The sequence below is a fragment of the Apteryx mantelli genome, chromosome 2 (assembly GCF_036417845.1).
Source record: "Apteryx mantelli isolate bAptMan1 chromosome 2, bAptMan1.hap1, whole genome shotgun sequence".
Classification (NCBI taxonomy): domain Eukaryota; kingdom Metazoa; phylum Chordata; class Aves; order Apterygiformes; family Apterygidae; genus Apteryx; species Apteryx mantelli.
In genome coordinates, this window is record NC_089979.1 from 126,852,198 (window position 1) to 126,996,376 (window position 144,179).

The 144,179-nt window shown below is 42.4% G+C and overlaps 4 protein-coding genes across 11 annotated transcripts; 1 reads left to right on the forward strand and 3 right to left on the reverse strand.

Moving 5' to 3' along the window:
• Positions 1-713: 713 nt before the first annotated feature.
• Positions 714-23,805, reverse strand: NR1D2 (nuclear receptor subfamily 1 group D member 2). 2 transcript variants are annotated; one of them, XM_067291502.1, is made up of 8 exons: positions 23,756-23,805; positions 19,704-19,964; positions 17,516-17,604; positions 16,443-16,587; positions 14,210-14,823; positions 10,602-10,787; positions 6,483-6,693; positions 714-2,851 (listed from the first exon to the last, which is right to left on the reverse strand). In XM_067291502.1, exons 1-8 carry the CDS (start codon positions 23,769-23,771, stop codon positions 2,655-2,657), a joined length of 1,719 nt encoding a protein of 572 aa, XP_067147603.1. In that variant the 5' UTR covers positions 23,772-23,805; the 3' UTR covers positions 714-2,654. The 2 variants fall into 2 exon arrangements, 1 of the variants encoding a protein (XP_067147603.1); XR_010883475.1 differs by having other exon boundaries at positions 2,784-2,851; positions 5,124-6,693.
• Positions 23,806-38,944: 15,139 nt separating this feature from the next.
• On the reverse strand, positions 38,945-44,191 carry RPL15 (ribosomal protein L15). Of its 2 annotated transcripts, none has more exons than XM_067291507.1 (4): positions 44,112-44,191; positions 42,954-43,138; positions 41,761-41,897; positions 38,945-39,305 (listed from the first exon to the last, which is right to left on the reverse strand). In XM_067291507.1, exons 2-4 carry the CDS (start codon positions 43,123-43,125, stop codon positions 39,000-39,002), a joined length of 615 nt encoding a protein of 204 aa, XP_067147608.1. In that variant the 5' UTR covers positions 43,126-43,138; positions 44,112-44,191; the 3' UTR covers positions 38,945-38,999. The 2 variants fall into 2 exon arrangements, with proteins under 2 accessions (XP_067147608.1, XP_067147609.1); XM_067291508.1 differs by having other exon boundaries at positions 42,954-43,135; positions 44,112-44,177.
• A 142-nt stretch (positions 44,192-44,333) lies between these two features.
• Positions 44,334-56,862, forward strand: NKIRAS1 (NFKB inhibitor interacting Ras like 1). Of its 2 annotated transcripts, none has more exons than XM_067291509.1 (4): positions 44,334-44,374; positions 45,895-46,021; positions 53,255-53,496; positions 56,314-56,861. In XM_067291509.1, exons 2-4 carry the CDS (start codon positions 45,928-45,930, stop codon positions 56,551-56,553), a joined length of 576 nt encoding a protein of 191 aa, XP_067147610.1. In that variant the 5' UTR covers positions 44,334-44,374; positions 45,895-45,927; the 3' UTR covers positions 56,554-56,861. The 2 variants fall into 2 exon arrangements, with proteins under 2 accessions (XP_067147610.1, XP_013796997.1); XM_013941543.2 differs by lacking the exon at positions 44,334-44,374 and adding an exon at positions 44,531-45,293 and having other exon boundaries at positions 56,314-56,862.
• A 3,720-nt stretch (positions 56,863-60,582) lies between these two features.
• UBE2E1 (ubiquitin conjugating enzyme E2 E1) lies at positions 60,583-111,402 on the reverse strand. 5 transcript variants are annotated; one of them, XM_067291504.1, is made up of 7 exons: positions 111,242-111,402; positions 110,511-110,595; positions 109,031-109,209; positions 106,832-106,882; positions 73,753-73,885; positions 62,498-62,645; positions 60,583-61,463 (listed from the first exon to the last, which is right to left on the reverse strand). In XM_067291504.1, the coding sequence occupies exons 3-7, from the start codon at positions 109,180-109,182 to the stop codon at positions 61,366-61,368; spliced, it is 582 nt and encodes a 193-aa protein (XP_067147605.1). In that variant the 5' UTR covers positions 109,183-109,209; positions 110,511-110,595; positions 111,242-111,402; the 3' UTR covers positions 60,583-61,365. The 5 variants fall into 5 exon arrangements, with proteins under 5 accessions (XP_067147605.1, XP_067147606.1, XP_013796892.1 ...); XM_067291505.1 differs by having other exon boundaries at positions 110,511-110,607; XM_013941438.2 differs by lacking the exon at positions 110,511-110,595.
• Positions 111,403-144,179: the final 32,777 nt, after the last annotated feature.

Below are 144,179 nucleotides of genomic sequence, written 5' to 3' on the forward strand. Positions count from 1 at the left end.
ATACAATGAGTTTAGATTTTAAGAGTCCAGCTAGGGTTTGTAGCATATGGGTCACTTTTAAATCAACCTTTTGTGTTCAGTCAATCTGTTCGGGGCTTTTTTTTGTCTGTTATATATGAGTTTTTCCATTATGTACAGGAAGATTTATTTCAAATGAAATTGCACAAGTTAGAATATCTCTCTATAGGCATACATAGTCAATCTAACTAAAAATTTAATAAGCGGTAATTACTCAGTCCTGGTTATACATTCCTAAAGGCTTAATAATACAGTTTTAAAAGAAAAAAAAAGAAAAGAAAAACATGGTTGTAGGGTGGCAACCTCTGCAAGAAGCCTCCTCCCCTCCCCAAATAACCAAGGGTTAGTTTTACTTTCCACATTTGAAATGGGGTCTACAAAGAAGACATCTCAGCTCCTAGGTAATACAAAACATGTGACTGTGCCCCTTCTGAAGTCTGAATGGTTCAATGCAAAATTCACTGAAGCTCTCATACAAATAATACTGGTAGAATACAGATCATTAACATAAGTTAGGACAATATGCCCTGATAACATATTTGAATAGCAAAATCGTATGTTTTAGGGGGCCATTATCCACTGGTTAAAGTAGCTTGTAAGAGGACAACGCTCCCTGCAGCAGCTGAGGAAGAGGGGCAGGGGTGCACTCTTCTGTTTCTTAGCCAAAGCTAAAGCTGGATTTTCCCCAGCTCCCTTTTACTCAAGTACCTGCCACCTCCTGCTCTCACCCCTTTGGGCAGAGCTCCTTACCACCTTCTGGGACAAAATCTCCCAGCCTGAAGATGACCCGAGGTGCTGCGGGGAGCTTGGGGGTGCAAGCATCCCCTCCCCAGCCCTGGGGCAGGCCTTCTCCAGACGCTTGCAGGCAGGCAGCTGCCTACAGCTACCCAACTTCTACCACAGACACTGGGACTCCCACTGACGTGCTGCTGCTCGAGATTTATTCCTACAAGGCGAGCAGTTCTGCAGTCAGGTGGCTTTCTGGCTTGTGGCCTTAACTACTGCAAAAATTTATAAGCAGTAACAAATGGAGATGTTTCTCCATAGAGTAGTTAGTGTTACCAAATGCTCAAGAGCTAGAGGGCTACCTCTAAGGTAAAGCTAGCTAAACACAAGGGTAATGGAACATTTTCTTCCCACATTAGCAAAACAAACAACTAGCACAACTGCTTTGGCTCTTTCAATCTCTCTTTTCTGATGCCAGGTCCTGCTACAAATGGAAAAAAAAAAAACACAGAGAATCATTTTCCTAGATGAAAAAGCAGCAGAATCTTAGAACTTGAGGATCTGCTTTGGCTACTGGCATAAACAAAACAAAAAAGTCCCATTTGTTTGTGTGTGTTTTTTTTTTTTTTTTTTTAAGAAAAAATCCAGACCATCCAGTGCACCTTCTCTGCACATACACACACACCCCCACACCCACCAGTGGAGAGCTCCAGAAGAAGAGGCATAGGAACCACAAAGCCCGAATTGTAGAGAGACATAGGGAGTCTCACATTTCCGTATTTTTCATTTAGCAATGAGGCAGCAAAGTGATGTATTGTAAGAAATAAATGGTCACATCACACACATACACCCAAATGCAACCATAGATACATTTTTCCCATATTTTTATGATAGATGCTGTTATTCATCTAGTAGTTTCTTCTTGGCTGTGCTGAAGTTTTTGAAGAGCATCTGGTGCTTCTTTAACCATTATCAGGACATAAGAACCTCAGTGGCAATGAACAATCAATTTAATTAGTACCACAAACAATCTCCACTTAAGGTTCTCTATGTTATGAAAGTTGAATCCAACTCTGCTCCTTTGGTGCCACTCTATTTTTTAAATTAACAAACACAGCATATTAATGCAAATTTGATGTTTTCTAAAAATTAGAAATGGTCAGATAATTAGTTCAGCAATACACAAAGTGCATCTATTTGGTTCTTTCCGTAGATCACCTTCTTTTGTAAGTTTGAATTCCTTCACAGTTTAAAATATTGTGAAGAAATTATATGTATACTTTATGTATAGAACTATTTATATACATACACATATATACACACAACTCTGTACTTTATATAGTCATAAACACCCATTACATAACTATTTATATTATATACACATGGCATGAATACACTCAGTGAAGAGTTGGTGTAGGCTGAAATCATTCCATCAGGTTTAATGGAATAACCATGAGTGAGTTAAGAGACACAGACACACATATATTAGATAAGGGAAAGACCAATTAAATCAGCTTTTCCATTTTCCTATTAACACAGTATTGTTCCCACCCAATTCCATGTTCCAGATGCACATACACTGCTATTCTGCACTCAGTTTACTTCAGAGGGCAGTGGTGGTTCTTTTTTCCAAGTGAAAAAACAGTCAACGTTTACTCAGGCTCCTTGTAACCTCTTCTGCAGAAGTGCAGCGCAGCTGGGTTTAGACATCTTGAAGGATGCCGAAAGCTGCGCTGTTGTTAGCTGAAAGCACCTGCTGAAGCATTATTGCATGGTTATGGAACAGCTATCAGTTGTTCACAGCCTGTGAACTCTTTCTCTCCAAGAAGGGGTACAATTGTATAAATACATATTTTAGCACAAAACAGTTTAACATGAGGCAAGTCCAGGTACAAGTGAGACCTAAAGGCCTATGGGTGAACTTTAAAGGCCAGGAGTTCTTCAGAGTGCATGTTGTTTAAGGAACGCAAGTCAGGTAATTTCAAAAGAAGTTTTGTGAAAATAGAGGCTTCATTTGGGTGGTTTTTCATGATTAAGGTCCTTAATGCACGGATTAGTGTTTCCTGAAGTGCCTCCACAGAATTGACATTTTCTATTCCAGATCGATCTAAGGAGAGAAGAATGAGGGGAAGAGGGTGGGGAAAAAGGACTAAACAGAGGTAGTTTTCAACATAAAGCCACTGCAAGAATCACTTACTTAAAAAAAAACAAAACCAAAAACCCAAAACTATCAGAATAAAAAATTAAAATACTTATGTCAGAAGTTTCAAAACCATACACCTGAAGTCTGTTAAACATTATTTAGTGTCAACTTTGCATAGTATGAAGCTCTTGCTGAACTGGCAGCACCCAATCACCCTTTCTGCAACCACCCATGTTTCCAGAAAAGGCCAGATTGAAGCATGCACTTAAATGTTTGGCTGAATCACAACTTTCAATACAAGGAGAGAGCCTGGGCACTTTGAAGCGAGTATTTCAAATATTTTTCACGGCTGGATGTAGAACGCTAAGTCTGAGCTTCACATTTGGAGGAGGCGTGAGGAATTCCCATTCAAAGGAAATCACACTATAACCCGCATTACAGGACCCCTGGGGGCAAAGGGAGCACAAGCCTTGACAGGACTGGGCCCTATCTTTAAGTGTTTAGCAAGCATTGACAAAATGAAACTTCAGAGGAAAACAATGCACCCAAAAATTCCCAACTGAAGAAGAAGAATTTCAATATCAAGAAAAATATTACTTTCACACACTGCAATTACCCCATGTCTGAACATCTCTATTAAGAAAGCTGTATTAAGCATATAGCTGTTTTCCTTAGGTGGAGCCTAAGTAAGTAGCTTAAAAGGATGAATCTTTAAGCAAAATATCTCACCCAATGATCATGTGCAGTAGCTTTCTTTTTTTAAGCTGCAGTCTCCCTTTTTAAACTCTATGCAAATTCAGCAGGGCATGTACATACACAAGTGACTGATGCGAAAAGCAATGTGCTTTGGTGTGTACATGTACTTAAGCACTTTGCAGAACTGGGACACACAATGACAACAGCTCTCTGGAGCAGCACTGAGTCAGTTCCTACAGGCAGGCTGGGAATCCCTTCCTTTTGCTGTCAGTGTCAGTCTAATCGGACTACTCAGGTGAACAGCATCTAGAAAGTCCTCCTGGACCATTCAGTGCAATTCCCTACCCTTATGGGAAAAGATATTTTACACTTCACTTAAATATCTGTCCTAAAGCAGCTGGGGTTTTTTTGTTCCTGCAGAAAGATTGTTCCAGAATGTTTCTGCCCTAACCATTAGGAACTTTGGTTAATGTCAATCTGTATTTATTAACACACATTTCACATGTATTTATTCTTCTGTGAAAATTGTCCACTAGGTCTGATAGCTACTCTCCTTCTCTGGCTGTTCAGACTCAATCCATCTATGTATCAAGACAGAGAGAATGTAAGAATGAGACAGAGAGAAGAGACAGAACAAGAGAACAAGGCGCTCAGCCTTTACTTGGCTAAGCTAACTATCCCACTTGCCATCCTCTAAAAATCTTTCAGTTTTATTCCATCCTAAACAGGGCTGACCAGATTTGCATGCAGTATGTGAGATGATGTCTCTCAAGAACTGTATAGTGACAATAGTACTTCCCTGTCTCTTTTGGAAGAAAAATGCAATCCTAAAAATCTCTTCTGACTGCCTCAGGTGAATTGTTGTGGCCTCCTCTGTTCAGTAAATTCAAATCTTTCTTCTCCCTCTCACGCTACCTCTGGTTCTCCCAGTACCCAGCTGAAATCTTTATTACCATCCAAATAAGGGAGAATAATATATGGTGTATTTTTTTTATCCTGCAATCACACAGCATCACCCTCAGCTTGGTAAGAGAACATCTTGTGTCTCTAGGCCTGCATGAACTGCATTCTTTTGGCTTTGTTTCCACCTTGCTTCCTCTTTCTTCACACCCCAGTGTCCATGATCCATCTTGCCCTTTCCTCTTCACATTCAACACATTCAGGTAATTGAAACCAGAGGCAAAGTGTTCATTTAGTTTTGGAATGACACCAAGGTAATTCCACAACACCACCAGAAACACCACTACATACTCACTATATGGCCCTGCTTCTTTCCTTGCCGTATGACACAGGAAAAAAAAAGGGTGTGTAGAGACTATACACATTCTTCACTGCTACCATGCTCTTTTTGTCCTGCTCCATGGCCCTGACACTGTGTGTTGTACATGCCTAGAACTGTCCACACTACGTACTATCTCAAAGATAAGCCCTATTGGGATCCAGCAACAACATGGAACAGAACTTAAAGGCTCTGGGGGGCTCAACACACTCTCTGGGCTAAGAGCACGCTTAACACAACAGAGCAGATACAGCCACTTACATTCAAAACAGGTGGTGCCGAGGTTGTGATATTCTTGGGCCCAGCAGCTGAACAAACAAGCAAGTGTGGCTGTAGCCTAGTTATGACATTGCACAAGGAGTGAAGACACTTGGTGGTTCTCAAGTCCTTATTTTGAAGGTCCTCTGGTTCTTGTCAACTTTTTTTTCCTTGCCAATTTTATTTTTTAGAATATGTAAAGCAGAGTCTGGAAGAAAGACTAAAACCCCAGGTTCCTCTCTGCTACCGGAACATTTTCACTAACAGACAACAGTGCTGTGCTGTCTTCATGCTGCCATTCCTTCTGGCTTTTGAGTCTTGCCAGCTATGTACCACCCTTCTCATTACTACTGCTTACAGATTTAAAAGGCTTCAGCTGCTCCACCCTGTACTATCAAATTTCAGGAAGGCCCTGCACATGGTTGCTGGACTGAGTTGTACTACCTTGTTTACAGAGGCTTCAAGTGCCTACAGCCTCATGCTTGGGGTACTCCTCCCTACGGAGGCAGACATGAGTCTAAACCACTCATGCTGAAAAAGAATACTGAGGCGAGTGGTCCCAAACACTGGCTTATTGCCTGAGGAATGGGCACCACCAGCGTTCCTGCTTGCTACATTTAGAGAGCTCCATATCCAGCAAGCAGGGATTTTACATTTTGTATTCCAGGCATTATATGCAGAGCTAACATTCCTAATTTGGGCTTTAGATAATACTACAGAAGTAGATGCTTAATCCTTCTTTGAATCTGGGCCAGGGTGTTCTGTATTACCAGGGACTGAAACAAGATACGAGACTGATGAAGATGTTAATGGATTGGCAGACATTTAACAGTAAGAAGTTACGATGCCCATGAAGAGGTCTCTCTAGCTGACATAGAGAGAGATCAAACTGCTGGATTTAAACCTAAATAAGATATGCAGTAGACTTCAGTGATGATACTTGGAAGTAAAAATACCACCTTATCCCGAGACTTAGGCTGTGCAAGTCAAGTAATGTCATTGACACTGTCCTGTGAAACTTTTATGAGTCAGGGAAGAGTCAGACAAATGGCTTCTAAACAGCTATGGGGCAGTAAGCTCCATCCTTCCTCACTTTCCTCCCAATCCCTCAAAGGGGAAAAAAACAGATTTTTCTACTATTAAATGTATTTTTTAATTCCACAAAGTTTTAGGAAAATCCCTTTACCATGTTTTTGCTGAAGACAGTATTAGATAGAGCAGATGTAAAAAATAAATTATAGGCTGCTAGTAGCTTGAAACCTACTAAACTGGACTTAGTCTTGAAACACCAAAATATAATTTTACAGAAATCTTTTGATATAGAGAGACATATTCAAATTTGGCATAGCTTTCTCTCCTTACCAGCAGATACCAGGACAACTGCTGTAAACAAACTCATTTCCTCATCACTAAGTTGCAGGGCATTTAGTTTCTCACTAAATTCAAACATTGAGTTGAGCAGATCACCAGCTCCCATTGAATGCAAGTCATCCACGCTGTACTTCTTTCCACTGAGGAAGGTGACAGTACGTTCCTTTGCATCAAACAAAGATGCAAATCGTACCATTAAAACCTGGTGAAAGGAAAAAAAAAGAATGTAATATAGGTGGATGTCTAGAAAATCAAAGAGAAGAGAAACCAATTTAACATCATTCAAACTGACTTATTACCCGCTGTACAAGCATTTTGTATAGAAATGCCAGCATGCTATTGAGCTGTAAAAAACAATGCAAGCTCTGCCCCAGTAGTCTGTGTGAAACAAACAAACAAACTAGGGAATGGATGCAGGGAAGGGGCTTTAGCACATGAAAGGGAGGAAAATGAAAATATAAGCCTCAGACAGCCTGAGCCATGAAGACAATGTCATTCATAAATATGCCAGTAGGACAACTTGCTTAAGCAACTGGACAGCCAAAGGCATACAGAGCATTAGAAGAAATGTTTTCTTGGCCATGAGCAGCAAAATAAAGGTACTGAACCAGATTCTTGCTTGGTGTAAACTGGAGTAGTTCCATTGAAACAATGCTGATTTACACCATCTAATGATCTGGCCCAGTAAGCATTCTTTGGAAAAGTACCATGCCACATCACTGTTCCACAGGTATGTTAATGCGCTCTGGTAGAAAGGAGCCACATGTACGGCCTTCAAAAGGCTAGGGCAGCAGGGCTTTAAACAGCACCTGGTCTGTAGCTGCAGCTGGGAATACCCCTTTGGTATAAGCACCTGGGCTGGAGTAGTTGGGATGTGCTGAACTTACCCCTCTAGGCTGAAATTTCTCTTGTGGTTTCTCAGCTGTATTGTGAAATGTTTCCCTGTGGAATGGCTTGTAAAGTTTCATTTGCTCATGTTCAACAACCTTATTTACATTTTTCCAGGTCTAAGTTGCACAACAGCCTTCTTATTTGGAGAAAATGAACCAACTGGTATTGGCTAAAACATCAGACTTGCTGTACCCTCTTGGTGTGACAGTCTTCTCTTCTCACTTACCCTACATAACTACATTAATTTAAATGGCATTTACTACAGATGAGAGGAGAAACAGGTTTTCAGTAAAGACTAGTGCCTTTGACAAGCTTAAGGAAGGAGGGTTCAAAAAAAAAAAAAAAAGAAATGTTTGAGAATTCAAATACCATTCATGCACATTACATGACCTGCTGCTAAATTTAAACAGCCAAATGACATGCAGCAATCTTGATGAACACATGAGCACTATATATTATTCACTTTTGTTACCTAAGCTATATGTCCTTGATGACACTTACTACTGCGTGCAGAAAACTAGGCACTAGGGAAGTCCTCAGAATACAACCATATGAGACTGAAAGGACAGGCAGAGCTGAAGCTGACCTTGTGCATTAGCAGGGACCCACCAGGTACTCCACAACTTTCCAGTTCAAAATGCTAATTCCTTTATAGAACTGGGCTTTAGAAACAAGCAATCGCTAACTTGAAATAATGAGCAGTGTCTTTTGGGCAACCCAATATTAATGCTGGTCTTCAAAACTGAAACTTGTGAAGCTGCATTGATTTATACTAGGGCAGGAACCCAGCCTATAGATTTTAATGTTAAAATCTGGATCCAAGAAAGAGTAGTTAAGGTGATGGTTACAGCACATAATTTTTCCTGTTTCACTTCAAGTCAGACTCCTATTTGTGCATGCTGAGGATGGGCCTGATCAATCCTATCATTCGACCACAGCAACACAAGCGCATAAAAATTCCACACAGGCAAGTGCTCACTCACTTCCCCACTACCTGCAGCCAAATTATCGAGTTTGTGAGTCTGTGGATAAATTGATTCACTAGCCCAGTGGATTCAATGGGCTTTTTAGCTCTACCACTACATTTTGAGGGGGGGAAATCAGCTCAAGTCCAGTTGGGTCCCTTAGTTCGGGCTCAGTGCTGCTTCTGTGCTGACCCCATATAAAGCCACACAAGTGCTACCACAGTATACTGAGCTTCCCAGTACTCCCAGGTCTGAGAGGACTTTTCAGCTTGCATATGTGTGAAAAAATATATATTTTTTTTTATATATATATATGTATGTATGTATACGTATATGTACATAGCTATGCTGCTTTGGAAGCCATATTGTGTCCACACATCTGCCCAGGACTGCTCACCCCCAAACAAGCCCACCATGCATGTGAGCTGCTGGGAAGTACAGTGCCAGGACAGCCACACACTGGGGCCTGAAAGAGCCAACTCAGGCTCAGAGGCAGTAGTTTTACTCAGGCTTTTCTAATAACATACAGATGTTTGGGTACCCTAGTTTAGTTACCCAGAAGACAGAAATGACCTTGTATACACGAGGCTTTGAAGATATTTTTGCCTCTATTGAAATGGTTTCATAAATCCTGTTTTTTTTGTTTTTTATTGCTTTGCAGTATCTCTTTTAATTTTTTCTGTTGCTAAGATGCCACACAGGTCTTTAACTACAGGTACCAGCTCACTAACATAAATTATTATTGTTTCGCATAAATAAGGGAGTAGGAATAAGCATATGGCCAGACATTATTATTAATTCCCCTGGATATGGAAACCTTTCAGTCAGTGGTGCTTGTGACCAGCAAAAAGGCATATGAATGAGGTTTAAGATTCAGGTAAAGAAATGACAAGACAAAACATTTTACTTGCAAACATGAAGGTTTGGCTTTAAGTTATGTGAATGGTTCAAGCATGGTTTTGAACCCTCCTCTGAGCACACTGGACACAGTGTGCCCCTTGGCAGGGGACAGAACCAACGTTTTTGTATAATGCAAACAGCAGCTTAAGAGGCTGAGGCTGAAGACCTAAGAATACAGCCCTTAGCTACAGAACAGTTTTACACAAATATTAAAACGTCAAGAATGAGTAGAACAGTAAAAAAATACATAACAGCAAAATGGAAGGAAGAATGGTAAAAAACAGAAACTGACACATTCAAGGCACCAGATTTAAGTCTTATGGTGTAACTTGCACCTTCCAACCCAACAATTATCCACTTTAGAACTAGGCTTTATAAATGCAGATAAGAGACCCAACACATTATAAGAGAAATGTCTTCAGTTCAGGTAAATACAAAATCTAGCATTCTTACTAAAAAGCATCATCAACCCTGCCTTCCCCCCTGCCAAAAAAGCACAGTAACTTGAGTTCTTGAGACTTCATCTCCTCTGGCCCTCTAAGCTTAAATTTCACATTTGGACACTTATAAAATGCACACGGTCTCTAACAGATGAGAACAGGCCTTTAAGTAAAGGTCAGCTGGCGAAGGTCACTAATTATAAAACAGCACGGAGCACTCTGGCAGCATTTCCAATTTAACATCACTAGTTCACATATATGTCATGACTGCAAGTGGGTGAAAATAATCATGAGGCCCTGGTGGGATTAAAGCCTACAGTAACTGCCTGACTACTGGGTTGCAGATGGTACGCAGTATCTACAGAGCTGCAGCAGGACAGTTAGTTATCAGCATTACTGCCCTGGAGATGGTGGAGGCTTCACTGATCCCCAGTTGCCACCAGAGGCACCACTGGTCAGGACGGGTGCTCTGGCTTTGGCAAGGAGCACAGCCACAGAAGGTAGGACATACAGAGCAATAAAACACATTTCTCTAAAAAACTGGTTAGTAGACAGCTTTCTGAAGCTATCCACCCTTCCAAATGTGATCCGCTTCTCTCTAGGCTAAGCAAAAGTAGCTATCAATAGAACAACTGAGATACAAAACAAGAAATTCCTCATTAGTCATTTAATACTACCCAGGGAACGGGGAAGTGTAAAGGGCAATAAGGCTTGTGAGCTAGCCAGGAGAAGGGCAGCTCACCAAAATCTGACCAAAAGCACTGGCCACTGCCAGCTAAAGGAAAGCTCAGAGCTGGCATCCATGAATAAGCTGGTGTGGCCTGACATAACCTACTTCCATTTATTTCTGTTCGTAACAGGGTTGGGATGATGCACAGTTCGCAGAGTCTGCAATATACATGCAGTGGTCTCACCTCAAAGGTTCCAGCCTTCAGAAGGTTAACCTGGTCATGTTGGGAGAGGTCTCGGAAACCTGGGATGCGCTTGGCAAACTCCACCACTTCCTTCACTGCAGGGGTAAAACTCAGGGAAAACTCTTCCCAGACTTCATGACCAGATTTGTTTGGGTCCACATAGGGAGTCTTACTCATTGGACAGACCTAATGTTTTCAAAACACAGACAAAATATAACTCTTAAAAATATCATTCCAAGTACTGACAAATATTTCAAAGAAAAAGGTTTATTCTTGAAGAAAACTTTGCAAGAATGACATACAAAGATAATCAGTATTCCTCAGTCAATCCCCAAATCAACTGGATTCTTTTTTTGCTGTTGCTGGGTGTTTTTGGGTTTGTTTGTTTGTTTTTGTTTTTAAAAAGAGGTCCATTACCAGCCTGTTGAAACAGCTGACTTTGGAAACTCCAGCATTGTTTGTAAAAAAAAAAATACTTGAGAGAATCCAAGTAATGTGATTCTTCCCTGATCCCACTCATGCTTGATGTCTGGATTTCTCTTACCTGTATTATCCCTGTAATCTCACAATTAATTGTGATTTCACAATCAATTGACTGTAATCTCACAATCTCTACCATGTTTATTCTCGTAGATCCTTCTTGTTTTGCAGGCATGTCAAGTGTTTCAGTCAAGGTGACAGACGTCAGTACCAAAGCAATAAACTGAGCCTAGGTTTCCTGAGTCACAGGTTTACGCCCTCATTACCAGACCAATCTTCCTTTCCTATGTATTTGCCTTTTTTGTATCACAGAAGAAAGACTAAAGATCTGATATTTCAGTTTTGCTCACAAACAGTCAGAAGGTGATAAAAATGCTCTGTCCTTCATACAAACATAAACTGTCTTTTTGTAGGAAAAGCCTGAATCCATTACAATGGAATCTTGATCGCAGGAAAAATCAGACACATCAGTAAAGGCTATCAGTAAACTCACACTATAAAACCCAGTCAGTCACTCAGATACTTTCAGTTCCGCTTTCTAAAACTTACATCTTTTAATGAAGTTTAAACCTTTTAATATTCATTTCACCCATTGTCAACAAGGACAAGAATTCCTGTAAACATTCCTCTGAAGTACCAGATGGTATATGTAACTCTACATAATGCCAGCAGAGCAAACAGAAAATAGTAAGATAGATTGCTAATTCCTCAGAGCTACACTCCTTTTGCTGGGCATCTTGGATTGCAGAACTGTCTTGCAATTTGTTGCATGGGAAGTCAGCCAGGGAAAACAAAGTATCTATGTATTTCTGTACCTTTCCCCCCCCCACACACACATAACAGTTACTGACTGGGCAGTCAATATGTAGAAATCCCTCGCCTTTCTCTCTCCCCAAAAGGGGAAAGAATGGAATTGCAGACTTCCTGGTTCAGTTACAAACCAGGACATCACTTGTGTGTCTGAGGACAACCTCCAAATTCAAATTATTACTTTGCTGAGGGGAGGAGGACCTTTTTCATAAACTGAAAATCATTCTGAGTCAAACCAAACCATTTCTCATTTGGGAATATTTCTGACAAAAGGAAAGGTCTAGGCACATAATGAAAAGCGAGGCACACACTAATCACTGCTCTATATTGCAAAGGTTCATGCAAACACCATCAAATATACAGAACTCACCAAAAATAAGGAAACCTGTTCTGAATAGCACCCTGTTCTGAATCAGACAGCAAGAACCACCTCCGTTTCCCATGCTACACCTAATTATCCTAACCCCTGCCCTATCTGTCCTGTGGGGGAAGACAGTTTTCTCACCTATTTGTAGTATTTCTAAGGTCTCTTGAGACATCTCTACACTCAAGACTAATTCCTACGCAAGAAATTTTCAACTTGTTCAGTCACCAGCTCTTTTTAGAAACACCTTTTCAGGAGTAACTTGTAAGCAGTGCTTTTTCAGGCACAGGGATAACTAGCAAAAAAAACTCCAAACAGCTCCTGAACATCTGTCTCTGTAATGGATCAGAGCCTAATTAAATTTTCTTACTGCTACTGACTCATTTTACCCAAATCCTGCTCTCATTGAATTCTCTGGCAGGGACGCAGCAGCAGCCTGCAATGCTCCATTTGATTCGGTTTTGTTTCCTCATTGCAGGCTATGTTAAACCTCCCTGCAGCTGCTAGACACAGGTCAAACTGACTGGTTGGGCCTCTGCAGGCACAGCCACTCCCTGCCCGCCCATACTGACAGGTTTAACCTCTGCTTCTCAGGAGCGCCAAGAATGCCATTGTAATGACTCCGTATACTTTCCCTGCAAGGAAGAAAGGTTGAGGACGATTATTATTTGTAATGTTGCGGTGTCCAGAGTCTGCAATTAGAGGTCAGAGCCTGCTAGGGACGGCATGGTCCACATACGCAATAGTCAGAAAAACAAAACAAGCCAGCGTCAAAACAAACAAGCAAACCACCCTCAAAACGCAGAGATTTTTCTGAAGCCTATGAGAACTGTGAAGAATCCTTACAAACCAAGAAGAAGAAACAAACTCTCAGCCCAAGTACTTCAAAAAGGTCAGGGGCTTGCACTTCTAGAGAGTAGCGCAGGATGAGAACAAGGATGTTATGTTCTCTCATCCCAGGCAGTTACAGTGATAAAGAGAAGGACAATCTATTTTAAGGGGCTTACAGAACCAGTTGCCTGAATAACAGAGAAGCAGCAGGTGCAAGGCAGAAGGGAGGGAACTGTTAAGGGGGGGGGGGGGAAATATGCAAGAAAATAGAAAGTATCTTTGTTAAGAATTCAGTGAGAAACTGCTCTAGTGAAGTCTTCTAGGATACACAAGTCCTCAACACTTCTAGGTAAGTACTACAGAAAAGACCCTGAACTTTTCCCAAATGATTTTAGCAGCATATCTCACTCATGCCTCTGTTCAGATATGAAGATGTTCTAAGGGAGAAGGATGCTTACCATATGGGTCCCATTGAGCCCCTATTTTATGTGGCCTGTAAGAAAATAAGCTTGCCCTCATTTGAAGGAAAAAAATATCTATCTATCTATCTCCCACCCAGCAAGAGAGATTTTAGAAGACACTAGTAAGGCACAGAAATAGACTGACTTAAAATCCTAGCCCTGAGGTCTCACTCCAGAAGTTCTGAATATTCTTTCAAGGAAAACATAGCACATCTGCCTGTGAGGATTATTTTAAAGTGAATCTGTCAAGGGGATTCAGTGAAGAAGGGAATCTATGAACTCCTAACACCATTTTTGTTTAAAATCAATTCAGTTAAAAAAAAAAGTTTTCTTCAACCAACACCCTTTGATGTCTATTAGTCTATTCTCAGTTAGCTAATACCTGAGCAAAAAAATGCTTACGATTTCAAATCCTACACACAACTCAAGCTGTTATTCTCCTTCATCACAATCTGTGCTATCAAACTGTCCTACTATTTTGAGTTTTAGCAGCTGTGCCAGTTAATTGTATGCAGCTTCACTAACTAAAGGGGCACAGCTGGACCCATTCTTATCATATATACACACACACATACCTACCCACACATTTTTAAACATGAAATATTAAAAGAGCATCACTAAGCCTTTCACCAAGTCAAATCAAACAATTGACATCAATATACCAGATGCAATCTTCCTCCAGTACTGCAAGAGTAACTGGTATTCTTGTTTGAAGAAAAGACACCTTCTGGGATCCTATCACACATCCGCTGAGTATAACTACTGGTGAAGTTCATACAGTGGCCATTTGTGAAACTCACGGTGTGCCCACTTGGATAATGCATTGTATTTCTCCCTTTGTACTGTCCGCCAAGGTGCTGCTCACTTTCAGGGTACTGAGGGCCACTGAGCCCGCTAGGACAGTGCTCGCTACTCAAAATATATTGTTCAGTGTTCTTTGAAACTCTCTCCCCACTCTGGGACTGCATCGTCTCCACTGGGTTTTGAGATTGCTCTTGGTTGTACATGAAAGTGTCTTTGTGGGCCCTAGTGACCATACCAATCACTTCTTCCTTAGCAATGTCAGAATTAGGAGGGGGAGGGCTTTTGATGGTTTCTCGCTCTTGCTTGGGCTTGGAGGAAAGGTCTTCTTGAGGTGCCCGATCTTGATGTTCGGTCAATGTTTCATTGGGCAAGTGGCTGCTGAACTGACTGTTCATCATGGTTTTCATGGCACTCTGCATTTCGATCAGCATCCTTTGTTTTTCACGTTTAGGAATACGGCCAAATCTAACAGCTACCAAAGTGGAGAAAGAAAAAGAAAAAAAGGAAGTCAGTCCTGAAAGTGTTAGCAGTAGACATAGGCACCAAATCAAAATGCAAAAAGCAGCACCAAAAAAAGAAAAGAAAAAGAAAACTACACACAACAGTAATCTTGCCTTCTAAGAGAAGGCATTAACACTGCTGTCATCAATACTACTAGCAGAGGTATTATCACCAAAGTCAAGGACCTTCATGGGCATAGGATAGGGATGAAATGCTGTTTACGTATGAAGAGAGGTAGCTCTAAAGCACAGACAAGCTCTAAAGCCTTTTTTCCTTTTTTGCTCCAAACTTGGCTATGGATTATATACACAGTTGTGTTAGTTTAAGTGGCAGGATTTAAGACTGGTTCAATTAAATTGGTACAACTTTATGTGTTAACAATTAGCCAAATTTAAACACAGTTCATATCATATTTGAATGCAAGTCCTACAAGACAATTCCTCCTGGGTCAATTATATAACTCTCCAAAACAACAAAGAGAATCGATACTGAATGAGACTTACCTTGTCAAGGCAAAGTTATCAGAAAAATTTGCCAAGGACATTTTCTGCTGGCAAGGGGAGGGGCATCATGTGGCTGCAGCACTTTTAACCCTGACCTGGGGAATCTACGACTACTTTTACCATCCTGTCCAACCACAGCCTTGCAGGGGCTTATAACCAGTTTCGACTGATGTAATTATGTTCATGCACTAGTCCATCATTAACGTAACTAAATCTCCTTCATTAAAGCAGGTGCAACCTTACGCGCAAACAAGCGCCTAGGGGATGAAATAACTCATATGCATGACAAGAACCCAGAATAATTATTTAAAGTAAGTTTTAACACTCCACCGACTAAATAACTAACAGCCAAGATTCCTAGTTCTTATGAAGTAAAAACCCAAAGAAAATTAAAAAGTGAAACACAAGAAAGAACTGTTTGTGACAGTAAGTTTTAGCAGACTAACAAAGTATGCTTTCAGCATTCCAATAAAAAAAGTCACAAGAAGTGGATTGCCAGAAAGGTGGCTAGAGACTCAGCTGAGCCTTTCCCCCCGCCTCCACCAAAAGCAAATTAAAAAAAAAAAAAAGTTACAGTTGTATCCTTGCTCCTTGCAACAAAAAATTCCTTATACACTATAAAGGTTACTCTAAGGCTGTTACAATTGCACGAACTCCAGCTGGCCTCATACAACTCCAAAAAGCTGTTCCATTTAGTTAGTCCACTTAGCCTGGACAGAATTCTCTTTTATTGAAGAAAGAGAGAGAGATGGGGGTGGTGAAAACAATCTTGTCCCAGGCAGAATACAGCTTAAAATATTAATTCAGTAAAACAAGATTAAGTCTCTTGTTACATCTGTCCCCCTAACATACCACTGCAATGCACCCACTGCAGTAATCTGTGAGGACAGACCTTTGGCAAGTATTATGCTACCAGTTCAGGACAGTCAGAGGGCAAGAAGACAAACTCATCTAAACATACTCTGACAGGGAATCTGTCTCCAATAATAGGGTCAACTGCCTTGTCTGTTGTTAAGACCCCTCACAATCTGTTTTGAGGTGAGTAACATTCACTCTCGGATGATCTTTGCTCAGCACAGGAACGTACCATCTCTTGACATTCCAACAGACAGACATTTTTTGAAACGGCACTGCTGGCATCTGTTCCTATTCATTCTCATTATAGAGCAGTTGTTATTCTTCAAACACTTCTTATATTGGATATTTTGCTGAATGCTTCTTCTGAAAAAACCCTGTAAACAAAAAACCCACATCTATTACAGTGCATGTCAAATCCTTATGTCAACATTCACCTCTCCGCAAGTATAAAGAATTTCAGTGTCTTTTAGACTGCTTCAGAGGCATCAGCCCTCAGTGACTGTAAGAACATGCAACTCCTCATGACTTACAACCCCTCAGAGCATCATCCATCTGTGTATAAAGCAAACTGGTTATGATTTCTAACTATAAAAGATTTTAAGTTGTTGCCTGCATAATCAGCACTTACAAGCAAAATATCTGTCAATATACAAGATTTGCCTTCAATCTCCTTTGGCATCCATAGCAAAGTTAAAAGCCTAAATCAGATCCTTTAATCTTGATACTTTGGCAACAAAACCACCCTCTTGCACCATCTGCCTTTCAAATGTGTCTCTTTCACATAACCCTTAAGCTGATAAACGCCTTCACAGATTACAATATTTGCAGTGTTATAAAATCAGAAAATACAGATCTTCTATCATTAATACATGAACATGCAAGCATCCAGTTTAGTTCTTCCCCAAGGCAAAGAATGATGGCGTTGCTTTTCCAAAGCTATTTTGTTCTGTGTCCCATCCCAGGTGACCACTCACACCCACTACCTCCTAATTCATTAACATTCACATGTCTTGCATGATATGGTCCTTATCACTTCTCCAGTTCTTGTTCTTTCCCATGCTCTCCAGATCAGGCAGGGAGGGAGAAAGGGCAAGAACAGAAGGTACTGCAGAGTTTTGAAAATACCGTTGCATTGCCAAGTGGCTTGTCTTTTACATACAAGTTGTATATTGTTCAAAATGTCTTGAATTTAAGTTTAACAGAAAAGCATACCGATGTTTTTTCAGCAGTATCACCCCTTTTCCCTTACTGAGAGAACTAGAGCATTCAACGAGCAGGAAGGTGAGCAAAAATATGGCTCACCTTACAGCCCTCACAAGCATGAACACCGTAATGAAATCCTGAAGCGACATCTCCACAGACTTTGCACAGAAGAACCATGCCATTAAATTCTAGAATCAGAATAGAAAAGAATATAGAAAACCAATGACAGCTGCAGGAACATGCTTCCAGCTTTTCCATATTACTAAAAGCAAAATACATCAGTTCAACATACCAAAAAAAAAAAAAAAAAAAACCAGCAAGGGAACAGCAAACAAGAACACACAAAAACCCTGAACAGTTCAGAAGGTACCAGTTTAAGGCAAGGGGGAAAAAAAAAAAAAAAGAACACTCAGCAGAATAGGGAGAGAGCATGTATTCACTGGGCTTTCAATTACAGTAGCACTGTGCTCAATAGTAGAAAAAGGAAGTCTGCTTACATTTACATATTTTTAAAAGGATCATTTAGGTAACTAGGTCAAAGTTTGGGCCAATCTTTCTTTCCATCAGGAAAAGGAAGCCCACATAAAGATTGTGGTTTTCCTAGCAGAGAACAAACATCTTTTCTTAAAAAAACAGAAATATTAAAGGACACTCAACTTTATCATGTATTGCAAGCAAGTCATACACCTCACTTATTTACTAACAATTTAGGACTGCTAACTGGGTCACATTTACATATATAAAGTCTACTCATTTGAGTGTGTTTCCAGAATGACAGCTGTTCACACTTAAACTTGAAAATACTTTCACAGTCCAGTAAATAAGCTTATGGTTTGAGTTTTTGAAAGGTTACCCCTCATTTCAGCTTGTCAATAAAGAATTCTTGCAAATTCTTAGTGCTGGCCTAACACAGGTCCCGCTGATGCTGATGGAAATTTTACCAGTGACTTTAGTGGCCCCAAAGTTAGCTCAAGGCTGAGCAACAGCAACAACTAGAAGTACTCCAGCAGAACCATACTCTTTAAAAAAAAAAAAAAAAAAAAGCAATTTCTTTGAGATTTGGGGTTCATTTGTAAGAGGAACTAAAACTTCTTAAAAATTTTTCAAAACCTAAAAAAAAAAAAAAAGCCAGAGAGAACTGAGACACAAAATTTACAGAGGTAGTATTGAGCTTAACAAAAAAACAAAAACAAAAAAAAACAAAAAAACAAAAACAACCCACCCCACAATCTATTTTGTTTACAACTGACTTTATTTTCGGGAACTTTTGCCTTGATAACAAAAACACATATGCTAACATGCTAACAAATTTAAGAGGAGATAAAGGGTCTTACTGAGAACTTAGGCTAGGAACACAAAAACATTCATTTGACAGATTTCTAAGGTAGAATGCTGAGATACTAATTCTAACTTTTTAACAATTCAAAATGATAAAACAGTTCTGCTAATAAAAGAATTTAGCCTTCAAAAGAAAAGACTAACCTAAATTCTAACCGAATGTTTGTTAAAATACTCAAGCCATATTCAATATGATGCCTGCCCCTCCAAAACTGTTCAAAAGTATGTATTTACTGTTGATCTTTTGTGATTACCAAAAAAAAAAAAAGTATAAAGCAGACATGAACCCTCCCTCCCCCCCCCCAAAAAAAAACAAAAGAACTGGAGCTAGATCCTTAAATGCATTTTAAAAGGCTATACTATCATTCCAGCTTACAGTTACTTCATTTTTACATCTACAAATTAAGACTTAAAATCAAAAAGATAAAGGTCCCAGCTACAGCAATGCAACCATAATATAAAGTTTTGGAAATTCAATTATTTTATTCATGTGCGTGTGCATGTACATGTGTGCACACAGGCATGCATATTAAAAACAGAAGTTAGATTTTTGAGACCCATCCATGAATACTCCTGAGGGCAATCACTGACCACCACTATTTTTACTTGATGGCATCTTAAAAATCTAGCTCTTTTAACAGAGGGCTTGATACTTTTTTTTTTCAAATCAGTTTTCACTAGTGAAAATCCGAAGTAAATTAGGACGGTATTTATGGACTGTTTGAAGCTAGCAACAATGGGACCTCCATCTATTAGCATCAGTATGGTAGTACCGTACCATACAATATGTATGGTAATATGTATAATGCATAAAAAATAAAAAATGAGGCTTGGCTATGCGCCCAGAAAGAAAGCTACACGTAAGACCTGGTTGTAACATATGTACAGTTCCAAGCTGTAGGAATGGAAGGGGGAAGACAGTGGTTTGAGGAACTGGCACCAAACGTACTTGTGACTCCATTATGGCCCTTTGTCAAACCAGTAACACTTGACTGATTTGTTTTAATAGTCTCCTCCAGCCGATCATTCTTTGATGCACCATCAGAACCCTCGCTGCCCCGACTGTTGCAGCTGCTTTCAGAAGAGGAGCTGTTTGGAGAAGACGGTACAGGCGAAGAGGATGACTGGAAACCACTGTCTGAGCTCTCGCTGTGACATGAGGCTGGGCTAGATGCCGAGCTTGACGAGCTGATGTAAGCTATCACACCCCCTAAGGCAAGAAAAAAAGGCAGCACGTAGTGACATAACAAGCAGACATACACCACTGCCACGTGAGCCACGCCATGACCCAGCACCACCAGACCCTGCTACCATGTGTTCTTGGATGCACTCCTTTCCATTCCCCCCTCAAGCTCGTTTCTCTCCATGAGTTTTCAAAGAATGACCCCATCTGCCCCATCCACTTCTGCCATCTTATCAGGCTTATCAGTTGCGAATGAGATTAAATAAGAGGACAGACTCAAAAGACAGAACAACAAACTATGGTGCTGACAGGACGGGGCAGCAGGGATGGTGCAAGGCAGGAATGGGCTCTGCGTGGCCCGGAGATGGTCTCAGCAGCAGTGCTCTGAACGGCCCTTGGCTGGGGTGCATAGGAAAGGCAGAGAAAAGACAGGATCTTAAAGCGCTGTGAAGTCAGACTGTAGATAACCTAGGTCAGGGACAGAGCAACGGCAGAGCGAAAGACTCCATGCAGACTATGAGCTGGAGGGACAGAAAGGTTGGGTTAGGAAGTGCTCAGAATGATGCAGAAGGGGAACAGGAAAGGGAAAGAAGTAGCATCACAGCTTGATTAGCCTATTAAATGCCATTTGTCCTACTGCAAGTCTCTGTAGCATTTTTAACAGCAGTTAAACTCTGACTGCCAGGGCTGCTATTTGCAAGACACTGCAGAACAGAGACTGTTCACAATCTGACACACTTGAGAATCTTTCAGATGAAGCAGCTTTTTGTCCTCCGGCAGCCATAGAAGCAGTTCTGGTTTTTCACAGGCTCCTTTTTCTAGCTTATATGCATGAGAAATTATTTTCACTTCACTTGGGTTTCAAAGACTTAATATTTCAAAAGCTGCTACAAAAGTGTTTGATATTTCACACAAAAAATACGTAACACAAGAAGAGTTAACCAGCAAAGGCCACGCAACTATTTAAAATAGGCTATACCATGTATCTTCTCTGTTTTACACACATATCACTCTGGAAAATCTCTTCCCAGATGACTCATTATTTTGGAGCAAGGAATTCGACACATCAGAAAGACTTAAAAATGGCAACACATTGGCTTCCTTTGGAGGTAAAAAGCATTGGTGTTAGAATACTTAACCAACTGATTAAGTTGGTATGGCAGGTCTGGGGCCATAGCCCCTTACATTAATTATAGCTTCCTCACAGATAAAGGCTGTTATCCTGATCTAATAGACAGTGGTGTTATATAACTCCTAGAACAACACTGAAATATCAGTGCCTGCAAGCAGAAAATAAGAGAGGGGGGGAAAAAATACCCACTTTTAATTTTTCTTCCTTTTATCAGCCATGATGATCCTCTTAGCACTTCCGCAGGAGCTTTACTGGGCTAATTTTGCCCTTTAACATTTCATTCTTTTTCTGCCAAAGAAACCCTCACTGACACTCTAAAAGCGAACACTGGGTGAGTGCTTTGGTGAAGCCTCTCTGAAGCAGAAGTCAGACCAAGTGATCATTCAATGGACTACTTTTCACATTCCTGAACACCAGTGGCTATATGCCTCATTACAATAGGTATTCCTGTACAGATTTTTAAGAAAATCTCCATATAACAAAACATCCATCCAGGATCAGGTTTTTAGTACTGCACGGGTGGAAGAAAGAAGAGCTGCAATGGACACACAGGTCATGGTAATGGTCTGAGAAAAAGACACTGTCAAAATCCAGTGCCAGATTAAGCAGCAGGTGTCAAATGTCACCTATTTTCAAGATCCAAATACTCCCTGGTTTTATATGCCTCCGTCAGGTATCAGATCAAAGCTCATAGTTCGCCTGGACCCAGGAAGGAACCGAATTTCCCAGCCAGCACCCTCCTTATCTGTAACAGGTAGAGAACACCACACAAACATATCCCACGAGGCTTACAGGAAAGTCCACGTTTCTCCACGTTGGCACCTCACCCCAGTATCTTTAAACCCTGTGTGATAAAAGGAGGTGTCCTTTTCCCTTAATGGGAACGCTAATGTCATAGGAGAGAAGGGAAAAAGTGTGCTTTATATATAGGGTTTTTTCTTCTCTTTTGAAAACCTTAACAGCCACCAGATAGCCGAGCTGTTCCTACACCCCAGAGATCATTAGTCTTGTCTGTGCCACGTTAAATAATTTTGTTATTTGTAGGAATTATATCAACAGTTCCCCATGAATCCTTTTTTGATTAAAGGTTGAAACTTGCATTCCAGAAAATTTCTCCTAAGTAGCACAGATCAACAACCATATACAGCAAATTGCAGACACACAACAATCTCCCCCCTCCCATACAACTTTCCTGAAGAAAAAGACCCTGATACTATACGGGTAAATCAACCCTGGATCTACCAACTTATCAAAATTTGCATAGTGAGTCTAGTGAAATGTGCTAAAACAAGTGATTTTATGTTATGATTAAAATGTGTTTGCACAGTTTAACCAGATTTATAAGGAATTCTGGTTCTTAAAAATTCTATGTACTTGCAGACTCTGTGACACAGGGGGCCATTACAGAAAGTACTATAACATACAGCTATTTAATTTCAAGAGAGATTAAAAATTTTAACAATGCAGAGACTCTATAAAAAGGGATTAATCAATTATTTTTTCCATTTTGCTCCGAATCTGACCATGATGTTGCAATACTGTTTCCCCCTGTAATCTCATTTACTACCCTCACTGAGGGGAGAAAATAAAAACAAAAATAAAATGAACCCCCCCCCAAGATTATCTAACCTTTTCTATTTTCTGCGACTAAATACCAGGCCAGAATTAGGCGCCACCAAAAGAAGGCATTACCGCAGCGCAAAGGAAACACCCTGCATAAAGCACATTTATTCCAGGACGAAGGCGGGGAGGAGGGGAAAGGGGGGGGGGGTGCCGGACGCGTAGCCAAAAACCAGGAGGAAGTGGCTGCCTACCCGCTCGGCTTTCTCTCAAATTACATTTCATTCGGTTAAAAAAAAATCCTGCCCTTCGCCGCCCGGGGCAGCGGGCACCTCCGGCCCCGTTACACAACGCGGCGGAGCCGCTCCGAGAGCGACCGGCCGCGGGAGCGGAGGCTCCGCGGGGGGAAGGGAGCCCCGCCTCCCGCCCCCACGCACCGGGCCGGTCCACGTGAGGGGCCGCCCGCGCGGCCCCGCCGCCCGCACACGGGCGCACCCGTGCGGACCCCGCGCCGCCGCCGCAGCAGCGCCCCCTCCCCCCCGCGCCGACGGCCGCCGCCCCTCCGCCAACGGCCGCCGCGCGCCGGGGGCGGGGCGGGGGCGCCGGCCCCGCCGGGGGGCGGGGCAGAGACGCCGCAAGGCCGGGCGCAGCGGGGGGGCGTGGCCAGCGGCGCCGCAGCGGCGCGGCCCCACGTGTCCCCGGCGCGCCCCTCCGCCGCCACCCCGAATGTAGGTCACCAAAACAGCGGCCTCCCGCCGGCCTCACGTGTCCGCGCCGCCAGCCGCCCCGCGCGGCCGCCCCGGCTCGATTATGCAATGCGCGCGTCACCGCTCCGCGCGGCCAATGAGCGCGCACGCAGCGCGGAACGTAAACACAGGGCGCACATGGCTCGGCGAGCGAGTCCATGTGAGGCCGGGCGCGCACACGCCGCAGGACCCGCGCCGGGCGAGGGGGCGCCGCGGGGGCGCGCGCCGCGGGCCGCCGCCGCGCAGCCCCCGCGCGGGGCTGCGGAGGGGGGCGGGGGGGGGGGACAGCGGCGGCGCCCCCCGCGCCTCTCACAGCGCGCCGCGCCCGCGGGGACCCCAGGCCCCGTCCCGCCGCGCTCCCGCGGGCGCCCCCCGCTTACCCGCGCTGACTTCCATGGCGGCGGCGGCGGCGTCCCCCGCGGAGGCTCCACCGGGCGCGGCTCGGCTGCCGGCGCGCTCGCTGCGGCCCCGCCGCAGCCCTACATGTGCTGCGCGGCGGCGCGGTGCGGTGCGGGCTCGGCGGGGCAGGAGGCGGCTGCGCTGGCGGCGCGGAGAGCCGCGGCTGCCGTCCCCGCCGCGGCGCCCTCCCTTTACAACAAAAGCGATCCGGGGCCGCGCAGAGTGCGGCACCGCCGAGCGAGCGAGCGACCGCCCCCTGCCCGCCCCGCCCCGCCCCGCCCGCTCACCCAGTGACACACTTTCCCGCCGCCCGCGCCGCCTCACGTGCCCCGCGCGCGTGCCGCCCCCGCGTCACGCGTGGGCGCCGCTGGGGGGCGTCGGGAGGGGGGGGACCCACCGCGGGAGAAAGCGCCCTTCCGCGCGGGCGGGCAGCCCGGGGGGAGCCCGAGCCTCCTCGGCCCCCGGCGGCCGGGGTGTCACCGAAATCGGGAGGAAAAACTCCTTAGCGTCGCTTCACGGTGCGTTTTGAGCCGCCGCCTGAGCGGGCGCCGAGGTTAAAGGAGAGTAACAAGCGGAGGTTAAACATAGCAGGGTGAGGTTTGCCAGCTCCCGATTTAGGCGGGTTTCCTCTCTTCTGGAATAAAGTAAACAGGTCAGCCCGGGCGAGTTTCGTCACTTCTCAAGTAGGGTAAACAGGTGAGTTTTCCCACTTTAGTCGTCTGTCGCGGAGCAGCCAGGAGCTGACGGGGTATCCGTTCGGCTGCTTTCCTGCCCACCTGCACGCCGCGTCCACCTGCTGCATGTGACATCCACCACCGTCTCCCGGCCCTCACTAAACCAGGTCCTTCCCGCTCCCCCTAAGCTCCTGCAGAAGCTTGCTTTCCTCCTCACATTCCCAGGTCTCCTCCTCACGCCAGCTCCGGACTTCTACATTCCCTCATGGATGCCGCTGGTTTGGTGGGCCGAGAGGCACTGACGCGCCCTACTCACGGCCCACCCTCACAGTAAAGAAGTTTTTCCTCATGTTCAGATGGAACTGTCTGTGTTTCAGTTTGTGCCTGTTGCCTTGCGTCCTGTCGCTGGGCACCACTGAAAAGAGTCTGGCCCCATCCTCTTGACACCCTCCCTTCAGATACTTGTACACGTTGATAAGATCTCCTCTCAGCCTTCTCTTCTCCAGGCTAAACAGGCCCAGCTCTCTCAGTCTTTCCTCATGAGAGAGATGCTCCAGTCCCCTAATCATCTTTGTAGCCCTTCGCTGGACTTGCTCCAGTAGTGCCACATCCCTCTTGTACTGGGGAGCCCAGAACTGGACACAGTACTCCAGATGTGGCCTCACCAGGGCTGAGTAGAGGGGGAGAATCACCTCCCTCGACCTGCTGGCAACACTCTTCCTGATGCAGGAACCCAGGATACCATTGGCCTTCTTGGCCACAAGGGCACATTGCTGCCTCATACTTAACTTGGTGTCCACCAGCACTCCCAGGTCCTTCTCAGCAGAGCTGCTTTCCAGCAGGTCAACCCCCAACCTGTACTGGTGCAGGGGGTTATTCCTCCCCAGGTGCAGGACCCTGCACTTGCCTTTGTTGAACTTCATGAGGTTCCTCTCTGCCCACCTCTCCAGCCTGTCAAGGCTGACCTGCGTGGGGAAACTAATGGATTTAGCTCTATTTCGCTGCTCTCGCATACCTCAGAGCAACACCTTCCTTCATGCCCTCAGTCTGCTCCCATTGCTCCTGTACCACCTCCCTGCCAGCCAGCTCCCCACACACTGTGACCCCCTGAGCCCAGCACTTCTCTTAGGGACAGTCTGGCAAAAGCAAATAATGGGCCCACCCTGCCCAGAGCATCAGAGGAAGCCAAAGGGTGTGTTTCCTGAGGAGGCCCAGCAGGTCCAGCTGGCTATGGGTAGCCACAGGATGATGCAATTGATATAACTCCCATCCTGGTATCTCTGATGAAGATCTTCAAAATGGCCCTGTCCACTGCCACACTACAGGTCTGCTGGCCAGCATGAACATATGGACTGCCCCAGTAGCCCCTGTGAGCCCCTGCTGTGCTTGGAGGGGAAAACTGCCTTTGAGGACATCAAGATTTTTATTCTACCCTGTAACCTGGGGGAAGACAATGCTCTGCCAGTGGGTTGCAGTACGGGAGCCAAATTTTTCTTAGAGCCCCTTTCCGCCTTCCTTTTCAAAACCCCACACAAGCAAATGTCGGGCATGGTAACCCATGGCCATGGGTGCTGACCAAGCTGTGGTGCCTGGGCTTCTCCTCAAGGGGCTTCTCTTTCACCCTAACGCCAGCCTTGGCCCCTACAGCTCTACCATGACTCTCAGAGCTGTCATGTCCCTGCTTTGAGAAGGGGTTCTCGGTGGGTATCGCCTGATCCCCAAAAGGAGACATGATTCCCTCTGTGTTGTTGGCCCCTCCACAAAAAACAAGACAAGCCCGGGCATTACAGAGAGACAATGCAGTGCTGGTATTCCTGGGAGTGGGGGCATCTCTCCAACCCAAAGCGGGGGGGACCAGATGAAGGGCGATGGGGAGTCCCTGGGTTTGCTCAGCTCTCTGAACCCTTCAGCCTTCATTTGCTGAGGGAGAGACCATGCTGCTCTCTGGAGAAAACGTGTGGTTTGGGGAAGAGACTGAACTGAGGCATTGACACATGCAGGGGCAAAAGAGAGGAAAAAGCACAGAAAGTGAGACAGAAAGCTTCCATCTGTAGCTTCAACAACTCCCTTCTTGCCCCTGGGAAAGCATACAAGCTTTTCCCTGTCTCTCCTCCCTGCCACACGTGGAACAGCTAAAATTGCATGTTTAAATTCCAGAGATGGCAGGGTGAATCCCCACCTGTGCTAAATACTCCCCTGCCTCTGGGAGGGTGGGAGACTGCACAAGAGTGTTGCAGCAACTAATGCTGACTTAACTGTTAACTGCAGTTGATAGCTGGATGGTGGGACAGGATGCACTTTAGCCACCTCACCAGAGGTATGTGGAGGCTGATGACTCTTTTTTTCCCTCAGGCCTGAAATGCTGGTGGTTGCTCAGGTCACACCAGGATGCCTGCACCTTTGCGTCCACGTGGAGAGGCCACCCTAAACCTCTGATAAACATCTATCAGGTTTCCACGCACCAGCCAGGAATGTATTAGTTCTTATCAGCAGGCATTTGCCTGCTTTTAATGAGCTGGACTTCTTAAATGCCTAGCACATTTATAGCAATATTAATTTGGTCTTCAAACATATTCCTTGCAAAGAGAGAGAAAACATTTACATAAGGTATGCCAAGAAGCAGCAACTTTTCCAGCCTCTGCATTTCATGATGTTTTCTGTTTCTTTGTTCCTTTTTACCTTAGGAAAAAACTCCTGTCTTATTTGTCTTTTTGACTGACGCTCCGGACTAAGCTGACATTTTCACAGATCTACAATGACTCCAAGTTCTCTTTCCTGGTAACGTTTTTACTATAGCACTTATGCTGGCTTACATATAATGAAAGTTATTTTCCCCCATACAAAATACTTTGTCACTGTGTTACTGTTTGGTCGGTCCGTTTCACAAGATCCTTCTGAAATTCTCAGTAATCTAACTTTTCTGAATAATTTGTGCCCCACAATTGCAGTTTGAACTAGTTCATACAAATACACTTCTCCTGAGTAAGACAACTGATAAGAAAACCTATCCTTGTATCTCCCGCTTCTCTAAAGCAAATATTTACTTGATATCCTCAGTTACTAGCTTAAATATTACCTTCTAAAAGTCATTATAATGATAGCTATAACCTATAACTTCTTTCCTACATTAATGATGCAAAGAGCAATAACTCACCTAACAAATCTCAGCCTATTGAAGTCAATAGAAACATTTCTATTGATTACAGTAGGCTTGTGTCAAGCCCTACAGAGTGTTTCTGACCCCTTGCTCCACTCCTTCACAATTTATATTTTACGTATGCATCTAACTGTACAATCATTGCCCTTTTTCTTTTTCCTTATTGAAGTGAAATCCAGGTGAGGAAGTCTCATTTTTTTGGCTTGTCATCACATCCTGTCCTACACTGAAAGCGTGCAGAACGCTTCAGGAAGAAGCAAAAGCTAAATATAGAGCGATCTAAAGCCTACCCAGTAAGAGCATGTTTCCACGACACAAACACTGCTAGCGCAGGGACTGGGAGCACTGCAGTCAGGGAGTGAAGCATAATCGAAACAGAGGAACTGGCTCACAGATTCTTCACTCCATCTCACATCCTGTCTCTTGGTGCCAAGTATCAGAGGCTTGGAGGAAGGTATAAAAGCCCATAATAGACACTTATATACCAACTTACCCATAAGGGAACTCTCCTCCTGATTCAGCTGTTGAGCAGTAGGTTTATGGCCTGAAGGACATAACACTTACACGTTTCTATGTTACCTAATGTTTTTACAGGTATACTTCTTATTCACATAAATTGATAGTGCAAGTGGCCTTTGAGGCTGGTCAAAATGAAGGGAAATAATCTTTCTGTCTTGTACTAGTGGCCCCCATCATACTATATCCACACTGGAAGGCTCTTGTAATGTCATCAAGTTCCTGCACATTACAGCTAGCCTCAGCTGCCCTTGCAGACTTTAATGGAAGATGAAGGCTTGGACCTGTATTCCAGAAGGACAAAACATTAATTTTACATTAATTAAGGCTATGTTATATGGCAGTAATATCATTGCCCACCTTTTTCTTTTCCCACTATAAGAAGTTGCTTGATCATCTACTTATCCAGAAATGAAATTACCATCTAATGAAACAAAGGTGAGAATATTTATTGCTTGATTAGACTGATCATGATTTACGGGGGAGAAGCAGCAGACTGGATTGTGCAAAGCTGCCCTTAACTTTCACTAAAACCCTGAGACTTATGTGACTTACAACAGCTGATTCTAATGACACATTTTACTGCCTCTGAGAAAAAATCAACAGAGTTTTATTGAAGGCACACGGACAGGATACAACTGCCACCTCTCCCACAGCAGAGCTCCAACAGCTGCTAGTTTCTTCTCCCCCACCGCTGAATCTTCTCTGGGGTAAACTTATTTCTCCCTCTTGTTTCTTCTGTAACAAACATTCTTCTAAAGCTAGATTTTCTTCTGACTTTTTCAAACTCTCTTATGTCACCGTGTCCTGGAGAGCACCTTCTATCACAGCACAGATGCTTACCAGGAAGCTCTCAAAGCCGCGGGCTGTCCGCAATCACACTTGCACGGTGTGACAGTGGTGCAGCGCCCGCTGGCTCTCTGCACCCGCATGGAAACCGGAGGGGATCACCCAGGGCCCTGCTGTGCCATCGGCCGTGCGGAGAGGAAATCCCCAGTGTTGTAACACTGCTGTCACCGGACCAAAATCATTGCTTCAGCATTTGTGTAGTGCAGCTCCACCTTCTTTTGGTATTTCCCTTCTAAACCCTTCTGGCCATCAAAATACAAATCCAGTTTGCTTTTTCTCTTTGTAAACTGTGTTAATCCTTGAATGGATGGGAAGTAACACAAATATAAATCTGAGTCCTAGGCAGAACACAGATGCAAATAATGACTTTCCCTTCTTTTGGAGAAACTCTGCAGATTTTATGGAGGACACAGCTCAGAAATCTTACCCAAAGTTCCTGTAAGCTCTTGCTCTTTCTCATGTCACCCTTGCTCCTCTCCTCAGGAGCAGCACAATCTTATGATGATTGCTGGCATATTTTACAAGGGAAATTCTAGACAAAACTTAGCTCAGTCATGAACAGAGGCAAATGCCCCAAATAGCCCAACACTGTAGAAAATAGGCAGCCTTTAATTACAAGTACCATTCGTCCTGGAGCATTGGCCCAGAGAGAGATGACCGCCCTTTTACAGCCAGACAGAACAAAGACAGCTATATTTAAATCAGTGAAATTTCTCTGGAGAATGAACCAATAAAACAAGACATATTTTGGCCCAGAGAGCTATTATATATAACTACCCAAAGGATAGCTGACAATTTAAAGGCCACAATAGCTTCAGATTTTTAGCAACTCTATACAATGCAGTGTTTTTTCCTGGTCATTGTCTCAGCCTGGCTAACTTGGAGGTCAAAAGATGATTTAAGGCCTGATGCTTCAAGGTGCTGAGTTCTATCAGGAGATGAAATATGAAACACCTTATCAGACCTTGTATCTTGCCGGATTAGGCCCAACTGGGTAATTCCTAGTTCTGAAATGCCATGTTCTCTATTCTGCTAAGAGCCTGAAGAGTTAAAGTTATTAACTGCCTTCAGAAAAAAATGCATTAGAAATAAATATGCTTTAGGATAAACCTATTAAATGGATAAAAATGCCATTACCAGTGGTGAAATATGATTGCATGACCTTTTAAATAAATACGCCTGCTATGCACCAAATTATGTCAGATAATAAGCTTTATACATGATAAAGTCATGCAGTAGGTCTCAGTCTTCAGGCATTCAATGAAATATCGCTAGCCATAAAGGGCTTCTGAAATGTTACACTAAAGAAAATTGCTTCCAGCTATAAAAACTTAACCATTAAAACAAACGTAGTTTCTCTGATAAAATTCTATGCAAGATGTTGGTAGTAAGAGTCAAAACTTGTCAGAAACAAACCATAGGTATTCAAACTATTTTGCAAATACACAGCCCCATCTTAAAATAACTTGGATTCCAGATAAAACTGGAATAACTCCATGGAAAGCAGTGGGGTTATAATCATGTAAGGCCAGTGTAAGATCAAAATTATGTTCATAGAGTCTTAGAATTATTTTTGTGGGATATCTCTGGTATTTGATTTCCCAAACATTGCTGTGGGTCCAAACTAATCTACACTTTCAATTTTGTCACTTGTACAAATAGTGGAAATGCTAACATCTCTGGCTACTCTTTCTGTCCTGAATCTCAGGCCTGTCTGTATTATGCCTCAATGACCTGGCCCAGATTATTCTTGACACAACAATATGCCTATTAAGGGACCAGCCATATTTGATGTGCTGGAAACATAGAGCTGGATATTTTCAGCCTAGTGAATAAAGTATGACATGCATTTCCTCAGATTCATCTACCAGCTTCACATACAGCAAAACTGGCTTCCTACAGTAAGCCAGAGAAGACCTTTCTGGTCTAAACTATTCTCTGATGCACTATGAATAAGGATGAATGAAGCAAATTCTCTCATTCGTTCAAGGGATCATGGGTGTCCCAACAAAACCTCCTGGTGAGACACTTAGAGTTTTAATAAAATTATCACAGTCACTTAATCTATCATTACATGAACACTGGCAAATGCATAAAATTCCCAGCTAGGGTCTAAAACATAACTCCAGGGATTCAAAATACTCTTGGAGTTCACTGCCACAATCAATTATCTTCTCCAAAAGGGAATATCAAATAACACATTGGATGTTAGCAAAGAGCACTCCTGTTTCTTCTGTTTCTCCTGATCTGGGACAAGGCACAGGCTTTTCTGAGGATAGAAAGGATCTCGTTAACCTCCGATTAAAACATTGACAATTTTCACCAATGCTCCAGTACAAACATTTTCAGGAGGGGCATTGAAAAAGACTTGGCAAAATTCAAGCATACAGAAGAAGCCAGCTATGCTCAGGCTCCAAGAAAACAAAAACTTCACTGTCTGAACCTTAGCCACTTTATGTGCAAAGAAACAGGTACATTCTGCACAAGCAATGTTGGTGCTTTCACCAAAGAGTGAGAGATACACCATTTTAAAAGCAATTTAAACAGGACCACCACAAAGGAATACGTGGGCACCATGAGGCCAGCAATGAAAGTTCATTTTCTCTTCCTGACCAACTGTAGCACAATGTCCAGAAACAAGTAATAGGTCTGTGCTTGACAGGAGCTCAGCTACATCCTGAAATGCCTCCAGACACTTGCCATTTTGTTTTATTGCAGTTCCTCAAAAATGGTCAATTGTAAGCATAAATCTTGTAGAGAGGCCCAGAGTGGCTGGTTTTATCAGTGGCAAAGGACAACGGCTCGTTATATAATCCTGCCAAATCATTGATACAGCAGTCCTGAGTGCGCAACAGCCTTGCTCTGAGTCATCTGCAAAGCGTCCGGCTCAGTGAGCTTCCAGGAGCAGACCATCAAAACAGGTTATATTTCCACTTCCAATTTCAAATTACAGGAGGCACCTGTGAGTCAGGGGATTTATTTTCCTCTCAACTGCCTTCGCACTCCACCCTGCACCCGGGCCCGGCGTGTGCTTGTACTGAGCCAGAAACTCCGTGGGAGTTCCCAGCGGCTGTGGCTGCTGCGGCTTCCCGCTGGCTGGGCGGATATTTGTGTGCAGGTCCACGTGCAGTCACTGAACGTGACAGCCCAAACGCCTGCCGCAGCATGAGGAAATCCTTACGCTGCTGTTTAGGGACTCTAAACTGGGAGCTGGAATTACTCTGTAGTCACCAGGCTTCTTCTCCAAATATCCATTATTGGCCACTGTCAAAAAGGGATACTGTGTTGGTTAGAGCTCCGGACTGACCCAGCACCGACCCAGCCCTTGTGGCGACCCACTACGGTCATCAGAGTGGAGGCCTTCAGCAGCTCACACTTTTGTTTCTTTCAAGGCAATGCTGAATCTATTGTGGTCCAGGGTCGTAGATCTCAGAGGGACACACTACACTAGGTCTATCTACCTTTGAATTAGGAAATCTCCTGCCTTAAAGCTGGCCAGCTTAGACCTCCTGCTCCCTATCTCTTCTCCTTCCCTCGATGCCTGGTGTGCAGTTCCACTGTGCCAACAACCGTGTAGGCACAAAGTTGAGAAGCTCATATTTTACAAAACTGAACGATTACAACTTTGACAATCTCACTCATATTGGGGGGGGGGGGGAAGAGAACTGAGTCAGCAGCAACCACTGCCCTGTTGCTCAGGGCTGTAATGAAACCAGCAGAAACAAGATTAGGCAATTCAGGTTGGCTGACACGTGCTGAAAGAGAGCTAACACCGAGTCACATCAGGCCAGGCTCCCCAACCACTGCAGGGACGAAAGGGCGGAAAGATGGAAGGCAATCGCTTCTCTGAGTCTCCTTCACTCTGTCTTGCTCCTCTGCATACAGTGGGATTACTTCAGCCTTTCCTCTTATTACAAGGTTGCTATGAAAGGACCACACAATTCAATACTCAAACTGCAATGCAATTAATATGATTTTAGGACAATTAAAGGAGTCTGCAAAAACATCCAGTTTCAGCATTCATTATAATCTGGACAAAATCCCAGTTCTGCAGTTCATTTCTGCACAGTCATAATGTGGCTAAAATAATTATTCAGACTCAAAAAAATCTATTTCCTTATTTTTAAATTATCTTTCTTAAAATAAGTCAAAATTTATGAGTGTTGCCAGAATGGCACATACTAGAAGGCAAGATTGTTTATTAGATTTTAAAGTTTTCAGCCCTGACCAGAAGGGACCATTGCTGGAGAAAACAGATCTTCTGTATTCAATAGTTTTATGATTTTTGCATTTTTATTTAACCAGCCAATGAACATAATAGCTATAGCAGGGTTTTTCATTTAGCTGCAGGACTCAAAACAGTGTTTCAGTTGTTCACAGTAGGTTGTTTTCTTTTCTCTTTTTTCCTTCTCAACAATATAAACCATAAATCTAAGAATTACCAGTGTAACACTTCACAGTAATTAATTCATTTTTTGTTTCCCACAGCCAGACTGTAACTGTTGCTTTAAATCTGCTGTTTGGGTGAAACAGGGCTCTAAACCCAAGCAGCAAGTGTAATCTAAAATTTTTTATCATTCATAAAGAGCAGCTATCAGCTTTCCCATACAAATCATGGACCTGAACATGAAAAACTGGGTATCTCACTATCAATTCACTTGGGCTTTTAGTCTGTTTCTACTAAGAATGGACAACTCAGCACTGCCCAGAAATAAAATTACCTACATTAAGATTGGAAACTAGATTCTGCAAAATCAATAGGATCAATTGAATTATGTATTTTACTCCTGTAAATAATCAATCAAGAAAGTTCCTTCTATTTCCATTTTTCTTCCTAAATTTAGAAGTATTACCTACTTTATCTGTCCTTGATTTTTACTGAGTATAGCTGAATCCTATTTTGTGTCATTTTCTATCAAAAAGATTATAACAGAAGTTCTCCATCAACAACTGCAGCAATTGTAAACAAAGCAAAAATAATATGGATTTTTCTATTTTACTTAAAAGCTTTACTGTGACTTTGTTTTTTTCTGTGCATTGATAGAACTGTTTGTAGCTACAAACAACACAGCAACTCGTAAGACATCATCTATACAGTGGATTTATATAGGTTATGCAACTCTCTACCTAAATTCATCTGGCTAGTAATGAAACCTGTGAGAAAGGCAGGTGGATCCTAACAGGGGATGAGTTGAATAACTGTGATTCCCATACAAGGAAAGGGTGCAAATAATTGCTTGTTAGTCACAGAAAAACAATGCTGGGAGAAAAAATGTGTGTATGAATAAATGAATGAGTGAACACCACACTAATAAGCTACTTCCTATACTTAACATATGAGCTCTTTGAGGATGGGGACTCATTTTCATTTTGTGAATGAACACAATGCAGAGAGTAATAGGGTCTTAATTTCTGTCTGCTGTCTTGGCTATTGACATACAGCCTCTTAACACAGCCTAGAAATGGGAAGACTTGAGCAAACACAGCATTCGAAGTAGCGCATTACACAGCATGCTGTTTTCAGGGCCACTACTGAAATACTTCTGCTTCATGTTATATGAAGTGCAGACTCCCTCTAGGTTTATCTGGGCTACAGATTAATGCCACCACAGATGCAGACACACTGAGCTAATTCAATGCTGAGACAGTTTCAGTCTGGCCAGGTTTATAATCCAGGGACAGCACTGTACTAACTGGACTATGCAGCACCACAAGTCCTTTTTTTTTTCTTTTTGTTTTTCTCCTCAGTGTACCTCTCGTTTCTTCTGTTTCCAAGGGAACTTCTCAACTTGAATATGAACAGTCCGCTTGGGTCTGGAGTCATGCCTCTACAGCCTTTTCAGAGCCATGCACAGGCTGCATAACCCTTGAGGAGCCAGCTAGGAGCCAGCATATTAACCAGTAAGCATTTTTCTGATCATTAGTACCAGGAAGGCAATGTGGGAAGACCTGACCAGGCTCTGAAGGGGCCTAGCTTTGACATGAAAGAGAACTCCAAGGCAGCATTGATCTTACCACAGCCAGGCTTAATTTAATCACTCATTTGCTCACACGTGAGCCACCTGTTCTCCAGGGTACCCCAATTCTCCATTTCCTTGAATGGTGGAGAGTTTACAGTATTTAGTGGGAATAAACATCATCTTTATTACATAAAAGCCTTTAATTATATGACTAAATATCATTTGATAATGAGAAAAAGAATGCGCTCTCAAATTTTTGGCAGTGACAAGGGGCCCAGAAGAACTGGGTTCCAAACCTGGCTTTCCAGAGGCCTCTTCAGGCATGTTAGGTAGGAGCACAACAGCCACAAAATTAAATGTTGCATAAGAAACGTAGCTCAGTCACTTCCTAACTTTAGAGAGCTAGACTTTGCAACCTAAACACCCCGCGTGTAATTATTAAATTAAGGCTGATTCAGAACCTTGACATATGAAAATACAAACAACACAGAGACTCTCCATCCTTTTACAGGGCTATAGACTTCAAGCAATTACTTGAAAAGGATTGGCTCCAAAAGCTGGTGCTTATTTAAAAAAAAAAAAAGCACATGAAAAGATCGATCAATTCATACCCAAATTGCTTTGTTTGGGCTGCAGTTGTATTTGCAACGATTTAGGTATTTCAGCTTAATACTCTCAGAACTATGCCTATTTGTGCTGCAAAAGAAAAGAGCTGTGCAAGGACAGAAAGATGGTGTTTTACCCATTTTGGAGGATAAGCAGATAAAAGACTAGGCTATCAGACTATTTTTAGAGTCTAGCTTTTTGATTCATTAGCTAGATAGACAGGACTGTTTACATGTAATCGCTTTTCTTAGGCTATTGAACAACTGCTGCATTATAAGGACAAAGATAAGGGCAAATCTAGATATTACTCTCTTCCATTGCTAACTGCTTCACTTTAAGACCCACAGAAAATCATGAATGACATTCTGTGACCTACTGCAAGCAGCCAGCTGCCCCCTTCATCAGCACCTGCGCCTAACGCAAGCACAATGCCAGCATCCCTCGCAGCAGCCAGGTCCTCACACCATACCACTGCCAGTCAGGAGGTCTCTCCCACCCAGCTGTATTACAGAAAGACTCCCAATGCTTAGGAGACAACAGAAGAAAATAATTACACTCACTGTTGATTAGTATGGCCTGAACTTTTCAACTTACTCAGTGTTGCCAAGTAATGAGCACATCTATTAGCATCATGGAAGGGAGCTTACTACTTGCTTATTCAAGGAACATTTGCTAATTTACACAATCTGTTTTTACACATCCTACCCTTTGGGAGGACAGAATTAGTTTTGAACAGTGACTGAATTACTTGTCAGGCCCTCATCTTCTACTGAATGCTAAGTGATTAGTTAATCTAGGTAATTTACACACACATATATGTAAATCCATAATGTAATAAAAGCTTACAGTCAACTCTTTTTGACAGCAGCTGACAGCCTGAAATAAGCTGTTACCATACAGCCATGTTTCTCTGGAGTTTAAATGGGGTGGTCATTTTGTCCATCCTAGAAAGGACCAGACAGCTTCTTTTAATGATTTTTAAAACATGTCTGTTCAGGCTGAGAAATAAGTAGTCTTGAGAGCAGACAAAGTAAATGCCTTGGAAACTGAATATTGGATTCCTTGGTCTCTAATAAATTTCACAAGTGGAATTGCTGTTGCCTCCTCTTCCCTTCCCCGTAAGCTAGAGTTTAACATCTGTGTCTCAGGGAGATCCTTGGTGTATGAACTCAAATCATGGCCTCTCTTACTAGGACTACTAATAGGTCTCAGATGACTGATTTTCAACAAAATTCATAGAACACAAACAGATTTGTTATCTCTGTTGAACTTGCCCTACAGGTTGAAAAATCAAGTAGGAAGGACAGAGATCACAAAACCTCTCTCTAAACCTGGCATCCCAAGCACACAACTCCAAACAAAAGTTTTTCCTCAAAGTTTTTCCCTTTTTTAAATACAGGCTTTAATAAAAAGGGGAGGAAGGGGAAAATCTGCCTTTCCTCTTCACACAAATATCTACTGCAATTCCCCCTTTCAACCCCAAAACACAAAATTTAACAGAGCATAAGACACTTCCCATGTGAGAAGATGCTGCTTTTAAGGCAATCCAATTTCCTGGAGACTTGAGATGAGCCATATCTAGAGCTCCCATTGGAGATAAAACCATCTGTTTCAAATTATTTAACTAGTCTGATAAATACCTTGCTGTCTTATATTTTCATCAATAGAAACTTCAAAGAATTCTTTGAAGGGGATTTTCACCCTTATTTTAAAGCTAGAAAAGCTACAGGAACATGATGGGAAATCTCCAGCAAGTTTCACTGAAGACAACCTGCTCTCTGCCCTCCCCAAGGAGTTTTGAACTCTGGCAACTGATACAGCCTCAGTGTTGACAGTCCAGTCACCTGGTACCATCTTTTCCTCATCACTAGCAAGCACCCTAAATGGCTTAATAAGCGCTAGTACAGCACAAGTTACTTACCAGCAGCCTCCAAGTTGTTATCTTAAGAAACGGACATGTCTATACACCACTTAAGCCCTTAAAACCACAAAAGGGAAGCAGCAGCTCCCTCTCTGCCATATCTCCCTCCATGCTTAAAGGAAATCTTGTTCACTGAATCTGCACCTAGGAACTTCCATTTCCTGTCCTACATTATAGCATGGGCTGCTTTTAAGAGTCCTCTTCTTCCTAATACCAGCTCCTCTCCCTCATGGAAAAGGTTAAAAAAAAAAAAGTTAAAAAAAACCCTTCCTTATTCAAAGCAGCGGATAGCACTTCTTAACAGAGCTACAAAAGAATCTTTTTTTTCTCCTGACCCAAACAAAATACGGCATGGAAGGACTGCTTACAAGAGCCTTCTTGATATGTTCTTCCTGGCTTGAAGAACATGCTGCCAAAAAGCCCTCCTATAAGAACTTCAATCAAACAGTAAAATAAGTTCTTCTAATTTTTCACTGGAATGGCAAATCTTGGATATTTCAATCCCAGCACCTTTTCCTTTTCCTATATCCCCAGTTGAAGCCCTGGGAAAACACAGCTACTTTTTAGGCCTTCTGTTCATACTTTTCCTATATTTACATGGTATTATAAAACCCAAGGAGCATAGGAGAGCTGTGCAGCTTCCTTCACCAGAAACTGCAGTTATTCTACTCTCAGCATTTTGTTCAAGTTAACTCTGTGGTGAAAAGTCACAGGGTATTTTACAAAATGCAGCCTAAAATACTTTAATCTATAACTGTCAGTCATCCAAATGTGATTATTTCCACCATCTAACCATGCAGCATAAAGCAGAATGTGGCTCAAGTGCCTGTAACACTAGAGAAAAGTTCTCTGGTCCCCCAGGCACAGCTAAGATACTCTGTTACCACTATAAAGCGAACAGCCTGAAATCCTACCTAAATGAAATACTTACTCTATGGTAAATATCTCATTATACAACCTAAAACATTGTATGGTTTTTGTTAAGAGTCCCTATTTAAAATACTATGTGCTTCAATGAACATGAACTATGAACTTTAATGAATGCTCTTAGTTGATTTAGCCTGCATTTGCAGATACACAGGCTCAAGAACATACAAAAAACCATAACTTGAAAATAAAATTGTCATTAGCATTTAATCAGCTATAAAAATAAACTAGCACTTTCAATTTACATCTCATTGCACAAGATCAAAGCTGGCCTTCACTGTAAGCACAGGACAGAGAGACGCCTACGTGTGGAAAGTGAAGAAGTATCCTCTTACCAAGAGAAAAAGAATAAGGAATAGCCATTGAAAATTCAATTCACACTGCACAAATACCTTTTCAGCCTTAGCAAGAGTGAAAATCATCACAGACCTCTGTGCTCCAGGTCTACAGTCTTCACAAACTATCAAATTACATCTTTAACAACCTTTCAAAATATGGACACAACTGAACTCCTAGAGAATTGTATGCTTCTCCAAGTAAACAAAGAAGCAGCAGAAGCATTTGTTAAATTCAACAACCCGCATAAGCTTTATTAGATCATTAGATTTACAAGAATTAACGGTAACGGTGCAGCTGCAGGGTATTGCGTCTTCTCCAGGCAGCACGACGTGAGCCACCAATGGTATGATGGAATTTGTGGCCCTTGCCAAGACCACGACTCTTCCGCCCGGCTGATGTCAGCCCACGCATCTCTCTGTGTTTGTGAACTGGCTTGGTGATCCATTGGGTATCAGGGTTGCGCCTGATGGCCTTGTGGAAGGGATCAATCAGGATCACTTCGAAAAACTTGTAAGTGGAGTCTTCACCCACCCAATAGGAGTTCAAGACTCTCAGAGCCCCACAGTGACGGCCAGCACGTTCCTATGAAAAAATAAAAGCAAACACCTATAAAATCATGGAAGTAGGGGCAATCTCCATGCAGAAAGATATGAATAACTCAAGCCTAAGATCTAGTTGGCACTAGATTAAATTTGCCCTGAGAGAACATCTTTCCAAAAGAAAAAAAAAAAAGTGCATCTCTTCCAGTTGCAAAAATACAAAAAAAAAAAAAAAGAATAGCTAAGAGGAAAGCTGTATTCAAAAAAAGGTAAAAGGCTGCCAGCATTCCTAAGTGAAATGGATTTTTAAAGAATGTAAGGAGGAAAGTGTTTGGTAAACAAAAGAAAGACCTATTTCATAGACAGAAGCACCCAGTAAGTAAATACACAGAGTTAAGAACTTCAAGGTGAAGATGTGGCTAAAGAGCACAAGCTGCACTGAGGCCATAAAACAATCTTTTGTGGGAAGTTATGAAATACTAATAATCAATCTGAACATCCAAAGCTAGAGGGAAGAAAAACATTTCTGTAGAGAATAAGCCAGCTTTGATAGGAGAAAAGGAACAGCTGATGTAACAGGTTCCACTGTTTGTTCCACTGCTATTAGTGCTTGCTATTCCTATCCTCAGTTGGGGCTGGAAAGAAGTGGGATTGGTTTAGGAAACAAAAATAAAAGTAGAAAGTATTGATTATGTAACGCAGTTTGCCTTTCCTATCAAAAATACTCTTTATTTTACTTTTAGAGTTAGATACTGCAAGCGTGTCCAACTCTAGGGACTTTATCATCATAGGAAGGTATGAACCAACAGATCCTACCCGTATTCTATCCCTCTGCGACCTAACATATTACTACAGTCACTAAACAAAGACTATTTCCTGCATATGTAATAAATTTTAGTTCAAGTCCTTCTATTACTCTAGCATGTGGGAGCAACACATGTATTAAGCATCAGGATACCAACTGCCTTCAACCAGCTTTCGTGTGGGGATGACAGCTACTATCAAAGTTTTGTATTTCTATAATATTTTTTATCTGAAAAATAGAAATTTTCCAGTAAAGGGCAACTCCGAGATTCAGAAAATTTCAGACCAAAACTGAGGGCCAATAACCTCCTCCACAGGCAGAGCTATGGCCACAAGTGACTGTGTACTGGCCACCAGTTATCTGGGAATACCATATATTAAGAGCCTGTCATGAGCACTGAAAACACAGAATCACATTTTTAACTTTAAAAGAAACGTGGGTGATTATTTTAATTAACATGTCCCATTTACTTTTTTTTAAATAAGCACCACATTCAACTTGCTGAGGCTCTATGCCATAACAGGTGCCAACAAAGACATCATTGGCATGCAGGAGCAAAGTCTGAAACTTACTTAGAAAAGGAGAAATTTTCAAAGTTTTAGGAACAGAAAAACCTTCTATTTAAAGGTGTAAGGGTAATGAGCAGTCTCCATCATTTCACAATGTCTCTTTTTTGAGTCTGCAGACCAGTACAATATTAACCTAACCCATGGGAAGGAATTAAATTTTTTTCCACAGGTAAGAACTACATCTCCTCAACCCGACTACTACTGTGACATTATGAAATTTAACTAAGGTCTCATCTAATGAAAGTTTTCATTTTCAGTATTTTAGCAGATAAAAAACATCATACATAACCAATCTTTGTGCTCCTGAGATACCACAACTTTTATAACATGCTAGGGATCTTCTGGTACTGGCCTTTATTTTCAGAGCCTACAAACCAGCTAAGTATGTTGTACTACTACTATAAAAAACAGGTGCTACAGGATTTAGGGCAGCAACTCATCTGAACTCTGTGAAGGGACCATTACCTAAAGCTGGTAATACAAACAATGGGGTAAGAAACCCCGTTTGTTTATTATTAAGGATCTTGCAGTCTGTTAATTTCTTTTTTCTATGCTGTATCAATCTTCTGTATTCTGGGATTCACACCTCACTATATGTCCTATGCTGAGTTCATTTCATATGCATGACCTTACTTCTTGGAGCAGTGCTACAAGTTTCCAGAAAACTAAGACTAAAAACATGTTACTACATATACATTAAAACACCCATGTTACTAAGAAAATTCAACACCACGAATGATTAGTTTGAACAACAGAAAGAAGTCAGACACCTTAACATATCTGAATTTTGACTTCTCGTGCCCAACCCCTTCTTTTGCAGAGTTTTATACTAATTATGTATCTATTTTTCATTACAACTATTGTGCCATACTTTAGATAAATATACACTAGAAACTTCAGTAAGTCATGTAAGAAATACTTTTATTCCCCTCGTCTGTAAAAGCAGAGTAGTTTTTTCACTGGTCTTAGCACAGCTTTTTAAGACATTCTGGTGCTTTCCTGCTATCATTATTCAAGATCTTTTACACAGCACATTAACTGGTGACTTTTTGTCCAAGTGTCTTCCACTTTTATAAGAAAGACCTTCCCTCCCCCAAGTTTCTGAACAATAACAAAATAGTCACCTCTGCTACAGACTGAAGACTCCGGGCAAACTTCAGCTGGTTAACACCATGATGCACAGGTTTACCATAGGTTGCACCTTTTGGGACTGGGCGTTTACGACCACCACGGCGAACACGGACGCGGTAGATAACGTAACCTAGAAGACAGAGTAAGCAGCAAGTGCCAATTACAGTAAAGGCCATTTTGATGTCCATATTGCACTTCCCAGCTCAAAAGCTTTACACCAAATGTTGCAAAAAGTAGATCATTGTATCAGTCTTCACCAAAATCTATAATTGGAGGTGCCTGGCACAAGATGTTTTTGTTCTTTCCAACATAATGGAATAAAAGAAGTGATATATTATACTGTCATGACTACTTTTCATTTCCAAAACAGATTATATGGCACCTTTACACTAGGCAGTTCCAAATATACTAGTGACAAGTATGTTGTAACACATACAAAAAAGAAAGCAACAACAACAAAATCCATCTAAACCAAATCTAAAATCCCATATTCTGATAGTTATATTGATAAAGCATTGAAGCACTAGCCATCCATAAACCCTGCTAAAATCTGAACCGACTGCTGGAAAATGAGGAAACCAAGCAAACTTCACAAATAGGAACAGAAGCTTAGAGCCTTAGTTTTGTATTTTCATGGTAGACAAACATACTGTTTCAAAGATTTGCTCAAGTTACAGAGGTAAGTCCACTTTCCCTCAGTCTGTTTCACTGACCAGGAACTGTACTCTAATGACAATCCAAACTAAATCATCTTGCTTATTTGAGCACATACAGCTTTAATAACTCACGATAAAGCTTGGCCCGAGGAAGAACCCCCTGTCCCCTCCCTCAAATCTAGTACATCCGTTACACTGCATACTAAAAGCAGTGGTCAACTTTGCAGTAATAAACAGCACAAGAAGAACTAAATCCAAAACCCCTTTGAATTCACACTGTCTAGCCATTTTGGCAGATGGAGAACAAAGTTCATCATGAAATGAGGTTTTGGGCTGCAGGCACTTGCTACCAATTTAACACATTTATAATATTAATTTCATTTCATCCAGGACATTTCAGACTTTCGGAGGACACCATGTTTAAGATCCAGATCTTGTTATTTTACTGAGTATCATTTATGGAATGAAGCTGACAAAAACACAGACATTCCCTCATTAAGCACATGGACTTCACATCACTGTCTCATTACCTTGCTTAGCCTTGTATCCCAGCCTCCGAGCTTTGTCAGGTCTTGTTGGCCGGGGAGCTCGATGCAAGGCAGACAGCTGGCGATACTGCCAACAGCGGACACGAAGGAGGAAACGCATCACATCTGACTGCTTTTTCCTCCATAGCTCCTGGATGTACTTGTAGGCACCCATTCTTGTCTACCTGCTGAATTAAGAGACTGATGAAAACGTGCACCAAATCCATTTCCAAATTTGAACAGCTTCTAATATAGAGACACTGCACAAAACCACAGATGTAACACTGCTGAAGCATAACATACTCTCAAGCTTTCTTGTATCATTGCTATATCTGGTAATTTAGCTCAAACTTTGCAGCCTACACTGAGTAGGACATACAGCAGCTACCATTCTTGACAGTTTCATTCCTTTTCATGTACTCCCATGTGTTGAACTCCTCAATCAAGGAGTCACTGCCTCACATATTTCAGATACTACCAAAAATAAGAGCTAACATTTGATCTAAGTTGCAAAACTGTCTCTATAAAAAAGCATATTGTTACTGTGGCCTTTTCTTTTTACTTTGTGTGGTTTAAATACCTCTTAAAACTTTTGTCTTCTCCACAAAAACACTGCAGTACACTTAAGACACACCTGTATCATCTGGATCCCACCAGTTAGCAGATACAAGTGAACGGGGTCAAACGACCATCCAAATCACAGCTTAGTTTATTTGCACGGAAACTGTCCACACGTGAGCTGCTTACACCCTCTCTTTTGAATCAGCCCCCCTTTTGCTACCCCAAACTAACCATTTTGTGCTTTGACATGGCTGCACCGTGGCACAGAACGCCGCAAAGGAACTGAAAAGCGGGAGCCAGAGTAAAGCGTGCGGCCCAGGCCCAGCCTGCCCCCGCGGCTGCCGCAGCCGCCCCTTGCCCCCAGGGCCCAGCCCCCTCGCACCCCACCGGGCCCCCCGCCCCGCATCGACCCTCCGAGGCGCAGCCCGCGGCCCTCCGCCGCCTCGGGCCCGCCCAGCCCCCGCTTGGCGCGGGCCGCGCGTCCCCGGCGCCGAGGGAGGCGCCCCGGCGTCCCGCGAGGGCCGCGGCGCGCGGATGGCCGCCGCCGACCGCGGATGCAGCCAGATCGAGACAACAACCGAGGCCCAGCAAGGCCCTCACCTGATGGCGGCCGACGCCGGAAAGGAAGAGGTTCGCCTCCCACAACGCCTTGCGGCCTCACAGCGCTTCCGGCTCTCGCACCGGTGCCCTCTGGGTAACGTAGTCCTCAGCGCGGCGAGCGGCTCGGCTCGGCCTCGTCCCCGTCCCCGGCAGGACCAAGCCGCCCCGCCCCCGAGCGCTCGGCCAGCCAATGGGGGCGGGGGGCGGGGCGGGGCGCGCCAGGTCGGAGCGGTTCAGCGGGCGCCGGGGGACGCGGTGCCCAGGTGCGCGGGCGCGGGGCGGCGCGGGCGCGGGGCGGCACCCCCCAGACACCCCCCAGACAAGCCCCAGCTGGCTAGGGGTCAGTAAACGGGGCGGGCGGGATGACATTAAAAAAAAAAACTGAAGAATTTTTTCTTAAAAAAAAAAAATTACTCAAAACCCAAAAAATCCTAAAAAGAAACTATAAATCCTTAAAAAAAAACCTAAACTAAAAGAGCCACCTGAGAGCCTTCCCAGGGGGCGCGCGGGCCGCACCGTGCCCTTGGCTGGGCGCTGCAGGCCGGGGGCTGCTCGCTGGGGTGAGCGGTGCAGGCTGCGGGGGCTGGGGGCCGGCTTTGGCCTTTGCCTGGGGGGTGCTGCCGGCCCGACCGGGTCCCGTCCCTGTCCCCATCCTCGTCCGCATCCCCGTCCGCATCCCCATCCCGTCCCCGTCCTCACGGAGTATGGCACAAACACGGGGGCACCTGCGTGCCCGCAGTGGCCAAGTCGTGAGGGTGGCCAAGAAGGGGCCTGGAGCCGAAGAGGGTTTCGTGCCCGTCCCCGCTGCCTGCGCCCTGCCGCGGGGGTGTCTGGACCCCACCGGGGAGTCAGAGCGGGACTGAGGCTTTCCCTGGCTGGACGTCGCCCCTGCCTGCACCCAGTGCGCTGCTCACGGTGACCTGCCCCATTTTTAAGCACGTGCTTTGCAGAGCACCGCGGCTTGTGAAGTAGCGCTGAGTTGAACAGGGAGTGAAGCAGGACAGCGTGGGTCCCTCCTGCCCGCCCCCCAAAAGGTGCTCCTCCTGCTCGCGCTGTGCCAGCCTGATCCGCGTGAGGATCCGCAGGTTTGGGGTCTGTGGCCCTGCGGTGGCTCACTTGCAGAAGGACGTGCCGCTGGCTCCCGGAGCTCCTCCTGGTGAATCTAACCCCTGTCATCCATAGGTGGGAGTCCGCCCTCCCCAAAACCCCTGCTGCTTTAACACAGACCAATAAACCTTCTGCTTTTGCGTTTGCTTTCCTGTGCTTCTGTGTTTAGTGCTGCTGTTTTCTAGCTTCTACTCTGTAAAAGCTAGAAACCTTCTGTGTACGAAATAAAAGGGAAGGAACTGCTATTTTGTCACATTTCCAGAAGCTATCCTGCTGCCACCAGATACCACCAGGCCTGCAGCAAAAACACGAAGCCTGATAACGTAAGACTTGCTGCGTGCATGCACACGAGCAAGCACGGTCCCTGCCCCAGAGGGCTGGCAATGAAGTGCACACACTTACGCCCTCGCCAGCAGCCTCCTTGGACCCCATGGAGCAGTTGTCGAGACTGGAGTGAAGCATCAGTACCAATGGCAACAGCCTAAAACCTTAAACGTGGTGTGGGAGGAAACTGTAGTCCTAAAAATATTGGTTGCTGATGAACACATGGGGGGGAGCCGTGCCTCGGTGTCACCCACTGCTGAGCATTTTGCCTTTTGCCTTTTGGGGGCTTCGCTTCTGTCTGTGCCTGTGCTCTGCTAATGTGCAAGTGTAACAGATCCCTGTGTTTGAACAGGATTTATTTGCTGACTCTGCCATCTTGAAAAAGATGGGAAAGGGCTACAAGGTGGTGGTTTGTGGAATGGCGTCAGTGGGAAAAACTGCGATTTTGGAGCAGCTTCTCTATGGAAAACATACTGTTGGTAAGATATTTTTACTTTCTCAGATTGTTTCCTTTTCCAAAATCTTGTTTGGTGTGGGCCCCAAAGCTGAGGACTGCTGCTAACTCCACTGAGGTGACGAAGGAAATGAATGTGGTTTTGTTTAATCTCTGGGCAGTTCTTGACATTCTTAGTTCCTTATTTACCAATTTTTAAAGGTGGCTTGGAAAAGAACTCTTTTCTTGATGTTCCCAATTCTAAAATACCTGAATGTTTAAAAAGAAACAAACACAAAAAGCAGACAATGTGCTTGCTGCCTGTTTACATAAGAAATATCTTGTTCCCTGAAAGATGCTTTAGATGCCTGAAAAATAAATAGACATCATGTGATAAGTGGAGAGACTGTTTAGAGTTTTGCTTAGCCTTCTTAGAACTTCATTTTGCTTGGTTTTGGCTAATATTTAATCAAAGTGCTGGGAAGAAAAACGACTTTCCTTCAGATTCCACGTCCTGTTCTTAAATGCAAGGACTGAGTTTCTCAGCTGTCTAAGAAATCCTCCCCTGGAGAGCAACTTGAGACAGGAGCAGGGGATGTCTGAGACTTGCTGTGCACAAAAGAAACAAAATTCAGGCACAGCCCACTTGTTTCCCTCTATTTCCACTTGACTTGGCTTTAGAGGAAGGGCAACATCCATTAGGCCTCCCCTGACAAGGGGTGGCACTAGGAATAAAGCTAAGGGCTTTAATGGAGAGTGTCCAGTCAAGGGACTAGTATCTTTCGTTTGGGATAGTTTATTAAGTGTAGGGGTAAGTTACTGGATAAATACTAGAATTTCTAGAATTGTGCTTTGTAAGTGCTGTTCCTTTAACATGTGTGGATGGGAGGAATTTGCTGGCAGAGTGTGATGCAGATCTGTGTGATCTGTAATACCGTTGTTTAAAAGGAGGATTTCCTCTAATGTTGTAGCAACATCTGTTTTCAGCATCTTACCACAACCTGTGCACATTGCCTTGTGTAACATTTGGAGCATGTCAGCATGGAAGTTGCAAAACATGTATACTCAGGATTTTTTCCTTTGCTGCTAACCTGCCTCTCATCTACAGTGAACTAAGTGATTGTCAGAGCAGCATGAGCAAGACCATGTTGCTTCCTGCCCCTAGCACCTATTAGTAACAGAGGTAGAAAGGCTATTTGGGTGTTACTGATCAGAGCTATTTATGGAAGCAGCCAGCTACACGATTGTATAACATCACGGATACTCACTGACATAACCAGGGGGAGGCCTCGTGTTGGTGGTTTAGCTGTGAATGTCCCTTTATCACTTCTTAATGCTCTGCTCCTACTCGGCGATTGTACAACACAGACTTTTTCCCCTTCTCTCTTGAAAAGATCCATTTTCCTTTGCTGCAGCTCTGCTGTCATTTTTCAGAGTTAATAGTAGGGGAGGGAGCAGCTGCTAGTGGAGGTGGGGTGCAAGAGGGGGAGGAAGAAGGTAGCCTCTCATTGCTTGTGCTTTTTGTCAAACTTGATTCCTAAGATGTTCAGAGAAACACATCAAGTAGTAAAGTCAAGATCAGAGTATGGGGTAGGCTCGTACTGAGCCTCTGCAGCCCTAGGGAATGAATAGCCAGTGCCCAGCTCTTTTGAATTCACCTGGGTGTGCCACTATGCACATTTTGGGGAGAGGCTTGATATGTTGGTGTTTCTGGCAGTCCTGCCCCTGCTGCATGGTCGCCTTCCTCATGGCAACTTCTTCAGCACACAGGCAGTGCTGGTAGAGGGTACCTGGAAGTATGAACTAGTGAAAAAGATTTCCAGAAAATCCTTAGTTATTGCTCCAGCTGGTATTAAACTGCAGAAGCAGGGCACCCGCATGAGGGTCTTTGACTCCTACAAGGCAACAACAGCTTGAGAACTGACAACTGCTCCTCAACTGCTCTAAAATGCCCGAATCTATTGCTGGTGTTACTATTACAGGCATGGCTCCTTCACATTTAAAGTATGCTTACTAAATCTTGAGCCACATTTCCTAAGCTCTGAGCTCCAGAAAGCTGACATGTACATCTTGGCTGTTGGCCTTTTTGGCAGGAGGCAAAAAGGACTAGTGTGTTTGCTGAAAGCCTGTCTGTTCAGAGCCAACTAGCAAGGCAGCTCACCAGGTACAGCAACATGGACACAAGCTGTTTCGAAACCTGTGCTTCCTGACTGACGTCAGGAGCAGCTCTCTGCTGATCTGAGAGCTGGGGAGTGGAGATGGGATGCAGTGAGGAAGACTGCTGAGCTAACGCATGTAGTCTCTCCGTTCTTGTCAGCATCCATAGCCTCCTTGCAATGATAAGAGGAGCATTTGAATTTGGTTGCAGGCTCAGAGAACAAAGTCCGGTGTCATCCTCCGAGATGTCCAAGCCACTGACATTGTGGTCTTCTCCTGGTGGTAAATCAGCCACAAATCTATGTCAGTGCTAATGTGCCTCCTGTTGACTTTTCTGTAAGAGGGAGTGGTGGCACAGCTGTTATCAGGGAAGTGATTAAGTATCCTTGGAGGTTTCATGCTGCTATATAAAGCCCTTGGCTTGGGAGCCTGTGCTCCTGGCCATGTGCTTGGTGGTAGTGCTGTAGGCCCAGTAGTGATATGTTTTTTCCTAGAGAAATCTGCACTTTAGCTCTCCCTGGCTTGTCATGGATAAAGGCCCTAAGTGTTGCAGTTGCTTACATGGTCAGCATCTAGCAGTCTTGCAAAGGCACCAAGATTGCTTGAGGTCAAAGAGGAAAAATTACTGGAGAGGGAACTACTAGATCTTCCCCTAAAAAAGGAAGATTTGTGTCCCTGGAGCATGGGAGCAACAAAGGATGACATTTGGGTTTATGCTAGGCTTTAAAACCAGAAGAGGGGCAGTTTGCCTTGGGCCCTATGATGTGAGAAGAGAGGGCAAAAAAATGAGAGGCTGGTCAGAGCTTTTTAAAGTAATATACATATTGCCTGGCAGCCTGTCTGGCTCAGTTGAGAAGGGAATCAAACAAAACCTGAATGGAGATGTTTGAAATGGGTGTAGATTTATCTCAGAGTCACATGGGGACAGTATTGCCGTGGGTTGGGCCAAGTTGTTGTTAAAGCTTGCACACATGCATGTGGCTTTCTGGTACATGGGACTATCCCATTTTTTGTGGCTTCAGTGTTTTGTTTGTTCAAATCCTCCACCTTCTGTTGCACTCCTAAAGAAGGAGCAGCCAGTCTTTTCTCCTTGCTCGTGCAATGGGTCCTTGACTGTCTTGACTGTCTTGGGAAACTTGTCAAGTGGGAAGCTTGTCCCACTGGCTGGCCTGAGCTCTCTTGAGAGAGCCAATGAAAAAGTTGCTGGCTTACCTTTGACATGGGAGATGTCTGTAAAGATGGTAAGCTTTTTTCTTAATCAGTACCTCTGTTCAGTGATGGCTCAGAGAGGAGTCTTCCTTCTGCCTTTAAAATGTCTCTGGCCTCTCAACTTGTGGTAAAGCTTATCAGCTAAGCAGGACAAGATGAGAACTTTTCCTGCAGAAAATGCTATTTTCCTTATCTCTGCCTCCTGATGGCATAAATAGACTGTATGTTCAGGTTATTTATAAGCAGCTACTGCAAATCATCTTACTAAGTGGGACTGAAGGCACTATATATTATTGTGGTAGAACCCATAACAAGAGTGAATTTGCCTCGCTTGGTCTCAGTTTGAGGGATTTGGGGTTTTGGCTGAAAGACTTTGGCAGCTCCAAATTTGTGGAGGCTAATTAACCAAAATCACACCTTCTTAGGTCTCTCTTTTTAACCTACCTCCTGACAGAGCTGCAGTCAGCTTTCTATTTTAGAAATTAATGAAAATGGAGGTGAATGTATGCAGCTGAGGGTAGCAAATGTGGCTACTGGTTGGTGAGACCAGTACTTGGTCTAGTAGCTGAATCTAAATGGACCAACTCCTGTTAAGGCCTGTCCAGGACTTCTCTGAGTCAAGAACCCTCTGATATCACAGAACGGTTGAGGTTGGAAGGGACCTCAGGAGATCATCTAGTTCAACCCCTCTACTTAAGCAGGATCACCTAAAGCATATTGCCCAGGACCCTATCCAGATGCCTTTTGAATATCTCCAAGGATGGAGATTCCACAGCCTCTCTGAGCAAACAATATGCTGTCACTTGATCTACGTAAAGGCTGTTGTCCTACAGTTGTACAAATGTGAGAAATAGCAGGCTTTAGGAGCTCTTTGCTGAATTCCTGCAGGGGAGGGGGAAGGAGAGATTATATGAGAGTGAGATCTTCAAAAGTACCCAAGGAGAAACAAAATTTGCACTGCATTTATGTTTTTGCATCACTTGGGAACTTCTGAAACTCCATCAGTCTTGAAATTTTTCTTCATTTTGATATCTGCAATAGCCTGCCTAGCTTGCTTGTGGTATTCATTAGTACATGGAGCCTTTTTTTTTTCTTCTCATTGGGAAACCACCAGAGGTTGAAGCATCGCGCAAGTTACGTTTGAGGCTTCCCCTTGCAGTTCCTCTGTGGCAGCAGCTGGTAACACAGATGAAGACTTTCTGCCTCTCCTGAGACTTACACCAGCTACATAGGTGTAAGGTGCTACATAGGTGCTACAATGGCATCAGTTTCCTCTCTATCCCTCCCTTCCCTCCCCAACTTTTTTCATCATTGGTCTAGTTTCCAAAGACACCACGAGACTGGTCACTGTCTGTTAGTTCCCCTTTTCCCCCATAGCTTCTGAACCTGAAAGCTGATTCCATCTGCCCGTTCATCTGCGTCACAGCAGTAGATATCTCAAAATATGTTTCTGTAAGTTTAGAAAAAACGATGGCAGGATAGAGAGAACAGATCCGTGTTAATGCTCTCTGCTAAGGAAAACCTAGCTGAATTGGCAGCAGCCTGCAGGGCAGTCAGTGCCTGTGTAACTCCCCAGCGCCAGCTGCCCTTGCCCACCCAGGTCACAAAAGTAGAAGGACGCCTGGGGCACTGTGGCTAGGGGCAGCAGTGAAGGCAGGGAGACCTGGGCTTCTTGTGATGGGGAGGATGGGATGATACAAGACATGTTCCTAGGACACTGAGCTTTCTTAATTAGTTCTGCTGCTCATACAACAACTTGTCCAGCACATGTCTGAATGGAGATCAAGAAAGTATTTAAAGAGGACTGTACTAATAAGAGGTGTAAATATTGTTGTCAGCAAGATTTCAGCTACCATGTGGTCTGGGCTTTAGAACCAGGGCCTATTATAAGGTGACACAAGTGTATCTGAAAATTATCTGCATTTGATTAGTAATCTGCTTGCATGTACTACCTCCCCTGATGTATGCAGGTGAAATTTCACCTCTGGAAACAAATACTGATACATAATTTCCAGTTCTCTCCAAAGACTTTTTTTTTTCCATTTTCTGTCACAATGTGATGCTCCACTCTGCTGATTTACCTCCCAGGTCTTAATTTTTCCTCTTCATTTCCAGGTAGGATGTTAAAAGACATAATTTTCACTGCTACTTTTAATGCCATTAGGAAGAAACCATCACAGGAGAATGTGGATATATTAAAGACTGTTGAATTACAATGCAGCATTTAGGTGGTAAAAACCCATACAACATTATTCATTGCTTTCCAAAAAGAAAACTTAGGTACTTATGGTTCATTCCAAAGTAATTGTCATGGTGCATTGCCAAAGTAATACTTACTCATGCTAGATACTTCCTTGACCTGTCTGTACAATGAAGTAAAGCAGAGCAAGAAAAAATACAGAAAAGGCTCTATTACCTAGTTCAGTCTTTAAAAAAGTCCCTGTTAACACACTCCACAACCACTTGGAATGTATTCATGCTTCCTCTTTCTTACCTTTCTGTTTTGCCCTTCTGCTGTTAGTTTTGCTCTCTCATGTTAACGTGGCTATATTTGGAAGCAAGATAAATTAGTTTGCTGCAAACCTATTAAGAGTTTGATCTACGAAGACTGCACAGAGAGGGGCAAAGAGAACAGCTTGTGCCACTTTTCTGCAAAGGAATGTTGCATACATCACGGGAAACGATCAGCGTAGGTGGAATTCTTCAGCTTGTTTGTCAATGTGAAGTATTTTGAATAGTGTCATTGAATATAGAAAAATCCTTATTTTCACAGTCTAGATAATCCCTGGTGTTTTCTTAAACAATGCACTAATATGGTCCCTTTTTGGCAGACAAAGAGAATAATGCGGTACTCATCAGTAGCCTTACAACAGCAAACAATCCACGTATACAGGAGCGCAGTGGAGGCAAAAACAGTGGAGGCAGAGGGTTTGTTTGAAAACTTAAAGCTGACTCTGAAAGTGACCCAGCTACACTGTAGATAATTTGTTGGGACCTGTAACCGTATCTGCTCGCATCCAGGATGACCATGAAGCTAAGCTGATCCATGTGTTTTCAGATTTGGCTTGGAAAAATAGTTTTAATTAGTTCAAAGTAAGCTACCTTGAATTACTTCACATTTACCAGGGGGAGAGGAAAGAAGAAGAGCCAGTATGCAGATAGTTACCATGGAGCAGGTGATATATATGAAAGCTTGTTACCCTGTGCATGTTCTTACCCTGCAGTAAAAGACCTTGCTCCTATTAGCAAATCTGAGTCATTTTAAAACCCTAAGGGATGGAAAAAGCTCACTCTGTATTTGAGTAAATATAACATGCACCTTTGCTTGCATGCAAACATCCTCCTCCCTCACTGGCTTGATTTCACTTGTTGCTTAGTTGTATCACCAGTACACACATTCATTTCCAGAATTATTCCTTTGACTCCTGCTTCTGCAGTATGATCCAGCTCAGTGCAAAGAAAAGAAGTAGGCTCAAGATGTTAATATTTGACTATCTGGTGTTTCTTGGCTGTTCTTCCAAAAGGGTATGTTTGGGCAGGCCCATTTGCAGCATGTTTGGCACAGAACTGGTACACTGGGTGGTTGGGATTTGGGAAACCTGGGGGAAGAGCCATGTATCTTATCCCATCCTGAGTTTGCATGCTGTATGGATTAATTTTACAGGCATAATCATAAACTCATATATTAGATGGGTGTATTTAAAAGGTGCCACTACTGTAAATAGTTGGCACGGTGATCTATGAATACAGTCTGTCAGTGGGGACGACGGTCAAGGTTGAGTCCAGGTCAAGTCACCCTGGAAAAATATGCACTGAAAGCTATTATCATGCAAAGTTTTACTGCAGTGCAAGTAAATCTTATTGTGCTGCTGTAGTTAACACCAGTTGAATTTTCCTGCTTGTTTTAAAACAGGCTTAGAAGAGGGTGCAACAATGGAAGATGTGTATTTGGCTTCGGTGGAAACAGATCGAGGCGTAAAGGAACAGTTACGGCTTTATGACACTAGCGGTCTGCAGGAAGGTGTAGAATTGCCAAAACACTATTTCTCTGTTGCTGATGGCTTTGTTCTTGTGTATGCTGTGACCAGCCTTGAAGCTTTCCAAAGGGTTGAACTGCTCAAAAAAGAGATCGACGTCTTTAGAGACAAAAAGGAGGTAAATGCCTGATGCCTTAACTACTTGACTTATTTGTATATCAGTGATGGGGAGTAAGGTTGCAAAGCATGGATTTTGTTTCTGTAAAACTTGCATACAAAGGAAAATAAATTTGCCCACAGCCTTGGGCAATCCAACAAAAGAAAGCTTTCTCCTGCTGGGGAAGCCTAATTCACATGCCATGCAAGTCAAGCAAAAGAATGTGTGTGTGGTTTTTGATTTTTCCCTTACTCCATCTACTTCAGCTAAAATTCAAATAGCTGAATGCACAAGTCAGGACACTTACGACTAATAAAACATATGGTCCGCAGCGGTGCAGTTCGTGTGTTTTTTTAGAGATTGTACATGGGAAGTCAAGCGCACAGAATAATATAACGAAGGGCATTATCTTTGTTTGTTTTGTATTCATGTACTTGGTGGCTTACAAACTAGTGTAATTGACAATGGGTCTCCCAGACATTAGTCAATTGGCAAAGCAGCTTTAATGTATTTTAACAACCGTGTTGAATCAATTCAATTGTGTGAAATGACTGCTCTATTTTCCCTTAGAAAGCAGCTAGTGTTTTCAGCTGACAGTGTTCCAGCTTAGCTAAACAAATATAACTTGCATGTGGCGTTACCATTATGGTTTTTCTTACAGTATCTTTATATTCTCTAGTAGTTTTCCCTGCTAAATGTCTTTAGCCTGCAGATCTCCAAATGTCTGTTCTATGCTGTTAAAAAAAAAAAAAAAAGTGCATGAAGAATTAATTGGATAACAGTAGGGAACACTTTCCAAAATGTAACTTGCTTAGTACTCACAGCACACGGAAGGCAGGCTCATAGTTTGAGAGAAGCCTAACATGCAGTCACGGGAAAGGTATGTTAGCTGGTAGGGCCTGCGGGAGCTGCAGACTGTCACGTATATCAGGGTTACTGCAGTCAGTCATAGCTACCCTGCAGGGTAAGAAAAAGTGGACAAGCAGGAAATTTTTCCCAGGCGCTGTGCTTTGCAAGGGCCCCGACTTGTTACGTTAGGGCATGTTGTAATGCAGAGAGACAGAGTCACAGCCCCAACAGGATGTGCCTCCCTGCTCTTGTGTGTTGCCTGCCTCCTCTCTCTCATTGCATGCAGGTATTTTAGAAAATTGCCAATTTGCTTATCCTTTGTGAGAACTGAAAGTTGCTGTATTCTTGACTGAGAATGACATAATGGAAATAGTGGTCTCACAATAACTAGATAAAATTAGTTCCATCACTGAGATTTCCATTCCATATAAAACAAGCTTTGAAGTGGGTAGAAGGTGAGACCAGGAGTCCTTAGATAGATAGCATCAGCAGGCTTATGGCCTGGGCTCTGCTATAATGTTTCCTTAACAGAATTAAGGCTTTATCTCCACACATGGTGGTGCCTCTGAGCTGGCAAAACCTCACCTTGTTGAGTGACACAGTCCTCTGCTGTTTGGCAGATGACAGAAAACACTGATGGCTGGTTCTTTGCCTCTGCTGGCTATGGCAGTTCTCCAGCACGCACCTTAAAGTCTGGCCAAATTTTATACTAAATAGAAGTTGTGTTCTCTCACACTGACAGAACTCAACCATAGGTAAAGTTCCGTTGGAGCATGTAGTAAGCACGTATGAAGGTTACAGATTCTTTCAAATCCTTTGCAAAGGGAAACAACATCTATCCAAATGCCATGTGCTGCTATAGAAAAGAAAGGAAGCTTCAAACCTTACAGGAACAGGACAAACATCTCTAGCTGGAAAGAAACAGGAGACATCCCAGAGTTAGCTTGATGAACAGGAAAGGGCAGGCAGGTGTGTCCATAGCAAAAAACAAATCCACAGCAGGAGAGGACCCTTTCACTAGGTCTTTGTCAAACCACTACAGAGTGCAGAGATGAGCCCAGAGTTTGACTAAGGACCTTTGAGTATCAGTATTGGTATGGATACCTCTAACAACTGATAATGTTAAAACCTGTTTTTAGAAAATGATTAACTTAAAATAAGCGTGAAAGAACAGTAACTTGAAGTGGTCAGCTCTACGTTCAGTACTTCCTAGAATGGAAGTACTGGGCAGGCCATGGAGCTCAGCTCTGCTGTACTGTCTTGGTGATACAAAAGTCACTTGATTCATCCGTACAACTAAGGGAATGACTTGATACAGCTATTCTGCTCTAGCTAGATAACTAGCTGCTCTTGAAACTGCTTCCAGTAGAATGGTACTAGTGCTTACCTGACCCATTAAGCTATAGAAGACTGTCCACTTAGGTCCCTCTAGTGGCTTACCATGCCTGCAGGAGTGGGTAGCCACCTGGGAGAGGGGCTGAGTTCAGCCTGTGCTGCAGCCTTGCAGGGTTGCCTGATGCTGTCTACACAGGCTGCTTTGTAGCAGGGATTGGCTTTATTTATACTGCAGCCTGGGTGAAACCCACAACTGTCAGGGCCAGGCTTTCCCTGCTGCCATGCATTTTTTTCCCAATCTCTCAAGCATCTGCTATTCTGATCTGCTCAGAGCTTATCATTTGTCTATGGCAGCTCAATTGCAAAGTAAATGGAGAATAGGGCTGTTTAACTTTTGCTCTCTTGGGTATGGTGTCCCTTGAAGTGATCTGTGGGGGGGATCCAGCCTGTCCTATCATTAAAGTCTGCTCCCAGTTCGCAAGTTGATGATGCTGATTTGAACCCCACAGCCTACTCTTCTGAAATATATACAGCTTACCTTGTGCCAGTGTTAAAGAATGGGTCTGAATTGTGTTGCTATGTGCCTGCTGTTTAAAAGCACTGCGAGTGGTGGATGCTTTTTGTATAAAGCTCATCCTTTTCCTTTGTTTGTAGGTAACTGTTATTGTCTTGGGAAACAAAACTGACCTCCTGGAGCAAAGACAAATGGAAACAGAAGCAGCACAGCAATGGGCAAGGGCTGAGAAAGTGAGACTGTGGGAAGTGACTGTGACAGATCGGAAAACACTGCTTGAGCCATTCACCTTCCTAGCTAGCAAACTCTCCCAGTCCCAGAACAAATCGACGTTTCCCTTGCCTGGAAGGAAGAGCAAAGTGAATAACTGTGATAACTGAGCCACCTTAACATTGTCTGCTGCTGCTAAGGTCACAGCCTTAGCCCTTTCTCTGCCATTTGCTTCTCACAATTTTACTTAAAGCAATAATCTCATTCAGCAATAAAATCAGCAAGCTCATGGCTAAGAGGTATCCTGCCTTTTTTGGGGCTTGGCTTGAAAAAGTCACTGATGGTCAAAGTCTTAAAAGCACTTCATGATAGGAATTATCTTGCAGCAATGGTTACAAGGGGAAGCAGGGGAGAGGCAGGCAGTCATGCCTTTAGCAGGAGCTTGACTTCCCTGGGTACAGCCATGTTGAGGGACAAATCAACAGGCTTATAACTAAGCAATCCATGAGCAAGCCTGCAGATCTTTAGCCTCTAGTCACAAGAAGTGCTGGCTCCAATAAAGCGCTAAATCTGGAGAACACGTTTGAAATGGCAGGAGTTCTTTTACCTTGACCTTAAACAGGGACACTGCTGGCCACAGTGGTTTTTGGAGCTACAGGAGACTGGGGTCAGCATGTTGTTGCAGGAGAAAGGGTGTAGCAGGAGGTAAAACTACCAGCAGATTTAGCCTCTGCTAGTATCGGGGTGGTGAGAGGGGAGTGGGACAACAAAACAAAACAAAACAAGCACCTTGTGAGAGACCCCAGAACAAGTTTACCTTGACATGAAGGTTGTCAGCAAAGTCTGGCAAATAGGGCTTTCAATTTAGGAATTTATTTGTACAAACCAGAAAAGCTCTCAGAGCACTCATTAATTTAACTGCAACGTGAAGGACAACATAGCTGTATGTGGTTTTGTTCCAGCATGTCCTGTACAAATCAGTCTCATTCACATAGGTGATAATTTTACTGAGAAATTATATGGAATAACTTTGCAAGCAGGAGGTACTGCACCAGAGTGCTTAGTGCATTACATAACACTCCTACCCAGCTGTACAGTGAAGCTGCAGTAATCCACAATCTGTACAAAGCTAGAGGCCTGATAACAACCGGTACAAAGCACTATACTGCTGTGTGAGAGGGGACTGGAGAGTGTAGGAGGCTGTCTTCTGGGAACATCCCTGCAGCAAATGCCCAGAAATACTTGTACAAATCTCTTGGCCTTAATAAGTGGCCCATTGTCCAGCAGCATGAGCACACTGTACTGCACTTCACTCTCCACATGGGTAAATCTGTGCTGCAGGAATTTGCTGTCCTAGGTCAGCCTGTCATTGCACAAAGCCAAATCAAATATAGAAGGGCAGAATGAGTCCAAAAGGTGACTGTCCTGGCAGGGGGCAGGCCAGGTTTTGCACCCTAACACACTAATTGATGCTCACTTCTCTCTGTTTTTGAAGATATGAATGGGGGATAGTGAACTGAAGTACTCAGTTCCGTAATTTTCCACTAAATTAATCTTGTTTTGAAAAAATATTGAGAATTTAATTGTGAGTCAGCAAAACCATAAGCAGTATTTGCACTGTCATATCATAACTGCTAAATAGTGTGTTTAATGAGCACAATTAATCTGTGTGCTTATAGCATTGCTCTTCCTGAATACTGACAAACCCTGTCAGCATTACTCACGTCAAAGCAACAGTACAATTCATTAAGAATTAAGCAAGTATTCCTACCTTTATAATGGAAGTAGATGAAACTGTTTATATGCTTTGCTCAATATAGTTTGGATTGCTGTGGCCAAGGAGTAAGATAAGAGAGCAATTATGAATGAGCAAGCTCCTGTAATGCTCTGTAAGAAATATACGATCATTTCCATTGCAACACTGCAGCTGAGTAAGCACTGCAGCATGACCTCCCCCAACCTGGCTAGTAACAGTCATTGTCCCCAACGATGCTGTAGAACAACACTCCCTCCTCACTCATTTTCTACTGAACATACGTACGTGTGCTCAGAGCCTTCTCCCCACCCAGAAGACTCTGTCTGCCTGCATGTCGGGGAACTGGGGGTGACTTCAGAGTAGCAGAGGTTCACCACCTCCTTGCTGCAACCTCTCACCAAGGAACTAGTGATGTTCCCTCTTCTTCAGCTCAGCAGAACCCTTCTTCAAGAAGCGACTTGATTCAGCTTTGGATTAGTCAAAACAACCAAAGACCTCTGCTAACTGCACACTGTCATTGAGGCTAACCCTTGAGCCACAGGAGCGCAGGTTGACAAGTGAAGCCAGGCAGGATTAATTTAAAACACTGTGGAGATGGAAGGGATGGAGATGACTAGTTCCTGTCCAGTTCTGCACCCCACAGGCTCAGTGCCAATTACCCTGCTGAGACTGACCTCCACACGCTTTGCTGCTGGAATCAGGGGGAGCCATCTCGTGTGAGATCAGCTGGTCCAAAGACACTCAGGACTTGACTGATCTAAGAAAGGCAGGAGAAAAAGGGATCTTCTAGGGTGGCTAAGACCATGTTTCCAAACAGATTATGTAAAGTCAAACACATTATCTTCTTTTTGGTCAAACTCATTTCTAGGATCCTTTTGGGCATTCACATAAGCAACCACTACGCACCGTTTTCCTTCATAGGCTTATTCTGCTGCTTTTTAAGCACTCAAATCAATTGCCTTTTCTAAGTACTACAGCATTTCAAAGACAAGTAATGGAAATGGTAGTTTTTTCTCTGCAAACAATGTGCACACAGTGGCTTGTACTGAGTCAAAGTGAAACTCTCTGTAGTACAGTTTTACATAGGGTTAATAAGTGAAGTACAACTGTACAATCTAGTGGCTAAAGGACAAGACAAGTATTTTTTTCTTTACTGTTCCACTGACTCAAAATCTGTCCTAGGTCACTGAGATCACTTATCTACTATGCAGCTAGACAGTCCTTTCACAGATAATGGAGAAGGAGGATTATTAAAAGGAAAAGAAAAAAAATCAGTAAATTCAGCCTTCTTTCTCCATTCCTCTTACACTTCTGTCCTGCTGAAAACAGGTTGCTCAGATCAGACATCTGAACCAGCTCCCTTTCCCCTACCAGGTACAAGAGTCAGTTTGGCTTGTACTGGTAATATGACACAAAAAGCAGACTGAAACCTACTAAGATTAAGCCATTTATATCCTCGCACAGTAAAGGGGAGAAAGAAATGAATTTAAGAGAGTCCTTTACCAGAGATGCTCCTGGTGTGATGTAGCTATATACCATTAATTTTCTTAGGCTGAGCCAGACAGCTGAGGGAGCTCATACACCAAAACATACTTTGTGTCAAAAAAAGGCATTTTAGCAGACAAGGCTAACATACTACTACCTACCACCACCTAGCAAAGGAAGGGCACCTGTAATTAGCAAGTTATTTTGAACCAAATTAGATCTGATCTATATACAGATAGGTAGAAAAGTATGTAAATCAATTAAATACAGATTTTTATTTTAAAGTACTGAAATAAATCTCAGAGAACAAGCACTCAGCACTCAGTGTGCTGGAACATGAAGTACCTGCCATGTGAAAATGAGTCTTTATTTCCTGCTATTACCTTAAGGGAGTGGTCAAAAATACCATATTCACAACTACCTGCTGTGCTACATACTTCAGTGCAAACAGTATATCTCTAGGAGATAATCTTTGTAGCTAGTTAAAGGATTCTACAGATTCAGCCTCCCTTACTCTCCTTTAAGCTGTCTTCTGCTAGCTACCCAGGACTCTTCTTTCTCCTCTTCCAACTGGGAATAGGGGACTCCATCAGAAAATCAGTCTCTTCTTCCTCTTGACAGTTGCCCTTCCAAATCTCTTAAACTTTTCCATCCATGCTTCCAAATAAAATACCAGTCCTGAAAAGCCAATACTGTGAAAATGTAACTTAAAAAGTAATTAGCAAGGACTCTGCAGCAGGCAACCTCTTCATGGGCCATGCGGGCCTGCCCAACACCATTGCCATCCAATGTATGCTTGTCTAGAAACATCTTCCCAAAATAGAAGCAGTCAGTGCACCCACCTGCAGAGCTCCCCTGTCTTCGTCCTTACCCATATTATAATCCTTGAAGTGTACTGGGAGACACTGTTCTGGCAAAATGACAAAGCAGGGCACTAAGCAGAAGTCGTCTTTTTTTTTTTTAAACATCTTTTTATTAGCACAGTAACAAATGCAGACTTAAGTAGCCTACAACATACAACCAATCCACTGAGTGACTCCTATTCCATGCCTTACAGTTAAACAGCTTAAGGTATTTCACTACAGGTTGCCGTAAGTCCTGATTAAAACCTTTATTCTTTTCACAAAGATAGATTGGCTTATAAAATAATACATTAACTACCTCTCATTTCATATATGAGGCCATATATCCACTTCTCCATATCACAGATCATGAGATGACAGTCTTTAAAAAGGATTTGTTAAATACCGATGTGCCCTCCATGGGGGAAAATAATCCCAACATCTTTTTACAAAAAACCCAACCCAAAACAAAATAAAACCCCCAAACCAAAAACAAAATAAAAAAGCAAAAGCAGTGTGTAGAGTCTTGAAAGGACTTTTACATAAATGTTAACATATGTACCTGTACAAAATTAAGCTGTTTTAATCTTTTACATATTGCAAGCAAACTGAAAACCAGAAAAGTCTTAGAAGTTTACATTCTTCTTGGTACTATATGTGAGCTAATATTGCTGAACTAATTACAGTCTTAAAATATGCTATTCCCAATTCTAGCTGTCTACTGTAGCAAGATACCTTAAGTTACAACAACAAAATCTTAGGAAATAAAAGACTGAATAAAATCTGTTATAGAAATACCCTACTCTTTACCAGCACCCTCCCTTCTCCCACCCCTTCAAAATCATAAGCAGCTCTTTCCATCACAGACGAATAATGCAAGAGTTTGACAAAACTCCAAATTATGTAGCATATCTTTTGGTCCATTGTCTGGCCATTCTGTCATGCTCTGCTCTGTTAGTCATATACTGAGTGGCAATACTTCCAACCAGGGGGTCAGCTGAAAAGAAAAATATACCACTTATTTCAGGCAAGGTAGTGAATAAAAACCTAAAAAATACAGTTGAAGTGCGAGCTTAAAACTCACAAAGGAATCATATAGGTAAGGTACACTGCAAAACACCAGTTCAGTATATTTAGATTGTTGTGTCTTCATCAGTTTGTGTTTATTTATAGCACCATATTAATCTATTACTTAATCAGGAAGCAAATATCAATTAAAGTTTTAAGAAGTTTAAAAGACAACAATTCAGTAGTTGTATTTTGCATTACTGAAGGCTTTCACTGATTCATGTGTTTCAGGCTTATTTTACCTTTTCTAAAACTGCCCAGAACACACTTATTGCTAAATGTACTTGTATCAATATAAATCCGGCTTCTAGGAATGATCAGATCACAAGGAGAGGTTTTATTTTTCTAAACTTTTTTTTTAAAATACATAATATTATGTGAACTATCTGACATTTCTCTCATCTTTTATAGACACAGACATACAACCTGTAAAATTGACTTTGTAAAGAAAGACACATTCCTTGTAACTGGTATGGATAATGGGTGGGGTAACAGGGGAGTGGTGATGACTACTTTTGGCGTAGTTGGTAACTGTATTTAAATAGATGGTGGAAAGTAAATAGCTAATCCACTCATTTTCAGAACTGTGTGTGGCTTTTACAGCTCTATCTGCTACCAAATTACTACAGTTTTGCACCTGTGCCTGGCACAGACCAGTGAGGAGTGTTTAATGCCTCTCCCTTCCCTTCCAAACCAACACTGATTTTGGATTTTAAATTGCAGGAGGGGCACTGCCACCTTCCCTGCAGCTCAGCTTGAGGAGAGGTGACCACAGGGCAGGTAGGGGCATCCAACCCACCACCTCTAGTCCCTCCTGAGCTGCCCTGGGGACAGAAACGTGCTGTGCTAGAGGCCAGAGCTATGCTGGCTGCAGTCAACAGGATGAGACAAGGGCCAAGTTATTTAAATGCCAGGTGGGGTATAGCCTTACAGGTGGCCTCTGTCACAGTGTAGGGAACTTACCCGGGTTGCAGTCTGTGAGAAGGGAGCAGATGGAGAGGAGAACTTTAGAAATGGTTAATGCTGGACTCCAGTTGTCTTTTAAAATGTCCAGGCAGATGACGCCTTGGCTGTTAATATTACAGTGATAGATTCTTGTCCGAAACGTTACCTACAAGAAACAGCTATTAGACGGTGGGCTAACATGTCACACACGACGGGCTGATAACGTCAGTTAAAACTCTGATCCGACAGTAAAAATATAATTTTTATTTTAAGAAGAAAAAACACCCACAGTCACAGAGAGCAGGAGATGGGAGGCAGGCTCTGGGTTGGGGCCAAGCGTGTCCTTACAGGGCCGGGGCAAGGCAGGGCCCGGAGGCAGCCGGCCCCGAGGTGCCCGCTCCGCTCCCGTCCCGTCAGGCGGGGCGGGGCGGGGCGGGGCAGGGCGGGCTCGCCGGGGCGCTGCCGCCCTCTGGCGGCCGTTGGCGAGATGGCAGCGGCGCCCCTCCCCCTCCCCCGCCGCCGCGGGCAGCCCGCCCTGCTCTCTCACGGGCCTGACGGCCACCGGTTCAGCTTAAGACTTTACGGGAAGGCGGCATGTTTGTTTTCACAGAGCAACCGGCTCAGGAGTCAGGTTGGCACTTTGCTAACATCCCCCGAATATCTGTGGTTTTCTTTTGCTGCCCGGCTGCCTCCATTTCAGGCCTGCACATCGCATCTCACGTTGGCTTTCCTTAGCACTACTTGCTCCAAGGGCTGCCTCCGCTCACTTAAAATTCCTCAGAACCGGCAAAAAAAAGTCAGATCGGTGGTGGGGGGAGGGGGGGAAATGTCCTTTTCTCCTCCCACCTGGACTTGAAGCAATTCTACCAAAACGGCTCCATACCCTTTCAAAACTTTGGCTGTGTCACTGGCGTTGATGACAAGGTTTGGTGCATACCCATGCACTCGGAATGGCAAGGCAGCGGCCACATTAACTTCACCAAGGCCACCAGATAAAAGTTTCTGGTTGCAGTTAATATGCTAAAGTTAATTGTATTTATAGTAACAAAGAGCTGATAAATACTTTCAGTGCCTTTCCTTTTCAAAGTTGTCAGATCTTGGAGTTTTACCATAAGCTACATGTTGCAGGAAGTCTGAGGACCCCAGATTCTGCCCAGAAATAATTACCTGGGAATTTCAGCTTGTATTAAAAAGAAGTTTCTAGCTGATAATTCCAGGGTAAAATATAAAGATATGACTCAAGTACAACCTTGAAGCCAGAGGCAAATAAGAAGAGCTTTAATTTGAACTAAAAATAAATAAAAATCTCACAAGTGTGTAGCTGACAATACTGTTTCCAGCCTCTCTGAATACACCTCAGCTGTGTTAATAAACAGCCACCCTCCTTATACTGCTAAAGGTCACATTACAGTTTTCGCTTTTAAAGGAAAGGAAACTGAAATTTAGAGCTTAAGTGATTTATCAAAGGCCTCAGAATGAATCAGTGCTGTCTCAGCATGTCTAAGCAAAGAGTCATAAATGACAACACAGTTACAATCTCGCTACAAAACTATGGCCAAGTTTTCAAGTTTGGATGCTTACGGTCACTGTGAAATCCAGCTTTTTTATTATGTTATGTCTTTTTGCTCACAGCAGCAAAGAGGTCTTATGCTTTAACACCATCCACCAACACTATTCTCTCCTTGGACTCCCAATCACTTATAAAAACCTTCAGATACAGCAGGGTACTTTGGAATTGCAGCTCTTGTCACTTCCAAGCGCAGCTAACAGAGGCAGCGAACAGACGCAGCAGTTTGCACAGCAGTTCGTGCAGAAGGGCGCACGAAGGTACCTTCGTTTCTGTTCCCTTGGTGTACGCTTCCTCAAGTATGGCTGTGACACGCCACAGAGCGTGTTCCCCAGTGGCTGTTGGAGTTGCTGTGTCAGAGGCTTGGACCCAGACTGACCCTCTGACAGTAGATGCAGCTCTACAAGTCTCAGGCTGCAGGGAGTGCTTGGGGCCTCTCCGGGAGGCCTGGGCTGGCAGTCAGCTCTCCTGCAGGAGGTGTGCTGCTGTTGACAAGTTGTGCCATCAGGTAAGGGAGTTACGGGAGGAGGTCAGTAGGCTGCGCAACATCCGAGAAGATGAGCAAGAGATAGACAGGGTATTCTTGGAGACTGTGCAGCTTTGGGAGCCCCAACCCCTCACAGCAGTGCAGTTGCCAGAGGGCTCTGTGCCGTGTGAAACGGTACATCATAACACCGTAGAAGAAGGCTGGAAACTGGTCACTGCTCGTGGGAGGAGAAAGGCTCCTACTCTTCCTGAAGACTTGCAGCTGAAGAACAGGTTTAGCGCCCTCCAGGATGAGGAAGAGATCGGCATGGCTGCAAAGGAAGTACCTGGAACAACAGATCCTGTGCCTTGCTGGAACGCCCGGAAGAAGCGGTGGGTGATTGCTGTGGGGGGACTCCCTGCTGCAGGGGACAGAGGCATCTATCTGCCGACCTGACCTCATGTCTAGAGAGGTTTGTGGCCTGCCAGGGGCTTGCGTGAGAGATGTCATGGAAAGACTGCCAAGGCTTGTCCACGCTTAGGACTATTACCCACTGCTGCTCTTCCATGTGGGTGCTAATGACACCAAGGGCAAACTGGAGACCATCAAGCAGGATTTCAGAGCTCTGGGGATGGTGGTCAAGGGTCTGGGAGCCCGGGTCATCTTCTCCTCAATCCTGCCAGTGAGGGGGATGGTTGAGAGGAGGAGAAGATGGACTTTCCAAGTTAACGACTGGCTGCGCCGCTGGTGTTGGCAACAGGGTTTTGGTTTCTACGACCATGGGACCCTGTTTGAAGATCGACAACTGCTGGCGAGAGATGGGATCCACCTCACAAAGCGGGGCGCACGGGTCTTTGCCAACAGGTTGGCCAACCTGGTAAGGAGGGCTTTAAACTAGGAAAGGTGGGGGAAGGGGAGAGTTATAGTGCCAGGGTAGTTGGCAAAAGACAGCTCAAGTCGGGACGCCTCCAGCAGGTGAATGCAGCCAGGGAAGTGCGCATGGGATGTGGCTATGGAGGATCCTCTTTTACCCCTCCTGGGAAACCTGCATGCTCGATCACCACTCTGAAATGCTTGTACACCAATGCACGCAGCATGGGGAACAAACAGGAAGAACTAGAGACCTGTGTGCGGTCGCAGGGCCATGATCTCATTGCCATTACAGAGACATGGTGGGATAGCTTGCGTGACTGGAGTGCTGTCATGGATGGCTACGTGCTTTTTAGGAAAGGCAGGCCAGGCAAGCGAGGTGGTGGAGTTGCTCTTTACGTGAGAGAGCAACTGGAAAGTATTGAGCTGTGCCTAGGGGTGGATGAAGAGCGAGTCGAGAGCTTATGGGTAAGGATCAAAGGGCAGGCTAGCATGGGTGACACTGTTGTGGGTGCTTACTACAGGCCACCTGATCAGGATGAGGAAGTCGATGAGGCCTTCTACAGACAGCTGGAAGTAGCCTCACGATCCCAGGCCCTGGTTCTTATGGGGGACTTCAACCACCCTGATATCTGCTGGAAAGACAACACAGCTAGGCACAAACAGTCCAGGAGGTTCTTGGAGAGCACTGATGATCACTTTTTGACACAGGTGGTGGAGGAGCCAACAAGGAGAGGTGTGCTGCTGGACCTCGTACTAACAAACAAAGAAGGACTGGTGGAAGATGTGAAGGTCGGGGGCTGCCTTGGCTGCAATGACCATGAGATGGTAGAGTTCAGGATCCTGCGAGGAGGCAGCAGGGCACTAAGTAGGATCGCAACCCTGGACTTCAGGAGAGCAAACTTTGCCTCTTCAGCGACCTACTAGGAGGAATCCCATGGGTTAGGGCCCTAGAAGGAAGGGGCGTTCAAGAGAGCTGGTTAATATTCAAACATCACTTCCTCCAGGCTCAAGAGCGGTGCATCCCTATGAGTAGGAAGTCAAGCAAAGGAGGTAGGAGACCTGCATGGATGAGCAAGGAGCTCCTGGCAAAACTCATCCAGAAGAAGGAAGTATACAGAAAGTGGAAAGGGGGACAGGCCACTTGGGAGGAATATAGGAATGTTGTCAGAGCATGCAGGGATGCGACGAGGAAGGCTAAGGCCCATTTGGAATTAAATCTGGCAAGAGATGTCAAGGACAACAAGAAGGGCTTCTTCAAATACATCAGTAGCAAGAGGAAGACTAGGGAAAATGTGGGGCCTTTGCTGAATGGGGTGGGTGCCCTGGTGACGAAGGATGCAGGGAAGGCAGAGTTACTGAATGCCGCCTTTGCTTCAGTCTTTACTGGTCAGGCCAGCCCTCAGGAACCCCAGACCCTGGAGACAAGGGTGAAAGTCTGGAGAAAGGAAGACTTTCCCTTGGTCGAGGAGGATCGGGTTAGAGATCACTTAAGCAAACTTGACACCCACAAATCCATGGGCCCTGATGGGATGCACTCATGAGTGCTGAGGGAGCTGGCGGATGTTATTGCTAGGCCACTCTCCATCATCTTTGAAAGGTCATGGAGAATAGGAGAGGTGCCTGAGGACTGGAAGAAAGCCAATGTCACCCCAGTCTTCAAAAAGGGCAAGAAGGAGGACCCAGGGAACTACAGGCCAGTCAGCCTCACCTCCATCCCTGGAAAGGTGATGGAGCAGGTCATCCTGGAGGCCATCTCCAAGCATGTGGAGGACAAGAAGGTGATCAGGAGTAGTCAGCATGGCTTCACCAAGGGGAAATCATGCTTAACCAATCTGATAGCCTTCTCTGATGGAATGACTGGCTGGGTAGATGAGGGGAGAGCAGTGGATGTTGTCTACCTTGACTTCAGCAAGGCTTTTGACACTGTCTCCCAGAACATCCTCATAGACAAGCTCAGGAAGTGTGGGCTGGATGAGTGGACAGTGAGGTGGATTGAGAACTGGCTGAATGGCAGAGCTCAGAGGGTTGTGATCAGCAGTGCAGAGTCTAGTTGGAGGCCTGTAGCTAGTGGTGTCCCCCAGGGGTCAGTACTGGGTCCAGTCTTGTTCAACTTCATCAATGACCTGGATGAAGGGACAGAGTGCACCCTTGGCAAGTTTGCTGACGATACAAAACTGGGAGGAGTGGCCGATACGCCAGAGGGCTGTGCTGCCATTCAGAGAGACCTGGACAGGCTGGAGAGGTGGGCGGAGAGGAACCTCATGAAGTTCAACAAAGGCAAGTGCAGGGTCCTGCACCTAGGGAGGAATAATCCCATTGCACCAGTACAGGTTGGGGGTTGACCTGCTGGAAAGCAGCTCTGCCAAGAAGGACCTGGGAGTGCTGCTGGACACCAAGTTAAGCATGAGGCAGCAATGTGGCCTTGTGGCCAAGAAGGCCAATGGTATCCTGGGGTGCATCAGGAAGAGTGTTGCCAGCAGGTCGAGGGAGGTGATTCTCCCCCTCTACTCAGCCCCGGTGAGGCCACATCTGGAGTACTGCATCCAGTTCTGGGCTCCCCAGTACAAGAGGGATGTGGCACTACTGGAGCAAGTCCAGCGAAAGGCTACAAAGATGATTAGGGGACTGGAGCATCTCTCTTATGAGGAAAGACTGAGAGAGCTGGGCCTGTTTAGCTTGGAGAAGAGAAGGCTGAGAGGAGATCTTATCAATGTGTCTGAGTATCTGAAGGGAGGGTGTCAAGACGATGGGTGCCCAGCGACAGGACGCGAGGCAACGGGCACAAACTGAAACACAGGCAGTTCCATCTGAACATGAGGAAATACTTTTTCACTGTGAGGGTGACAGAGCACTGGAACAGGTTGACCAGAGAGGTTGTGGAGCCTCCTTCTCTGGAGATATTCAAAAGCTGCCTGGACACGATCCTGTGCAACGTGCTCTAGGCGACCCTGCTTGAGCAGAGGGGTTGGACTAGATGATCTCCAGAGGTCCCTTCCAACCTCAGCGATTCTGTGATTCTGTGATTCTAAGTGCTCAGCATACAGAGAAGTCAGTTGGATTTTATTGTTTTCAAATTTGGGAAATGTGAATGAACTGGGCAACTTGCCACAAAAGTTATCCAAAAGAGAAACAAAAGCATGATGACACTGTTTTCAGAAGAATGTGACCTGTAGAAAGGTCTCCTGACTCACTTGAGGAACAGTGACAACAAATTTGGTGGAACTTGCATGAATTAGTATTATCTGCATGAATAAAGGTTGTAGGGTTCATGCCCTAAATCCTCAGAATTTGTCAGCTATCCACACCCACAAATTTTATTGTCTGTTTATAGGTCACAGGGGTATTTGTGAAACACATTTGGTAAGCGTGTGGTATGACGAGAAAAACACACTAGTGTTTTCCCCTGAGATTAGATCAGCCCACACATAAAACTTGCCAGTCAACCGTCTTTTTTTTTTTTTCCTACTGTCTTTCTGATGCAAAAACGTTGGTTGTGACTCTCCTCTTCCAGGCTCTGGGAGCAGAGGTGGGGTGGGGTTACATAGCTGCAAAACTGTAGCGCTTCTTGTTTTCCATGTACTGCATCTCTAAGTTTCCAAGAACGTTCCTGATGTACAGAGCACTCCAGCTATTTTTGGTCTCACAACTGCAGTTACTTGTCACACTGGAGACACCCACACTATGCACTTGGGGAGACTTTCCACTTTGTTCCTTGTAAATTGCTTGGATTTTAGATTAAAACAAAAAACAAAAAAGCAAAAAATCCCTGCATTTTTGCACATTATGGGTGGGAACAGCATAGTGTCTGCGAGAGACCAGAGATGTGCCCCCCTGCCCTGCAACAAGCTACAACTCTAGAAACAAGAACCCTGCTGCTATCCACACAGAACCTCAGAGGTACAGCAGGTAAAACAACAGGATGATGTTCGTTTCCTAGATCATGTAATCCTCAATGGGAAGAGCAGCAAGGGCTCTCTACAGTCATGTGGGACCCACGTACATCAGCCTGAACAGAGGGCTGACCTGACTCGGTGATACCTACCCTAACCCATACTGTTTACTGTAAGACAAAAGAGAAGTTGGTGGCATTTACAATTGCTGGCAATGGCTTTGCCTTTGGTTCCCAAGCAGCCCTCAATCCAGCCCACTGCTTGCTCAGTATTTCTCTATTTGACCTACAGCTTTGGTCTCTTTCCAAGAAGGCTTCTAAATGTAGGTGAGGTAATAATTTTAACAGATTAAACACTTCCAGAAGGGGAAGCGTGGAGTATTTCCAAGTTGATACAATAAGTACCAAATTAACAGACAGGTCAAGAGTTCTAATTTGAGCACAACAGTTAAATACTTGATATCTGAGAAAGCAATCTCTTTAGACAATCTCTCAGTCCAGTGGACTAATAACTTATAACAAGGCACAAATCATATTTGCCTCTGAGAATCAGACTTACTTTTTTATTATTGCTTAGGGAAGGAGAAGAAAGAGAGAAAGAAATAAAACTCCCATATACGTGCACAACAGCCTGGTGAAATCTTAAGGGTTTTACCATGGCACCAAAAGTGGGTTTCTCCAGTTAGAGGAGCTCTGCCTACCGAAAGCACTGTGGGAAAGATCTAAAATTTTTTTCACTTAAGCAGCAAGACAGAACTGGGATGGTGTTAGACACATGTAGCCCAGCTGTTTACCATTTACAATTTTTGCTGATGGTACAAAAGCCAGCAGCGCAGAGAACCCAAATGAAACTGGGAAAGGGGGAGGAATTACAAGCCCACTTACAAACAAACAAACAACGTTTAGAGTAAATGCTCATTATACATTATAGGAATAAAAAAAAAAAAATCACATAAAACTAGCACATTCAAACCAAAACCAGGAGAAACTGAGATACTTAAAAGGTAGTACAATGTATTCAGGGTCAAGAAACTACTGTGTGGAATAGCAGAAAAGTATAGTGGAACTGAACAATCCTTTGGGAATGTCTCACCTGAGATTATATTAATGCAGTAACTACACAAAGTTAAGCACAGCTTTTGAAAAGACACAAAGAAGCTAATCTCAACCTTACCCTGAAGTGACAGTGTAGGTTAATTTACACAACCAGCAAAATGGGAGTGGGGGGAAGGAAGTGGTTAGAGGTTATTAATATGAATGATAAAAGCACGCACCAGGTCAACCCAAGCTACAGTTTTCACCTTGGTAAATGATATCTAACCAAACTATAATGCAACACTTGGGAAAATATTCAGTGTAATAGTATGAAACAATAGCAGTCATCTTGAGGACCAAATATTGAACTCTTAAATTCTCATTATACTTGTTTATTGGATACTCCTGAATACAGGCCCACCCAGCATATGCCTGCCTCAGTCGCTATCTGAAACATAAAGGCAAAAACAGACTACCACATAAAATGAAAATAGAAAAATGGAGAACAGATTACCACTAACTTCTTCAAAGTGCTGTATGAAGTGCTCAATGAATGCAAAAGAGCTCCATTATGCATATTTAGGACAAAGAGAGGGAGTATCTGGCCCTGTTTCAGATTTCTCCCACTGAAGTCCCTTGTATTGTCTGATGTATTTCAAAGTCGAATTTATGACTTCTCACTTCTCCAGGCTCAAGTACAGTAGTGCAGGTTGACAAACTACTCTTTCTATTTGCAGACAGGAAAATTGAGGCATCAATGGAACAGCAACCAAACTTTCTGTACAAGCAAAACAATGTGAGGAAAACATTGCAGAAGGCAGCTGTCCCTCTTTCTATCCTTCTAGGAATCAGTTAGTATCACTTACTGCACAGGCCCTCCGACTCTCCTACGGCAACATCTTCCCCCAAAAGGTTGCCCCAACATATCCTTTAACATATTGTATTAAACTCTCAGTTGGAGCTAGCACCAGTCCTCAAAGCCTGGACCTCTATATCGTCACCACACATTTGTTACAGGATGCTTGCCAACCACATTTGTCAGTAGTGGCTATACTGCAGTACCTTCTTTCACTCATCCTCCTAAGAACTTGGCAGCCTGCCAGGATGACCAGTTTCATCTCTTTCTCTCTGTCTCTCCCTGTGCCCTCCCCCCCTTTTTTTTTTTAAAAAGGCAAGTCCTTTAATGACATTTCATTTTCAAGTTATGAAATGTGTTCTGCTATAGGCACTTTGCTATGGGGCAGCCCATTGTAGGACTGTCCTCCTAATAGTTACAGAGGACTTAAAGGGGCAGCAGAAGTTTTCTTCCACCTCTCTTTGAAGGCTTACCGAGGAAGATTCAAGGGAAACTAGTCCTTTCACTCCAGTCAGCTTAATATTTTCAGAGGTCAAGGCGTTTGAAATTGCCTTCAACCATTCTGCTACTCTACTAATGTTTATCATCAAGATGATACACTGGCATTGTTTGAACTAGCTGTTTCTTCACTTGTTGCCCTAAAATATAGGAAAGCTATGGCAATCACATTAGTCCTACCACTTCCAAATGACCCACAAATAATATTTACCAGTCAGTGCAAGCAGCTGGGCAACTTGAAATCAACAAATTAGTGGGAAGAAAGTAGGAGCAAGCATTACGTTAATATGGTAATTATATTTTCCACACTATCATTGATTAACACCAGCAAAGGTGTTAATACAGGAGCCACTATAACAGTCTTTGGTTCTCAGCAAGGAAAAGATTCTTCATTTAGAACCCAAAGTACACAAGTAGCACAGGCAGATGCTGTTAGATCACTGCTATGCTTTCTCCTACATCCCATCCCCATGGGACTGAAGCAATACATATTTTATTCACATATGTATATGTGGTTTGTAAATCAGCTTAGATGCTGCTAGATGAAAGACTCCATTTAAATGCAACTCTGCTACAATACAGTGAACCTCCACTGAACTAGTTTTTTGAGGCCTTAATATGTGGTGCTTTTTTTTTTTTTTTTTAATCCAATGTGTTTTTTAGTCTGGGTGAAGGTTTAGATCCAAAGATAAGGGCAAAGAGATCCCAGTCAGAGGCCCAGAACAGAAAACAGGGCTGAACTGGACTGACAAAACTGTATTTTTGGTTCTGTGTCAGAGAACTCAGCATACAGGGCCATCTCAATACTTTGGTAGTTACAATAAGGTCTGCTGAGGTATCAGGCTGGACAAACCTGAGACCGTAAATGCTTCCAGCCTGTAGCGTGGGAAGCAAAAGTGTGGAATAGCACACATGAAGGCCAAAGATCCTTCTTTAAATACTTATTGGGCTCATGACATAAGATGTTGTTGGACAAAAAGTTATCCATTACTTCTTATGCAAGCTAATTACAAACAAAATAATAAAAAAGTATTCTGAACTGAATTAAATTCTAACCCAAGACACAGAAGCAGAACCATCCATACAGCCAGAGGACCTCCCTAAGAGGGATGGACAGGTGTCACCAGGAAATCACTACAGATGTCCCAAGGTAGACCATGCTGCTTGTGGATCAGAGCCCTAAGCTGACAGGTGGAATTTAATGTCTTCATGCTACCAAAAAAGCCGTAGTTACACTGACAAAAACAATTCAACAGTTTCCTTCATTTGGGAAATTTTTATTAATTCGGCTGGTATGACCAATTAGCAGCGTCTCCACTAAAATGGACTGATGGCCTGAGCTATGGCAGGAAGTCTTTTCTACTCCAGACTAGACCAACATCTTTGAAGGCGCTGCAGTCATTGGTGTTTATCTCATCAGTGTGACTACTCTTGAGTAGAAAGTTAAACATGCACATAAATGCTTTCAAATACAAGGCAAACATGAAGTGTGTATACAACCACCTCTTCTTGTTAACGAACACTCTTCCTCTGGCCAAGTATGTGAACCACAAGATAACGTTCACTTGCCCTGGTATTTGCCTTGTAGCATTAGAACACAACAACAATGGAATATGAGAGTTTCAAAAATATCACACAACTACAGAAAAAGATTGCTACTGCACAAGTAAGTAAACAACACAAGCGCCCAACAAAACCAAAAACTTAAATTCCACTTTAGTGTCCAAAACATACAAAAATACTACACTTGTGGTAACTGAGTGATTAGAGAAACAAACATTTGTTTCCTCCCCCCTACCCAAGTTTGTTTACTTTTCAGTTTCTCAGTCCTGTCCTGATGCCTGTACTAACTGTATAGGCTCTCTTAAACTGAAACAGGGAAAAGAAAACAAGCTCTAAAATAGTGATCAAATGGACTGGAAAAGCAGTTAACATTAGCTAAGAGAAACCAATGCAGTGTCTGAAATGAGCTTAAACTTGTTCTTAAAGTATACTGACTTTCAAATGGGCTGCATCCCATTAACACTGCTTGCTACTAAATGGTTTGTTGAGCATTCATAACCTAAGATATCAACTACAGGTGTCTTACCTTTGGAGGCTTGAAAGGATATTCTGGTGTAAATGTGATGTCAAGGAAGAAAACACCTCCCTCATAGACTGAGCCTGGAGGTCCTAGAATGGTTGATCTCCATTCATAGATGTTATCACCTTTGGGGCCAGCGCTAAGAGATAAAAAACAAATAGTTTAAGAATATTACCACAGTTTGAATAAATATGACCTCATATATTCTCAGAGTATGACACAGCAGAATGTTTTCAGCATTACACTTCATATACCACCTGGAGTAAAGACCATGATACAAAGTAGACTGAATGCTTCCAAAAAATCCCTGAAGTCTTATTTGGACTCAGTGTTCCAGACTGCTTAGCAAAGGTCTGCTGAGAAACTAGGAATGGCTGTTTTTTTCAGCCTCTCTCATCTGACGTTTATAAAAGAAGCATTACCCAGAACTTCTCCTAAACAAACTACAACACAACAATCTCAACATAACAGAAAACATGAAAGTTTCAAAGAAAAAGTTTTTACTATATTTCAGAAATGGCTGCTGTAGCTCAGCCTTACTATAACTGCATCACATCAAAGACCATATTTAATAATTTAGGGACTGATACCGATTTTATTCATCCTAAAACATAGCACACAAGAGTAAAAGTATATCACTACATTATTGCTAAACCATGGCTCACTTTGTATAATTAAGTGAATCCAAGTGTATGATGACACTCTTAAATGTCAAGATTTTCCTCACTCATATCATTTTGCTACAATGATTTCTAAAATAAAGCCACATGGACTGATCCCATTGATACTGTCTGCATTACAGAACTACATTTTGTAAGGAGAATTAAACTCATCATGTCAAACTAAAACTGTGCTTTCTCAAATCAGCTTTGTCTAATTCTAGATTCTCCCTAACTTACTAGCACCTCTCAAAGAACAATACACACTAAAGATATTGCAGAACACAAATGTCCGCCTGTTGAAAATTAGTTTTATTGACATCCTCAGAAACTTGCATTCTGTAGTGTGCCATATGCCTCTCAATATTTCAAAGTGCAGCTCAACCTATAATGCCGTTAATGGTTTAGGACTCCATTGCTACCTCTTTCTTTCTGTGCTGCTACAGTAGTATTTTATCAGCAAGATGCTAGGGCTGGAAACTCCCTTTGCATAAAGGGAGGTGCTGACACAGCTTTTCCCATCATGCATGTGCTGTGACTTCCAAAATCTCTTCTGCCCTTGTTCTGCAAGGGGCTGGATTTTAACATCCCTAATGCAAGAAAAGACAGCTTTTCCTCTTCCCTCCCCTTTCTTTTAACCAGGCTGGTGTGAGGCAGAGGGATAAACAAAGGCTCTTCTCATATTATAACAAGCATGGAGCAGTAACACTTGAGAGGGAAGGCAATCCAATAAATTCAATATATACATGACAATATGCATTTGATTACTGTGAAGGGAACCAAAGTAATTGCTAGTGTTGCTGGTGTTAGTAATAGTGTTACAAATAGAAATACAATTACAAAAATATAAATTCTCAACATAACAGGGATCAGAGACCTGTTTTTTCCTGCCCTCTGCAGTACCGGTGAACATGTTCTTGACAGCAAGGGAATCAGGGGAGAGGAAGCCAATTAGTTTTGTTATCAAATCTCTCTAAAATTTCATTTTCAGATTGCACAGAAAATAAAAGTTCATGATATTTTGATGCTAACTAGTTCAGTAATAGTGAAGCTACCACTAAAAGCATGCTTGTAGGGGAGGGAGAGCATGTAGGAAGGTATTAAAGGGAGACAGGTTCTGTGCAAAGTGATGCACCATCTGTTGGGGAAAGATTTCTCTCATCAAAACACAAAACCTCACACTGCTCACAAGAATTGCACTAAATTAAAGTAAAAGCCTTTTCATCCTGAAGATTCCCGGCATCCTGCTCCACCTTAATGACTTGTCCCTGTCCTATATGGGTCCATATATTTGGACACTCATTACTCTCCAGCTACCACTTGCTCAATGAATTGGAATAGCATGATATCTTGACAGGAAGCTCTAGCTCTTGAAAGGCACCAGCTTAACTGTGAAAACTTACCAAAAAGGACTCTCTTGGGCACCCTTAGCCACCACTCCAAGGAATCACCTCTCTATATATGTATTAGCAACCTACTGAAACACCATCATTGCTCCAAGTTGCACCAATGATCATCCTTCTCCCCTCCCTCCCCTAAAGATGGAGCTACTGAACAGAACAGGTACTTGAGATTTGTTAGTACCAATTTACTGTTGGAATTTATATCACAAGACCTGCCAACTGGGAGCACTTCAACATTCAAGAAATGTGGTGTGCAATTAGCACTGAATACAGCCTTCTGAAGCAATGAGAAATATTTCAACATTTTGCATTTTATTCCCAGCTTCAACCCAAAGGACTGTCAATAAAAGAAATCCCACTGACTTAAAAAATAATGTATTATTATTTATAATAGTCTTAGAAATCCCTTGTACCCTATGAGGTTTCCAATTAGAGCTATCACTGCATGCAAGTAATATACTGCTAGACCTCTGTATTAAAAGAATGCAACATCTTTGTAAAACATCAGTAGGCTTTAACAGTGATGTACTAAGCTTACCTTTTAAGCTTTTCATAATTCAATTAACAGAGTGAAATAGCTGTAGATTTCCAATTTTTACATATTAACATTGATTTCTTATAAAGGAAAGACTGAAAGAGGGAGATGCAAGTCAGCTTCAGAGTGTAATATTGCTTGGGTTTAAATTAGGATTAGGTAGTATCAAGCAGCTCAAGACGCCCTAGTACTTAATAGAAAAGTGATGATACTGGAACATAGCTTAAGTGCAGTGGCATTAACTTTGGTGGAGATATAAAAATTGTCAAAGGTTAAAGATTACATTCTTTGTTTAAAATCCTTGCAATTATCCGCTTCAAAAATAAATTCACTGATACATAGATACAGGGCTCACAGGCACAGCTGCCACCCTCCCTGATATGTGTCACCACTGCTCAAATTAAGTGTCTGTATCTACTAATACAACATTTTGAAGCTGCCCAGCATATGACCACTGTGAATACAATTTTAGCCAACTATATATAAATTGTTTCCACTGCAAGACAAGAGTATGCGAGGTACAACTTTCTGTATTAAACTCAATAACCCACAACCTCTTCACTTCCAAAGAAAGAAATGAGAGAAGACTGGTAGTGAAAAGATGACCTCAAAAACAAAAACCAACAAACAACAAAAAACACCCAAACCCCACCACAACCTACCATCAAAGTATGGTATCAGTGTAACACAACAGTACAGCTGAGCATCTCTTCCCTGGAAACATAGTGATATATTCAGTGAGGATGCACTACAGCCACTGTAACAACTGTTCCTTATCATACCCAAGTTGCTGCTAGCCTGTGCTCTGGGCAAATGTTATGACATTAATGCCTTTAGGAAATTGCCAGTGCAAAGATAGATGGTCCTTGAATGAAAAACTAATTTCTCAAGTGTAGAAGCAACAGTCCAAATACTGCTGTTAAATGCAAGGTAGGGAGAATTTCTAGACACAGAGATGAGACCCAGTTCAAAGATCTGCCTGGGGTAAGTCCCAACCAGCCTTGTGCCGCTTTGGAAAAAGCCCATTTTGCTCTGCCTCCCTTTTCTGGCAGATGCCATGTTCTTTCTCAGTTTAAAAAACAAACAGTTACATTAGAAATGCCTGCAGCAGAGGCTGGGGAGCAGAATAAAGCCTAGCTAAATAGGCTGCATACTTAGATGCCTTGCTGATACTCAGGAAGAAAAGCAATTGTAAACATAGAACTCTCGTCTCAGAGACTAAATATTCATGGAGAAAACACATACACACATACCTTTTCATGTGTTAAAAAGGCCTGAAATGACAGATAGGATAGTCTAGCGCAAGAACAGCCAGCCTGTGCCTTTTACCTGTAAGCAGGTTAGCTATAACCTCTGCTGCTGCTGGCCTACATTACACAATACAAACCCAATACTTTGCACCCACGAAGTCAGTGCCCTCCTCTGCCCAGACATCCCTAGGCAAACTATTCAAAGCATATCTACGTCATGGAGGGAAGGCAGGATTTTTTGTTGTTAGCCACATATTGTTCATGTACTAAAATCCCAGGTAACACACCGCTGACATTCTCAAGGGCAAGATCCAGGAAAAAATTACTAGGAAGGAGCCCACTGTTTGCATCAGCTTGCTAATACATTTGAAAACTATCTAGTCCTTTCTAGGAGTTGACCACATGATAACATAAGCTTTCCTCTAGTAAAAATATATCCCAGTCAATACTTCAGTTCCTCTTCTGTGAAATACAGAGAGCATGCAATAGCAGAGCACTGTATTGATAAATGAATCAAAACCAGTCAATGCTATAGGTACTACACAAATACCCAGATATACCAAAGAAGTGTATGTTCCTTTTAAAAGGGAACTGATTTAGCAGTCATTTAAAATGCCAGAGCGCCTTCCCTCAGGATGAGAAGAAGGACAATTTCATGGTATGCTGAAGTAAACAGCAGCTAATGAAAAACTAGCAAGTGTTTCAATTAAAACCATAAGCAACAAAACTACGAACTCATATTTCAACTACTCCATACTCCTATGAGACTATTTTTTCCTGAGCAGGAAGAGTCTGATGCAAGTAGCTATGCTGTTTTGAAGTTGCACACTTGTAGAAAAATAAATGTGATTTCCAAAAACACTGCAGACACGACCTTTTCCAAGAGACATAACTCAAACTAGAAAGAAACAACATACTAGAAGTATATGGGAATTCCAAGGTGGCAGAGTACCTAAATGATCTCCAGTGTAAAGCTGTTCCATTACAAACTGATAGCAACATCGATTTTTTTTGTTTTGTAGGTAAGAAATAGTGAGTGACTGAACAAGGAATTGCATATCAAAGGTCACATGGTCATCACCTTGCTAGGAAGCTTTAGGAAATATTTAGCTGACTGTTAGAAGATCATCATTTTTTTCCTCTTTAAAGAGGCAAGCACAAAATGCATTAGAAACAGTTTGGCTGGTAGCTGCTAGGGAAGAAGGATGACATCCTCACATGAAGTCCTGGTGCTTCTTGATTTTCCTTTCTAATACACCACATTCCTGACGTCGCGTTACAAATGCTGCCTTTTCTGGTAGTCCACCAAGAGGGTTCATGCTGCGATTGCTAACCTAGGTTGTGAGCATGAATTTGGGGCAGGAATTATAGAGGAACCTCAGAAGTCCTAGCTCACTGGGAGAGGCAGGTGCAGGGTCCCTGGAAGAAAGCAGGACAGCTACTTAGCTTAGCCATTGAAAACACACACACTTACAAAATCCCTTATTTAAAGAAATTTTGCTCTACAGACCCTTAATTAAGCTGTGTTAAAAATGGGAATGTCAAAGTCAAGTTAAAAAAAAAAAAAGCAGCTAATCCTTTGGTCACAATGTCATGTCAAAAACTTCATATTAATGCACAGCTGTAATTTTATAAATAATTGTCACTTCCCCCACACACTTTAGCTACTAAAATGTATTATGATGATTATTATTTTTAATACTATAGCACTGAGGCACTCCATTCACGGACAGGACCCCACTACGCTAAGCACCCTACAATGCAATCCAAAGACACTTGTGCACAACTTAAAACAGGTTTTTCATTTATAAAATAACCATTAAAACATTACATAGTTATTGGGAAGAAATTTGACCAGACAAACAGAAGCAGTTAAGAAGATATCCTGGGCCATCCATTTAATTGCCACTTTTCAGTCCAGTAGCTTAAATGTCGGGTACAATTTTCCTGCCTCTCATTTTTAATCAAAGAAAGGAAAAGAAAAGAAAAAAAAAATCATGACAACAAAACCTCCCCTAGGCAACCATGGAAAGTTAATGGTAACATACTGAATTATCATGTGACTATGTGAATCGGAGCAATATTTTTGCCCACTGCCATTATACAGTAGCCAAGCTGCTCCCCTGTGTCAAGATTAGCTACAAATGATGGATTGACCATGGGTGAAATGTCTAGGAGTTCAATGAGAGGCATAGGGAAAGGAGGGTAAGGGAAAAAGTTGCAGCTGGCTGTAATTAAAAAATAAGAAGGAAGCAAAGGAATAAAAAGGGAGGTAAGTAAGCAAAGATGGAATATTCTACTGCTACAGCACTTTCAACTATAAAATTGTGGTAACAAAACTTAATTCTCTTTCTAATCCATGTTCAGGGATATGTTTTTAAAATACAAAGCAGTAAATATTATTATTTTTGTTGTAACTTGTTGATAGTTATTGTATTTTCTGCCTTAAATTTAAAATGGCAGTCACAGTATTATTGCACAAGGGTAAATGCCTTACAAATCCCACCATGTTTCTAAGAGAGAAGAGCACACAAAATTTCTGTTTTTAGCATCTGGAAAGCTTTTCCCTTAAGTATCAGACTAATGTAAAACAGGGGGGATTGAAAAATTGCACATAAATTGCACAAAGCTTAAACTGGATGGTAAACTGTGCAGTGAATTACATTCTTAGGATGTTAAAAAAAAAAGGAACTAAATAGCTCTGATAATGGAATTGATAAGGTGCTACACAGGGATTTATGAGACTTCAGGGAAAACTGTTTCAGAGAGTATTTCTTTGGAAAAAAAATAAAGTAGGTTTTCCAGGTGAGAACAGTTTATATCAAAAATATTTGGCAACAAGATCACATCACAACCAAGAGGGCCTGATCCTTTCCAAGAACTCACTCTTTTCAATTACAACAGGAGTACTTGAAAATTTAGGGCCATCACCTGAAATATTTTAGTCTCAGCAACATATTACTTGGCAGTTACTACAAAACTACTCTGCGAAAAGGCCAGCCCTCTTGAATAATTTTGCTGCAAAGCTTGATTTTTAAACTGGGCTTCAAAGATTTCAAATAAAAGCTCAGTTAACGCAGAGGTCGGGAGGAGACTTAGAATATTCTCAGGAGTGTGCTGCAGCTCTATCTAGTTTAACAATAATCACTTCAATTTAGAAGCAAGTCCTCATAAAAAGGTTCAAGAGAAATTAATCCATTTAGCATTGGTTCCAAAATTGAAAATAAATCCAGCCTGCTCAACTCTCAAGGGCTTCCTCTTTCCTTAGAGCTGGCTTCTTCCTAGCCTTCTCTGCCTTAAAGCGCTGAAGTTTGTCCCACTACATGCAGGGCCATTCTCCAAGTGTCCAGCCTGACTACAGAGAGGCTGACTGCTTCTGGAAGTCTATGGTTTCAATATATACAGTATGCAAACACATGAAATGCCAAGCTTTAAAAATGTCAGTGAAATTACTTTTATTGTATGCAAATCTGTTTTCCTCTTCGCCTCACAGTCCTTGCTTGACACCTTACCACCACCACCACGCCCAAATTAAAATGTACTGGCTTATATTTGACCTTGCTTCTCCCATTAAATAATACCCTGCACAGGAAAGAATAAAATAAATTGGGAAAGAGTAGAAGAGAATCTGACTCGCCTAACAATCAGCAGTGGCTTATTTAAAATGACAAAAAGATGTGATGGTAGAAGCTATGCTCTGCCAACTTAACCTTGTGTTATTTTTACCATCAGTTTCCTTCCTGCCATTTGTCAGCCGGATTATTAGCTGCCAACATGATGTGAAGGAATATCTGTCCCCATCAGACCTCATTTCCAAATTTAGTATTTATGGCACAGATGTGTAATTTACAATTGGTAAGCAAAACTAAGCATTCCCACAAATGCAACATTTGTGTGACTGCACCACTTGCTCAGGACCTCAAATTCCAACAGGGCTAGCGTACAGGTAGCTAGTATACTAGTAAACATATTTATTTCTGTAACTTTAATGCTTTCATAAGGCAAACACACTTTCAAAGTGATTGCCCAACCAAATTGACAGTTCTGTATTTAGAGACAAGAAAAGAGAATCAATTCCGCTTAGAAACAGCATATCAATGCTATTAGTAAATACCAAAGTTCTTGGGTCATTAATCTCAGCTGTGGTGTACACCTCAGAAGATAAAACAAAAACAAATGCTCTGCTTCCTCCTATTACCTATCCCTATCCTCTCTAAAAACATAACAGCTCTGTAACACCCCCTTTCTCCTCCCAGAAGCAGCCTGTCCAATGCTTCTTTAAAGCAATCAGAGGGCTCTCCCCTAAATCATGTTTTACCCACAAGGAAAAATGGATATTCACCACAATTAACCTGCCATTCCAGAATCAAGCCAGAACATACATCTGTGTTTTCATCTGCCATGCCAAATTACTGTCCTACCCATATCAGTGTGGGAATATGAAAGGTGGTCTTGATAAACAGATAGATAATCCCAGCACATCATAAATATTTAGGTACCCTGTAGTACATCAGTAGCAAAACTTCTAAGCTAACTACTTTGTTTAGATTCATGTGATATGGAAGCTTCTGTCTCTTCAGAAGTCATTTGCTCTATTAAAAAAGAATCCCATCTGTTTAGTAAAGCTACCTATTCAGCATTAAGATAACATAGTGGACTGATTATTGCAGACTTCATTATCATCAGTTTACACTATTCATTTTGTTATAACTACTAATTCCATAGATCAAGAAATGCATATGCTAAACAACTTAGGTTGAAAAGGCAATGGCAGCTACAAACCAGTTTGCAAAAACTAGCCCCAGAAAGTTAAAAATTATGTGTAATATTTGGCAAGAGGCCCCTGCTGTGCTGAAAATTGAAAGCAAAGACTCTCGAACTTCCTCAAACTAGTAAGGACATGGTCCTTGTGGCTTCACCCAACTGTCTCCTCAAGCTAGCTTTCACAGTTCCATGGGGGAAAAAAGGTTATTTTAAAGAGGACAGACAATGCACTGTCAGACTACAAGTGTACTGCAGTCTCTCTTGTCCTGTAACAAAAGCAATTCTGTAGAAAGTCTGTACTCAGACCAGATCATGCAGTACTTAAGATTACCACTTTATATGCAACTTTAACTTATCAAGAAAACATAACCCAAAGAAAAAAATCTTCACATGTACCATGTGCTCCAAAACTGATCCCTCTACCATTGTCCCGCCAACTACTTAGCAACCAATTCACCTTAAAAACATACTACAAATTAAAACAAATGTATCAGCCAATCAACACCAACACAGTCACTTTCCCATTAGATCATGGATAGGTGGCATCATCACTACTTACCTGGAGAACTAGGTCATCACATTAGCTTGGCCACTATATTGCTTCCAATCAGCATATCAGTGCTGATACCAATAACATTATGTTGCTAATCAAAATATAATCCGTGGCATACGTCTTTTGAAGGATATATTTTAAAGCTATATGAAACCTAGAAAGAAAAAAAAAATCTAATCTGGATGTCTTCCCCTTCTCTTTTATCTACATTAAACTTCCTACATCAGCTTACTTTCCTTGTCATTCACTCAACAAATCAAGATCACTGCATTTGGTTTAACCCACTGCAGGCAGCAAGAGCAAAATTAAACAAACCACCCAATACCAATACAAAATTTGCTTACCCTTCTCAAGACAACAACAAAGTATTACCAATTATTATGCAACGCCCAGAGCATCTCTTTACTGATTTTCACAGTTCTTAACTACTATTGAAGCTGCCCAACAGAAAAGTTTTCTTAAGACAAACACTGTCTTTGACTTTTAAAATTGTAACATGCAAAGACTAGAAGTTTTGCTCAACAGAGATATGAGATGCAAGTTTACTATTTTTAAGTAAAACAACTTTACCTACAATTTAATATAGCACAGCTGTCAGCCAGTTACATAGCAGTCACTAAAATTTGTTTATATACTACTGCAAGTTGTTCTTATTAATAACAGTTCCAAGCATTAGCCATGTCACTGCAGTTAATCAACATTTATTGTAGCAGCAACATATGTAAATATTATTCTGAAGCTGACTTTGAGAGTCAAAGCTTGAAATAAAAGTTATCTTTCAAAAGGACTTAAAAACAAAATAAGTTCTTGATTTTTTCACAGGGATAGCCTGACAAGGAATTTGTGGTGGCTTTCTGAAGTTTTATTTGTTTTTTGTCTTCAAAGTATTAGGAATATTAAATTTAATCCACATTAGGTGTCACAAGAGAACTAAGCAGTGGTCTCAAATAATGTATACAGTGTTGGGGCCCAACTTTCATGCCTTAACTTGAAGGGAGAGATAGTCCTTTGCAAATTATCTTTTTTCTCCAGAACCCTATTCAGCCATTAAGTAACTTGCCCCCCAAACAAAAAAAAAGTTATCATTGACAGCTTTCTTTTTTGACTTTTGAACTTCACAATGCCTTCATTTCACTATGTTTTTGACTGAAAGCATCTCAAGAATGTAAGGAAACATTACAGACAATGAAGTGCCAGGCAAGAAGAGCTTCAACTCACTTAGGGCATTACATCACTTACACCTATATAAAAAGCAAACCACATACATAAAAGCCAGCATGGGGTCTGTCCCTCCCCAATTTCCACGTAAGAGGGAAGACTTAACAACAATTTAATAAGCTGGAAACAACACACCCATGGATGGCAGTTAAGTTCTGGCAACAGAGGCCCACAGGCAGCTGGGTAAAAGGGAATTGCACATTATAATTAGCTGAAAATACTGATATTAAATACTACTTCAGGTATGCTCTCATAATCCAGAGGCTCTTCAAGTTCACAACAAATACCTGTTTTCTCATAAACTTCCTAAACAACCTATAAAGTTCATAGAGAAGGATCTTCAGTGGCATTTAGTAAAAATTCACGTATTTCTAGACTGGATAGTGTTAACAATTTAATTTGTAGCAATTCTAAATTTCTATTATGTTTCATAATTACGTACACAGGAAGGAAAGCACACCACTCACACATATGCAATTGTTTCAGATAAGCAATTCACATTTTCTAACATTATAACCTGGCTACTGTTACAATTAATGCCTTAAAGCAATAGTGAAAAGATTAGAAAAGAATTCCTTGCATGTTTTGAGAGTTGTGCAGTTTTGTATGCCATGGCTATTTTTCCATACAGACACACATGAAAAAAATTTCTATAGAGGCATGCCTATAAAACTTTAAAACTGACAGAGATAGCTAGGCAGTTTGCACCTAGTTTTACACTACTAGCTTTCTGAAGAAAAACTGAGTACACTACTTACAATTAGGCACAAACACAAAACAGGCAAAATAATATATGGTAATATGGCAAAACACCTGGAAGAACTGACAGCCTTAATATCCAAGTTTGATATAACTTTACATACATATCAACACAAGAAGAGAAATGAATCTATCATTAGCTACAAATCCCAGGTTTTTCTCTTATAGGAAGGTAAGGAAATGGACTGCAAGAAGAAAGCAAAGCGGTTTGTTTCCAGTCTCTACAGCTTCATTTGAAAAGACTCATTCACTTGGCTTTCTCACTAAAAGACAAAAAGTACACTTCAAATATTCCTTTCAGTGAAATAATAAAGATGTTCAAACAGCAACATGTTTACAATGTACATATATTTACACTATTTACGTTATGTTAGAAAATTCCTTAGCTAGTTTAGGTAATCTCATCTGAACATTCAAAATAAAATAATGATAAGAAACAGTCCTTCATTTAAGTTTCCATATCATGGTCGCAGTTTGGAAAGGTCAGTAAATAGAACAAAACCCTGAAAGTACACACATACAGTCTTCTTAATAAATCTGTAAGAACAGACAAATTCCAAAGGCAGATGGCACTCCCATCATTAAAACAGCCTTTTAATAAACTGTTTTATTTTAAATTGTTTTTTTAATCAAACGTAATTAAAAGTTATAATGAGACAACTCTCTTTTTGAGTTAAGGCAAACTAACTGAAACTAGTTCCATTCTGCAGAGCTTGTGCTTGTCACAGTAAGGTAAGACAGATGACAAAAAAATTGTAGGTAAATGTTAATCACCCAAATGGATTAGCAAGCTACCAATACTGACATGATTTCTTTATTTACTCTGTATAAATATATAAAACTACATGTCATATTGATGCAATTTGCAAGCCATGAATTAATGATATCAGAAACAAAGTTTGATCAGGCAAAATCACCCTTAAGATTAAACACTGGAGTAAGAAACTGAAGTATGCACGCTCTTTAGTTTTCACCTTTAAAACTCAGTTCTTTGAGACAGATAGTAATTTAACAAAGCTATTAAGGAAAATATTTCTGAAAATCACTCTTGCAGGTGCTTGTGTCATATATATGTTTCACAGTGCACAAATCTGTTATAACATGACTTGCAAAGATAAGATTGTTTGTAAACACATTTTTTTTCTGTCAATTTTTAAGCACTTAAAATAAATAAATAAATAAATAAAGCTTCATACACCCATTAGTATAATAGAAATAGTATTACTGCAAAGACTTTGATCACAGGTCAAATGCAAATTTTGTCACAGAACTTTGTTCCTCTACCAGCTTATCAGAAGGAATATAGGAATCACCATGCTGGATCAGATCGGAAGTGCACCTATTCCAAAAGCCTTTCTCCGACTGGTTTCCAGTGCCAAATGGGGGATGTCAAACGCCGAGATCCAGAATGCTGGTGCCAGGTCATTTTCTTTCCTGACTGTAGCAACAGCCTCATCAGTAACCAGCTGAACCTCTAAAACATGCACGTACATTTCTCTTCTGAAATCGGTGTTACAAATAAGCTAGAGTAATTCCGTCTGGCTTTGCTCTCCATAGAAATGCCCGAGTCCTTTTGAAGTCTGCTAAATTCCCGGCTTCAGCAATGTAATATGACATGGAATCTCAGTTTCTAATTTCATGCCACAAAAATTAAATAAATTAAATTTCTCTATCTTTTAATCTCATTCCATATGCCTTTGTTCTTTTATTATAAAACAGAAGAAAATAAGTTTCCCATCTATTTTCTCTAGAGAATAAAAATAAGGAAGAGAAATATTCTATCTATTTTCTGAAGTAAACAATCCCTGTATCTTCACATGAGAACTCTTCCAGGGTTTATCATTCCCATCTGTCCTCTCCAAAATCCAACTACTTCTGCAATATTCTTTTCGAGATAAAGTGGGCAGCATTACACAAAATTTTGCAGACAAGGCTTTACTTTTTATGTATCTGTATTGAGCCTAATTCCCATTCACATACTCGAAATACTTATTGCCCTTCCTTGTTCAAAATGGGAACGCTTATCACCATAGGTATGTCCTATATGAGCACTAGGCCAGTAAAGAATAAGTTTCTTCCATAGATTCAAAATAAAAAGTTTAAAGCAGACCATACTTTGTTAAAGATGCATCTTGTCAGCAAAGTCATTTGTAAAGAGTTTTGTTAGTTTGTTTTGTTTTTAGAAGCCAGTAGTTCCATATCAACCTGAGCTAGGCAAAATCCTCAGCCTGTTGAAGTCAATGGCAAAACTCCCATCAAATTCAGCAAAACGACAGTTTCATGTGCAATGAGGGACACACAGATCTCTTTTGGGAACCCAGAAGAAATAACAGCGACTGCAAGAGCCAGATTGCTGCAAAGCACTTGGCTGGGGGGTTATTTCATCACACTTAGCCCAGTTAGTAATTATGTCATTCCCCCATTCTCACTATCAGCAAAGAACACTTTTAAAAGTGTCCTTGTTCCTTCTGCATTCTCTAAAAAGATAAAATATTGTATTCTTTATGGAAGAATAAGCATTTGTGATCAATTGATGCTGCAGCTGACCATATTATAAATAAGCAACAAACTCTGCTTCTGACACTCTGCTTCTAAACGCTACCTGACCATAGCTTTGGGGTAATAACAGAGCAGTAGAACCTTACGTAGGAATTTATACAGTTCTGCAAAGAGAACTGAACTCTTCTACAGGAGACGTGTTAAGGTTATTTCTTTTAAAACCAAATGATTTATTCAAATGTCCTTTCCGATACTCCCAATAAGAGAAGCTGAAGACAGTGAATATTTTGGCTAGTGCCCAGGGATTTCTAATTGTTTTTCCTATTATATTTTTGTTCAAGTACTTTTTTTTTTTTCCTGATATTACAGATAATAAAGACCTTCAGCATATCAAAAAAATACTGCCCCACTTCCTGTGTAGGGACTGTATGGCTTAAAGCCCTGCTGAGATTTGCAGGCATAAATGTCAGCTACAGTAGTCAAACCTTTTAACATATATATTACTTCTCTCCTTATATTCTTCCACTCTGTGGAATTAATTCCATAATTTAAAGTGCCACTTATTAAAAAGCCAAGACATGGTAAAGAGCCTGCTACCTTCAGCATTTCCTTTTCAGAAATATAGTGATTTCACTCATTACAGTGTGCTTAAGTTTAATCAACTTTGCAGCTCTTGCTCTATGTAGGTGTTGATCACTCATAAGTTTTAGGATTCTATTTCTCACTTCAGAGGTCATTTCCACAGGCATTTCTGTGCAACCTGATCAGACATGGTGCATAATGGTCATTTCTGGGATGAGATGATAACATTACTAGGAAAAGGCCAAAGATAATATTTAAGGAGGATATCCAGCCCCAAAGAGACACAAAACAGGTGCATATATGTATATTTAGAGGAAGGCAAGGAGAAAATGTTTGCATGTGTGCAAGCTGGGATTAAAAGGAAGGGAGATTTCCATTCAAGGTTCAGAATTCAAGCACATTTTAGTTTGTATGCAAGCTTAATTTGAGGGAACACCCAAAATCTGCTCTTCTGTTAGGATATCTCAAGATAAACTTGCTCAAGTTTAGGAGCCTAGGTTTAATATTTCTCCCAAATCACCGTAATTAATAAGAATTACTTTGAATATTCACAACATCCAAATGCCTGCCCAATTCTGTTTCAAATTCTGTTATGTTCTTGGCCTCATTTTCTTGTGACAGTAAGTTCTGCAGTCTAATTATATGTGTGAAAGACACATATAATACATTCCTTTTATTACTCTTGTATTTGCCACCTTTAATTTCAATAGAATATTTCTTTGTTCTTATGTTATGAGAAAAAGGAAAACAAATGTTTCCAATTTATTTTCTTTTACAGTAGTATTCAATGCAGCATGAAGCAAACAGTTAACTAAATAACTGAAGTATTTCACCCTGGCTATGTTCTTCCAGACAGAGTAAACTTTCCTGTCTACTAGTAGAATCCGAGAAAGAGGAACTAATAAAGGAACTAAAAAGCCTAAACTTTATGAACTCAGAGCAAGCTGCTTATGAGGAAACATGAGAAAACAACTACTGAGAGCATTAAAAATGGTCCTCTATTCAACACTAGTAAACCTATATTTGAAAAATAAATAAGTAAACAAACCCTCCAACCAAATGAAATATAGCATCTGTGTGGCTGAAGATGCTAGCAAGGGAGAGGGGTAATAATCCTTCCCACCCCTTCCTGAATCAGCATTAAAAAAAAAAAAAAGAAGACACCCTATCAGGTAATGTCACCCTAACCTCTGATATCACCAATGTTCAGTGTGCTATTTTAAACCTCATTGTAGAAGCAGTAGCAGTCAATGGTTCCAACTCATTTTGTGAGCATAAGCAAGTTCTTAGAAGCCATCACCAGCATCATGGTTGAGTGGTTTAAAAGGAATTGATGCCACGACTTTACAATGACATTTCAGGGAACTTGCAGGAAGGGCGTACATCTGTATTTGCATATAACTGCTATTACCAGGGTGAAAGCTGCACCAAGCACAAACATGACTTCAACCAAAACATTTCATAAAATAGGGATCTCTACAAAGAGGCACTGAATTTACAAAAGCAATTGAAGGAGGTTTCAGAGGGACTTGATAGGGTTACAAACGGATGACTGGTGTTGCAGTTTCAGTGGAAACCCTGCTTGATTAAGTTATTGAAGGATAAAAAAGAAGGACAATTCAGAGACACTGCAGAGCTTTTCCATTACCTAAGCTATAGGACTGGAACCTAAATACAAAGGTTACTCTCAGATTCAATACTAGATCAGAGCCTGCAGCGTGGCTGACCAAGCACAATTCTAACTTCCTTCGCCTTCCAATGGCAGATATGCTGCTGCAGTTAGCTGTGTCCAAAACAGCATCAAATTGTCCAAGTAAAATCACAGAACACAGAAAAAGTTGACTTAAGAAGTCTGGCAGTTTCTGTAGGAAGTCTAACCCACCCGCCAAGTAGCATTCGAGCATGCTCTATGCACATTTGCGTTAGTTTGGCTGAAACTTCCTCACAGGCCAGGTACTGAAAATCATAGTGAGAAGGCAGTAATTCAGAAGAAAAAAATATAAAACCAATGGATTTGAGAAGACTGAGATCACAGTGCTTTAATATTAAACTGCTTAAATGAGGACTACAACCTCTTCATTTTGAATAATTTGGTTCTTTTTATGTTTAGAGAAATGAAGCTTGGACTTGAGGAAAATGTTTACATCACAATGCTTCATTCTGCAAAATCATGGATGCAGTGCTGTTTTTTTCCCCCTGAAGTCTACTTTTTCCTTCAGGAAACAAAACTGTGGCGGGCTAACCCCCCCCGGGGAGAAAGTGAGATCCTTGATCTTTACACCCGCATTATTAATATGCATTTAGAAAAGGCATTAGTTATATGAGAACAGGTTTCAGGACTTGAAAACAAATTTCTGGAACAGAAAAACTGTTGTTGACAATACTAATCATGTGGACCAGATTTTTTTTAAGGTATATTTTGACAATGAAAGAATTCATAAAACCAAGTATGCTTTTACATCGTTAAGAAGTTCATTTTTCCAAGTTAAAACTCTGCAAGGACTGTGGGAAAGCCACCAGTCTGCTATTATTGGTAGTTGCCAAGGGCACAAGAGCACAATTTGTTCTTACTTGCTGACAGAAGGATCTGTTTGAAAAAGGAAACCCAGGTGAGTGAAAGACAAAAAGAGGTGCCTTAATCAAGTGTGATGACATTCGGACCGAGTTTTCTAAAAAAGACATACATCTTTAAACAAACTTGGGTGACAAGGTACAATTATGTCCCATCCTGATCATACATGCACTTTATTTCATATAAAAAATATGTTTAAATATGCATGCGTCTATATGTACACGCATATGGGCACACATGCACAAAATTGGTATGTCTCCATAGGTGTAGTAACTCGACTCAGTGACAGTTAAAATGAACAGCTACTGCTACAGTCACAAGACTAAGAAAGCAGAAAGGCCATCCAGGACTGATATGAGAGAATTAGCCTGCTTCAGCCCCCTTGCTTAAGTATTTGTTCAGAACACACATGCTTTTATCTGGTCTTCCATGATGGCAGATCTAGAATTATATTACTACTTTAGCAACCTATTTTTGCTACAAAATGATGACAGAATATACAATATTGCAGCACCAATCAAAGCTAACAGTTCTTGCTCTCAGTCATGACAACATTTGGCCTTATCGTTTATACTTCTGGGATTAACTGTGGCAACTCAACATTATCCCTGGGAGTCTGTTTTGCCTGCACCTAAGGGACTTTCCCACGTGTGCTTCTCCTGGGTGATGCAATGTTTAGAATTTAGGAAAACATGTATTCTGTTCACTTCAGCAAGTCAAGTTAAATGCTAAAGAAAAGAAAAGTTGATCTTACAATTCTTTTCCATTACAGCTGTTTTTGTGCATTTTGGAGAAAGCAATGATGGGAAAAGTAAGCAGAAAACTTTACTTTCTCAGAAATACAACTGCCCTCTGATAAATGAATTCAAAAGGGGCGTGTGCACATATGTGCACACTCTGAACATACCATGAACAGAAAACAGATCAGATGTAACACTGCTGCCTTAGAGCTCTTGTACAGATGATATCTAGAGATTTTAAAATTTGCAAGTTATTAATAATTCCTTCTAACTACCCTGGAAAATACAATGAACTAGTGGGCAAAATAAAATCTAACTGAAACTCTACTTCACCTATTTCAAAGTTGAAGTCTGGCATCTATATTGCACTCTCATCCTTCTTCAACAATTTACCTATGGCAAAACACATACTGAAATAGAACAAGGCATCAGTCAGCGCTTCCCTTGCTGTTACACATTCACCTTCATCTACTTGCAAAATCCGAATACGCATTCTCTCTCCTGAGCATCTTTTCGTCTTGACAGTTTGGTTCTGTTCCTTTAATCCAAGTAGAGAAGACCCCAACAAGTACGTATGCCTCCCCAGCACACACACCACAGAAGGAATGCAGTGTTGGCTCAGTGGCAACTGGAGTTCAGATAGCTTTCTGAATCGAGTGGAAAGAAGGATCTAAGCTACACAAGCTCCAATTAAAGCAGAAGAGCTTAAACTAAGGCAATCTATTTATTAAAAATATTTTAGCAGCTGTAACCAATGTGGATGAAAAGTAGTATCAGAGGCTGCACAGTGGCTGTTGTGCTGTTTTTAAACACATTTTCCACTAGGGTTAGGAATGATCAAGAGACTCATCATCTCAACGAGTGCTCTTACTGTAAACAGCTAATGTCAAAAGTCAGACCCGTAATAAATATATGCATTTAATAATCTCACTCCTGAGACATGCAGTTCTGTTACAGACTAAAATGGGTACAGAAAGAACCAAAAAATATAGGCTAACGTAAGCCCTTTGTTTTCTTCAGTATTACTTGTAAAGAGATGAACTTGAACATGTAGAACAAATTACCTTTCATAATCCCTGCGAGGGTGCTCAGGATGCACATGGGACTGATTCCCCACAGGCATACAAGTATTAACAAGAGTTCAACAGACCTTCCCTCATCTAGATCAATGTCTTTCTGCACATGCATCTTTTTCCTTTCCTTGTTTGCTACATGCTCGTTCGCTCTACAACTGTTTAAGTTTCCTAAAATCAGATGACTGCAATGGTCAAACTAATGCATGGAGGAAAAAGAAAACAAACAAAACACAAAAAAACCAGCACAGCATGCCCTAGCATTTCTTACACTTGCAACAGGATAATAAATACCAGAAAGGAAGCACCATGAATCTGAACATTGTATTATTACTATTATTAAACAAACAGTCTATATATTTGCATTTCATTAGCTCCCTGTGGCGGCAAAACTATAAAAGTTATCAGAGACAAAAAATTAAGTAGCCAATAGCAAAGATTTCAAATACACTTACAGAACCACATGGTTTTACAGCTGCTTTACATAATAATAAAAATGTAATACACGGTAGGTTTTTGGCAGCATGAGGAGAGACAGCATCAAATAGCAATAACAGAGTAAGTACAAATGATCTCTTTTGAACAATTAAGCAATTTTAGAAGCACCACTATGTCCAAGAGCTAATGGGTCCAAAGAGACATAAAGGTCAAAAGTGTGAGTTTCTCTCTACTGACCAGATAACACATACATGGCCCTTAGGAAGAGAAGATAATTGCATAATCATATTATATAATCCCTACTAGAAAACAATCCTATACAATACCCAGCACATTTAAAAAAAAAAAAAAGAAAAAGAAATATCTTTCCTACAGAAGCCAAAAGCAAGAAGCAATCTTCCATACAGCTGTCTCGGCCTAATTAATAAATGAAGAAAAAAAAAAAAAAGGAAAGGAAAGAAATGCTTACTGTCATTGCATATACTAGTCGAGAGAAAGAAAGCCACTGGATATATATAAAACAGTAAGGTGCTCGAATAGTTCAATAATGAATTTTATACATTAAAACTCACAACTCTTGTAGTGACCTTCAACTCTAATAACATGAACATAGACAAATACAAACACTTGCTTCTGAAAGCAGTTCATTCACTATCTTCAGCAAGGGCAGAAATTTAGCACTTGATCTCATGTTGTTTATGACACATTACATGTTCTCATGACCCCAAAGTGAAGTTTAGATACATCGTCTTGACTAGAAACCTTTTAAGGTAATAAAATACACTTTTCTAATGACCAAAGAATACCATGCAAATGAAGATGACAAATGTCAATTCCTATGTGTTCCTCACACTCAGGATTATCCCAATTGACCATTTAAGCACTTCAAAAACACTTTTTCCTGTCTCCCTTTTATCAAGCTCTTCTGATTCATGATCTGAATACTTAATTCAAAAAATCTATGTACACATTCAGTAGTTCAGTTGATCACTGCTACTTCATTTGCAAGTAAATTAATAAAACAAGATAGATTTTATTTGTTCGGTTTTTAAATTCCTCATAACCATTTGCTTTCTGTCGACAGGAGAACCTTGCCTCTTCAGTTTCCCAGCAGACACGGGCTGCAGAGTTTGACAAAGGTAATGGCTTACTGCAGAAAGATTGGTGCGAGTGTTAGGAAAGAGAAGGGGCCAGAACCAGTTCTGTGCAGCAGGAAAAGAAGGCAGGAAGACACTAACACTGTTCTTCACAAGCCTGTGATGGTTTGCAGAAGAGGGCCACTGCCACGGGCCAGAACAGGCACACTGGCTCTCTTCTGCAAAGCTTACATCACACTGGTGAGTTGGTACACACTAGATTGCAATGAAGAAATAGCCTGGAAGAGAAATGCAAAGAGCCGTGAATCTGCTTAAGAGACTGTCAGGTTTGCTACTGGGAAAAAGGATTTGGCAAAATACATTTTTTCTCCCTAGGTTCTCCACTTCCAAGGTAAATATGTGACTTCACCCCACACATTCCCAGTCTTCCCCAGTGTGTAATAGTTCAGTTATCAGCTTTAGCACCTTTCTCTTTTTCTGTTCTTTCTGAATCAATGAAGACTGCTGCAAATTGAATAGACTTCACAAGCTACCACACAATTCTCCTTCCCAGATCCACACCCCATTTGGGCTCCTTCCTTTGCTCTCTTTAAGCCAAACTGATCACAAACAAATCCCATCCAGCTGTTCAGTCAACCACAATAAGAGAGAGATCATGGCATGTCCCCACTTTTCCTCAGCCTTTTACTCCACTTCTACCTGCCTAGACCTTGCCAGTTCATCACATCTCCAGTGCAAAGCATTACCATCCCAAGGCTCTACTGTCCTATCCCTATTTTTTAATCTTTCCTGACAAAATCCAGTACTAGATACTGAAGATGTCGTAAATAGCTAGTTCTGTGATATTTAGCACTGCAATGAAACATGTACCTGAGCAATCTCAGTGCTAAATTATCTAAAAGCATAACTTTACATCTCTGCATAAAGAACAAAATCTACTATGAAAAGCAAAGCAAATATCCTTGTAAAGTGATGTAGAAGTCACAGCTTGCACCATCTACATGCATCTAAATTTGCAATTGCTGTGGAAAAAAATATCTACAAGACACACCTGATATATTGCAAAAGCTCAAATATAACAGAATATTTATAGTCATTAGGAGTTAAGTACACACACTGAATACTAAGTACTTTAAATTGGAATGTCTCAGCACATGTAATAGCTCTGCAATTTAACTAATATTTCTCTAACAAATAGTTACAGTCCTTCTAGTTATTGAGGCGGAAGGTGAAGTGGGAGCACAAAGACAGCAAAGAAAGAGATTAGCTGTTGGACACCTTTATTATTTCTCTGCTACTATCCAGAAAAAAACTAATATATCTCAAAACACATTATCCTATTACAATGTAGTAGTATCATAAAGTAACAGCTGTGATAACCTTGATGTGCATAAAACCGGAAAATAACCAAATCACATATTCAAGATACTACAATAGCTGCTGAATAAAACAACTCACTTATTTACTTCAATCAGATAAGAAAAAAATGCAATGTCAGAACATAAGCAGAACTTAATTTTTTGGGGAGGTGGCATGGATAGGGAGACATCTACAAGCCCAAGGACTAAGCCTATTTTATTATTAAAGAATATTTAAACATAGCTGGAAATTTACATACTGCTTTGCAAACACAGACAAGAAGAAAAGAAGTCCTTTGCCCTGAAAATTTTACAGTCTAAATTCAACAATTCAGCATGTAGGTTAACCCTTCACAAAGGCAAAGAGAAGTGGCTGAGTGATAGAAAATGAGGGATTGTTTTAAAAAGCAAAACTTAAGAAGAAAAGAGGCAGGAACTCTTCCATAAAGGGCAGAAGTTGAACATTTTGTGTCTAAAAGCAACACCGAGTGGAACAAGGTAACAGAAAAGAGACCAAAGTTAGTGGACTAGAGTGAGGGTAAGAAGGACAACAGGGAAAAGGGGGACAGAAAAGCAGAAACTGCGTATTTGGTGGGTACTCCACTAATAAAGTAAAAAGGCCCCTTTTGGGTCATCTAATTCAATATCCTGTTCCTGACAGTGGCAAGAACAGATACTATTTAGAGGGAATACATGACTGTGGCCACTATCTCCAGTCTATTCCCCTTGTACTCCCACAGCATCCAGAGCCACTGGATTAGGGATGATAAAGGGTACATCCCCGATTTCTCTCTTTGTATCTGTTTATCTGGTGCCCATAAATTTGTTCAGCCCATTTTCAAATGTGCTGATACTATTTGCCTCCACAACCTCCTGCAGCAACAGATTCCTGAATTCCACTGCCTGTACACAAGGACTTTATCTGTTTTAGAGTGACCCCCAGCAGTTTCAGTGAATTTTCAAATACTATTTCAAATACTACAGGATTTAGTGAGTAAGAGATCTTGTCACGCTTCTCTTCCAGTGGCTAATGAAGGAGGGTGTGTTCCTTTAGGAGACAGAGGTTCACTGGGCCTTCAACAACTTAAGTCTGCAGCTTCCTGTCTTTAATACCAGTCTACATTGATTGATATCCACTGAGTTTTAAGTGATTTTTGAACTTTCCTACCCTTTTTCGTCTTGCTTACCTGTTTCCCTCTCTTCCTTCCTCCCCCTCCCTCTATTTCTGCATTGGCCTTTCTCTCACTCCATTCCTTTCTTGCTATCACTCCCCTAATTTTCTTTTCCCACTCCTCACCGTTGTTTTCTCGCTCACGCTCTTACTCATGCGCTTCTAAAGATATAGGAAGACAATCCATGGCTCAAGAGCCGCACGCAGCTCATGTAGCAGTTCGAGGAGGCCTGCAAAGATACAGTTGGGTACCTGTTACATGCATTGTATTCTGAAAGGTGTAGTAGGTTGTGCCTTCTTGTTTTACAGAGCATTGTGAGCAGTTAAAAGATTGTATAAACATGTTGACTTTATTGCTATGTGAATATTTTGCCTTGCAAGTGGGTGTATAATACAACAGTGCAGTGAAAACTATTGTGGCAGCTTGCATGCTGGCTTGTTATTTAAAACTCACTCATACCCAAGAAAAGGTTGGCCTATGGATGGCCCTCTCCATCCATGCAAGAGAAGGATGTCCCATCTCTTATGCTCCTTAAAGAGGGCAATAAGAAAGTGGAGCTAAATTGCTGGAGCTGAGAGAAAATTCAGCCTTCCTCCACTTTCCACCTTTGCCACAACCCTTTCTTTCTGCAACTGGTGCAAAATTGTCTCAGCCATCCTGATGGGCCATCTCTCTGTGCCACCCCCTACACTCACCATTAATATCTCTATGCACAATATTGCTGTCCATAGGACACAAGACCTTCTGCCCAAAGTGGTTTGTGTCTCTACTCAAATTCCAGCTAGAAAGCACACCTTTCCACTTTTTCACCAACTCATTCATTCTCACAGTCTTATCAACACCAACAATATGATTAACCTCATATGGTGAGTAAGGGGATGGAAAAATATCGGGAAGATGTTATTCCAAAGAAAATGTTAAAATTTCACTAGAGGCTTAAATCCAGAGATGCTACTAAAAGACAAGCAGTATGGCACCTGAAAATAAACTGAAGACCTGACACTGGTTACATTCCCAGTGACAGCCTTCCTACGTCATTCTTGTAACTATTATACATCATCTTGCCCGAGTTCCTAGATCACTATAGTGTAGTGCTGAAGTTCAGTTTTAAGTAGGAGAGAAAGTATCAACACAGCTTTATGGAGAATTATAGTCAGATTCATGGTATTTTGAGATTTTATTTGGCATAGCCATTTAAAGTATACTGTCTTCTCCCTCTCACCCATGGTGCCCCCAAGTGTAAGTAACATAAATAGTTTTCTCAAAAAACAGAGCATAATGAAACATGATGTGATTCCCAAATTTAAAAAAATAAAATAAAATAAATCACACCATCAAAAACAAAACTAGACAATTCTTGCTGATGAACAACTTAAAAGGTAGTTAAGAAGGACACCAGCTATACATGCTTACATGCATCATCTAATATATCTCCTTTAAAAAGTTTACCAAGACACGTAGGAAATAATTAATGTGCAAATGTGATATTACAACAATCAGCTTGATTGATCAGAAATTTCTGATGAAATGACCTTTTGTGGTATATTACAGTATTGATATAACTGCTTTAAAACTGTATGTTATTACAACTGCGTGCATTTTAGCAATCTTTCAAAACCATCTGCAACAGTTAAGCACCGCTTTAATTAAAATATACTGCAATTTCTTTACTGTTTATAGGCCATTTCTCAGAGCAGCCAGAGTCTATGCTTGTTCAGAATACCAAATAATACATTAAAACTTTCTGGAAGTTGTCCACTTGAAAATTTCAAATGTATGACACATCCATAACAGTGATCACCTAAATTAGCATTTTAACATTTAAGTGGGGATTGTCAGTCTGCAGGTAAAACATTTTGGACAGTTATCCTGACAGGCTTCCTTGTGTAATGATCATTACTGCACTGAAGCTCTTCTGGTGTCTCCTAAAACCCTGATGAATTTCTGGGCCCATACAAAAAGATTTCTCCCCTGCTTCCCCCATCAACTTATCTATTGTGAAAAGCCACCTTTAGCTTCAGAATTAATTTTTAACATTTGTGGGGGTTTTTTTCACTCCTGTTTGCAATTCTCAGCAGGAGCTCAGGCATTAAAGAAAAGAAAACAAACAAACAAACAAACAAAAAAAACCTACTGGTTTCTCCTTAACAGACACTGGAATTAGCTTCATTGGCAAAAATCTATTGCTCAGAAATCCACAGCAGAAAGAACATTAAATACTAGCAGCTCACCCACCACAGGAATACCTCTATTCTAGCCAGTAACATTTACTACTGCCTTTACAATTCTCTGCAACATTTCAAGATTGTCTAGGCTTCCAGTGAGCCCAACAGCTCCAGAGGGAAAGATCAGAAATGCAGTTCTCTAATCTCTTGGACAATCTTTAATACTGATACAAAGAAAATGTAAAATACATCCACTGGCATCCTGATTTGGTTTACACTCACTGTTGACTAAAAGTTGAAGACCTTGGAGGAATCAAGCCTTAAATTCTGCACTGCTTCACAGAAAGATAGAAGCAAAGAAATTTAACAGGACTCTACATCATTAATCGTACAGCCTCCTTAATCCAATTACTTTGTATTTTCTCTTAAACAAATGAACTGCCAAAACTTGGCCTGGGCCCAGTTTTCAAAACAGCTCAACTAAATCTTACCTGATCTAGATTTTAAGTTGTGAAATCATGCAGGAGAAGGGGAAGAATCAAACACTACCTCTAATACAAGTTACAATCTGATTGACCCGCTCTCCTCTTCTTCCCCACCTCCCATCCCAGGGAGCCCAGGTTAATGAAGAATGCTGCTCGTTTGATGATGCAGTTAAGAATACAGATCTGTGTTATATTCTCCTGGTAATGTCAATTAGTCTCTCACACACAGAAAATATTTATTAAATGCACTGTAGTAACCATTACACTTTCCACAAATGCCTTGGAAGATCAATTGCATGCTGCTGAAATTTGCAAATTGGCAAGGGAATCAAGAAACCCCCTCTGAATTCCACATGTACAGTGTTTACTTTGACAGTTTTTGTTTATTTATAGTACTTGACAATACATGTTCTCTAGTTCATCTTGTAAAGTAATGAAGCAAGTATTTACACCTGCAGTGTTAAGCCTCAGAGGGAAAAATACGTATAAACTTAAGCCATTCAAATAAATGTACAGATTGGTGAGATTCTACTATAATGACTAAATAATATCATTAATTTAACTTAGTCTAAAGCACTTACTTTGGTAGAGAAAGCCTAGCCCTTAACTTTGTATATGGTATACAAGTCTATACAGATGTGCAATAATCTCTTAACCCATTCACATAAAATCATATGTCCTTCTTGTTTAGTACATTAAATACTTTTAAAGGAGTGCTATACGGAAGACTGGGGTCTCCCACTTAAAATTACACAAGACTACAGGCAGAGGCTGTAGAAGTTTTGCTATGCACAAGCTTGTCAATAACCTTAATCCATTGACGTAACTTCTATGAGTGCAGGTGAGTTCTGTCTCCACCCCAGAGCATCCCCTTCACCAGCAGGACCACGCTTGATCTGGCATCAGACTACATCTTATCTGACCTCAGGACCAATCCCTTCTACAAAAGCCATAAAACTCTGTTCCTACCAACCTGCCCTTGTGGAAATCCTCAAAACACAAAAACTTCCCCTATCACACTATCAGTCCCCTAGATTTTCTAGTTCTCTGTGGAAATTTTGTATTCTTATAGAAAGACAAGGCAGAATCAAGCCCTTAAAGTGTACTCCACATACAGTGTTTCCTATTTATGTCTATAAAGTACCATGCATGTCTCATAAATATTTCTTAAAACAAAACCAGACACATAACCCATTGCTATGCACGCATCCAAGTATAAAAATCAAGACAGGCAAAGCTGGAAGGCAACTGAAATTACACCAAATTAAAGACTGCATAACCGAGACAAAATATTAGAATATCTGTCTAATAAAACATATATGCAGCATAATAAATACAGCTGCATAGTGCCCTCCAAGGGCAACAAAGCTGAAAGTCAAATAATAAAAATTAAGTAGTATACAAGAGAGCACGCACAGGAGGGATTTCAATCCTCTTTGTTCTTAGCCATGATACAATTTCACAGCCGCTCTCAAGATTCATCGTTGTGATATTTGGCATGCAAGAGCACAGAATGTAGTTCATTGGGGAATTACTGAGCCAGGATGCGCCAAACAAAATCTACCACAGAACGAGCCAGCTACTGCCACAGGATCCGAGGAACCTTGCCATTAAAATGTTTCTGATTTTTAAAGGAAATTCACAAAAACAGTTCACTGTCTTCAGAAATGTGAATTCTTGTAATATTAAACTAATCGATCCACAGTAAAGAAGCTGCTCCTATGCAGCTATTGTCTGAAGACATCAAGCAGAGGACTTCGCCTGCAGGAATTGCAACCTACATATACTTGGAATTCACCAACTATATCAATAGTATTATTTTTATGGTTTGCAAAATAGACCATACGCAGCTGCTGAGGATCGCTAAATTAGTTAATACACTGTTTCAAAAGGAAGAGTTATTTCTCCAGGGATCATGTGCCAAACAAAGGGGGAAGGGAATGGTGAACCACTGGTAGTTTATACAACAAAAGACATTTTTCAACTACACACAGCAATAATTATGAAAATCTTTCCTATCCTATAGTTTGAAACGTCTTACAGAAAAAAAACCTATTTCAGAGAAACAACAACAACAACAGGAGTGCTAAAGCCACTTTCGTAAGCTGAGAATTCAAATTAAACATGATCTGCATTGTAGTCACAAGATAAAAATGCATGCAATTTTTTTTTTCTAAACAAGGAAATAAAACCCCGCATTTATGCCATTTTTGATCTAATAATTTGAGTGTGTACATGAAGGAAAAACGGTCTTACTGAAATTAAAATTTTTAATTACAAAATATAAGACCAGAAAATTTATGCTAGAGTATGACTATGTTCAGGAAAGTCTTCAAAGCATGAAAATAAAAAAAAATTTGATACTATAATTTAATGATGACAGTACATCCTTAGATAATACTCTAGATTTAAAAGCAAAAGCACTTAAAGCATTATTAGAGCTGGAGATATTTGGAAAGTACATTTGCAAAAAATTCCAAGCACCATAAAAACAACTGTAATCAAAACAAATGCTACACTTTCACAGTACATAGATGAAATATATTAATTAGAAAAATAAACCACTGAGTTCAAAACTGCCTTTGAGCCACACATTTTCTGCAGACTTCTCCCTAGCCAAGAAATCTTACTTCCACATTGCAAAGTTTTGAAAACTCTGGATATTCCACATATTAGACTGGAGAGCACTTCTCCCCACCATCTATACAGAGACATATATTTATTAAGTGCTGACAGCTAACTTTCGCAAGACCCTTAGGGAGATCTGGTCTTTATTCTGTGAATTTACAAAAACTGGGCTGAAGGAGCCAGGAAACACAACTGTATTTTATTATTATTTAAATAATGAATTTGTGATAGCATTTCACTCTGAAGCGATTGTAAGCCTTGCAGGCAAATGTCTCTTTCCGTAAAGGTTTGAAAATTATTTTTAAGTAACAGCTGGTCTTGCCTATATGGCCTTAAATGAGCCATGTGGAGACAAACTTGTTTCAGTTTGGGTAAGAAAGATTAAAAAACATTAATTCTAGTTAATATCCATTTTGGTCCCTCTACACAGATGGGAAAAATAACATTAAATTACCATGCTTACATACAGTCAATACCAGACACCCAATAAAGCATAAACTCAAAGCCCTGCTCCTAACACGACCGATGCACACAGTTGCAGCAGAACAGCTAAGCTCAAGGCAGCCTGCAAAAAGGAGATTTACATTCATTTTTCCACTTTGCCACAGACTTCCTGTGTGACCTTGGACAAGTCACTTGTTTTTCCCCATTTTACAGATGGGTAGTTGCAGCACACAGAAATCATTTATTTCACAACCTCATAGTAATTAGCAGGCTTACGAACAGGAGATGCGCAGATATGGAGGTCAAATAAATGACATAAAGAGTATAAATGGTACTTAAAGCTTTAATCAACTCCTACCAAAGCTCTGAAAACCTGGCCATCGTGACAGAACCAAAGCTTTGGCACAAGATTCACAAGTGTTATCTACAAATGTAGCATCTGCAGACAGTCGTGGATGCAGACTTCCAAGACCCAGTGCAAAGACATGATATATGCTATCACAAACACCTACAGAAACCAAAAGTCCAAAGTCTCCAGATATCTTATTTAAATTATAACTCAAAAATTACGACTTTCTGTTATAATACAAAATAGGAAGAGAAATCATCAGGTACCATCTTAAGAGATTTGAAATACTTCAGATCTACACAGTTATTCTCCAGTTCATATTAACCACTAACCACCTTTTGAATTTGAAAGCCACATTTAACTTTCATAACAACATCAATATCAGAAACAAATCATCCTGCAGACAACAGAAAATTAAAGATGTCTAAAATGCTAGCCTACTGAAAAAAAAATGAAGAGAAGTAAGAACCATTCAAAATTAACAAAATGCTACACATATGCTACACTGGGACATTTACCAGGACAGCACTGTCTCCCTCAGGAACCCACAAATTTGTGAAATGTATTAAATATATACTGTTTAGAAAAAGTCTTCAAGTCCAAAATCTATTTCTTTAAAGGAAGGCCAAACATACACTGTATTTCCACGCAGATAACCTCTGTCTCTGTATAAATTGTACTATCCTGCATAGAATTAGAATCACAATCTAGGGAGGGAAACATTACGAGCAAAGGGATTACAGGAGATGATGAAGCAGTCCATGAGAGGCCAGGGCCAGGTGAGCATTTGGGGGACAGAAGCAAGCTATGGAAAACCAGAAGCAAGGAAACTACTGAGGGGAGAGGAAATTCTGGGATAAACTTTCCCTCATATTACCCACATATGTGTAAAACCCACACAGTGGCTCAATCACAGGGTGTTGAGTGTATTTTGGGTTTGGGGTTTTTTTTGGTTGTTTTTCTTAAACAGATGATCTGTGGGATACACACATGAAAATATGGTCATTGCAAGCTACAAAAATAAAAATGAAACTCATTTGTTTTTAAGTTATTTTAAATATCAAATGGTTTTCATTATTTGCAATTGCATCTTATATGTGATGTTTTACAAGAAGAAATATAAAACGGTTCTTACTAAAAATCATTTAGAACCTAAAGCTTTTTCTTTCAACATGCTCAGTTGCTCTGAGTGTGTTAAATACCTTGAACTCCCATTACTGCAGTAAGAGTGGAAGAAGAGCAGCACTTTGCAGTGAGGCCAAAAATTAAAGCATGACCAACTTTGAATTGCTATCAAACCCAGGGCATTGGATAAAACAACATGGGAAAATAAAAGAATGGCAGTGAGGGGTATAAGACCAAGCATCCAGTGGTGGGGGAAGGGGAGGGGAGTCCTACATTTCCAAAATAACACAGATTCTTTTTTGTTAAGATACAGTTTCAGAGGCACTTAAGTAATGCAGGATCCTATTCCATTTTCAAAAGTGGCTTTGAGACTTTTGGTCCCCTAAAGTTGATAGCAGAACAGATGTTACCTTGTGTCTTATATAGCTACCTGAATATGTGAGTTCTGAGATAAGTCTTGCAGGAGAGGGTGAGGTTCCTCTAAAAAGAAAGGAATCCCCCCTCTGCTTCCCACAGTAACACCTGAAAAAATGTGCAGAGGTGCAGGACAAAAGGCACAAAGACAGCAGAGATGGGGGGCTTGAGGTCAGAAGAAAGGTGAGGATAATCAAAGCACCAAAGAAGGAAATTGAAACTAAGTTCTGAAACTATGTTTTTAATACCTCATTCACAGCATGTTAATAATGTTCATATGGGGGGGGGGGAATAAAGGAAAGCAGTGACACTGCTAGCAGGTTTTCCCAGAACAAGTTTTGGCAACTTTAAACAACATGCAGCAACTAGAGTCTCTCAAATGCTTAATCTCCTCACACTCACAAATTGACTATTTCTATTTCTTCTACAAGAGGTGAACTTTCTCCGTAACTGTGATAGCTGAAACTCATCTCACTGTTGTGGCGATCAGCACCTGCCTACCCTTTTACAAACCAGCTGCTACAGAGGTAAACTCCCTGTGCTCCCCTGTGCAATTTGAATCTGGCTAGCCATAAGCAGAGCTGTTCTCCTTCACTCTCACCACTAATTTTAATAAAGTAAGATGACTTCCACCCCAAGATAAGCAAGACCAAAAACCCCTTTGATCACACACACACCAAGAAAAAAAAAAAAACCCTCTGTCCTTTTCTTCCTACTTATCAACATATCAACAGACAGTAAGAACTATGCCAGTTTCACAGTATTTTTTTTTAAGACTTGCCAACCTTCAATGTCATTCATTTGAAGGTTGGAAGGAATGCGGAATACCTGCAGTTACATTATGGGCAGAGATTAATGGTCACTACTTGTACTATGAACTAATTTTTACCATTAGAACTATCTATAAAGGCTGAAACAACACAAAGTTATTGTGTGTGCCTTGCAGTGCATTATCTTCAGTGGTCTATGTAATAAAAAAATCACAACCATATTTTGACAGGTAGTCTGCTAGCTCATTTTTACCCATGAGTGATGCCAATTCAGACAAGGACAAATTAGGGTTCCAATATTATTTACACAAACTTTCAGATGAAACCTGCGATCTGACATACTTACACACTACCACAACATTTGACAGATCTAAGTTCAAAATGCAATCCTAGCCCCTTGATCATCCAGACTGGGGTAACTACAAGTCGCACTTCCTTTCTGATCCATGTTTCTGTTTTTTTTTCCAATGAAAATCAGGGTATGGTGGGAGGAGGAGGGGAGAGCATCTGGACTTCATCCTGATCAGAGTCAGGATGCAGACAGGACAAACGTTTCCAACCCAAAAGCTGGAAGCTCCAGTGATACAAGGGTAGTCACTACTGTCACTAAAATAATATTGGCATAATTGAAGGTTTCAGAGCTCATTAGTTATCTTCCAAACAGCACAAAATCTTAGTATTATATATAAAAAAAAAAAAACACATTTTTGCCTAGCCAGTTACTAAAGCATTGTAATTCATTTAGATGAATACTTAAAACACATCCTAGAAAATACTTCTATGACATTGATTCACTATATAAATAAATCAAAAAAGCTTATCATACCCTAAGCCACTCTCCTTTCCCCTAAGCATCACCCACTGGTAACACTGTCAAAAGATCATAGCATTTGTTGAAGGGCCAGTGAGTTTTTTAATGAGTCTACTTAAGTGAGAATGTCTTTTTCAGCCTAGACTTCTATTATACTCACATGCCTCATCCCATTCCTAGTTTCATTAATTTTGATCCTTCAGATTGGTCCTGAAAGTGTGGCTCTGGACCTGTTAGGCTAACTCATGCCAATGTTTCCCTGCAGACTACCAGCAGCAAAAAGCTTCAGTAAAAAGGTTTATGTGCATTTGTGGGTGACAACTCAATACTAAAAAGATTGACTTAGGTATTTATAAACAGCATTTTCTTTTGATTGTTGCTGCTACCAACATCAAAAGGCCTCAAACCTAGTCCAGCCACAGCAAGAAGACAGGAACGGAGTCATGCTTTGGCAGCTACAGTGAACACAGACTAGATTGAAAGCAACCTTCTTGAATGAACAGGCACAAACGAAGATTTTACACAACTACTGTCTTCTCCCCAAATACAAAGAGGCTTGGGCCACCAGGCAATGAACCAAATCAACCTGCCAGATGCTTTAAACAAAAGGTACAAGTTTCTAAAACATACTTAAAAACAAGAGTCTCCATAAAAGGCAACAGAGTATCTCTGCTTCATCAGCTAACATGTGCTTCTGTAGGGCACCTGCTGAGTGATGAACTCACACTTCTCTTCCACTGTAAGTTACTGTTTAGAACAGAACTCTCTGAGCTAGAAAGCTCATAGCTTTTTACTGTTTTCTGCTTCTTTGGCAGGAGTCTTATTTATATAAGATTAGTGCAAGCAGTCAAGCATTAGATTTATAAACCAGAAAAAACAAACCAAGAGCAAGTTTTCACACTCTTCTTTACAGGACAGTTTCAGAAACATACACACAAGCAGTATGACAGATTCAAATGCTATTATTAAAAAACAAAATAAAAAACACCCAGAAAACTCGTATCAAAACACATAACATCTCTGCAGTCCTTTCCTCCCCCCCCCCCGCCGCCAACCCCTTGGAAACTAACATCATCCAAGCATTCACAAAAGTACTTTAAGCCATCTAAACAGTCATTCCTCTGCTCTATCCAGAACCTCTGCGGACAATAACAACTAACACGAAACACACATTAGCCCCTCACCTTCCCCCGCCCTCCCCAGGGGAGGAATCAATACAAACCTGCAGTTGGGAGGTGGATCTAAGGTGATGTCAGCCAATTCCTTCTGAATCCTGTGGCAACAAAAGCAAGAAAGAACAAAGGTAAGTCACTGTGTGGGATCGCAGTTAACGCGTACTCCTTACACACATACTGTCACCATGAGTTTGCAACACTGCATAATAGAAGAGCGCTCAGTTGTAGCCTCCCACCAGTCCAAACACACTGAACAGGACAGGCACCCTATTACAGTCAGAAAAGCAGACAGGCACTGTGCACTGAACCCAGACAGGTGCACTGCTGTACACTCCCATAAAGATGCCAGCCACACAGGTACAGTGGAAAAGACTGTCCTCTTTACTCTTGCCAACCTGCCTGTAAATGAGGGACATCCTCTGCAAATGTGATGCACAGGGCGCTAGGACGAAAGTGCAGTCTGAGAAGGAATTTTGTCTTGCTGGAATTGAGAGAAACATTCACTGCCAAATTGGCTTCCCCCCTCTCCATCACCATCCTGAGAAAAAACACCAGCCCCAGGGGAGTGAATAACTGAGCTATTCCCAAGGACACTTAAAAGAAGGTGAAAATCTGCATATTTCCAAGGCTGCCACATATTCCTGCCCTTCAATTCTCCCTTTTCCTCACCCCCAAAACACCAAACAACAACCATGTCCCTTCCCTCAGGACTTCAGCCACTCCTCTCTTCACCACGTTCAGACAACACCCTGCCCTCCCTCACCAGACTATTCTGGGCTTACATAGCACCACACTGCTCTTGCCACAGAACGCCCAACCAGCTATCATCCCCTTCCCTGGAGTCCCATTACTGTCACTCAGGCTTCCCCTCCAAATTTCCCCACCCAGCACTGAGTCTGGCTCCCTTCCCCTTTAAACTCAACCAGCATCTTCTGCCTCTCTTCTACTTGCCACATGCAACAAGAACCACCGTCTTTCTGTATTAGGCACTTCACAATCAGCAGGCTTTTAAAACTATCTTATTTTCAAAATAGCTAAGAGAACCACACGTAAACATCACTTGCCACTATCTATACAAGTCTCCCAAGGAAACGTGCTGAGTGGAGATCTGGAATAACCAAACTGCCTAAATTCTACAAAACCACAGCAAACTCTTAGTTGCAATGGCAGAGCATTTGCATAAAACCCCAGCCACTTTTGACATCTACAGATATAACCTTTCTGTGACGTTTGACAAAGCTTTTCAGTGAGATGGACTGTTATTCTTATTGAAGTACTGAAAGTTTGGTTAAGAACTTTATTTACCAGCTTAGCTTTCTGGAGCAGGATGGTGCTAAATTTAGGTGAAACAGAGTAAATGAAAAAGGGTAATGATGTTTTAACTGAACGACTCCAAGAGTCTGTCCAGGTGAAGAGAACTGACTGATGTAGCTGGAATTACTACCGTTCTATGCAGACATCTCCCCCCGATACAGACATTATTTTGGAAAGAAAGTATTTTTTTTTCCCCTCAAAAAACCCACTGTGCCTTTTAAGAAAAAAGTATTTTAGAATAGAATGTCCACAAGTGGACCTGCTGTGGATTATTTACTCTAGTCAATGTACAGCTATACAGAAAAAATTTAAAGTAAGTGTTGAGCAGACAGGAAAACAGTAATGTATTTGGTGGAAAAGATTTGGCACTATACTACACCACTTGTGCTCATATATGCTTTCTTTCATTAAGAGAACTCAAAATTCTTCACAGATGTTAATTAACCCTCAAAGTAGTCCTGTAAGTAAAAAGCCATTATATATCAACCCCTTTCTACAGAGGGGGAAACTGATATAGAAATTAAATGTTACTCAAGACCACTCAGCTTCCACTAGTAGAAAAGGAATTAAGCTCCCACACGCCATTCCTGAAACATCCCTATATCTGATGCTAATAAGGAAAATGGAAAAGACAGCAGAAATAATTGGGGGACAGAAAAAGTCTGGAGAAAAAGAAAGAAAAATATTTGGGGTGGAATGGAGGAAGAAGCAGGAAGAGAGATCATAGAGCAGTAATGTCGGGCAGACACTCCTTACTGCACAGAGATGCTGAAAAAAGTGAGACGATGGCAGCTTTGTGTGGAAAGGTTGAACACAAGTGCTAGAGATGAGGAATGGGAACAACAAGGGAGCAGCAGGAAAAAGGAGCAAAAGAAAATGAGGAAGGAGAAAAGATACAGTGAAGCAGTAAAAAAAACTAACTGCAGCCTCACCTCTTGGCACTGGTAGATAGCAGCTTAGAGTTTTTACTCATGCTGACTTTGCTCTCCTTCTTCTTAGGTGTGCTTGCCTCTTTCTCTGTCTGTTGGTTGGAGGATGAAGATGAGGAGGAGCTGGTGCTGGCCCTCGAATCGTCATCCGACATAGCGACCCCCCCACCACACACCCCAACCTGGAGAGGAGACACCATAGGGTGTGGGGAACAAACAGTGAACACAAACACACAGAGAAAGGCAGCTGACAATCTTGCTCTGTGTCTGGGTCATGCTCCTTCTAAAAGGTCCTCATGTCTCCCTCTCCTCTTCAGGCCCTACAGTTGGAGCAGGAGGAGCAGTTGGCTCCCCTGCACTAGTTACACTGAGGAGGAAGGGACTTTTAAAGCTTCTTCTCAGAAAGCAAGTGAGGAATGAGAGGAGAGGGACTGGACTGCAAGGATCAAGGAAGCTCAAAGCAATTCCTTCTAATCTTCCTCCAAACTGCATACACAAGAGGAGCCATCACCACCCACCACTATCCAGCCTAGGGGTGTAGGAAATAAAAACAGAGCAGCTTCGGTCTCTTGAGTTCCCTGGAAGCATGTGGGGGAGGGAGGAAGGGATAAGAGGACCACCACTGCCAGCACTAAAATGGAAGTGGGGCATCACTAGCTACAGGGGGAGACCCCGAAGGAGGATCTGTAACCTGTAGGGGAAGAAACCCATGCCTGCTGGATCCAGAGTTGGGAGCGTGTGTCGGGAGAGGGGGGAAGGCTGGGAGGAATAAAAGGGAACAGCTAAATAGGGGCTGGGGTATGCTGAGGAGACCCACTAAGGCCCACGGCACAGGGGGCCCGTCAGGAAACAGGGAAGGGAGCGGAGGGTCTGTGTTGGGGGTGGGGGGGAGAGACGAGAAGGGCCAGGGCCTACAAGGGGTGAGAGCTGAGGGCCTGGGGAGGCCCGGGGGAGGCAGGGGGCAGAGAAGGCAGCAGCGGGGCGGACAGCCGGGTGTGGAGGGCAGCTCGGTGCCCCCGGGGGGATAGGAAAGGAGGGCGAGCACGGCGGGCGGCAAAGGGCAGGTCCCTATCCGACAGGGGCACCAAGTCGCCGGGGAGGGGGGCAGGGAGCGTGCGCGGGCGGCGGCGGCGGGGGGGATCCGCGGCCAGGGCACCCCGGGCCGGGAGGGGGGGCCCGACACACGGCCGCTTCCCTGCCGGGGCGCCGGGCCCCGGGCTGCCGCCGCCGGCCGCCCCCCGCGGGGGGGAGCCGGGGCGGGAGACTGCGGCCGCGCTGCCCCCTCCCGCGGGCCCCGCAGGGCCGGGCAGCGCCGGGGCCGGGGGGGCAGCGGTACCTGACAGCCCGGGCAGGATCCCTCTGCCCGCCGCTCCGCCGCCTCGCTGCCCATCGCCGGGCCAGCGCCGGCCCTGCCCCTCGCCCCTGCCCCCAGGGGCCGGCCGGGGCGGCGGGAAGGGCAGCGGGGGGTCCCCCGTCCCCCTACCTCTCCCTTTGTGTCTGGCTGCTCCTCCTCGGTGCGGCTGGGCCTGGCCACTCGTGTCTCTCTCGCTGGGAGAGAAGCGGAAGTGCTGCAACAGCAACTATTAAACAGGCAATGGCTTCCCTAGCTGCTTTCCCCCCCCAACACCGAGCGGGGGCTCGGGGGCGGCGGGGGGGCGCGATCCGCCGCGGCCTGGGACCGAGCAGGGCCGGGGGGGCCGAGCGGCGCTGGGGCCCCGACTCCGGGGCTGCAGAGGGCCAGCAGCCGCAATCCCCCGTCCCCGTCCCTCCCCGCCGGGAAGGAAGGAAGGAAGAAAGGGGCAAGCGGAGGGGGACGTGAGTTTTTAATGGAGACCCTCTGGGAAGTAATCTGCGAAGGGGTGAGGGGGGGTGAGGAATACCCCCCCCCCGGCTCCGGTTTCTGCTTCGGGGCGAAAGCCCCAAAGGGACGAGCCCGAGGCAGGTGGCGGGGAGAGGGGACACGCTCCTGGTGCTGCTTTTTTAAGGCTGAGAGGCGATTATTAGGGTTGGGGGGGGGAGCTGTTTGGTTTCCCCTTATTCTTACAACTGTTTCAGCCCCAAAGCTTCTCCCTTTCCTCACCTGCTTTGTCCTTCCAGCAGCAGCAACTTCTCACCTGTCTCAGTTGGAAAGCAATAAAAAAAAAAAAGCCTAGCCCAAACCCCCCACGGCAAGCGAGCCCAAAAGGATCCCCCAGCAGCTTTCCCGTCTCTCACCTGTTCCAGCCCTAAAGCAGCAGCTGTTTTCTTGCCTTCCTTCTCCTGGATCAGCCCCGGATCAACAGCGGGAGCAGCCGCTTCCCGCTTGCCTTGGCCCGGAGTTCAGGATTCCATTGTCCCCCACACTGCACTTGGTGACATCACTGACACACAAAGAAGGGGCACTTCGTGATGTCATCAACGCGTGCTGGGAGAGAAAACAAAATCCTGGGCTCGGGGCTTGGCAGCCGCAGAAAGGAAAAGCTGCTCCGGTTTTCCCAAGGTAAAAGTATTAGGGAATTTTTTTTTTAAGTCCACTGATTGGGAGCCCGTTTGTATGACAGGCGCTGCATTCAGTGGACTGGAGTGCTATTGTACTGGATTTTCGAGGCTTTTTACTCTTCTCCCCCAAATCTTTGCTGTCGCTCGCACACTCTCTGCCCACCAAGCAGAAAGAAAAAAAAAAAAAAATTTGGCAAGAGTGACCCACCATACCTACCACATGTTCAGAAGAACAGTACACTCGGTCACCTCTCCCTGTAGTCCTTGTAGGTTGCCATAGCTCTTAATTGAAGTGCTGGACCTATTCCTGAAGGGACAATAGGAATGAGCATTCCTATTGACTTTACTGGGGATAAATTTGGCTCAGTGCCGTCAGTTTCCACAGCATATCAAGAGATCACATATCGAATTACTTGATATCTTTAGTGGCCGAAAATATAATGAACTATCACCACCGTGCATCATAATAATGAATAGGACTTCGCATTTTTCATCGTTCCTTCTGTTTGAGGACCTCGCAGTGATCTGCAGGCTTAAATGAGCAGTAATTTCGACAAAGCCCGGCCAGTGACATTACGACATGACGCCTTAGGAGTCGGAGGGGTTAAATTATATAACCGTAGCCTGTAGGAGCGGCAGGGGACGGAGGGACACGGCGGCCCCCCGCGGGGCACGGGGCGAGGGACACCTCTGCCTAGAGCCACCTCGCGGGGGAGGGAGGCGGGGGAGGGCGCCGGGCGCTGACTGCTTTTGAAAACCCAGGCTTCCTGTCTCGGGCTTTCACCACATGACCCCGGCGGGTGACACGGTGCTGCCCGGCCCGGGCACAGCGCTGCGCTCCCCAGCCCCGGGCCCCGCCAGGAGGGAGGCGCTGCGCCTTGCCCCTCGCGCCAAGATGGCCCCAGCGGGCGGCGGCGGTTGGCGGCGGTTGGCGGGGGGCGACGGTTGGGCGCCCCGGGGGGCTCCCGCCTGGCCTGTTGGAGCCCCCAACGCAAGCTGCCTCGCCTGGGCGCTGCGCTCAGCGCCCCCCCCCCCCGAGAGCCAGCCCTCACCCCGCGGCGTAACACAGAGTTGAAATGGGCGGCGTAGCTTCCCTGCAGGGGCTGCCCGAGGGCGCCGTGGTGGGGCACCTGCTGCTTTAGCGAGGCCGCAGGCTTGAACAGGGATGGAAACCTAAAGGCTGGCCTGGGTCGGAGACAGAATGGCTTCTTTTGGGGGCACTTTGGGGGATTTTCCTCAGGAAAAGGGGTGCTGGGCCAGCTGAAAGCACAGCTGTCTGGGGATGCCAAGCCCCTTGTCCTCGAGGCAGGGCTTCACAGGTTTGTAACTAACCACAAGGGTCAGGTCATAGCACTGATTTCTCACCATTGCAATCTGGTGATCCTAGGGCTAGAGGTGCCCCTGGAAGGGATGCCAGTGTGGGGACAATGTTTCCTTTTGTCACCCTTCCCTCCATTTCCTTGGTACACTGCATGTGCTGTTCCTCTCTCCTTTTTCTCTCTCTTTCTGCACCACTCAGCAGCACCTCATTTCACATGGGTTAGTCCCAAAGCTGCCTACACTCCCCACAGACTTGCTGCCCAGTCTCCCGTGTAGTTGAATAGCACAGGATATGAGAAGGATACACCAATGATACTGCAAGAGTCCTTTCTGACAAAAGAAGAAATTCCACTACAATTTCACATTTCCTGTTTGTTTGTTTATTTTTTGCTAACCCTCCTCTTCGGTCTTTGTTACCTGTGGTACCAGGTATTAGGCCTTGATGAATTGGTCTCTGGAAGCAGCTTGCTAGCAGAACCCACCTTTCTATTTTGAGCTATGGGAATAAAGCTTTTGAAGTCATGGTCATCCTCCCCCCCAATAACTTTGAAGCTTTGGCGTGTCTGCCATTAACAAAGGCTTCAAAGGCAAATAAATTTCATGAACACTGGCATTTAGATAAAGGAGGAAGATCTGGATCATTTAGTGCTCCCCACTGAAAGGGGTGCGTGGGGGGGAGAATTCAGCTACTTTATATCCAACAGCAATCAGCCGGTCTGTCAGCATTCTCCAAACTAGCCCACGAGGACAGTGGAGGATGGAGCTGGGAGTATAGTGGTACATGTCAAGCAGCAAATGCAGGAGACAAGAAGACACAAAGCAGGCGATCAGGTTTCACAAAGTTCACTGCTTATGGAACAACTTTGTAAAAACAGAAAATCTTCACTTTCACTAAAAACAAACCTCCATCCCTTTCCTGTCATCACAGGAAACATGCACCAAAGTCAAATGAGACAACAGATTAATAATGAAAGCCCTCCACTTCTGTAATAGAGGGTAGAGAATATGCAAAGATTGTTACAAAATCCCCCACACATTTTTTCCCTTCTTTATGTTAATAACCTTGGTAGGGGGTTATCCATAAACTAACTTTTTCTTGCAGCACACAATCCTGGGTAATCCTGTTCAAAGTAGTATGATGACCAGAAGCAGTGGTTAATTATTTTGAAGCCTACCCAGAAATGCATTCTCTGAAAGCACCTGCTAATGTCATCACTTGAGCAGCTGTTACAGTGGCAACTCCCCTTTTATGACTCACCTCATAGATGAGGCAATGTGCTGTTCTCCCATTCTAGCCATGTCTGACTCTGTAGCCATGGAGAGAAAAGTAGCTAAGAAGCCAACTTCTATGCCATCCACTGCCCAGGAGTGTTTTTGCAGCTTGCCTTGCTCCCACCCATGATTGTCCTCTCAGTCCTGCATGGACACTGAAGAACTGGAAAAGAGTCGAGGACATGGTCCTTACTCCAGAAAAAAGGAAGACTAGCTCCCCTAATCCAACCTCTTTCCATCTTGGGAATTTTGACAAAACGTCACTGATCTCCTGCTGCTTTTTTTTCTTCTTTTTTCGTAAAGTGTGTGTTCACTTTAGCAAGTGACCTTTCCTTCTCACCACTGCCCCCCCACCCTTTTTTTTTTCTTGGTCAAGTTCTGCAAAGGACTTGCAAAGGAAGACTGACCCAGATTGTTCAGTTTCTCTGTGCCCCAAATTTTTTTAATCCATGGCACTAGCTCAGTGTAGCAACTGAATAGGATTAGTCAGTTTTCCCTCTGGATTAAGTTTGGAGGAGTCTGCGAGACTAGATGACTAGAATCGAGTTGCCTTTGGGGTTTTGAGCTTAATTCATGGCAAAAGCTAGCCAATTCAAATCACACTGAGCCTGCTGTTAAAGGAGGGTGACTAGGATTAGTTCCTTTGTACTATCTCAGCTCCAGATACATTCTCAGCATTATTCCTGGCTGGTCTATTTGGGCCTGAGCCAAAGCCCCTTACATCTCTGTGAGCTTCTCCACCAGTTTCAGTGAGTTTTGCAGCAGGCCTTTTGTGGGGAGCAGAAAAGAAATGAATATCTGTTTGGGTCTTCTAAAGTCAGCTTGCTGCTAGTGTCATGCTTACAAGTGGCAGCAGGAAAGCCAGAAACATACTGATATCTCACGCAGACTTGTGATGACATACTTTGTCCTTTCTGTGTGACCCTATGATACGAGGTCAGGTAGTAAGGAAAAGTTATGACTAGCTCAGGACTTATGACACAACTATTTGAATAAAGCTAGGTAGAAACTCTGAGTGGGGACAAAAGAGGAAGGAACTGTATTCAAATGAGAAAAAATGTAACAGAGAAAACACAAGTGCTCATTTCTGTGACATAAGGGTAGTGAACTTACAGGCTCACCCTATGGCTTCCTTCTTACAACTGTCTTCCCATAAATTAATGATGCATTCCAACTTCCCTTGCTGTAATTTTCTTGAACAATATGACTCTTAGTCCTTAGAGTTATATCTTTTTCAATTCCTTATAGAAGAAGGAAGGGGTCCACAAGCAGGAAAAGACTTGTTTCCTCTCCTCTTATTCCAGTGCCGAAGAAGAGTTACTTGTGGAGGGGAAAAGTTTAGGTCTCATTGTCAGATCCCTGCTGTTTGCTACTTGCTTTTATTTTTTTTAAGACTAATCCTGGGAGCTCTCTGAAAGCCTTGCTGAGAGACTGTTATGTGAGCAGAAACACTTTAGACCTGTTGGACATTTTGGCCTTACTAAAGTCTTGGCCAAACAGCTGGTAATTCATTCCAAAGGCTTAAACAGAGAAGTATAGCTACATATAACTATATATATCTTCTACCTGTAAGTTGTTCCTTTCATGCCCCTTCTGGAATATGGCCTTGTTCATTTTGGTAACTGAAAAACTAAAGATGCTGAGATCAATTCAGTTTCACAGCATCATAAGAAGTTTCATGAGATATATTTTCAGAGGTTTCTGTGTTGCTTCCAGGTGATGAGATTGAGTCTTAAAATTGCTTTATCTTGAAGATACAGTGATTCACTGCTTTCTCAATCTGCCAGATCTATAGCTAGTATTTAGCGATCAGGACTGAGAGATATACAACGCTTTTCCTGCCTATGGCTCTAGCAATCACTCCATGTTTCTGATCCTCATTTTCCCTCCCGTAAAAGAAGAAAATGATGTCAATCAGGAGTTAGACTGAAAATGTGAATAAAGGTGTTCTTACAAACTCCACCCATAGCCACTCATTAGATGTTTCTGTCACTTCCTTTGTGTGTCTGATGGATCTGCTTTTCTGCAGAATGCTGCCTCCCCAGTGGTCCCCATGCTTCCTTGGGGTTTTGCAGTAGTTGGCTCTGCTTTTCTTCTCTGTCTCTGCAGAGCACAGGCTCCCTAGACTACTGTATTCCAGACTCCTTGACTTTTTCTCTTCTGGCATGGATCTGACTGTGCTTGCTCTCCTAGTTCAGATGCTTTTCCCATTTCTTTTTTTCAGATGATAGAAAATACTCCTTTACTGATCTTCACCAGCTCTCCATTTCTACATACTGCTTTTCCTTGGCAGCAGTATTCAGATCTTGAAGAAACTTGGAAAGTGGAGTGATTATAGTAGATTAAGCAGTAAATGTATTATAATCAATCAGTCTTGCCCTAGGAAGGTTCCCAGGGCAATGATGTTGTTGTTGGCAGGAGCCCTGGGAGAGGTGAGAGGTATTAGCCCACATGACCCAGACAGAAGGACTCATGGAGGCAGTGGGTCTAACAGCAGCAAATGCACTATTTTTGCCACTCTTCCTCTGCTAAGTTGCAGGAAATTCCAGCTTGACATTTAAACCTGTGTTTGCTTTTGATTTGTCACCACTGAATTGCCAATGGTAATGGCCACTGCTGGACCAAATCTGTCAAATCTGTCTTTGAAGTTTTCCAATACAGTAATAAATGGTTTGATTGTGACATTCCTATGCTGGCATTATGCTGGCATAATGCTAGGTGTAGCCTGGTGCTACCAGGTGTATCCTAGAAAAGGCCAGACTAGAAGACTGTTTTGCCAGCATAAACTGTATCTCCTGATGTTGTGTTTTGCCTGTACAACTACCCCAACAGATCTTTCTTCAGTGTAAGCTTAACCTCAGAAAGTCTCTGTATTGCAACAGAACTGTTAGAGAGGAAAACTACTGGAGATGACTTATGAAAAGTGTGAGCTCACAGTTTATGCCTCTGCCTTTGTAGGGTGCTTTGTGAAATTCATATGAAAAGGGCAGTATTCTTCATATGGTCACCATAATGTTACAGGTTGACTCTTGAAGACATACTCTTGAAAATCACTCATCATGGAGATGCAGATACTCAATAAGACATACAAAATATTGGTCAGCTGAGTTGAAGAAGCCATTTAAGAACTCAGCCACAAATAGACAAAATAATCTTCCTAGTATCCAAGACAAAGAAGTCTCTCACTGTATAAATAATATTTCACACCTACAGTCCTTTCTTTCTGCCCTTTCAAATACTTCTCAGTGTCACAGTATGTGTCACTGGCTCAAAGGGTTAGTACAAGAAAATCTGCTTTGCTTGCTCATATGCTGAACTGGTAATATCCTTATTCTAGTTTATTCTTTCTGCTAAAAAAAGAGTGATTCCCCATCTGCTCCAATTTCGTGGATTTGTAAATCTATGTGTCGAGAAAATCCACATGTCCCAACTTCTCAGAGAATGTATTTAGTGAGGATTTCAATTGACTCTTTCAACCTCTGCCTCCTCATCTAACAAAGGTTCTTCTCAACAGAGAAGGATCAGGAGAGGTGTTCAAGGCTCAGTAATTTCACTCTGTGGCTTGACTACAGTTCAAGACTTCAATGTTCTTCAACTGCAGTTTTTCTCCCTAGGCCTCCTTATTATTACAGAGCCCTTCAAAAGGCAGCAATAGAATCTCTCAGACTTTTATAGATCCCTGATGCTGCATTCTTGAGAAACCAGTGTAAGGCACCTTTTTCTTCTTTTTTTTTTATCTGACCAGCACATGGAGACAAAGAATAGAACATGCATCTGATTGTTAACAATTACTTACATTTAACACTGAAATCATAATTTTTTTCAAATTTATTGAGGGGCAAAGCATTATTCATTTCCCTCATGTTGTCCATATTTAAAACAAAAGGTGTATACTATCAAAACCTCTAAAGAACATTTGAGAGCCCTTCATTTCATGGCTTCTTAAAAGCCATTGTCTATTTTTTCTTCCTGATATAGGCCATAGTAACTCTCAGATTATGCCAAAGGTTATAGAAGTATTCACAGCATGGACTAAAACTTCACATATAAGATTTTCTCATTATCCCTTCTCCCATTCATGATCAGAAAACTTCCATGTAGCATCTTCATCAATTGCTTACATGGAAGTATAAGCTTAGGAAATCTAAACATTTCTGAATACCTGTAAAAGACTTTTTTTATTAAATAACCTTGTGTTGCTCTGCTCTGTTTTCATACAATCAGAAAAGGTGTCTTTGAAATGTGGCTTCTTGCTAAGCTAAAGAATGTCATGTCTATGGCCTGAAGGACAGCTAGATATTTCAGGCTTTGTCCACACAGGCACATTTCACCCTTCACATCAATACAACTATATAGGTATAGTTAAACAAGCATAACCCTACCTGTGAACTCTGTTCTAACATAAAAATATTTTCTCCAGTGCAACCAAAGCAATGTAAGTCAAGACTGGAAAAGTATTGCTTCTAGAGTGTTCACATGAGGGATTATAAAAATATAATTATATAGTATAATAACCTCTTTTGTTGACATGCTATGAAGAAGTTTATCAATGGTGTAATGGAGTTGCTTCTCCAATCTTTTCATTCAACATTTCCATTGAATTAGAACTGAAACAGCAGGACCTTGTTTTGATATTGTGCTTGTGATCCTTTCTCAAATAATTCATGCACCTTCTTTCCCCCTTTGGCTTTTTCTTTTCTTTCCGCTTCCTCATAGCCTGATCCGCTGTCTTTCTCCATATTTCTCAGCCATGTAGATTCTCTGCTTCCTTTTTACCTTTTACTTTTTTTTTCTTCTTTATATGCTTCCTTGTTTCTGGCTTTTCTTATCTCCCTGCACATGATTTCCTGAATTTTGGCTGCTGCGTCCAGTCAGCTGGTCTTTTTTATCCCATCTTCTCTGAGTATACAAAATGGACACTTGATTCCTTTTCCCCCATCCTTCCATGAGTATGGTGCAAATGCCATTACATTATTTCCTTCTTCTTATTTCCTGCTTCTTTCAGGCTTACAGACTCTTCCTTGAAGTGTCTTGTGAATGCCTGTGGAAGCAACTTTCTCTCAACAGACCAGTAACAGAGCAAATGCTCTACAGCCTCACTGGTGTGCAGTCTGTAGTTTGAGAGCCGCTATTTATTGCATCCATTGGGATAATAAAAATAGGAGCTCTCTGGACATGGCTGAACTACTTCTTATAGTGTAGTTGGGCTTTAGGCATTATCACAATACAAACAGGGCACAATAATGTAATTGCAGAGATTTAATTTCTGTTTGGAGAGCTTTAACTTTTTTTGAACAAAACCCTAAGTCAAAAAATATCTGTAGAAAACCTAGTTTAGCAAGATAGCTACCAGCCCAGAGACACATGGCTAGTAAGAATCTAGTCATTTGTATATGCTTAAAGCAAATCAGAAGAACGTGCCTCCTATCTCGGAATACAATATTCAAGGTGTCAGTAAAATTGTACAGCTCTGCTGCACTTTGGGTGGCAATCATACCACACCTGGGAAGGGTTTGTTTGCAAAACTGTGGTTGAAAAAAAAAGAGCACTGAACAACATATGTCAAGGAGACCTTCCTCCACCAGGTATTGTCAGGAGGACAGGCAGAGCTTCTTTTTCACTTGCTCTCTGAAAATTTGCACATAAATTGCTGTGCCCTCAAAAGTGAGATTTACATTTCAAATCTCAGAATTTATGTATTGAAACTACAAGTCACAGTCAGTCTTTACAGAGCAGGCTGAGGTAAGAGGCATGCTCATATGATTTTTTTTAAAACCGCTACTAATGAAATGGAATATTGCCATTTTTCCTAGGACTTTGTTGGAAGGGAAAGCTGAGATTTTACAAATAGCAGAGAGATGTCTCCAATACCACTTCTAAACTCTGCCACAATTATTTGTTTTAAACATTTGCTAACCTCAGAATGTGCCCATCTATTTTTTGTTGGTATCATAGAAAGATGACACCACCCTTTTAAGTATACAGTGTCACACAGGACAAACAATACAATACAGTCATCTGCAGTCTGGGAAACTGCAGGTTCATTTATCACAACAGTATTTCACCAGTTTACCTTTTATTTAAACTCATCAGGCCTCACACACTGACTGCTGAAGTCAATAAGATTCTTTCCACTAGTTTAATCTATTTCAAGCCAAGCCAATGGATAGAAGCAGATTTTTGGTAAGAAACTCATTACTGGAGATACTGCTGCTTTCTGCAACTCCAAGATTGCCATCGGGAGAATACTTTAGCTGCCTTAATATCTCAGTTGCAGCCATGTGCTGTATTGTGGCTGTCTTACCCAGGTATCGTGAGTTTCTTTAATTTAGCTGCCTTGATCTCCGTTCAGTTGATGTTTTTTTCCTCTGCTGTGAAATATTTTCTTGTCTCATAGTTTCTGTACTATTGGCAGCTCTTCCTCTCTGCTTATCAGAAAAGCAAGAGAGAGGACAGAGTCACACTTGAATGATTTTTTATAAGGTTGGGATATACTGTAGGTTTCACAATAAGATAGCCTGGCCAATGGGATTTGTATATATAGATTTTTCAGTTTCTTTGCAGCTATGGGATTAACTAGCACAGTAAAAGAAAAAAGCAAAGAAAGAGATGGATTCTGATTTTGCCTTGGCATAATTCTGTTGACTTCAGCAGGGTTACTCCAGATTTACACTGGAATAAAGGGAGTTTAGAGTCAAGCCCAATAGATCAGTTTGTTGTGCTTTTGGAGGTGTCAATTTACTCAGTCATTTGGAAAATCTTACTTCCCTGCTGCCAAAGATCTAGGACAATTCATAATTCTAAAATATTTGCGGGTCTGCTCTGTGGTATAGATGTGTTTGCTTAATAGAATTAGGAATCTGTAAAGTAAACTTTATACACCAAGCCCTTCCCTCTCTTGTGCCCAAGGGCCAAGTAGAGAATAAGACGCACAGGGAATTTCCTGCCCCTGTACAAAGACAAAAAGCTCATGAGTGCTGGCCTGCAGCAAACCTGAATATAGCCTTCCAGCTTGTGATCACTTATTCAGCCCTCAGAAGCAAACTCTACCTAGAAGCAGATCTCATCACTCTCGTTCATAGGAAAAAGGATGCCAACTTTCCTCAGCCTGCTGTGAGGAGTCCCATCCTGACTAGTGTGATTCCTCAGAGCAGAGCCCACACTGAACAGCACCTTTGCCTCCCTTCACTGCAAGGACAAAATTCAGGTCTCTCTATTAAATGGCTTAATGCGCTGCTGTTTTTCTGTAATGAGACAAACTTAAGCAAGCCTATGAGTCTGGAAAGGAAGGCTCCTTTTTGTTTATATCAGTGGCGATTACCTTGAATAAGCTTATCAAATTTGACCGAACTACTACCATAATTTTTCTTTAAAGAGAAAGGACTCCATGGTAAACAAAACATGGAAATGTTGCTGTTTGGAGTTTTGTTGACAGATTTTGTTGTGTTCCCAAGGTGTGAAATCACACTTGGCAAAAAGCATCTGAACACTAGAACGTGTCATTTAGTGCCCTCAGTGTTTACGTCTGATCCCCTGCCACTGATGACACAACAGACTGCAAGAACAAAAGTATGTTGGCTTGAATCTGAATTGGTTTCCTAATTCACACCTGTGTATTGGCAGACAGGCATCCATCAGTCACAGACTCCCATGCATTCTGAGTACAGTGTTATAGGCAGGGCTGAAAACATTTCTCAGAGTGTTGATGGGGGAGATGATAGGGTGGAAACAGGACAGGAGGACAGTAAGAAACAACAGGTAATAGAATTACAGGAAACAGGGCTAGAAGGGATGTCAGGAGGCTGGATTGATTATACTTGTGTAATTCCTGACAGATGCGATTAAAAAAAATCTCCTTGAAAGGCATTATGGCCACAGAGCCACAGATACAATTTGTGAGAAACAAATCACTCCCTACATCTGCTAAATCTTAAAGCACAGTTCCAGAGTGGCAGACAGCAGCTTGAATCACTGCACAAAAGTTCATATATCTTGTTTTATTTGAGTATATATAAAGCATTTGTACAAAATATCTATCTACAGAATGGAAGAATATAGGGATTTGTGATTTTTGTAATGCTCTGCCAAGAAATGGAATTTTACTACAGTAAAACTTGTGCAACACACTTGCAAATTGTGCTCATAACCAGCTTGCACAGCTTACAGTTTTATGGATGGATTTTGTGTTTAAGAGGTGGAAGTAAATAAAAGAAGAGAAAAAAAGAAAATTAACTCCTATGCAGGTAAATCATCTTTAGACAGGTATCAAGGTCAGGTCTCCTCATTAGTTTCTTTCTTCATTAGCACTAGAAGAACAAAGAACAGCATTTATTTTATATTCTAAAGATTAATTGAAATGGGGGATGAAACACTGAAATTGAATTAGTAAATTATTAACCAATTTCTATGTAATAAGAAATAATCTATTACAGATTCTATCCCTCCATATAGAGATTTGTCTTTTGCATTTATCTTTAGGAAAGAAGGTGTAAGGAGTAACGGGACACAGACTAGAGCCAATCCATCAAGTCAGCTACTGGAACATTAATAATGAAGACCTTTGAACTTGGCAAATCTTCCAGGTATCTCTCTCTTAACTGTGACTTATGAATTGTCCCAGGGTTGCTGCTTAATCTAATGGCCTCTTTTTAATTTTTGCCCCCATGTTATTAAAAATGCCCCTATTATAATCTCAGCAACCGACAGTGAAAGCAACAGTTAACAAAGCATGAATCTGGCAGCATGTCAGCTCGGGAACTCCCTGCAGCCTGCAAATAAAACTCCACCCACTCACATTTTCAGGAGACAAGTCTGGTGCCAAGGCAGCGCTGGCGAAGGTGGTGACTGGGGAAGTGGAGATTCTGGCTTCTTTGATTTCTGAGGCTGCCTGTGAACAACTGGGTTCTTTTTTCCCTTTTGAGTCAAATTTCACTTTGACAGCTGGAAGGTTTCCCCATCACTTATTTCTAAGATTAAAACTCTGATTTAATTTTAGAAACTGTAATAAGTAACAGAGCGTCTGACTGAAACCAACAAACTTACCTCATGTAGCGTTCTGACTAAGAGGAAGGGTCTGGCTCACAGTATGAATACTTTGCAGTAGCCTTGTGGCACAAAGGTGTTTTGAAGCAGCTCACAAGGGGGAGATTTTTAGCTGTCACTGCCTCCTGGCTCCTGGCCCTTGGTATACAGGATATGCTTGCAGCGTGTGTGGATGGGACTGGAGAGGAAGAGGAGGGGAAAAGGCATATGGGGTACATGCTAGCGCCTCCACACACCACAACTGCTCAATGAAAGCTATGGCTAGTCTAAACTGTGCCCCCTACCTCCTGATTTGGGAAGGGTTAAAATGGTGATGTAAAGCTCTATTCCTCTCTGCCTATGTGATGGTCTCATTCTGCCCTGCCTCATATATGTATCTCTCAGCTCACAGCTGAATACTCATGCTCCAGCCCATAATACTTTGCATCCAGGCACACGCAGAGAGACAGTCTCTGCTCAGAAGAACAAATGTGTTTTGTCCTATGGCCTAACTGCGCTCCACAGTCTATAGGGCCCTATGAACGGTCTTTCTGAGTTTTAGAGATCAGAGGGGGGAGGACTGAAGTAGGATTTTTTGGAAAACTTCTATCCTGTGGTACCTGAGCTGTGCCAGAATTCCCTGGCTGGGCTGCAAACACACATCGCTCTCTCTCTGACTTTTGCTTAGGATTTGGTGAAAGCTCACAAGTAATGTATTAAACTCTTTTCACTCCCACCCCCAATCTTATAGTTTCTTGACTCATTGTATCCTATGCTCAGCTTTAATGAATGACGTCAGCTCCAGGGGTAAGCCTCACTCCCCAGCCTCTTTCCTTGTGTGTCAACACCCCTCTCTCGCCTCCCCACCCCAGCCCAATTGCTTAGACCATCCTTCAGGCTCTTCCAGGGACTGCCAAGAAGGAGAAGTGGCAGAAGGACACAGGAAAAATTGCCCTCTGCTTGGGTTCTCTTTCATCCTAAGTGATGCTCCTCTTGAACCATTTTAGCTACAGCACTCAGTCCACATTCAAGGGAGGCCTCAATTCTATTTTCCCTTCTCCCCTCCTTCCAAATCAGTGTTGGCTGTGGTTTGTAAGCAAGGGAACAGCTACACACCTCAAGGAACTCATTCAGAGTTGCTCCAGAGTACACCCTGCCCCTGAGAAAGAATGAAAGGACACTTCTGGACTTGTTCTGCTCATCTTCACTGGGTGATTGGGCTTCAAAACACATCAGACCTAAGGGCAAGCTACAATGATGGTGTGTTTTCTGGCAATACTGGCCGGTGATCATTTCACAGCAGAGCTTTCACTTAGAAAACCTCACCCCTCCTTAAAAGGTCCTCAAGACCCTGTGTAAGCAACACCCACAGCAAATGCACTTCAGATCTGTCCTCCTCATCCCTCATGCCTGGAGTATACTGTGCAATCTGCTCATCTGCTCATCCTCCTGCTGTATAAATACACACTACATCTATAAAACATACACAGGGAGAGCCTGAGCAAATTCTTCTGACTACAATGCATGTGGTGCCCTCTTTCAACACTATTCTGTATTCACTTTTCCTCTGTGCCTCAGGGGCAGCCTTACAGTATCTGAAAAATTCTGCTTTCTCCTTACTAGATCCCAAGCCTTTGTGTTAAACCATTACAAGGGAAGATACAAAGATAACAAAGGAACAAGGGATTTTCTTGTAATTTTAGCATTTATTTCCTTCTTAAAGATGCAATTGTTTAAAATTAGTGATGTCCTGGCAAAGGCTAGCATTGTACAGTGCCAGACAATTTTATCATCCTAGACCATGAAGGCTCTAGTGTACAATATAAAGCTGCTTTGCTTTCTGACATGCTAGTTTTTGAATGATAGACTGTGTCCTCTAAAATGCATAAAATGGTTTGTACAAATGGGCCAAATCTCAAAGCTTTTGCTCAGCCAAAACTCCCGCTATGTCAATTGGCTGCTGTTTTTTAAACTCACTCCTCTCACTAAAATCATGACCTTTCTTGGCAGTGTCCCACACCTCTCCTGAGTTTTCTTCCCTTCAGTGAATAACCCCCAATCATGTGGCTAAAACACCACAGCTGGCCTCCTGCTTCTGCTAAGTGTTTGCATGAGCACAGTGAGGTAGGCACACGTACTGTCCTGTCAGGCATACACTATCCCAGCTGTGACTCTGCAACACAAAGCTACGGGGGGGCCAAGCCTAGCAAAGCCAGAGCAAAACTGCGTAGGCAGTGCTCCCTCCAGCATGACATTGGGACTGCTGAACCTCACCCACTGCTGCTCGGCCTCTTCTTCACAGAGGCCAAAGCCACCTTTGCTCCAGGTCTGGTTGTGTCATTGTCAGTCACGCTCATCAGTAGAGTCTCTGAAGGCAATGCCAACCGTCATTTGCCTTCAAATGCCTTTGAAGTCATGCCAACCCTAGGACCTTCGAAGTCACACCAACTGTAGGGCCTTCGAAGTCACGCCCATCACAGGACCTTCGAAGTCACGCCAACCATAGGGCCTTCGAAGTCATGCCAACCATAGTGGACCTTCGAAGGCAATGCCAACTGTAGGACCTTTGAAGTCATGCCCATCGTAGGACATTTGAAGTCATGCCCATCATAGGGCCTTTGAAGTCAGGCCAGGTAGCTGGCAGCTCTCTATGAGAGGGGTGCAGGTGACCCAGGGGTCCATACCAAAGCCTGGAGCCTCCAGGGGTGGCCCTGCTGGAGGAAGGCTCCCCACAGCACCGGGTGGCTGGGTGGGGAGGCACGGTGGGGTCCCGTTGGAGCTGAGGGCTCCTGACCACCAGGCGGGCAGGCCAGCAGCACCTGGGGCCCTCAGCTGTTTCCCCAGCAGCAGCCAGCCCCACTGTGGGCTCTGCGCATGGTGTCCTGCTGCCTGGCCCCGTCCCTGCAATGCAACAATGCCCCTGGGTACAGCCCGGAGGGGCAACCCCCGGATCTGGCTCCTGCCCTGTGAGCGCACCGCGTGGCCACGAGGCAGCTCGTGTTGCCCCCTAACATGGCAGCAGCTCCGCGGCCCACATGTGCTGCATGCAGGTAACTCGGGTTATGTCATGGAGGCCGTGCCATGGGACAGGAGGGGGAGCTCGCAGCGTGCTGGCGGAGGGCGGCAAGCGCAACCCCGCGCCGCCCTGCCTGTGTGCCCCCGGGCCAGCCCCGCATTAGTGCGACGGCGGGCAGTTGCGGGGATGGCAGGCGGCTTTGCCTGCTCCTTCATCGGGGAGGCTCCCCGTGCTGGTGCAGGGCAATCCCAGCACTGCGAGGGGAGCGGGGCTGGGGAGCAGACCGTCTGCTCACCCCCTCCCGGCTCCCGGTCGAGGCCTGGCCAAAAACCCAGTGTTAATACAGGAATTGTTTAGCAACGCTGCAAAATAATCGCTCCAGCTGTGGTGCCTGTTTGTCCCTTCTCAGATTCCCCACAGGAAGGGAGAAAGGGAGGGAGGGCAGGTTTTATTTGGGGCTGTGCATGGAGGTTAAGAGAAGGATTAGGGCAGAGGATTAAATGGAGGAGCACTGGCAATGGCATAAATCAACTTGCCGTGAGCCAGCACCTATTCAGTGATTTGCAAGTGGAGTTTAGAGACAATCCAGCTGCCACTCTGAAAGTAATGGAGCAGGTGAATCTTAATACATATTTACGGCACTAACAGCAATGAATAAGATACTTCAAACAATAAATAACTCCCTCGTTCTAAAAGACCAGGGCGAGTTCATTGCTGGTGTAGGCTCCACAATTCAGCTGAGGTAAATAGGGTTATATCTGCTTACATGAATACTGAATTTAGCTGTATATCTACAGGAAGACCCCATGGAGGGATCAGTGCCATGCCAGAGGAAAAGTCTTTGTTTCCAAAAATGAAACAAAAAAAAAGATCAGTTACATTTAACCAGTATCCTCATAAAATCACAAGACCAAAGGACCAGGCTCTCTTCTTTCATTACATCAGTGTGAATTCAGGAGAAGGATATCCAAGTCTGGGGCATTACATGGAGCTGAAGGGACGGAATTTGGCTTAAAGTGCACAAACTTTCTGCCCAACCTTTAGGCCTGATGCAACGCTCAGCTGTAGTTAACACGAAGATTCATGAAGTTAAGACACTTCCCTGAAAAATTCCTCATTGACATGGGGGGCACCACCAAGAGAAATTTTCACTCACTTTTTTCACTCTTATCTTGGAAAAGTCAACTGAGGGCAGAATCTGGGAAAAATTCCCAACCCATCAAAGCACCTTCCTGAAGTCATTTCTCCCTAAGGATGCAGAGGAAATCGCAGATTTCAGATTGCATTCGTCATGACAAAACTAAACTCAGCTTTTATGGAACTAAGCCACAAGGAAAACTTGTACTGGTTTCACAGCAGCATTGAGAGCAGGTTTTCATGACAGAGTGGTAAGACCAAGTCCTGTCTACACCAGTGTATAGCCTACTGGTGCAGTACTGCCAATGAGCCAGCCTTTAAAATGGACATTATTTTTCCTAGTGCAGACAAATAGCCCTGTAGAAGGCTGATCTCCTAATACTGTAGTGATACATTTGAGAGAGATGTATTTTACAGGCTCCTAAGTGCTTGCATAATTCTTCCATATGAATTCCATGAAAAAATCCCAAATTTGAAATCCAGCCATCTTGCATGAGATGTAAATAAAAGGTTAAATAACTTCCTCCTATCTGCAAGCTTGTGAGCCTCTTTATTACTGCAAGTTGAGCCTATGATTAGAAAAAAAAAGGCCTACCACTTCAGCTTGAGGAGAAAGAATCTAGACTGGGTTCAAGATATTTAGAGTCAAATTAAAGAATATCCCAAGGAGCTCTCCCAGACAGAGGGTTGTATCTTCCCTTGCCATGGAAGAGGATTGATTAGAGTTCACTGTATGCACACAAAGCTTTATACAGGTCTGTGACATAGTTAAAACAGAATGAACCTGGTTCTTAAGCCCATCTAAAAATGTGAGTGGAATCATCAATGCTGACCTTAAAATGAAAAATGATTTGTAACCTTTACAGTGGTGTCTTTATCATAGTGCTGTAATTTAAAGTATTTTATCCACTCAGCTATACAGTCTTACCATTCATTTGCAGTTGTCATTTTACCTACAAAAGAATTCACCTAGTATTCCCCAAAGCAAGAGAAGCCTACTGAGTATTGCAAGGGGGAAATTATTACCAGTATATTATATAGAAAGGCTGTAAAGTTCAGAGGCAGTTGTGTGTGCATACCACGTTTCATGCAAATTGTGCTTAATAGTTTTACACTGCATTATGTTTTGCCTCCTGAATAAAAATGCTTCTTTAGTTATTTTTCTAATAATCTATGTAACTTTGGGGAACTAATTAAGGCAAACCATTTCAAATCTGCCTGATTAGCTATGTAAATCAAGTGGCCTGATTTTCAAAAGTGCTGAGTGTTGAAGCTGTAATAGAAACTTAGCATATCATACTAGCTGGTCATTTTTATGTGATCAGTATAGATTTAGGAGCACTATGTGAGGTATGTATGTGACATTTTTGGCTTAATTATTTCAAATATAAGTCCTTAGCTCACCGTAAGAAAATCTAAGAAATATTTCTAGCAAGTTTATTCCCCTCCTCAGTTTTCCAGTTCAACTGTAGTAAAAGGTGCTTACATACAAGATGATATCAATGTGAAGTTGTTTCTATAGCTGCAGGAAAATGCTGATATTACTTCCCGATTGCAAAAGGGCATGTGATGCGTAATTAATCCATGTATGGATGAGAAGATCCTCCAAGACTGGAGATGGAAAACTAATCAAGAGTACATATGACACACTGGATTCAACACACATGCTTAAATAGGACTTCTTGGCTGCCTCACATCTGGCTGGCTTGGAGCACAGGCAGAGCAACACATGACTGTCTGCCCTCTTTCACAGAGACATATACTGAACCAAAGCCTAGCCGCGCCTGCAAGTCTTTAATTTCATCACCTTAGTGAGTGCTAAAGTACAGTTTATCTTGTCTGGACTAGAGTTTTGAATATACTAGTTTATTTCCGGCTAACTAATACCATCCAATAGGAATATTTTGAATCCTAAGCCTTTGGCCTTATCTGCACACAGATTTTGTACTGATGTAACCAGCAAAGGCACTAGTGTGATTTATATTTTTTTTTCAGGGACATCTCCCATAGAAGCAAGTCCCTGTTGGCAACTGAATTGAAAACTGCACACAGATTCTTTGTTTTGAAGGGCCAAAGTGACTGTTGATACAGATGCCAAATTCTCATTGACTTCAGCAGGAGATCTGCCTGTGAAAGGATGAAGGCATCATGTTTTATATCAAGTATTGACTTGTGGAAGCAGCTGTGATTTCAGCTTTATGGAGAATTATTGAGGTCTCAGATAGGATGCCAAAGCTCCCATGGCTGAGCACCACAGGAAATGTTTAGACTTGGTGCCCCAAGAATCTCTTTCTTTCCCCAAAACATAGATGAACAAGATGACAAGTTAATTCTTCAGTGCTGGATGTCATACCTTATAGAAAGATTTACAGAGCTGTTTGTAGCAGGTGCTTTGGCTATGCTGTTTACTACTTCAATGGGAGACCAAGCAAGATTTTTAGATTCCTCTCCCATAACATTTAATGAGCAATGTTTATGCTTATGTCAGAGATATGCTTTGGGCCATGATTATTGGCTGCAATTCTGCAGTCTAATGCGATGTCCAACTTCAATACTCACTGTTATGAGGCACCATTATGAGGCAGCAGGCCCTGTAGCCTGATCTTACACAAAACAGGGAGCAGTTATTGTTTGGAGGCTGGAAGGGTCTGTGAATATTAGTGGAGAATTATAAAACTGTCGACTTTTTGTGCCTTCAAACTGAAAAGCAGCCAACCAAAGGAATATGCCTATTACATATATATGTATATAGACATGCACACACACAGAAACAATACAGGTATGGAGATGAAATTCAACTCTGGAAGTATGGCCTGAATCAAATATGTGAAAATAAATCTTAACAACGTTGTCTCAAAAGCACCACAAAAATAGGAAAGGGCTCAGACACATTTAGTCCCACTAACAAGGTGCCTTGCATCAGCTGCTCTGTAATACATCACTTGAGGTATCCAACTCTTCAGTCATCATACCTCACTTTTACCATAGGCCAAGAGCTTGCAGAGGAATGGGTGCAATCTCCCATCTCATAGTTGGCTATTTGTTGGGCCCCCATAATGCAGGCAGGAGTGTGAGCTCTATTTCTGAGGGAAATAGCCAGTAGAAGGGTATTTCAAAGGAAACATAAAGGACAAGACCCTGGAGGGGCCAAATCACTTCAAGTATGTCAAAGCTGGTGGAAGTACACAGATTTGCATCAGCTGAAGATGACGACCAGTATTTTGAGAACCAGAACCTTAGGGAAACATAAGTTCTCTTTTTACATAATCTCTTACCTATTACAGGTCAAATTAAATGAGCATGTCAAAATGCAGCTGCATGACAAAGACTGCAAAAGAGCTTCAAGCAAAGACTTCCCTTAAATACCATCTTAGTAGGACTGAATTCTTGGTAGAAAACTTCTGGAGAGATCTTTGCTTAGAAGACTATAATTCCTTCCAGGGAAAACAGGAGGAAGGAAAGTAGAGACTGAGCAGACAGGTTCGTGAGACTGGAAGGAGGGATTCTCACACCAAGGAAATTGTCAAATCTGGAAAAACTGTCAAAACGGACATTCAGGGTAACTTACTTTGGGAGAGCTGTTCTTCAAGCAAGAGTTTCTTGGGGATGTATCACACAACGCATTGGGTAGAATTGGTGGTAAAGGAGTGCCAATGATTTTTGGAAAAAAGAAGTCTAATTTCCTCTTCCCATTTTTGCCATACACTGTCAAGAAATGTTGTGCAGTGTTACTAAACAGGTGCTGCATTTCTCCTTAAAGATGGATGAAGTAATGCTGGTAGATAGCCATCCTCTCAGTGGATCTGTAAAGTGTGATGAGAATGGTCCCCACAGACACTGGGGAATCTAAGTTGCCCTGGATGCTTGCTGTTGCTGAATTTGGGAAATTCAAGTTTTCTTTCCTGGGTTATCCAGGGGCTGGATTTTAATATTTTTCTCACAGAGATGGGTACTGTCACTAACAACTGTCACTTCTGGATGGTTCCAGGTCTGGATAAGAGGAAGAGGAGAAAGAGGAGAGCAGATGGTGGGAGAGGAGACAGCCTCCAGACTGCTGGAAACAGATTTTTAATATCTGGTTCTCTCAACTACTTCCAGCACAGTTTTGGTTTGGTTGCTGACAGGCGACTGTTCTGTAGTGGCATCTACACTCTGTTAGACAGGAGACTTGGAAAGGAATTAAGGCTGTATTTTAAACCAGATTTCACTGGCTTTTGTTGAGATCCTCCTGACTGATGCCAGCCTAGATGACAATCTGACCTGAGGGCTTATAAAAAGCCCTCACATTTCTAAACAAAGTTTTTTGTATAATTAAAGCTGGAAGAGTGTTGGTGCTACCTCTGAGAGAACTGAATGGACAATGTAGTCACTTGGCTCCACACTCCTTGCTTCTGGAGGCAGCCAAATGACAGGGAGAGGGGGAGGGAAGAGCTGTGATGGATGTGTTGCAAAAGCAACAAAGTGCAAGAAGGTAGGGAGAAAAGGCAAGAAATTTCCTGTTTCAAAGCACTACCCAAGGAAGACTTGTAGCACACACAAAGTGGTGCATCTGAGACTGTCATCCCACATCTGAAGGAGATGGTTTGGGAGGCTACACTGAGCTGCTCAGTGCTCGCATCTCTGCATGAACATGGCTGAAGTTGCAAGGCTTGCGTATCTGAGGTGGCATCAGTGCTATCGTCCTGCTGACAAATGGTTGCAGCAGCAGAACAGTTGTCCTGCTCAGGTTGTCCTCACTGCAGTAGTTAAAGAATGTATTTTATTGTAAGGCATCACCAAGTACATCTAGGGCTAACGTGTGTTATTGACACAGCTTTTGTTGTGGGAAGTCTGCTCTTTGCCTGGAAAGTGGACAGATGCATTCTTCTATGAACTCAGAATCTCCTTTCTTTGTTTAATGTGAAGGCATTTTAATGCCTGAGTGCAAGTATTATGTATTACTTGCCAAGAATTTATATTTAAAAGTCTCACAATCATTATTTTATAGGGCCTACCAAATCTGCATTTCAGGTGTTTCCTTCATTGTATGAGTACACAAGAGCAAGAAGTGGGACATCTCTACTGCTAATGCACAACAAAGATGTTCCAGCACAACAGCTGACTACGCAAGCTGAGGTGTTAAGAGGAGAGAGCCAGGCTCATTTGCACTGCCATTGAAGACAAACTCTATTTGCACAGTGTAAGGGACCAAATGGTAGTAGGAAGAATCAAGTATATTCAAGCTTCTCAGAGAAATATTAGAAACAACAGAGAGTAAAAGGAAAGGTGTATAAAATGTCTTGACAGTGCCTTTTTAAGTGAGTCGCCATGTGTTATTTTAGCCAAGTCTTTATTCATTTCTACTTAATACTGCGTGCTAACGGTCTCAAAGCTGCTGGCAATACTCAGTGGAATAATTTTAGAGCAACCTTAATAAAATGAACAGAATAAAGAACTGTACAAATACATTGTAGCAACACAGCTTTTTAATAGAGAAGGTTATCCAAAACACCAATGGCTGGGGCTTGTGAACGAAAAAAATCTCCCCTGTGTTTAATTACCCCAGACTGTATTTCCTTCTTATAATTCTAAACACAGTTAGCTTGTGCTGGACACAGTCCAGTTGGAAAGTTGGTATTTGATCAACGATGTGTCCTGTGCACAGACTGGAGGTCCAAAAAGGATCACTACAGCCAACCATCCAGTCTGACCTCCTGCATAATGTAGGTTATAGCCTTCCACCCTGTAACGCTGGCAGTGAAAGGAATTACTCTTTGCCACTATTCAGGATTCGGGAAAGTGTTTCTATTTAGAACAGTACTTAAGCACACACTTAACTTTAATAATGTGCTTAATTCCCAATTAAATATGCAGTTAAGTGCTGCTTTGAATTTGAACCTTTGTGAGCAAACACTATGGGGTCCAGTAACTTGATCATATTGAGCAGTGTACCGTATGGCTCCCAGTAAAAAGTGAAATCTTAGTTTAGTCAAAAAAGTCAGATGGCTTGCTAATGTGTCTCCAGTGACCAGGTGACCTCCAGGGAGGTCTGATTTGCTTGGAGATTTTCAGGACTATGGAGATTCAATGGCATCTCTAGTTGCAGTATGACACTGCTGTAGGAAACAAAACCGATATCCCCTTCCACTTCACTTACTAGAAAGGATATGTGAATCAATAATATTTCATTAATTCAGTAACAACCTCCACTAAACCTCTCAAAAGACAAGAAAGAAGAGAAGCTGATTTTGTCTTCATTTCCAATTTTTTTTAAACTTGCGTGGGGAATGGAAGAAACCTCTGCTGCACTATAATACCTTACTTAATTGAGCTCTTAGATTAATGTTTAAACTTCATTTGCAAGTCCATTACCAAATATAATCAGTTACAATGGTACCATTAAGGCAGAGATTTTTTTCCTTTTCAAATCCACTTTTAATTCACAGTTCCCCCACAAGTGTCCAAGGCCCTGGCAGAGGCTGCAAGTGCTGGGTTATTGATATTGTACTTACATCAGGAGGGAAAAAGAGAAAACAGAATATTTTCAGTGGAGATAATAATATACAAAATTGCATGGAGTTCATATGCTGGTATGAACCAAAAAAGGGTAAGTTAAATCTTGAATCTACTTGAACTTTTAATTATCAAAGGAAAACAATACTAATGCTTTAAATCATCTTTAAAAGTGATGATATCGTCTTTGAGAAGGTGCTGGACTGATTGCACTGCAGGCTTTTGCCCTAGGTCCATTACCTGCAAGAGATGTGCAGCGTGCTCAGCATTATCTGCAGCATCCTCCAGTGTACTGAAATCCTGGCTCAGCCCAAAGGCTTCGGGTCTGTTTAATTTTTCCTGCTCATGTACTCCTCAGCCATGCTGCAAATAAATCCTCTTCACATTGCTAGTAAAATGATCCTTTTGAGCTATGCATCAGCATAAGACCACCAACTTCCCAGTACGTGGGATAGCGGACAATATAAATGCTAACACACATCTGACCTGACTGAAGTTGAATGGGTGACTTAAAGCCAAAGATTCTCTCTCTCCCATTACCTAATTCCTGAGAAATCCAGACTCCAATTCCCATCAGCACTTTAAAAAAAAATCTGGATTTTATTTTTATAACTGTTTTCAGAAGATAAACAAAGCTGAAATCAAGATATAAAAATCAGCAGTGTGATGTTATGCAGACACCACTACTTTCAGGAAAATCAAAATTTTGCTCCTGTGTCTGTGAAATCAGGGGAAGTTCTGCCTACCCAGGGCGGTCAGACCCCAGTTCTGGGCAGGAGGCCATTTAGAGGTAATTGCTAAGGAACTTGGGTTTAGTCACCTCTTCTAAATCTCCTGATGGATATATTCATTTCCTGACTCCCCCCAACATCCTTTGCAGCCTGCTTACCCATCCACCCTAGTAGACTCTATAGGCAGCAGTCATTGGGACATAGTTTTGCAGAGTCTGGAGACCAAAGTAACTCTATTTCTGCAGCACAGATAATATTCCACTGTGATGGCTCGTCCGCTAACTTAAGGAGTTCTGCTGCTCCCAGAGAACATTGCTATTAAAAGGAATGCCTTCCTGCTGATGAAAAATGTCCCTGATTAAGGACAACAGAGGCCTTTCCACCAAGATGCTCGGATTAAGAAGCACATGCTGGATGGAAGCTGTGGAGTCCCTTCCACCCCGTATCACTTGCTTGCTGTGTGCCCTTGGGTTTATCTCTTAACCTCGCTTCTCTGATTTGGCAAACAGGGATGATAATTGTAATATTAGCACTTACCTTTATAAAGCACTGGGAGATCTGTGGATGAAAAAGTGCTGTGTAAGTACTTCTGCTATCATATGCTACTGCATTTCTGTCTCCCTGCACTGAAAAGAACCAGAGCAAAGAACAAAAAGAGAAGCAGGTAAGAATGATTAATAAATATGCAGCCTACAATGGCCTCTCTCCCAACATAAATGTAATAATGACAATGAACGCAGAGGAGGAGAGGGGCCAGCGAACAGGAGAAATGAAAGTGTAGACAATGCCAGCATTATATCCACAGATCCTTGTCTCCCTAGACTTCAGTCACTGCTGTGTGCTTTCAGCTGGTCACAAGAATCCCCAGTAGAGGTATCCAACTACACACCCTTAACACAGGACCATTCTGCCTGCTTTAAACATTAAGAAAAAGCAAGAGGGAGGAAGAACCCCAGGGTTAAATGTCAACGAGATCTAAAAAACTTGGCATTCCAGTTCTGAAATGCCAGCTCTTAAATTATCAAGGCTCCTTTTTTTCTTTTTTTCCCCCCCGTGCTCTGTATTTCCCCATGTAACAGTGTGCAAACATTTTATCAGCAAATACCGGGGGAAAAAAATGGGCTATCTAGAACTGATAAAGCAATTTGGCACGGAGGCAGCAGCTATCACTTCTAAATGGATATGAGCTTTCTGAGGTTTAACAAGTTCCAGGGATAACATTCAGGGGATTGACTGCTCCAAGGGTGAATGGGAAACTGTGCTCACTCGCTCCGTGACATTTCTACCTGCTCCACTGCCTGTATTGCTGGGACCGTGCCCTAATGAAAGGAGTTATACTGCTCTGCTGTATAGCAACAGTCCATGACACTGGGCTAACAGTATGTTTGGGGCCATTACTTAAGTGATAATCTCACTGCTCCTTTGTTTTATGAGGCAATAATCTGATTCCCATGTGCATAAAATGAGGCCAAAGGGTAAATAGTTTGTTATAATGAGGGAACAACATTAAGACTGATGAAAACTAGAGGTCAGTGTTATTATTTCTGTTATGACACCCATTCATTTAATAATCCTTGTGTTCATATCCTAACAGCAGGGATCCATGTCCTGGCTTTTCAAGGCAGTACCTGTCCCCTAATAAAGGCAGATATTATCCTGCTGTCTCTCATATCTAACTCAGCTCTCTCTCGATATGGTTCCTCATTACAACCAGATCTAAGAGACTCACAACATGTCTGTGTGGTACAGAACTACTGGAGAGGGACCAGAGACACTAAAGAGAAATTCCCTGTGTGGTCTCAAGGCAAAGAGGTGTCGCGTGAAAGGGAGGGACGGAAGGCCCTTCCTTATCTTTATAATTTACGTTTGCCTGCCAGAGCCCCCCGTTTGAGGACTTTCCCTGAGACAGTTTCACAAAGTAAAAAGAATAAGATTTTATTAAAGCAACAGATACAACAGGTTTGGAATTGCCGTTGATAAATGCACTTGCTGCTACAAATTTTCTTTCTATGAGCTCAAACTAACAATTAAGCGCTTTCAATAATAATATATTTTCCCGGGTAATGTCCGACGTTTGTCGGAGGCGCAAGTCTTACCAAAGAGGCGTCCCTGTTTGGGGGAGGGGAGAAGGAGGCTCGCTCGTCAGCAATCTCCAGTGAACAGGTCGGGGGTTCTGTTTTGTTCCCTTCCAAAAACTTTAGTGAACTATCCTCTGTTTTATAGTTGCTGAAGGTGGGATGTGGAAGTGCGGCAGTCATACTTCATTGGCCAGATTGCCATTTGCGCAGTTGTTGGGGGTATGCCCCCCTTATTTACATATCATTATGCAGCAAAGGGCGTGATTTTTAATATGGTAATCAGGGATAATGAGGCTGGGGGTACTATAGGTCAACAGTTAGTCTGTGAGCAGCAATTATTTTTTGGGATGCAACCCTTTGTGGTCAGGGGCGGACCGTGATACCTCCATATCGCTCCCTCCTCTGCCATGCAGCTGGAACAAGCTGTCTGGCCTTCACCAGCTAGTTCGTTACTCATGTTGCAAAAGGGTGATGTGTTTTGGCTGCCACGTAGTGTTTTTCCCGTGTGCCCCCTTATCTTTCTCCCTGAATTCTCTCTTGTTCCCACAAGAGGTATCAGCAGCAGGACAGGCAACTCGTTGTGTGTTTTCTAATTCAAGATGAGTTTCCCAGTTCCTGGACTCTCTGTCCTTTCTGCTAGGCTTTTTTTTTTTTTTTTTCCAAAGTATCTGCTCTCTAGTGACAGCTTGTCATTGCCAGCTGAAAAAATAGCCCCAGTAGGAGTTAATGCTTTTGTGATGTGTTTCTATAGGGCTTTTTTGAAAAAAATATAGAGAAGAAAAGTGTAGCTGGTCTACCTAGAATGGGCCAGAACTTGGTAAAATTTCAGACTTTTTTATTATGGATAAGCTGACAGGGCTTTCTTGATTACAGAATAAAATAAGTAGTGTCCTGCATTCTGAATGGACAAAAGTTCCTTATGTATTAAATATACATATGTATGTATGCATTTATATAGGTGTGTAGTCTCATAAACCAGTTAAATAACTATATCAATCATTATTATCTGGAGACCTTATTACATAATGAAGTCTCCAAATGCCCTAGATCTACCTGTTACCATTCTATTCTCATGTCTTTTCACCCAGTTAGCCTGCTGTAAGGTAAATCCCTTCTTGAGCCTAATACATTTATCACTGTTACACATTTTCTGCCTGTAGAGTAGATCAAGTATTATTATTAATTATATTACTGTGCTAGCTAGGAGAGCTAAGTATGGACCAGTACTATGCTGAAGTAATGTACATAAAACAGTAGATACTTCCTTTTCACACATCAGCTATAGGCAAGAACATTGTAATAATAAAAACAGCCAGGTAATAAAAAATGACTGCTGCAGAATAGAGGCTTTATTATGTTTTTCTCACTCATCAAATGTACAATATTCAGTTTGGTTATTACTTAACTCAAAAAATTCTTACCAATATTGAGAAAATTTGATCCATAGTTCCCAGGGAAATAAGCAGAAGTAGAGCTGGCCTTTCACATCCAAGTTCTTTACTTTGCTTAAACACATTTTCTTCTAGAGTACCTAAAGGCTAAGTTTTCAAGATTTGATGAAATAGATGGTAATAAGCTACATTTGATGAAGCAGGGAGGCAGGTATGAGAGAAAAAATTAACATCCCGGAAAAGGATATTTTTGTTATAGGAGCTAATTCAAAACTGTAGTGATGAATTTCCTTCATATCTTGTATGATATTGTCCCTTGTTTTGGGGGGAAACAGGGAAGTCTTCAGCTGAATTATTGTTTAAAAACAAAGTTACTTGGTTGATATTGTGAAATTGAACTTTATGATGGAAGGCATTACTCCTCTAGTTATGGAAAAGACTGTCTCTCTCCAGAATATCCTAAAGCTTAGCAAAATATAATTTGCTCCAGAAGTGGATAACAGAATCGTATGTGTCATTTAAAAAAAAAACTTCTGGCTGGTTTATAAAGAAAAAGGTACAGTGTAGAGTTTGAAGCAATGCAGATGGGTTTCCCAGGTGCGCATGCAGATCTAAGCCAGTGTAGCTAAGGAGTACGCTACTCATTGGGTGCAGGTGCCATAAAACTGCCTAATGACTACATGAATGTCAGTGAACCTGATAAAACTTCCACTGGAAGAATTCAGGGTTGACTGTTGCTAATTTTAAAGGATTTTGGACTGGGCTTAGTATTAACTATTTATGACTGATGATAATAATAGACACCTACAGATGACTTGCTTGTGGGATGTCTTCAAAGCAGATATTGAGAGGGAAGGAAATAAGGAAACTTTCTGTTTTCTGAGGTTGCTGGTAGGAAAGAATTTAGCCATGGGAAATGCCGCAAAAAATATAAATTAATTTCTTTCCCTCTAATGTTATTACTAAAATTTCAGAACAAGCTTCTGGTTGTTAGAAGCATCCTCCAGTCTTTTCTGGATGCCAAAGGCACCAGTTCATCCTTTCCCAGTTGGCAATACCTCTCTGCAGTACAAGAATTCATTCCTTTTATTCATTGGTGCACAGAGGTTAAGGTGAAAAGGGATCATTAGATCATCTGGTATAGCCTCCTGTGCATCACAGGCCATTAAATTCCATGCAGTTACATCTGTAATGAGGCTAATAATTTGCATTTGGCTAAGGCACAGCCTGATGCGAAGATGTCATGAGATGGAGAATGATCCCTTCCTTTGGTCTTGTGTTCCAGTGGTTGATCACCTTCACTATAAAAAAAGGTCCTTAATTTTCTAATTTGAATTTGTCTGGCCTTAGTTTCCAGCCATTAGTCCTTATTACTTTTCTTCACTACATTGCAGAAACCTTCTATTTTCTCCTTATGAAAAAGGTACTTATGTACTATAAGCCAGTCCCCTCAATATTCTTTTTGATAAGCTAAAGCACTGAGCTCTTACATCTCTTACTGCAAAGATTCTTCTCCTTTTGGAGGCCCTTTCCTGTTTCAAATATCCTTTAAACATGTGGACACCAAAAACAGATGTCGTGTTCCACTATCACTTGCCACAATGTTCTAGCCAGTAAAATCACTTCCTTAGTCCTACTCACTAATCATCAGTTTAAAAGTCCCAGGGTAAGACTGGTCATGTTTTATCACAGAATCGCCTTTAGAGTACATGTTGAATTGCTTTTCTACTATAATCTTTTTCAGACCCATTCTTTAACAGGATGAAGTTTGTAGCTTTGGCTCAATTCCACATTGCTAAATGAATTACTTTACATTTCACTGCATAGAAACACATTTTGTTTGAATGATCCTGGATTGCTAAGATCCTGGTCAGTTTGTACGAGTGCTCTGTCCTCATCATTATCTTTATGTCATCTGCAAATTTTATTAGCAGTGATTTTATATTCATTTCCAGAGCATTCATTTGGAATGTTGAATGCTCTCGATGCTAATGCTGATGCATGAAGCCCCCAGTATCACAACATATGGTGACTACTACTTTTTAAAAGTTTAGTAGTGTGTTTCCTAGTCCATTGTAAGGCATACTCTGGGGAAACTGTACAGTGCTAATTTTTAAACAGAATGGCATGAAGCAATTTGTCAAACATATCGGCCGTTCAAAAAAAAACCCCTACATTGATGTAATAAATTCATTTTGCTTGAAGAGACTTGTTTTCTACAAAATTTGCAATAATTATATTCCAGTCCTCAAATTAATTATTAATTGAACCTTGTGTCATCATTTTCTTTTTCTCTTTTCTTTTTCTCCCCTGGGAATGAAATCAGTCCAACCAGTCTGTATATCACATGGTGACCCTGAAACTTTGGGGAGGCAGCACAGCGGCTATGCAATTTATTGTCTGATACATTTGCAAACAATACAGGGCAAAGCTCATTTTATACAAGTACTCATGAAGCTGCTGCAAAATTCAGCTCTGTAGTCACTGAACTTATAGGTCTTCCTGAAGTTCAGTCATGGCTTGCCATAAAATGCCTAATGGCACACATACCAGCCTTTGGGAAGCCAACCAGGACTGTGGCTTATATGGTCTTGGGATGCTTGCAATGGCTTACGCAGGCCCATGTTGCAACTCAGACAGGCTCTCCCATGTTGTCCTTGGACCCTTTCCAGCATCTGAAGCAGCCAGGATCAGAGGAGCATTTCAGTAGCTCTCTCTACCCGTAGTCTTGTGCAGCTCTTTGCAGTAGACCTTGGGTGGGTATTTCTGTCTCTGCTCTGCTTGACACATTGATGTTTTAAGTACTTGTTTTCAAGGCTGTCAGTTTTGCACTTTTCACCAGGACTAAGATGATGCTTGTTCTCTGTCCTTCATCTCCAAAACAAGTGACACAAAAAGTTAGCATTAAAGATGACAAGGTGCCCAAAGACATTACTGCCTTTATATAACTTTATACACATCATTATAAGAAATATAAACAGTACTCATGGATAACCGACAATATCTTTTGCCCTCTCCTATCTATAAATGTTTGAAATTTTATTTCTGAGTCTCAGTTTCCCCACTTACTACATTCCCAATAAACAGTCATTAGCATCTGGGGTATTTTAATTCTGTGCTTGACACAAAAATGTAGTGATAAAAATGGAAAGTCCACACTAGGAAATAAAGACTGATGTAATTCAGTATATTGAATAAAACAAGAACTCTCCAGAGCCTTATACCATGTGGATAGTTAATGTACCAAGAGTACATTGTGAGCCTCCCTGAGCTCAGTCAGGATTTTCCTGGTCTAGTTGGAAAGACCAAAGCCTTCTCTTTGCTTATTGCATATCTTCATTACCATGAGTATCAAATTAAAATTGCTTTGATCAAGGCTCTGGTCTATTTACAATGTCACTAATGAAAAAGCTGTAACCTGCAATTAGGCCTGAAGCATTGTGATAGGGAAACACCAAAAAGGTGGCCAGTTCCTGCATCATACACCTCTCTAGAGTCTGTGTAGCAACATGAGTTTTGCAAATATTATATGTAGCTCCACAGAGGAGGCAAAGCAAAGCCCAGTGGTTCAGGCTGAGGGATTAGAAAACCATGTGGATAATGGTGAAGGGGCATATTTTACAGTGAAACAGCATAGATAGTATACTCCAGAGGATGATGGACACAACAGGAAGACAAGAGGAGAGCTGTGGCTGAAAGGTAATACTCTAGTCATCAGCCCTTGTACCTCCCTCGTGTGCTGTGAGCTTGATTCTCCACCACCAGTCTCATTAGGGCTAGGCAACACAGTTTCCTGTACTTTTAAAGAAAATATAAGCAGTAATATGGTATCACAAGGTCAGCTTCAATCATGTATGTTTTCAGTGGTTATCTGGAAACCACATGAAACAATAATCTCTTTCCTCACACCAGCTCTGGGCTGCATTCTTGTGCAGCAACGGCTTGCAGATGGGGAGCTGAGAGTGTTTTTTTTCTTTTTCTCTCCCCCTGCCACCCCGTGCAACTCTTTCATGACTTGCCCGGCTTTATTTCTTGCAAAGTAGCTGCACAGTTTGTTCATTCCCCTGACTGCTTCTGAAGGCAATGGAGAGTGGAGGTGCCACTGTTAGCAGCACAGCTGGCCCAGCACTTTCTGCAGGCCTTAGAGAAGACTTCAGTGTGATGGTTATGCTGAGGGTGGAGAAGGGAGCGGTGGTGGCATTCCTCAGCAACTTCATGACTGCTCCAAGACCCACAGGCATGATTACAGCAGGAGTACCTACCAGGCAAGATGTGGGCTGGACCTACCTAGCGTTGGGCTGAGGTTGTCTCAGAACAGCAGAAATACCTTCCTGCTTTGGAATTCCTGCTTGGGAGCAGAGACAAATCGCTTTCTAGGGACAGCTAATAAATGGTATATTGCATGCCCATCACCCTGCTTCACTGGCGGTAAGGGGAGCCCAGCAAGTATGATAGCTCTAGCTTCTGCTGGCCAATGGCTGTCCCTGAAGGTGAGACGGTGACGGGTGGTGGTGTTGCTGTTGCGGGCTCGCACACTGTTGTGGCCCGTGGTTTCCGTAGGTGTGCAGCCAGCTCCGAGACTGCTGCAGCAAATTCTTTTCATGGGAGGGGCAGGAAACAGCATTTCTGCAGCACAGGGGAGAGCAAAGCATTCACTGCTGTCACTGTTTCATCTCCTCACAAATAAGATCTTCCTTTATAAATGTGGCTTTGCAGTTCTGTGAGAACTGTTACGGTTCCGCTTTCAGGAAAATATTAATGATTAACCATGAATAAGTAGAGAAGGATGAGACCTTTGTGGTGCCTGCTGAGAGATAACAGCATTTTGCCATAGCTTATGTAATACCAAGCCCACGGCCCGCAGATGCTTGCTCCAAACCTCCACTTACACACAAATAAGGCACGCGCCACAGAGTTTCTCTCCAAACTTACCCTGAAAATTGCCTCCCCCCACACATAATCCTGTGGATCCTTACCCTGAACCTCCCCTATCCTGAATCCCCCCAGCAAACCAGAGGATAAGTACTCAGAGATTTGCTCAGTTTCGGTGAAACTGTGGAGTAAACTTAATCTTTCCAGACTAGGAATTAGTACCTGTTCTTTCTCTTTCCTCCTTCACCAGCACCAGCTGCTACAATGTGTGTTGCCCTATAAAACACTTCCTGTTCAATTCTGATGCCCTCAGGTGCCCTTCTCCTCCTCCCCCCCTCCTTCCAGATGAACACCTGTGAGAGGCAGATGGTATGGATAATCCAGAATATATTTCTTGAGTCCATGTAGAGAAGCTGCCAAGCTGCTGATTTTTTGGCACTGTGCCTCGTGGCATCGATGGCTAGTGAGAGACACAGATGCTGCCTGAAAATAACTGAGGAGGAAATTCTCCCAGTGTCTCCAGAGGTCCTGGGAATGTGGCTCCTGCCATGGGGTTGGCAGGCAGATGGCCCACCGGCACCCCGAACAGCAATGCCTCGGAAGTAGACCTTTGTTGCTCATGTCTTAATCAGTGCTTCCTCGAGCTCCAATTTGATGGGCTTGGTGGGCACCACTTATCCTTCTCATCAGGAAAGGGGAGGCTGTTTTCAGTCAGACAGGACCTGGCAGAGGGAGTAGGGAGACTATAGGGAATCAGGAGCTGTTTTTTCTACCTGCAGAATTTGCCTTCCCACACACTCAGAGGCTGCAGCAGTAGATGTTTTTATTCATTTGTTTTCATAAAAGATAAGTACAAGCACACATTTATGTCTGCCAGACACATATAATATGCACCCTCTGAACAGCTGAGTTTTATCAGACTGGTTGCATGTTGAGGCTGTGTAGCTATACATGCCTCAGACATACAGGTGAAAGGAGGCCTTCCAGTGCAATCCCACATTGTGCTACGTCCTTGAGCAGAGACAGGGCCACCAGCCCTCTGAACCAGTGAAGGGCTCCAGGGACAAACCACCACCATCTGCTGCTCAGCTCCTTTGCCTCTGCCTTCCTGACAAGATAAGCATTTTTCTAACATATGATGGTATCCAGGAAGTAGCCTGGTTCAGACATGAAGAAATTAACTCTGGGGTAAGACTCATGCCCAGGCACAGCTATAACGTTCCCACTGCAATTCAGATATTCATCAGAACCTGTCACATTGAGGCTGGATTATTCCAGAGAAATCCTTAGGAAAAGGAGCTGAAACCAGCTTACCAGCACATAAGACCAACAATAACAAATACC

Bases quoted from the DNA above. Each gene is read 5' to 3' on its own strand.
- RPL15 (XM_067291507.1), bottom strand. From the start codon at position 43,125: ATGGGTGCCTACAAGTACATCCAGGAGCTATGGAGGAAAAAGCAGTCA. The intron at 41,898-42,953 runs GTAATGAGACAG...TCTGTCTTCTAG, and splicing joins GGGATACAAGGCTAAGCAAG to GTTACGTTATCTACCGCGTC. The intron at 39,306-41,760 runs GTGACTATTTTG...ATTTTTTCATAG, and splicing joins GTCTTCAGTCTGTAGCAGAG to GAACGTGCTGGCCGTCACTG.
- NKIRAS1 (XM_067291509.1), top strand. From the start codon at position 45,928: ATGGGAAAGGGCTACAAGGTGGTGGTTTGTGGAATGGCGTCAGTGGGA. The intron at 46,022-53,254 runs GTAAGATATTTT...GTTTTAAAACAG, and splicing joins CTATGGAAAACATACTGTTG to GCTTAGAAGAGGGTGCAACA. The intron at 53,497-56,313 runs GTAAATGCCTGA...CTTTGTTTGTAG, and splicing joins TCTTTAGAGACAAAAAGGAG to GTAACTGTTATTGTCTTGGG.
- UBE2E1 (XM_067291503.1), bottom strand. From the start codon at position 110,417: ATGGGCAGCGAGGCGGCGGAGCGGCGGGCAGAGGGATCCTGCCCGGGC. The intron at 109,210-110,363 runs GTACCGCTGCCC...TCTCCTCTCCAG, and splicing joins GATCCTGCCCGGGCTGTCAG to GTTGGGGTGTGTGGTGGGGG. The intron at 62,646-73,752 runs GTAAGACACCTG...TGTTTCTTGTAG, and splicing joins ATCCTTTCAAGCCTCCAAAG to GTAACGTTTCGGACAAGAAT.
- NR1D2 (XM_067291502.1), bottom strand. The intron at 16,588-17,515 runs GTGAGCCATATT...TTTTGTTTACAG, and splicing joins ATGCTTGTGAGGGCTGTAAG to GGTTTTTTCAGAAGAAGCAT. The intron at 6,694-10,601 runs GTGAGACCACTG...TCCTTTCACCAG, and splicing joins TGAAGGCTGGAACCTTTGAG to GTTTTAATGGTACGATTTGC.